Source organism: Neofelis nebulosa, chromosome 15 (assembly GCF_028018385.1).
Source record: "Neofelis nebulosa isolate mNeoNeb1 chromosome 15, mNeoNeb1.pri, whole genome shotgun sequence".
Classification (NCBI taxonomy): domain Eukaryota; kingdom Metazoa; phylum Chordata; class Mammalia; order Carnivora; family Felidae; genus Neofelis; species Neofelis nebulosa.
The window spans coordinates 6,968,251-7,107,855 of record NC_080796.1 but is presented as its reverse complement, the minus strand read 5'-3'; the positions used below and the strand labels follow the sequence as shown (position 1 = coordinate 7,107,855).

Sequence of the window (139,605 nt, the reverse complement as noted above, 5' to 3'; positions counted from 1 at the left end):
GTGTGAGTGGGGGAGGAGCAGAGAGAGAGGGAGACACAGAATCCGAAGCGGGCTCCGGGCTCCGAGCTGTCCGCACAGAGCCCAACGCAGGGCTCGAACTCACGAACCGTGAGATCATGACCTGAGCCGAAGTCGGATGCTTAACTGACTGAGCCACCCAGACGCTCCCCCACTCTGTCTTTACCACTTTGACTCTGGGTAACTCATAAGTAAAGTCACACACTATTTGTCTTTTTTGTACCAGCTTATGTCACTTAGCACAATGTCCTCAAGGTTCATGCGGGAACATGTGCCAGAATTTCTGTCCTTTTTAACGCCTCACGGTCTCGCCTGTGTGCACACCACACTTCATCCACCCACTGAAGGACACTTGGGTTGTTTCCACCGTTTGCCTGTCGTGGATAACGTGGCTAGGAACACAGGTGTGCAAATATCTCTTTGGGACCCTCCTTTCAGTTCTTTTGGTTACGTCCCCAGGCAGAGAATTGCTGGATATGTGGAGCCTGCCTCAGTTTACACAGGAGGTAACATCCTCCCCCGAGCTTCTTGGCCATCTGTGTGTATCGTTTTTGGAGGAATGTCTATTCAAGTCCTTTGCCTTTTTTTTTTCTCCCCTCTGTTGAGAGGTATTTACTGACAAGATTAGGGACACAATAAAACACATGCGCATTTCATATTATTTAGTATCCAGCAGTCACAATTCCAGTTCTGAAGGAAGAAACAAGGAATGACTCTAAGCCGAATTTCATTAAATAGCATCCATGAAGCCACTTCGTGTCTCTGTAATCTCTTCAACTAAAAGCATGGATTTTCCCAATTCCTAAATGAGGGTACTCAGGTTTGTCTCTTTGACAATCACTGATTTCCAGCTTCCCTTTTATCTGCTTACTATTGAGGTATAAACGCACAAATACAATTATATATATTTACAGTATATAGTGTGATGATTTTATATGGCTACACACTGTGAAATGATTTCCACAATGGTGTTCATTACCATCCATTACCTCGCATAGTTACTTTTTAAATTTTGTGTGTGTGAGACAATGCTTAAGGTCTACTCTCTTAGCAAATTCCAAGCAGACCATGTGACATCATGAGCTGTGCTCACCGTGTTGTTCACCAGTCCCTCCAGAACGTCTTTAGATTGCGCCTAAAAGTTTATTCCCTTGAACACAGCGTCTCCCCCTATCTTCCGCCTCCAGCCCCCGGCAACCACCATTTTACTCTCGGTTTCTAGAAGTTATTATTATTATTTTTTTTAAAGATTCCACATATATAAGTGATACCATACAGTATTTGTCTTTTCCCGCCTGACTTATTTCGCTTAACACAATGCCCTCCTGGTCCATCCATGTCGTCCAAAATGACAGGATTTCGGTGTTTTTTGTTTTTTTGTTTTTTTATGGCCGAATAATATCCCATTACGCAAAGACCACATCTTTATCCATTCACCAGTCGACACTTGAGGTTGTTTCCACATCTCAGCCTTTATGAATAAAGCTGCAGAGATTGTGAGAGTGCGATGTTTCCTTGAGATGCCGACTTTGCTTCCTTCACATATAATCCCAGAAGCGGGATTGTGGTGGGATCATAGGATACGTCTATTTTTTAATTTTTCCCGGAACCCCCGTACTGTTTTCCAGAGCGGCTGCACCGGTTTGCATTCCCACCAACAGTGCCCGAGGGGTCCCCTTCTCCGCATCCTCGCCGACACCTGCTCTTTTCTGAGTTGTTAATGTCAGCCATTCTGACAGGTGTGAGGTGATATCTCATCGTGGTTTCGATCTGTATTTCCCTGATGATCTGGGATCGTCAGATGACCAGATGATATTGAGCATCTTTTCATGTGCCTGTTGGCCATCCGTGCATCTTCTTTGGAAAAATGTCTGTTCAGGCCCTTTGCCCATTTTGAAATTGGGTTGCTTGGATTTTGTTTTGTTTCGTTTTTCTATTGACTTGTACGAGTTCCTTCTATGTTTTAGATGTTAACCCTTTATCACATATCTGGTTTGCAAATATTTCCTCCCATTCTGCAGATTACCTTTTCTCTTTTGGACTGTCTTCTTTGCTGTGCACAAGGCTTTTAGTTTGTGTTTGGTGTCATATCCAAAACATCATTACCAAGACTAAGGTCAAAGAGTTTTCCACCTTTGTTTCCTTCTAGGATTTATGGCTTCGGGTTTTACATTTAAGTCATCAGTCCATCTTAAGTTAATTTTTGTAAGTGGTGTAAGACAGGTGTCCAATTTCTTTCTCTTGCCTGTAGATGTCCAGTTTTCCCAACACCATTCATTGGAGGGACTGTCCTTCCCCTGTTGTGCATTCTTGGAGCCCCTGCCAAGGATGAGTTGACCGTATATGTGTGGGTTTACTCTGGCTCTCAATTCTGTTGAATGCCCTCCAGAGCCCTCCCGTCGCCTGTGGACGGCTGTCTGAGGGGACAAGGTCTATTTCCTCCCACTCCACCGTCTTGATGACCTCATTCTCTTTGCCCATTTTAAACTGGGCTCCTTTGTGTATTGTAGGAGTTCTTTATGTATTCTGGATGCTAACCTTTTAAGAGAAGCCTGTTTTACAGTTTCTCCCATTTTGTAGGTTTGCTTTTCACTCTGTTGAGCGTGTCCTTTGTTGGTTACAAGTTTTAAATTTGTCCTTTTGTCCTTTTATTGCCGGTGCTTCCGGCGTTATTGTTTCCTCTGATTGCTTGTCCATGCCCACAGGACAAGCTGAAGAAGCAAAGGACTATTATGCACTTGAATCCACACCGGAAGTAATTCACATTTTAGTGCCTAATTTGTGACTTTGTCATTATTGTGCCCCCGTCGTGCGTAGGCACAGCAGTTACGTGGCTTTGCATTAAAGTCTGAGAAACGCCGAAGGAACGAAACGGATTTGACTTTGCTTAACCAGGTAGACCAGGTTCAACCCAGAATATTCCAAATCTACTGATTACTTTGTAAAACGTCATTTTACAGAACATTGTACAAGTTAGTAGAGTTTCATTAAAGACGGCTCGATGAAATCTGGATTAGGTGTTTTTTCAGCATTCCTGCGTACGGGAATAGCCCTTCACTACAACGGCTCACCCGCACGCGCGGCTCCCGTACCCGGCCGTGGTTCCATCTTCACCCCCACGACAAACTTCCTTCCAAGAGCTGCCAAGAACCACAGTACCGGCAGATCTGGACTGACAGACTGCACAAGTGACAGATTTGTTTTCTCCTCTGTTTGGGTCCCACGTGGCACAGGGGGGGCGAGGGGTCCCCGTGCAGCCGGCAGGCCGCAAAACGGCCCCGGTGACAGGCTTCTCGCTGGGCCTTTGCTGGGAGGCCGAGATCGCCGGCTACCGCCACTGCCCCGAAGTTCCTGCGTCCGGGTGTGCCTGGCCACGTCTTGGGCTGTCCTCTGAACGCTGTGCCACTGTCACTGCAGGAGCCGCCAGCCTGTCCCTGACCCAGGAGTGGGACGCACCCCTGTCCCAACCCTCCTCCCAGACCACACACTGAAGATGCCCATGGTCCGTACGGGGACGCGGGGACCTGGAGGGTGACGGCGCACTCGTGCCTGGCGGGAAGCATGAGGACATCTCCACACCTGTCCTAATGCCTGTCCCGTCACATGCTCTCGCTGGTGCAACGGAGACACCCAGAACGACAGCGGTGTGGGGTCAAGACGGAGGCCCATCTTCCTCATACGACAGAGCCGAGGTCAGGGGCGTGCCGTGACTCCCGGGCTTGGCCACGTGTGTGGATTTGGATCAGAGACTATGGGAATTCACAGCAGCCCCACTGAGTGACACTATGACAGCCAGATGGAGACATGCCCTGTGTGAGTGGTAACTCGGTCTGTAGGCTCAGGACCTACAGACCTGTAGGTCTCTGTAGGCAGAGAACACGGAGCGAGCACCGGGCCGCGGTGTGGGGGGTGAGGGTGGGGTGATCACGGGCTTAACACGAGTCCCACGGCGCGGGGGGTAAGCATGGGGCCGGCCGGCGGTGCCGAGCACGGGTCCGGGGTGGCCGTCCTCTACGCACACTGGGACGGGCCCCGGGCCTGGAGTGGACTCTGACGGAGGCATGAGCTTCGCAGCCATTGGTCCTTTGTTTCTTCTTTTAAGACCTTCCGTCTTTAGGGCACTGTCAGCGTCAGCATTTTGCTTGTTACGTAGCATTAGCTGTGTGGTGAGTGACGGATGCAGCCGCTAAACTCAGTCTTACTGGCTTCTGCTGGCGCGTGTGGGCCCGCATACCGCACCGGAACCAGGGCTAGGGGCAGGGCCCCTCCCTTCGCCCTGCTCTGCTGCCCCCGCGGCCGCGTCCACCCCGGAAGCCTGCACAAAACGTGTCGCCAGGACAAAGCAGACACCTGTGTCGGCCGCTCTCTCACGTGTCCCTCCAGCCCCAGGAGGCTGCGGCTTCCCTAGAGTTTTAAGGTTCACAGCACAGTGAGGGGCTGGGATGGGCCCTCCCGTGTGCCCGCTGTCCCCTCCGTCACCGTCCCCACCACAGGGAACGAGCCCTCCTCGATGCACCGCAGTCACCCAGGGGCTGTGGTCTACGCTGCAGCTCCCGCTGTGCTTCGCGTGATGGGTCTGGGTGGCTGGCTCTGCCCAGACTTGAGCTGACACTTCCCGAAGGAGGAAGAAGGAGCAAACCGTGGTCCGGCCCCACAGCAGAACATCGCTCAGCCTTGGAAGGGTGGAGACTAACCCGTCTGCTGCCACAGGGACGAGCCTCGAGGACATCGTGTTCCGTGAACTCAGCCGGACACGGAAGGACAAGTGGACGTGGTTTCAGGGCTGTGAGGCCCCCAGGGGGACGGATCCACAGGCAGGAAGGACAGGGGTCACTGGGGGTGGGCAGGGGGACAGGAAACGGGGCTCGGTGTTCGGTGGACGTGGACTTGGGTTTGGAGAGGTGACAAAGCCCCGCGGGGGGCGGTGAGGGTCACACGGCATGGGAATGTGCTTAATGTCACTGAGCTGAGTGCTAAAAATGGTTAAAGTGGTAAGTTTTATACTATGTACGTTTTCAACCATCAGTACAAAAAAAATCAGTGCAAAGATCCACCTCTTCGGAGAGGCCTCCCTGTTGGCCAGCGGAGAAGGGCGTCCCTGCCCCGTGACCCGGTCACCGCCCCATCGCCCTCCTCACCCCTGCAGGCTGCTCACCACGGCCTGCATGCTTCCGAGTAAGCCTGTCAGGTCTGCCCACGGCTACGTCACGCAGCCTGCCCGTGTCCGGCTCACTCCGGGCCTTTAAACTTTGTTTCTGGAAGGAAATGTTCCAAGCACAGTAAACGCGTCACCTCACGTGGCTCTCATCACCTCACGTGGCTCTCCTCCATCTGGAAGGATCCCACGTGGTGTAGACCTGTTCAGGACCGAGGACAAAACAGCAACGGTCTGACCTGGCGCGTCCTTCCGAGAGAGAGAGCGGTGGAGACCCAATGCAAAGCCCAGACACGGTGGACGGAGCTTCACGGCACAAGGCTCCTCGAGGCTGCTTTTGGCCATAAGGAACAGAAACCTTGCTTGGAATGGTCTGCACAGCGAGGACCATGTGTCAGCTCCGTGGGAAGTGGTCTTGGGGCCGGGGGCTCGGTGGCACCCAGGCCCTGCTCTCCTCCAGCCCCCGCCCTGCCCTTCCCGGTAGGCGAGCTTGCTTTCCAGTCAAGGTGACGACCTTTGTGCCAGTGAGTCCCAGACCCCGTGACACACTTTCTCCCATGGAAGGGCACCGTGGCTGCCGCGGCCGCCATGGCTGCCTTAGACCCCCAGACCCTGGGTCGGGGGGTGTTCCCAGCCTCCCCACAGCCCAGGGCAAGCTGTTGGCAGATACGTGACTAAGATCTGGGACCGAAGCTGGCGGTACCCGGTGGGAAGGCAGCTAGTAGCGTGTACCTTAGGGCGATATTAGGGGTTTGAATTCATGTCACAGTTTCCGTCCTGGTGTGGAGCGAGGCAAGGGTCATTTGGGGCGGGATGGCTGTGGAGCATGGTGGCAGCAGACCCCAGACCCCCCTTCTCTCCCACTGGCCTTAGTTTATTAGGGATCACAGTGGCCGCAGAGGGCTAGTGAGGCCACGCGGATCGCACTGGCCGCAGAGGGCTCAGTGAGGCCACGCGGATCATCGCACTGGCCGCAGAGGGCTCAGTGAGGCCACGCGGATCGCACTGGCCGCAGAGGGCTCAGTGAGGCCACGCGGATCATCGCACTGGCTGCAGAGGGCTCAGTGAGGCCACGCGGATCATCGCACTGGCCGCAGAGGGCTCAGTGAGGCCACGCGGATCATCGCACTGGCCGCAGAGGGCTCAGTGAGGCCACGCGGATCGCACTGGCCGCAGAGGGCTAGTGAGGCCACGCGGATCGCACTGGCCGCAGACGGCTCAGTGAGGCCACGCGGATCACACTGGCCGCAGAGGGCTCAGTGAGGCCACGCGGATCATCACACTGGCCGCAGAGGGCTCAGTGAGGCCACGCGGCTCGCACTGGCCGCAGAGGGCTCAGTGAGGCCACGCACGCCTGGGAGCTTGTCCTGTCCTGGGATTTCCAAGACAGGCGACCATCACCCGTCCTTGTACAGCACGGCACAATACGGGGGCCGAGGTTGGCATTTATGTGGGCCCGATTTCAAATCTTATTCTGAAACTCACTTGTTCTTTGACTCAACACGTAGTTCCCGAGACCACGCGTTTTGTGTCAGGTGCCGTACTAGGAACTGGGCTCTAAGAAGTAAGACAAAGTATCTGTCTTCACGGAATTTATCTAATCTGGGGAGACAGTCAACAACACTGTAAAAAATTTATTGATGTATTTCAAAATTTACATATATAAACATACAGTGTAACGTTAGTTTCAGGTGTACAATACCGTGATTCAACACTGCATACATCACCTGGTGCGCATCACAGGTGCCCTCCTTAATCCCCATCTCTCCACCCGCCTCCCCCCTGGTGACCGGCAATGTGTTCTCTGGAGTCGAGAGCCTGTTTCTCTGTTTGTCTCTCCTTTTGTGTGTGTCCATTCGTTTTGTTTCTTAAATTCTGCACATGAGTGAAATCATAGGGTGTTTGTCTTTCCCTGACTTTGTTTCACATAATACGGTCAAGCTCCATCAATGTCATTGCCAATGGCAAGATTTCATTCTTTTTTTTAAAGTTTCTTTATTTGTTTTAAGAGAGAGAGAGTGAGCAGGAGCAAAGAGAGAGGGAGAGAGAGAATCCCAAGTGGGCTCTATGCTCTCAGCACAGAGCCCAGTACGGGGCTCGATCTCACAAACCATGAGATCGTGACCTGAGCCAAAATCAAGAGTCAGAAATTTGACCCACTGAGCCACCAAGATTTCCTTCTTTTTCACGGCAGGATAATATTCCATCGTGTGTATGGACCACTTCTTCTTGATCCCTGATCAGCCAACGGACATTTGGGCTGCTTCCGTGCGTTGGCTATGGTAGACAATGAACAAACATCTTTTGTACAGTTAATTTCATATCCTGATACGAACCAAGGGAAAAACAGAATAATGGGGGGGGGGGGGATGGGGCCAGTCAGCCACTTTTGCCAGGTGGCCAGAGAAACTCTCAGAGGGGGTGACAGATCTGAGTGCTATGACCTATGGTCTCGGAAAAAGCTAGAAGGAAGGTCTGGAGGGAGGAATATTCCGGGCAAACACAAACTCTTTGAGGCAGGAATGGGATCCACGTGTTTGTACCACGTGATAACATGTGGCCTGGGCTGCTGGAGCGTGGCGGGCCAGGGAGAGAGTGGCAGGACGGAGCAGGACATCGGGCGGGCCGTGGAGGCCGTGGCGATGGGACGTCATGGGACGGCCTCGAGTGGCAAGGACAGCATGGTCTAATTTGCGCTTTCAAAACTCCCCTGCGCCATCGGGAGACACATGCACTCTGGCAGGGAAGGTGGGTGGTGTGGGCTGGGAGGACCACTGCGGTCAGCTGGCGGCTTGGTCCAGGGCTCCGGCTGTGCAGACGGTGACTATTTGGATCCAAGTCCTGCTCTGGAGACGGAGCCCAGAGGCCGGCCCACGACACCGACAGGCTGGATGTGTCGGGGGGAGGGGCAGAGGCGAGTCCAGAATGTTTCTCCGTCTGTGGCCCAAGCATCTGTTGTCACTAGTTGGGTGGGGACGGTGGGGGACAGGGACACGGAGACCGAGTGTGGCGCTTGGAGGAGGGAACGCTCCAGATTCAGCCCTCCTTCCGGAGGTGAACATTGGCGCTGGGCCAGGAGGTGCAGGTGTTTGGGGTGAAGACGGGAGCCACGATGAGGGTGACACAGGGCCGGGCCGGGCGTGGGCTCCTGGTGGGGCGTCCTGGCCGGGGTATCAGGCCGAGGCCTCACTTCAGGGGGTTTGTGTGGCTCAGGAGAGAGGCCGGGCCCGGAGCAGGGGTTCAGGGGGCCTGCGTGGAGACAGGGAGGCCTCGAGGACGCCGAGGTCACACACAAAGCCTGGCGACAACCTTCCCCAAACAGTCTTTCCCGCTGTTTCCTCGTCCATGCGGCCACCTGGCTCCCCGCTTTGAGTCTAAGCTTCCACTTTCTCCTATAATATCCACCCCCCACTGCCGGCTGCCGAGGGCTGGAGACCCGCAGGTGACCAGTGAGGTTGGATATGGTCTTGGCAGGATTTATCTGATTAGAACCAAGAGGTGTTGTTTCATATCTGCCGGCTGTGTGAGCACCTCACACTCACTCGGGCATGTGACGGGCGTGTGTGTGCACGCGTGTCTTCCTGTCCCTCCTGCGCATTTAACTGCGAGGCCACTTGCAGACTAATGTTGGGAGAACTGCACGTTCTCTAGAGTCTATTGGTCACTCCCACATAGGAGGACCCATCACAGAGTCACAGAAAACACTATTTTCTAGGTGCTGCAGCCCACGCGCTAGAGGTCCAGCCCTCCCTGCCCCCTGTGGGGTGGCCCCAGCTGGACGGGAGGGTGGTTGCCGGAGGGCCAGCCCTGAGCAGGAGGAGGGCGGTTGCCGGAGGGCCAGCCCTGAGCAGGAGGAGGAGGCACCAGGGCTCATCTTTCCTGGAGACCAGGCTCTGCAGCCCAGAAGCCCAAGGTCTACCTAGTTCCCTTGCTTCTCACCGGGATCTGAGGCCGTCCCCGCACCCCGGGAGGCACCCAGGCTGATGATCCACACATCTGTGCTCCCACAGAGCAGTTTAATAAGGCATCTCTGTGTCCTGACACCAGCCAGAGCGCCTCAGGGTGCCTGACGTGTGAGCTTCTGGGCAGCTGGAGTTATTTTTGGTACCGCGAGAAACCAGCTCCTGCGGCCTGAGTCACTGATCAGCTCGCGGATGTGGATCCCGCGGGGTGCCCGGGGCCTGCGTCCTTGTAGACGCTGCCGCTCCCTCCCGCCCCCACCCACGGTTGGAAGCTATTCCGAACCAGCCGTGGAAAGGTTTAGAACGGGTTCGAGTTCGGTAACAGTGAAGAGTCTCGCTCACAAAGGTCTGGGAAGCTGTGGTCTCATCCCCCCCCCCCCCCACACCAAGGACAGGGATGTGGATGAGACCCTGGACCCCAGGACCCTACAGACATGTCCTCCGACGCCTCGAGGGATAGCTCAGATTTTATTTTAAATTCAATTTTGACATCGTTTGCAATTTACAGGGAAGTTACAAGGCCAAGAATCCCACTCAGATTCGAGTAAATGCGGGTCTTTTACTCGGTCTGTCCTACCACATTCTCTTGCATCGCGTGCCCAGAGCAGCGGGACCGAGGCAGCCTTGCCGTCCATCCGCACGGCGGAGGACACCCGGCTCCGCGTCCCCTTGTCCCCTGTCCCGTCTCTGTCGCCTCCCGTGACTTCCAGCAGCCGTCGAGCATCTGCCTGTGTTCACGGTGTTGACGTTTCTGAGATTACAGGCCAGCGACTTCGCGGAACACCCCTTCCCCCACGTCTCGTGTTTCCCTCAGGGTTGTGTGCCCAGGCGGTCGCTGGGATCCGCGTCCGGAAGCAGGTGTGGCTTTGATCCCCTGGTCAAGGCGGAATGGGCCGGACTTTCCCCAGCGCAGTAAAGTTTCTGTATAATTCGGACGTGTCTTGTGGGGAGATGCTTTGCAATTACAAATAAATCCCAGATCCATGAAGGCTGTCTGGTACTGCTGTTCCAGACGTGTTGCTCCTCTGACATTTACGTGTTGGTTTTCCACCGAGAGGGTGCATTTCTAGCCTATCCACCTGCTTATATGTTCTCTGTTTTAAAAACAAGCTGTCGGCACAAAGCGAGTCCTACGCCCCGGAGACCCCGAGGCGCTCCTGCAGCGTCTGTCCGGAGTCTGGTGAGCCGGGGTCTGTCTGCACGAGCTGAACTGCACCAGGACTCAGGGTCCTGGGGTTCGTGCTGGGCCCCCGACAGGACGGGCAGCAGGCAAGGGCTGAAGGGACGGTGTCCTGCGAGCAGTCTCTGCACAGCGGGCGAGTGTCCCGGCCCGGAGTAGGACCTGCTGTCCACACGCGCCCCAGACTGTGGAGCTGCAGGGCCTCAGCAGTGCTGGGAGGTGGGGACACCAGCCACCCTCACACGGGAGCAGGAGAAGGCCTCGAGAGGCCCATGGGCACCGTGGGGGCTCCCACGGGCACCGCCGGGGCCACGTTGCAGGAGTCTAGTATCTTCCATGGGGACGTCTGCATAAAAGCCACTGGACTGGACAGCTCCTCATGCTGGAGCCAGGGGCCCTGGGACACACGGTCCCGTCCACACCTCACTGAACCAGCCCACTGCAGGGCCCGTTTTGCTTGGGAGCAGGTGTCTGCCCAGGGGCAAACGGCAGGATACACTCCTCTCCGGGGTCACAGAGACCCAGAAAGAGCTCACTCTGAACCGGGCACTTGCATGAACCAGGGGACGATGCAACCATGAACAGGGTCGATTTGCCCAAGGGCAGGGATGGAGGCCATTTCACCCACTGAGTCCCCATCACGGCCCAGGAAGCAGTCAACCCCATTTTGCTTTACCTGAGGCCCAGAACGTTATCATCTCTGGCACCTGAGGAAGTTCTTTTTTATTTTTTTTAATGTTTATTATTTTTGAGAGAGACTGAGTGTGCGTAGGGAAGAGGCAGAGAGAGAGGGAGACGCAGAATCCGAAGCGGGTTCCAGGCCCTGAGCTGTCAGCACAGAGCCCGACGGGGGGCTCGAACCCACGAACCGTGAGATCGTGACCTGAGCCGAAGTCGGACGCTCCACCAGCTGAGGCCCCCCAAGCGCGAGGAAGTTATTCTAAAGAGAATTTACACCGGTGTTAACGCATCACCGGCTCAAAGCTATGGCGAGCTCCCAGAGGACTTCCCGCCATGCCTGGGTGTCAGGTCACATCAAGGCCTGCCCGTCCTTCTGCGGGAAGAGATGGTCCGGGAGCTGGGATTTGAAGTGCTGGCTACTTGTCACCGGGGACTTGTCGGCATGGTGTTTTCTGCAACACAGTCTCGATGGCAGGCTTTCGAAAACATGCCCAGACTTACAACACAGGCCAGAGTGCTCTCAAATGCGGCTTCTCTGGTGATTTTTTGGAAACTGTGAGACAGCAAAGCACAGTCCTGGGGCAGGCCCAGGTGACGCCCCCGGGCCCCCAGACACCTGCCCGTGGCCCCTGTTTTCAGTCGGCTGGTCTGCAGACCCTGGAACCCCCCGAGCCCCGCGCAGGGGTCACTGCGCCTGGGGCGGGGGCTCACGTGCGCTCACGGAACAGCTGTTGGCGGCTGGACCTGGCTGGCAGGGACCTGCCCGCAGAGCCGTGACGGTTCAATTTCAGTAAATATGTACTGGCCGTCGCACCAGAACAGACGCTCGGGGACAAGAGCTCGGGAAAAGCCAACAGTCCTCGGCCTAGCTGGGATTGGAACAGTATTCGCTGGGGAGAAACGGCGACACGGGGGCGCTGTGTTTGGTCCTCAGTCCTGCCACCTCTGGGTTTGGGGGCCCAGGGCACACTACTTGGCGCTCAGAGCCCCTTGGACGCTCAGTGTCTTCATCTCAGACGGAGAACAGCGTCCGGCCACGTCCTTTTTCCCATGTGGACTAGCGGGGGACCAGACACAAAGCACCTAGCGTGCCTCTGTGCCACCTCATGGCCCCGTGGGCAGCAGCTGGGTGCTCTAACCACGTGGCCTCCCTCCGAGCCCGGAGCCCGCGGTCATCGTGCCCCATTTACAGATGGGGAGGCCCAAGGCCAGGGAGGCGAGGATCTGCTGGTGGCTGGCGGACAGCGGGCCGACCCCGATGCAGGACAGGTCTGACGCTGTCCTCACCTACACACGGCCGGCCCCGTGGCTCCTGATCGCAGATGCAGAAGAAATATTCCGGCACCTTCCTCGCAAGCCCACCGCTAACACCAGGGGGCTTACTGTGTACAGTCCCCTAAGTCCCACGGTGAGTCTGTCTGTCATCTCTACCCCTCTGCTCCCAAGCAGATTCCCTCACGTCCATCCTGCTACAAGCAGTTGTCTAGAACCGTCTCTGCCCGAGAGACTGGAGTGCGGTAGAGAGACTAGAGTGCCTGCTCGGCCGGGGCAGCGGTGGGATGGCTTTTTGTCTGGCTGCAGAGGCACTGGCTTGATTTCAGGCTTTGGGCAGCAGCCCAGCCCAGCCCCCTCGGGCCCTTTCCTGCTGTGACCCGGGAACTGGGGGTGCTTCCTGCCTTCCTCACTCCTCCAAAGGCCCCAGACTCACGCTGGGGTGCAGCGGAAGTCACATGGGCAGGGTGCCTGGACTGCCCGCTTGTTCTCGGGCCCCCCGGAATGCGAGAGCGTATGCACGGGGGTGCACTCGCTGAGTCCCCAGCTGTCTCGTCCAGTGAAGGGGACCACTAACTGGTAACGCTCTGCGGAGCTCCGTCAGCTGGGGGGACGGCTCCCTCCCAGGGCCCAGGCTCGGCCATCAGCTGGGGGACTGCCACTAATGTCGGTTATGTTAAATACACACATCGTATTCCTTCTCTTAGAGCAAGGTTAGTTTTCAAACACTAAGCACAAATAATTATTCCAGAAGCACTTTGCAAAACAGCCTTGTAGGAGGACTATGCAATTCCAGTCTATTATAGAAGCTTTTACAAAAGGCAGGAAATGTGGGGGTGGAGGGAGCAGGTGCTGTGCTCTCTCCTTCGCAAACACCTGTGCCCTGCAGGGTGGGGTGGGGGCGGCTGCTGGACCCGTCCCTGAGCCACGTGACAGGCTTTCCAAGCACGGCCCTTCAGCTCCGAAATGCCCTTGGACTCAAGCAGCTGTGACCGCAGAGGTAAGCACGTGAGTCCTGTTTTCCTGGTTCTGAGACCCGGCGCATGTGCTGGGAGCGGGCTGGTGAGTCACGTCTTAGTGCGTCCACTTGCGGAACCTTTTGCCGATGCTGCCTGTGACCTTGGCAGGGGTCTCAGTGATGGAACAACAGCAGTGTAGGCTGGACAGGGCACATCCGGGGTGAGGAGGGTCCCCAAAGCAGCTTTGGAGGACGCATCTTGAAATCTAAACCCTCTGCCAAGTGGAGACTGTTTCTGGAGTTTCGAGCACTGTCGTGACGTCCTTTCCAGCGGAGGAAACTGAGCTCACGGTGGCTTCGTTCCTTGTGGACGGTCGGTGAGCCGGTGAGCGGCAAAGCCTGCATTTGAACCCGGCCCGGACTGACCCTGCACCCACACTCACCCCGTGGCTGCGCCCCACACCCCCAGCCGTCGGCCCCTCGACGGGGGGACGAGCTGTGTCCCCACTTGTACTTTATGTAAACGGAGTCATGCAGTGAGCACGTTCGGTGCCTGGCGTCTTCCTTCCACCGCTACGTTTGTGAGCTTCACTGCGAGGCTGGGGATGGTCGTGACCCACCGGCCGCTGGCTACTTGCCCCCCGGAATCCCACTGTGTGAATGCACCTCGATTTATCTACCCGTCCCACCACTGTCCCACCACTGACCGACACTCGGATGTTTCTGGTTCTTTACCAAAAGCATTATTATGAGTATTTGAACTTCGAAGGTTGTAGATAAAATGGTCTCCGTGGACAATCACGCCCTCTGTGAATAATGAGCGTGGAGGATGTTCCCCCCCTCTGCCTTTTACTTCTTTTCTTGCCCCCCCCCCGACTTTGAAAGGCTTCAGGGTTAAAAATGTTTCCTGTAGGTGTTTGGTAGACCCACCCCTCCCCCCAATCATATTAAGGAAATCCCTTTCCATTCGGAGCTAGTTAAATTTTTTACAAGATCATAAATAGGTATTTTGAATTTCATCAAATGTGTTTTCTCCATCTATTGGAATAACCATATTGTTTTATTCTTTTAATATGCTAATGTGGTGAGAGATAATTACAGATTTTCTGAAGTGAAGCATTATATTCCTGGAGTAAACCCAATGTAGTCAAGACCTGTTATCTTTCTTTACAAGCACAGAATTCATTTTGCTATTTATGGAGGATTATGGCCTATATGCTCATGAATGAGGCTTTCCTGTGATATTTCTTCACTAAAATTTTAGTACTAAAGGCAGAGTGGACTCACAGAATCAGTTGGCGAGTCTTATCTTTCTTTTTCTTCTCAAATGACTTGCATAAGAGTAGAGTGACACCTTCCATGAACGTTTGGTAGAACTTCTCTAAAATCATCTGTGCCTGGTGATTCTTGGTAGGAAAATCAAACAATTGGTTCACTCATTTTCATGGTTTTGAGCTGTTTGGACTTTCTATTTCCTCTTGAGGTTTTTTAAACAATTTTTTAATGTTTTCTTTTGAGAGAGAGAGAGAGAGAGTGCAACTGGGGGAGGGAGCAGAGAGAGAGGGAGACACAGAATCCGAAGCAGGCTCCAGGCTCTGAGCTGTCAGCACAGAGCCTGATGCAGGCTCGAACTTGTGGACTGTGAGATCATGATCTGAGCCGAAGTTGGACGCTCAACCGACTGAGCCCCCCAGGTGTCCTAAAGATTGTATTTATTTAAAGTAATCTCTACAGCCATCGCGGGGCTCAAACTCATGACCCTGAGATCAAGAGTCACACGTTCTTTGGACTGAGCCACCAAGGCACTCCTTGAGTTTTACTTTTTAATGTGTATTTATTTTTAAGAGAGAGAGAGCTGGGAAACGACAGAGAGAGAGAAAGAGAGAGAATCCCAAGCAGGCTCCGTGCTGTCACTGTGGAACCAGATGCCTGGCTCGAACCCACCAACCTCAAGATCACGACCTGAGCGGAAATCAAGAGTCTGATGCTTACCCGACTAGCCCCCCAGGTGCCCCTGGAGCTGGTTATTTCTAAAGGAATGTGCTCATTTTGTCTAAGCTCCTTCATCTTTCTGCGTTCGTTGGTGGACGGTTTCTTTACACTTTGGCTGTTAGTCTCTGCTACATTCCCGTAACACCCTTTTTGCTACTGTGCATCTCTTTCTTTCTTGAACAATTCTGCCAGATGCCGCCGTAGCTTCGCGGTTTCCAAGACCTTATTTGGCACTGATTTGGGGGGCAGCAGGGTGCGCCTCTGAGAACTGCAGACATGACGGAGGGGACGCACCTGGCAGGTGACACGGCTCTGCCACCCCAGCCCCAGGAAGGAAGGTTTCCTCCTGCCCCAGCAACAGCCCAGCCAATGAGAAGGCACTATACTTCCAGCTCCCAGTTTCCTCCAATGGACTTTTAGTTTACAACAGCCTCCTCTTTCCTCCTTTTTGTTCTGGGGTTTGGCGGTGGGTTGCTTGCTCGGGATTGCGTTTCTCTGCTTTTCCCTAATAAACCCGTTTTTGCTGCTAAAATAACTGGCAGTTTTTATTTTTAAGGTTAATGATGCCACAAGCCATTAGCCTTGGTGTATGGCATTTTCATGATTGTCTAATTCTAAAATTTTAAAAATTTCTCATAATGCTTTTTTTTTAAACTCAAAAAGCATTTAAAAGTGAGATTTGGGGGTTCCTGAGTGACTCAGTAAGTTAAGCAGCTGACTCTTGATCTCGGCTCCGGTCGTGACCTCATGGTCATGAGATGGAGCCCCATGTCTGGGCTCCGTGCTGGGTGTGGAACCTGTTTAGCATTCTTTCTCTCCCTCTCTCTGTGTCTCTCCTCTCCCCTCCACCGAAATAGATAAATAAACATTAAAAAATAAAAGTGAGCTTTAAAAATTCTAAGCATATAGTTTTGAGTTGTTATTTAATTGTGCTGTGGTTAGAAAACTTAGTCCATATGATAACAGATATTTGAAAAACGTTGACCCTTCCGTAATAGGCATTTCTATGGTCAATTAAAAAAAATTTTTTTTAACATTTATTTAGTTTTGACAGAGAGAGAGAGAGTGAATGGGGAAGAGGCAGAGAGAGAGGGACACACAGAATCCGAAGTGGGCTCCCGGCTCCGAGCTGTCAGCAACAGAGCCCGATGCGGGGCTCAAACCCACGAACTGTGAGATCATGACCTGAGCTGACACCAGATGTTCAACCGACTGAACCACCCAGGTGCCGCTCCGTGGTCAACTTTTGTAAATATCCTGTGCTGCGTGGAATCTATATATTTCCAATAAACTGAACTTGCTAATCACTTTTAAAAAATTCTACTAGTTTTTTGTCCCATCAAATAAAAGAGGTACCGTGAACGTCTCCCACTCTGATGATGAGTTTAATTTCTCTGTGTGTTCTATCGACTTTGCCTTACACACGTATACAAATTCTGTCTTCCAGATGAACTGAACACTTTGTTATGTAGAGACTCAGTCTGTATAATGCTTTTATCTATTAAAATCTCCCTTTTCGGGCATCTGGGTGGCTTAGCTGGTTGAGCGTCTGACTCTTGATTTCAGCTCAGGTCACGATCCCAGGGTTGTGAGATCGAGCTCTGCGTTGGGGTCTATGCTGACAGCGTGGAGCCTGCTTGGGATTCTCTCTCTCTCCCTCTGCCCCTTCCCCACTCACTTGCTGCGCGTGCTGGGTTACACTCTCTCTCAAAATAATAAATAAACACTGAAAATAATCTCCCTTTTCTAACAGCAGAAAGCTTTCTTCCGTCAACATTTCTCCATGTGTCTTTCGCTTCCAACATTTCCCTGTTCTTATTATGTTTGAATGTATCCTTTGGGAATAGCACAAAGCTGAATTGTTAAAGCTAGTGTGATAATGTCGATCTAGTGTGCGGCGAGTTTAGTCCTTTTCGTTCATTGTGACGGCTAACGTGTGTGTATCTCTTCCTAGTGTGGTTGCTTTTTGGTTTCTATATCATTTTCTTCTGCTTCTTGACTACTGAAACTTCACGTGTTTGTGTTCTTGCTCCATTGTTCCCTCCTAATTGTTTAGACGTTGTTCTGTACTCTATTTACATTCTTTCGCGGTCACCCTTGACATTTCACCCTGGGGAACTGCCGAACTCTGCCATCGGTACCTCCGCCCTCCCGCCAAACCACACAACGACTTCCTTCCTCAGCCTTCACACAGCTGTCCCGCAGGATTTTGACGTCTTCCTTTTAAGTACTTTTATTGCTGTAAGTTAGTCATGGGGATTCGATCTTAAGATTATTTGTTACAGACAGTGTAATGTTTGCCCATTCCTTCTCTTTTGTATCTCAGGTCTTTCTCCCGGGACCCTTTTCCATCTTCTTAGAGTGCGTCTTTTAAAACTTCCATCAGCTTAGGTCTGTTGGTGGCGAAATCTGTTTGTTTCTCTGAAAATGCCTTGTTTCAGTTTCGAGAGTGAAGACACGCGTGCTGGGTGGACAATTCTAGGTATTTTCTCTTGTCATCCAGAAGGTAGTATTCTACTGTCTCTCGGCTTTGGTTTTTGCTGCTGAGAACATTGCCATCAGTCTGTTATTCTCTTGAAGGCGATGCATCGTTTTTTAATGCTTTTAAGGTCTCTGGTTTGTTTTTGGTGTTTTGCGTGTTATTTTCAACGTGTCTAGGTTTGGATTTACTTTTTTGTCTTGTTTGGTAATTGCCATGATTACTGTGTCATTGCACTCATGTTTTTCATAAGTCCTAGAAAAAAATACCTTTAAAATTGGCCTCAGGGCACCTGCGGGGTTCAGTCGGTTAAGCGTCCTACCCTTGACTTTGGCTCAGGTCATGATCTCACGGTTTGTGAGTTTGAGCTCCACGTTGGGTTCTGCGCTGACAGTGTGGAACCTGCTTGGGATTCTCTCTCTCTCCCTTTCTCTCTGCCCCTCCCTCATGCTCTCTCTCTCTTTCTCTCTCAAAGAAATAAACCTTAAAAAAAAAAGCTAAATTTGGCTTCTGTCCCATCATCGCTCTTCCTCCTTCCCAGACTGTGGTTTGATATTAGAACTTCTCACTCTCTCTTTCTTGTCTCCTAACCTCTCTTTTGCACTTTATGTCTTTTTCTTGGTACTGCTTTCTGGGAAATCTCTACAGATCTCTTCAATTTCACTAATCCTCTCTTCATTTGTGTCTGATGTGCTATGTACCCCACCCTCTGAGTTTTTTTAATAGCAAAAACTTTATTTTTCATTTCTAAAACTTCTATGTCATTTTCTTTTTCGAATATTCCTAGTCATATTTCCTATTCCTTTTCGCTTGTTCACTTCACAGTTCTGTTGTTTTCCTTAAATCTTTCCCGTGTGGCTATTCTCTATTCTGATTCTGAGAATTCCAATATTTCCAATCTGTACGGGTTAATATGCCTTATTCCTGCTGATTTTCACTCACTGTGATTTGTGAGCTTGTGCTGGACTCATCCTGATCCGTAGAAATCCCCGGAGCTTGAAGGGAGCACACTGCAGAGGGGGTCGTGTTTGCTTCTCCGGGAGCTAGGGATGCGGCTGACCTGGGCCAGTGTCACTCCCTTCCTGTCCCTGGTCTAAACCAGAAGGTCAGAATCAGCTTCTCTTTCTGACACGCTGTTATTTGGAATAATTTCAGAGCAGTGGTTCAGGTCTCTGACTGTGTTTGGTGTATGAATGTGTCTGGGTCTCCAGGCAGGTTTCCCTCACTTCTGCAAGCCCAGCAAAGAATCGTATGATGTGAAGGATATCGCTGTTCTGAAGCGGGAGGGCCCTCAATGTTGCTAGTCTCCCACGGTGTGGGGAGTAGAAGTTGGGCCTGTGTTTGCATCAATAAACGGGAGGGGTATGAGAATTCAGGGAAATATGGGAGTATTTCATTGAACTAAAGTGACCCTAACTGGGGCGCCCGGGGGACTCAGTCGGCTGAGCATCTGACTTCGGCTCAGGTTATGATCTCGCGGTTCGTGGGTTCGAGCCCCGTCAGGCTCTGTGCTGACGGCTCGGAGCCTGGAGCCTGCTTCGGATTCTGTGTCTCCCTGTCTCTGCCCCTCCTCTGCTTGTGCTCTCTCTCTCAAAAATAAATAAACATTTAAAAAAATTAAAAAAAAAATAAAGTGAGCCTAACAAATGCTAGTTATTGCTTGTGGCTCCTACTGTCCCGATCTCATCTTGTCATTGCCGTCCGGCTGCCTCGTGGGGGTGAGGCTGGCTTTCTGAGTGCCAAGAGCTCAGCGTCCTTTCTTCTCGTTAGCGTCTCGAGAACGGGCAAGGGTCCCACTCCTCCCCATCTTGTAACGGCTTCGGGGGACTCAACTCGCAGGATGGACCAAGCAGAATGCTTCGTGCTGGAATGCTGTGTGGACACAGAGACAGGTCCATGGGATGCCGTGTGGACAGAGACAGGTCCATGGGATGCCGTGTGGACAGAGGCACGTCCATGGGAAGGGCTGGGACTCAGGTCGGCTCAGTCCAAGTCTTCCCTGGAACTTTTCATGTTGGAGGCAGAGACCTCTCACTTCTTGGACTGCAGAGAGAAAACACATAAGCCTGAGGTTTCTGATGGCTACATCCCATGCCATGTGGATCTGTGGTCAACGCAGGGCTCTTAGCTGAGCCTCAAGAAGATGTTTACAAAATGGTTATAAAGGAGTGGGGAGTCGCTGGCAAAGCACAGATTGAGACAGGGACCTGGACTGTCTGTCCCTTTGCCACCTTCAAGGCGGTGAAAGGGCCATGGCTTTGAGCCATCACCACCGTCCACGCAGCACAAGTGATAACCGGGCCCACAAGCAAGTTAGATGCAGATTCTCCTGGAGGGTCCCGGCTCCCTGTTGGGAATCAGCTCACCTCAGCTTAACCTCAACCTGTGGGCTTGACAGTGAATCTGACCTCCTAGTTCCTTTGAGTTGGAACATCTGCAACATCAAAGTGAAACAATGGCTCCCTTTGAAGCACAGAAAAATTAACTGGAAATAGAACTATTCTGGTTTCAATGGGTCTGGTTGTAACGAGATGTGGAACTGGAAAATACCCAGGGCTTTCTGATTTCTGAAGAAGGCAGAATCAATTGGCAATTGTTTGGTGTCTCAAAAAAGCATTTCTTAAAAGGCCATTATTGACTCTTGATTAGCCAGGGCACACAGAAAGGAGAGGAATATGGCCCCAGATCATTTCGGCGACCTTCCGAGCCCCAGAAGGGTGCATGCTGAGAATATTCCTTTAAGTCAGCATTTCCAGACTACCCCCCGCCTCCCTGCAGAATCACCACAGGATCAGGATGGAGGGAGAACATTAATAAAAGCTGGTCCAATGTGGAATTAATTCAATTACACAGTCAGCGGAGAAACACTCAGATCCCCCAGAGCCGAAGGCAATTGCTTTAAAACTCCTGATGTCTTTCAGTTCAAATGCGACTAATATCACTGCCAGTCTTTAAATTCTACAATAAAAGACACGGGCACGCCAAGACTTGACAGGAGGTGGTTTGCTTTGCCATCCATTCCTCCAAAGTTCATTTTTTTTAAATGAGGATTTGTCCAGCATCCGACTCAAGAAAATATTACATAATAAAAGCAAACACGGCTTTCGTACTGCGTGTTCGCCATTGTTCTAAACTCCTTGCACGCGTGAAGCTATTGAATTGTCACAACCCTGTGATTATATAGTCTAGCTCCGAGAAACCGATGCGTGGATGGGTTTTGGGCATCACTCATCGGTTGAGTGAGGCAGCATAGACTTGCGTGTGTGCGGTCTGCCTGCAGAGCCGGTGCCCTCGCCACCATCATGGAGAGCCACGTGATGCTAGAAATAGCCCGCGAGCCAGAGACAAGGGGGTTCAGATGCAGTACTAGCATTCACGGCGGGAACATCTCAGAGACCCCGCTTGCCCTCACCGAGCCTGGTCCTCATCGGTGAAATGGCATAGTGCTTGTGCCTCAGAGGTTATAAAATTAAGATAATTGATAATAATTATAGCATAATGATACTAATAAAGAAGATAATAGTGTGCCCCAGGGGCCCGGCTCCAAGTAAATACTTCATAAGGTTTGGCTGCTAGAGGGTAAGATGTTTTAATCCCACAATTTTGATCTGAGAGGTACAGATCTCCCTTGACTCACGATGGGGTTACGTCCCAATAACCTCGCCACCAGTTGAAAATATCCCGAGTCAGAAATGCATGTAATTACACTTCACCTACTGAACATCAGAGCCTCGCGCCTTCAACACGCCCGTGACACCTACGTCAGCCAACACTTGGGCAAGCACCTCACACAAAGTCTATCTGAGAAGAAATGTCGACTGTCCGGGGTCATTTCTTGGACACGCTGTACTGAACGCGAAGCTAGACAGGTGGTCAGTGAATTGACCCTGTCATCTCATGGCTGACGGGGAGCACGCGGAAACCGTCTGTACTCAAGCACAGCGTGTGATTCAGAATGCCAACGCCAGTAGGTTCTCCTCGACAGCATTTTCCAGCCCAAACTCCTTGAAGCCAACTCACTTCTGTGATCAGTTTCTAAATGGTGTGGTCAAGTCAATGCTTCCGCATTTTCCTGTTTTGTTTTCAACTTACAAACGTTCTTTGCATTGAGATTAACCATTTATTTGTCGGCGTTTGTGACGACGTCAAACGTGACCGATGACCGCCTCTGCTTTCGTGGGCTTTCCCTCGTGGGAATTATTTCTACCAGGTTCGGTTTCCACCAGCCGAATTCTACAGATCCGGGCATTGTAAAGAAAACCTGGTTCTAGCCTGTAACTTTGATTGGTAACAACTTGTTACTGTTGGCACTTTTAGCCACGGTTGAACTTACTTCGTGTTAATAGATGTCTACTGTTGTTCTGGGGCCGATTTTTGAAGTTCTCAATTGTCACCAACAAAAATGCTGCTTTTTTCCAGCAACGAACAATGTCCGTTTTATTTTGTTTTGAGAAGCCTTTTGAGATAATTGCAAAGTCACGTTCAGTTTTAAGAACAAAATACAGAGAGACCCTGTGTCCCTTTGCTGGTGTTTCCTGATCACATCTTGTAAACTATGGTATAGTACACCCCCCTCCCCTCCCCACCCCAGGACACTGACACTGACACAGTCCAGACACAGGGAGGGGCCCTCCTGCTGCCTTTCATGGCCACGCCCACTCTGCTCCCCCTGGACCCTGGGCAGTCCTGCTCTGCACCCCACATCTGCGGTCTGTCCTTTCCGTGACGTTGGGTAGATGCAGTCGTGCACTGTGTAACCTTTTGGGATTGGCTTTTCTCACTTGGCAGAATTCTCTGGAGAGTCATCCAAGCTGTCGTGTGTTTCAATAGTTGTTCCTCGGTGTAGATGTCCCATGGTTTATTTAACCCTTCAGCCACGGAAGGACATCCGGGCTGTCTCTGTCCCTCTCTGTCTCTCTGCTTGTGGATATCCACTCACTCCAGAACCGTTACGTTCAATTGCCGTCTTCCTCCACTGAATCGCTTTTGCGTCTGTGTCAAAAATCTGGGGCACCTGGGGGGCTCAGTCAGTTGAGTGACCGACTTTTGATCTCAGCTCAGGTCGTGATCTCACGGTTCATGAGTTCGAGCCCTGTGTTGGGCTTTGAGCTGACAGCATGGAGCCTGCTTGGGATTCTGTCTCCCTGTCTCTCTGCCCCTCCTCTGTTTGCTCTCTCCCTCACACTCAAAATAAATTAACTTTAAAAAATTAATCTAATTAGACATATTTATGTGGGCCTGTTTTCGGTGTCTCTATTCTGTTCCACTGAGGCAGTCTTGAGGCAATCTTGATTACTGCTGCTACGTCGTAAGTCCTAAAGCTGGGGGGACGGATTCCCCTCACCTGATTTTCCTGTTCTGAAGTTGTTTTAGCGATTATGCTTCCCTGATCTTTCCGTATACGTTTTATGTTTTTTTTTTTAATTTTTGTTTTCAACATTTATTTATTTTTGAGGAGAGAGAGCGTGAGCGGGGGAGGGGCAGAGAGAGAGAGGGGGAGACACAGAATCAGAAGCAGGTGGGTGAATCTGCGAATTTGGAGGACTTGGTCCATTTGGTGAAGTGCCCGAAATCCTGGGTATAAAGAGGTTGAAAACATTCTCTGTTCCTGTCCCCACGTCGCTAGGGTCTGTGGTGATACCGTGGTTTCATTCGTGATGCCACACTCTTGAGTCTTCCCTTTGTCCATTTTCTCAAGCTTGGCAGAGAACGCAGTCTTTGTTTCATTGTTTCTCCCTACTTTTTTTGTGTTTTCAGTTCAACTGATGTCTGCTCTTGCCTTCGTTATTTTGCTCCTGCTCTGGGTGTATGTTGCTTTCTTCTAGGTTCTTGAGGCGCTAGCTTAGATTACAGAGTTGAGATGTTCTCTTTTCTAAAGTACGAACTTGGCGCTGGGCACTCTGCCGTCTCGGCACCGCGTTAGCCGTGGCCACGAGTTTGACGCGAAAGTTCAGCATATGTTTCAAAACTTCCTTCTAGACTTTGACTCATGGCTTATTCAGAAGTGTCCCGGTTGGTTTCCAAGTGCTGGAGAATTCCCTGCGGTCACTGTTGCTGATTTTCTAGCGTGATTCCGTGGTGGTCAGAGAACACATGTTGTATGGTTTTCATTATTTAAATTTCTTGGCTTGATTTTACGGCCCAGGGTGGGTCCTGTCCTGGTGTCTGTTCTACAGGTGCTGGGAAAGAACTCGATTCTGCTGCTGCTGGGTCAACAGCCTTGTTCCATAAATGCTGAATCGATCCTGTGGGATGATGGTGGTGTTGAATCCTTGTGCCTTTGCTGATTTTGTGTTCAGTATTTCCATCACCTGTTGAGAGAAGGGTATTCTAGAACTACATTCTAGTTGATTCTACTGATTTGTCTGGTTCCACTGGTTTCTGTTTGGTATATTTCGTAGCTCCATTGTTTGATCACACATACTTAGGGTTGCTGTGTCTTCCTGGGGGATATTCCTGTTGTATTTTATTTGAAGTACACTGTATCTTATATTAAATATAGCCACTATTTCGCAAATATTTTCTTCTAGTCTGTGACTTGTTTTCTCATTCTTTCAATCGGGAATTTTCTTCTTGAGTTCTAGAAATTTGACTATGACATGTCTTGATGAATTTCTGTGGGTTTACCCTTTCTTGGGGGTTCACTCAACATCTCGAATATGTAAGGTTAGTTCTTTTACCAAGTTTGTAAAATTTTTCAGCCATTGTTTCCTTGAGAACCTGTTCAGCTCTGTCTGCATTGTCCTCTTCCTGGCGTGAATGCTGGGTCTTTTGTCCCACGTGTCTGGGAGGCTCTGTTACTTTTTTTTTTTTTTTTCCTCAGAAAATTTTCCGTGTCTCAGTTTGGGTAACTTTTACTGTTCTGTCTTACATTTCAGCGAAGCGAAGCTCTGTCCCCTCCATTCTGCTGCGGAGCCCATCACCGAGCTTTTTGTTTTTGTTATTGTGTTTTCCAGTTGTGAACTTCCCATTTGGTGATTCTTTTTTTTTTTTTTTTTTGTTAAGATTTTTTTTAAGTTTCTTTATTTTTGAGAGGCAGAGAGAGACAGAGCATGAGCGGGGGAGGGGCAGAGAGAGGGGGAGACCCAGAATCCGAAGCGGGCTCCAGGCTCCGAGCCGTCAGCACAGAGCCTGACATGGGGCTCGAACCCACGAACCGCGAGATCATGCCCTGAGCCGAAGTTGGACGCTCACCCGACTGAGCCACCCAGTCATTGGGTGATTCTTTATGTTTTATTTCTTGGCAGAGATTCTCAATTCTTTCCCACTTATTTCAAGTGCGTTCATAATTGCTTGTGGAAGCAAATTTATTGTGTCTGCGTTGGAATCTTCAGCTCCTTCTCCCATTTATCATCTGTGTTGTCTTTTTCATTCAGTCTGAGATATTCTCGGTTCTTGGTGGGACGAGTGATTTTCAGTGGAAGCCTGGTCATTTTGAATTTCCTAAGACTGGATTTTATTGAAACCTCCTGTTTTTCTGCCTTCCTCTCTCACTGCTCCAGAAGGAGGGAGGTTGAGGCCTCGTTCCTGCCTGGTGGAGGTGGGAGTGCCCCCTCCCTGGAGGCCACACGGATACTCCCTGGTTGCTGGATGGTGACAAAACTCCTCACTGTCCCCGAGGCTCTGTCTTTCACCACCCGGCAGGAAGAGGAAGGGGCATTTGGTTACTGCACGGTGGTCGTGGTGATGGTGGTGATGGGGGCCTCTGGGCACTATGCCAAACAGCTTACGATGACTCATTAGTCACGCCTCACAAGTGTATGAGTGATAACCCTGTTTTTCGGAGGGGCAGAGAGAGGCTCGGGAAGGCAACTTGCTCAAAGCCGTCAGGCGCTAGGTTCGTGGGAGGTCTGAACACCTCACACACCATTCCAGAATGCTGGCGGTGCACGTGGCATTTGGCTGGAGCAGCGGATTCGTCGGAGGGACCAGACAAAGTCGGAGATTGAGGCAAGATGTAGCAGTCCTTCCGTCTTTCAGCAAAGGGGTGAGCACCTGAGTGGCCCTCGTCGGGGGAACCCAAGGCAGGTGAGGACACGAGACGGGGGCAGGGTCGAGTTCCTGCTGCGTAAGGTGACAGTGTGACCCTCCCAACAAAATCCCTTCCTGGGTTACCTTTTGTGTCATTTCCAAAATACTAATGAGACAACCGGGTTTACTGTCTTTCTTTTCTAAAGACAAATGTAATGTTACATTGGGGGCTTTTAAAGAAAAACCTTTAGAACTTTTTGATAGAAGGCTTGGGATGTGATGGGTTGAATTCTACTCAGCTTGTGGCTCCTTCATTTAACAATGTCATGTTCCCGAATCACGCTTGGTCATTCATTCAGAGTCATTCAGGTCAACGAGACACAGTGTGTACAGACAGACGGCGTCACCCAGGAGAGACAGGGGACAGAGAGAGGGGAAAGAAAGATTCCAATCGAATTTTGCTCCAAAACGCTGGATGGGACTGGCCAGAGAGGGGGAGTGTGCAAAGAATCAGACCAGAAGATGCTTGGATAGCATGGCTGTGGCAAAGCAGTCAGGCAGCGGTCCTGAGGGACTTATAGACACATCCTGTCAACACAGAGGGAAAGCAGAAGGGTTCACAATCCGGTGGGGAGCTATAGAGAGCCGTTTGCCCAAAACATGCCACAGAACACGAGTTCCACGGAGTGATCTAAGGGAAAAAGGGTCCCATGGTTCGTGTGGAAGGCCTGGTTAGAGAACTGGAGTTCTTTGCTGCAGGCCTTGTCAGAGCCTTTAAAACGTTCAGGTGCGTTATAAACACCCCAGAGGGGAGGTAGTATGCAGGGTTCCGGAAACCACTGGTTTACAGAAATCCCCCCACTGAGCCGTTCACAGACTTTTTTCCTTTCTCGGAGATTTCTTGTGACCACTGTAACCTCACACTTTACCTTACACGGATTATTTCGTCATCCCTCCAAACATCTCTTTGCGGTTGGGGTTATAATTTGCAAGTTCCGGGACAGGAAAAGCCTTACGACCCAGAACTGAACCCCCGGCTGCGGATTTTTCTCTACTTTCTCAACAATGTGCCTGATGCGCGCTTTGAAGACGACTGGAGCGCTCAATGACTATTTTCTATTTAACCCTGAATTTACCAAGGCAAGCAATTTTCTGAGCCCCCCGCCTTCCACCCAACCCTCTCAACTACCCCCAGTGAATCACAGAACTCGTTCACGAGAGGACACGGCAGTATTTTATATACTTTCTCGAATCAACGCTCAGTTCTAATCAGAGTGCCACGCACCACAGCACCCCCCCCCCGACCTCCCCCCTCCCGCGCGCCCGCCCTCAGCAGCCCTGCGGCCCCGCCTCCTCCCGCGCCCGCCGGTCCAGGAGGCTGCCGGCCAGCGCGCGCGCCTGGTCCCCCCGGGAGGCCCTGGAGAGCTTCTCGAATTCCTCCAACGTGGCGTCCTGCTCCCGGGAGATGTGCTCCCTCCTCTGCTGCTTCCTCCGGATGGCCTCCTTGATGCCCTCGATGTGGCACTTGCCCTCCTTCTCGGCTTTCAGCTTCAGAATGTGCTGGTTCTCCCCCCGCAGGACGCCGAGCTCGTCCCCGCCGCCCCCGGCCCGCCGCGCCCTGCGCTCGGCCAGCTCGGTCAGCAGCCCCTTGTGCGCCGGCACCTGCTCCCCGGCCTCCGCGCGCCGCCGCCGCACCTGCTGCAGAGGCTCCCGGGGCCGCTGCGCCCCGGGCCCCAGCTCCCTCCCCAGGCCCGGCTGCGCCCCCCGGGCACCGCTGGGCGCCCTGCTCCTGGGACAGCTTCCTCAGCAGCTCTTCGGCCTTGGCCTGGCAGTCCAGGAGCACCTTCCGGGCCTGGTAGTTGACCAGGGAGCTGAGGTTGGTCTCCCGGACCGGCTCCTGGGTGTCCGTGGGGTGCAGGCCCTGCCGGGGACCCGCCCGCTCGGGCCTCTCGGGCTCCGGCGCGCGCAGCTCACGGCTCTGCCGGGGGGTCGCCGGCGCGAGCTTCGGGGCGCGCTCCGGGTCGTCGTCCGGCCTCGCGGGGCCGTGGCGCCGTCGGACGCGCCGCTCCTGCTGCCGCCACTGCTCGCGGCTCTCGTGCAGAAGCCGCTCGCGCTCCCGCTCCAGGGTCCGCTGCACCTTCTGGTCCGAGAGCCTCAGCTCCTCCCAGGCGGCGGCCGCCTGCTGCTGCAGCTCCCGCATCCTCTGGGCCTTCCGGAGCCGGGTCAGGACCAGGGCCACGATCTTCTGGCCCCTGGAGGTCGTGAGCGCCTCCTCCAACTCGGTCCTGAGGAGCTGGGCGCGCGGGCTCGGCCGCTCCTCACGCGACGCTGACGCTTGGGACCGCTGGCGGGCCGCGGACTCCCCGGGGTCACTGCCTTCCCGCAGGTGAGCGCACGCGCAAGCCGCCGGCGCCCCGCACTCCTGGGACCGCCCCGAAGGCCTCTGGGACAGAGCCGAGGACAGGGACCGGCGACCCGCTCCTCCGCACGGCGGCACTGCCCACTGGTCTCCGTTCTGCGCCCTGTGCGCCCCGAAGGTCCCGCCCGGGGGGCTGGACGCTCCCTCGGGGCAAGGTGGGGGCGAGCCTCCCTGGGCTGGAGGGCAGTGCCGGGGCCCTGGGGGCTGCCGTCGCCAGGCCGGGCCTTGCGCGCCGGCCCCCGGCTCGCCCCAGGCGTCCTCCAGGCGCCGTCCGTGGGGCCGGGGCCTCCTGGCGCCGTCTGGGGGCCCAGTGGCCACGTCGGTCAGGCTGCGGCTCTCTCGGGGCGAGTCCGGGCACCTGCGCCTTCGAGGCCGCGCGGTGGGCGCGCAGCGCGCATGTGGCGAGGGTGTCCCGGCCTCGCTCCCCGAGCCCGGGGTGGTGGCCCACGAGCCCGGGTCCAGGAGGGAGCTCGGGCAAAAGCGGCCTAAGCCCTCCATACTCGCGCCCGTGACCGGCCCCGCGGCGCTGCGGGGGGCCCCTGAGGGGGGGGGGGGCCTGCCCCGGCTCCGCGCCTGTGACGCCCTGGCCACTTCACAATGCTCCCTGGCCAGGCCTTCGCACAGCCCCACCGCCTGGGGCCGCAGGTATCAGGGGGCCCAGAAGCTGAGGGTGCACGGGGAGCCCCGGGGGTCTCAGGCGAGGACTGAACTCGCGTGTGTACACCTTCACGTGGCGGGATTTTAACGGAACCGGGAGAGGGCGTCACCCCAGCATGGAACGCGGAGGGCTGGCCGGGTTGCCGGTGTGCGCTCACGCCTCCCCCCCCCCTCCCCCCACGCTTTGCCGGTTAAGTTAGCAAACCCAAGTCTGTTTTGTTTACTTTTTTTTTTTTCCACTTTAGAACAGAAAAAGACTAGTCTATTTTTTTCCCTAGTACAGCAATTACTGCTTTTGTCAAAACGTGAATGTTGTGCGCACACTTCTGAAACAGCATCAGGTCGTTTCTTCCTTGTGGAGGCAGCTGGGGCTGCGGGGGAGTCGCTGGATCTGGTCCTGCAGAGCTGAGTCTGAATCCTCCCCTCCCCCACCCTACCGCGTGGTCTCGGGAAGTTCTGGAAACGTGGAGGAGGGGCCTGACGTCATCTGGGCGGCAGGACCCCTGCGGGTCAAGGGCTTAGCGTGTGATAAATGTTATCTTGACGTCCTGCTAGGCCTCAGTTAAAAGTTGTAAGACTTCACCTGTGGGTTTACGGAAAGTTTCGGCAGATTCCTAGCCCAAGAAGAGAATGGAATAACGGAATTAGTACCATTCTGAAGCGGGCCCCGTCATGTTTGTCCTGTGCTCTGCATCTGACAACGTCCCCTCCTTTCTCCGGGTGCAGTGAGGACACAGCTCTGGGCAATATTCTCAAATACGGTCTCTCCTTGAAGAGAGATGAGGATTCCCGCCCCACCCCCCACCCCAGCTGCTGCACCCACGTCTCTGAATGTCACAGGCAGGGCCAGTAACGCTGGTAACACTTCCTTGAGACGAGGCTGCAGCCTGGCCCTGAGAACTCATTTCCCCACGGGGAACGTGGTCAATGGCAGGGTGTTCAGAGCCACTTTTTTCCCATGATGCCATGCTGCCCCCAGGAAATGCATTTTCAGTTGAGGCCTGTGCTGTGGACCTCCCGTCCCCCACCAACACCCACTGTGTTGGTATTTGGAGGCGGGCCTTGGGAGGGAATTAGGGGTAGAGGAGGTCACGGGGGCCCCATGATGGCATCGGTGTCCCTGTAGGCAGAGGAAGAGACAGCAGTTTCCTCTGTGCCCTGTGAGGACACAGCAGAAGGCGGCCGTCTGTAAGGCGGGAGGCGGGTCCTCACCAGAACTGAACTGGCTGGCGCCTGGATCTTGGCTTCCCGGCCTCCACACCTGTGACTGGAATATTCCTCAGGCTTCCTGGCCCGTGGTGTTTGGGTGTAGCAGCCTGAGCTGCCCAAGATGAGATGCTTTTAAGAAAATGAGGACTGCGCGTCCGCCAGAGGGTCATGGTGGCCACGTCCTTGAGGCCGTGGGGTGGCAGTCTTGACCAGAGTGATCTGCCCTCCCCGGGGCCGTCCTGCCGGGCTGGGGGCTCACGTGCTGTCATTTTAGCACATCTGCAGCTGAGGATAAGATTTTTATTGGTGCTACTGATACCGTCATTAGAGATCACGCTGTGACTGATTTTTACTAAGAGGTGACTTCTTAAAAAATTAAGTTAGATTTGAAATGGAATAATTTGAGTTAGGAAGTTTTTAGGCACGGACTGAGCGGTGCTGATACCCGAGTGTCCCACGTCTCTGTTAACTTCTTTGTCACACATCCTGCGCGCCTGAACATGGCTCGGGCCGGTGCCAGGCCGCTTCCGGTCATGGCAGAGCGGTGTCGTGGGGCACGACACAGCCACCCAAGGGCCAGGAGACCTGCCGCCAGCCAGCGCTGCAGCCCGTGGAGTCCCCTCAAGTGGTCATGTCCCGCCCCCCCCCCCGAGTTTTCTGTTTCTTCGGCCCTGCAGGAGATAATCTGTGGATTTCTTTCGGCCCCAGATGTAACCGGAAAAGGGAGTTCAAGCTTGGACACACTGCAGCCTTCATTCTGTAGAGCAGACTCGAGCTAACCCATGAAAGGCGCCTACCGTGGTGCCCGGCCTGTGCTTGCAGCCTCGTAAGCATCGGCCGCTAGACGCATCACGACCATCGGGCCAAGGGCAGTGGGAGCGGAGCTGCGTGGGGCTGGGTTGAAAGACCGGGTTTGGAACAGAGCCACGCAAAGAACCCAGGGACTCCAACTCCCGCCCGGGGCTCTTGCCTCCCCGACGGCTCCCAGAATTCCTTGCGGAGCTGGGAACAGTTCATTCACCTCCAACGATGACTGAATGCGGGACACGGTCCCCAGTTTACCGTGGCACAAATATCCACGGACGGTCTAGGCCAGGACGAGGAAGGCCATCCGGGTTGTTGTAAGGAGGGCTTCGTGCAGGGTGACGTCGGCACTACCCCCACGTGGGGGCAACCAGGATCCCTGCGGACTGGGATGGGGGGATGGGTGTGGTGGGAGTTCCCACCGGGCAGAAGCCACGTGGCCGGGGGGGGGGGGGGGAGCCGCAGAGACACCGGCACACAGGGGTCGAGTGCATATATGTTGTGCGGTGGGGGGGCCTGATGGGTGGGTCCCCCAGCGGTGCAGGCTGGGCCCGGGGTTCCGGAGGCCTCCCACCAGGATTCCCCAGGGCCCTGGCAGGGGTGGGGCTGGAGGGCTTCGGGCAGCTCTGAGGTCCCTGCCCCTCTGTCCCCAGTACGGCTCATGCTTAACCTGTTTTATATCCTGGGGCTCTTGGTAACACCTCACCGAAGAGAATTGGGGTTCTGCTTGTTAAAAAGGGTTGAAATCCACCGTGTAGACAATAGTGAGTCCATTCACATCTTGAAACAGAAAGAGGGGATCTGATGGGTCTGTATTTTAAAGCTCACCCTTGGAGACGGGCCATAGGGGGCTGACTGGTCAGGAATCCAGGCGAGCCTTGGCGGTGGCCAGGGCACGGGAGGGGCAGGTCAGAGGTCGAGACCGGGACCTGAGGGTGGGTCCTGCCTGCAGAAGCCTGGTCGGGTGTGGACGGAGGTGACCTTGGGAACAGCAGTGGTGGAAATGAGTCGCCGGATCTGTGATAGCATGGCGGCCCCACAGCATGGAACAGCCAGCCGAGTGCCTGGAAGAGACTGCACGGAGCCGGGCAGAGAGTCCTTCCCTCCGAGGGCTCCGGACCGGCGGAGGGCGGGTCCCCCTGAGCCTGGGCAGGGGCCGGCTCCTCCACACGGATGGAAGGGATGTTTGGCAAGTGCTGAGTGACCAGGCAATCATTCCCTTGATAAACTGCAAACAATCGGCCTCCTTTTCAGTTGGCAGAAAAATCCTCAAAGCATTTCCCTGGAGGCCCCAGGATTTGGGCCTTCTGCCAAAGACCTGGGCCTCCTTTGTTTCGTTTGTCGGAATCTTGGCAACTATGGCAGACTGACCCCCTCGTTCAAATCCGTCTGTGAGATGGGGTGTGCCCTGTGCCCTTGGCAGAAGGTTCTGGAGACTTCTTGCTGCTTGTCCCGGAGCTGGTTCATGGGTGGCTCGTCTGCTAAGTGTAGAACACGCGTGGTTGCAAAAACACGCGTGGGAGAGTGTAATATCTCAACACTTGTATCTTGGTATTTCAAACACAATGGACTAAAGGAAATATCAAAATTAATTTCACACGTGGCTTGTGATCACACGGGATCTCCTAGTAAATTTAAAGTTACATGTATATGTAATGTCAATTATGGCAGATTTCTGTGGATTACTTTGAAATCAGCTGTTCTAAGGAGGTGACAATTGGGGCGAAAGTTTCTTCTCCGTGGCCGGATGACAGGGTCAAGTATTAATTTTCAAAATCCAGCTGTGGAGTCCAATCTCACAGGAACTCGGTCCTTCCTGCCCACCCCAATTTTCCTCACCTCACCCAGGAAAACAGACGCCCCAAAGTAGTAGGGTCAGCAGATACAGCAGGGGCCACTCTGGACATGCGTGTGGGAGACACGGACGCAGGAAAAACGCCAGGCCCACAGAGCGGTAGAGAAAGAAAAAGCCTTGCGTGAACTCCCAGGGCAGTAACAGAAAACTTACGCTAATGCAGAACCAGGGATGAAAATTGTAGCCTGTAAACTTCTTCAGAAAAAGAAAAAAGTGGGCTAAGAGCCTGGAACTATGACAGTTACGTTTCCGTGGAAACCATCATTTACCCACGATGCACACTTTCCACACGTGTGCTGCCGTGTGTAAGGGCATCATCGCTCCGCGTGCTGCGGGCACAGACCCTTTCCCGGCAGCGGCGAGGGGCGCAGCCCGGCCTCTCCTGGGGCACAGAGAGGGTGTCCCCGGCCCGGCCACCAGCCCAGCCTCCGCGTGGCGGCCCCGCGGCCTCGGCCGGAGAAAGTCACGTGTGGACGAGGGGGAGGAGAGGGTTCTAGAGAGTCACGTTTTTCGGCGTGTTGGGATCTGATGAACCTGAGTGCAATCAGAGGCAGATGGCAATCAGCCAGTTCTCGTGAGGAAGGAGGGGTCACGCGTACTTTCAGGGCAGACGGTGACCCCACGGTGGGTCAGGGGGACACACCAACAGTGACAGACGCACACGATGGCACAATTCCGTTATTTATTTTGAAACCTTATGACAAGGAGTTCGTAATGCTAGACACAGGAAGAGGCTTTTGCAGTAGAAACTGGGGGAGGGGGGAGAGGCTGCACGTCATGACTTACCCGACTTGGGGTCACTTCTTCATCCTCAACGTAACAGACATTCCGCCGAACGTTTTCTGGAAAGAACGTGCTTTGTCAAAACTTAAAAGCGTGGGTTTTTAAAAGTCTGCCCTTCCCCCTGGCTTGTTAAAACGGAGCCTGGGGTTTTTAACTTCAAAGGAAATGTGTTCTTCAGAAGCTCTGCGAGAGGGAGGGCAGCTGGGCAGCGGGGTCTGGGCGTCCAGTGGGCACCTCTCGTGATCTCCTGTGGCCCCGTCAGGGCGCTCCTTGCTGGCTCGGGTGCACCGCAGGGCTACACGCGTGGCCCCGTGAGTATTTGATCAACAAAGTCCTCTGCCAGGAAGCTCCTAGAGAGAACGGACCGTCCCCAGAGTATCTCCAGCATCTGCTTTGGCCGCGCGCGTTGTGCTTCCGTGAAAAGACACACTCCTTCGTTCATCGAGCACTTTTTAACCTTTTTAATGTTTTATTATTTATTTTAGAGAGAGAGACAGAGTGCGAGCACCAGCAGGGGAGAGGAAAAGAGAGAGAGGGAGGCACAGAATCTGAAGCAGGCTCCGTGCTGTCAGCCCAGAGCCCGACGTGGGGCTCGAACCCCTGAACCGCGAGATCGTGACCTGAGCTGAAGTCGGACGTGTGACCGACTGAGCCCATCGGGCACCCCGAGCCACAGAGCATTATTAACCCTGTCCTTGGCATACGGTGGATGTAGAGATTAAGACCCGGTCCCTGCTCTTTGTCAACTTAGACATACCTGGTGGACAGTGGCAGTCGCCAGAAGAAAGATCCTAAAATCCCAGGGGACTTTCAGGTGAAGGAAACCCTTCTGGGCCGGAGGGCTGGGTGGGGGGATGACCGACCGTAAGCCCCGGAGGACGGCATCGCGGTCCCGTTCCTTGCCGCACGTCCAGTGCCTACCGCGGCGTCTCGCACGTAGTGGGACTGAGTACGTGTCTGCCGAGGAGAGACTGTGGGGTTCGGCTCTCAGCTGCGAGCTCAGTGCGTGCTGGCTGAGCGTCGAGGTGGCGATTGCACGGAATGTTAGGTGTTTGCTTCCTGAAGGAGACGCAGGTGCCGAGCTGACAGCGCTTTCAAAGGCAAGGGCCTTCGCGAAACCAAGGAAGAAACGCCAGGTGGTAGGAGATGGGACACAAGGGGAAGGTCGGAAAACAGCATTTAAAAAAAAAAAAATTTTTTTTTAATGTTTATTTATTTTTGAGACAGAGAGAGACAGAGCATGAACAGGGGAAGGTCAGAGAGAGAGGGAGACACAGAATCCGAAGCAGGCTCCAGGCTCCGAGCTGTCAGCACAGAGCCCGACGCGGGGCTCGAACTCATGGACCGCGAGATCGTGACCTGAGCCGAAGTCGGACGCTTAACCGACTGAGCCCCCCAGGCGCCCCAACAGCATTTTTAATATAATTCCCTGCTGAAAGCGTGTCTGAAAGCGTGGTGTACCTTTAGCCAGTAGTCAGCTAGAGTGGACGGGTTGACCACCGGGCGCGACGTTGTTAAACCACCTCGTTAGCAACACCCGCTCCATTTAATCCAAGAACCAAATCTCGCCAGATACAGGTCAAAGCTTAGAGTTGCTGGGAATGTGTCCAATTCAGCGTTAAGAGAAAGGCTAAAAGCCCAGAGAGCATTTCTGCTGCTGTTCCCCACCCCGCCCCACCCCACCCCGTGATCTAAATGTAACTGAAATGACACTCCACGTATCAGATATTTACGAGAGCTCCTGGGCTCTGGAGTGGCCCCTATCTTTCATACTGTGATGAAAGAGCCGTGAGGAAGAGAGTGTGATGGGCCTCACTCGGAAGGGGCTGGAGTGTGAGCAGGTGAGACAGCGATGAGGAAGGGGGTGGTGGCGGGGGGGGGGGGTGGGAGAAGCAGAGAGGAAGGGGGGGAGGGGGGAGAAGCAGAGAGGAAGGGGGGCGGCGAGGGGGGGAGAAGCAGAGAGGAAGGGGGGCGGGGAGGGGGGAGAAGCAGAGAGGAAGGTGGTGGTGAGGGGAGAAGCAGAGAGGAAGGGGGCGGTGGGGGGGAGGAGCAGAGAGGAAGGGGGCAGTGGGGGGAGAAGCAGAGAGGAAGGGGGCGGCAGGGGGGTGAGGAGCAGAGAGGAAGGGGGCGGCGGCGGGGGGAGAAGCAGAGAGGAAGGGGGCAGTGGGGGGAGAAGCAGAGAGGAAGGGGGCGGCAGGGGGGTGAGGAGCAGAGAGGAAGGGGGCGGCGGCGGGGGGAGAAGCAGAGAGGAAGGGGGCGGTAGGGGGGAGAAGCAGAGAGGAAAGGGGGTGGAAGGGAGAAGCAGAGAGGAAGGCAGGGGAGAAGCAAAGGAGGGGGAGAGGCTCTGGAAAGCCATGGGCTGCAGACAACAAAGTCGCCTTCTGCCTGAGCTCCGGAATGACCACCGGAGAGCAGACAATCCACCCCGTCCCCGTACCTCCCTCTGCGTCAGCGCCCCCCCCCCGCCCCGTGTTGGGGGTGGGGGAGAGCTACGGGGGTGGTGCTGGCCCAGTACGGGGTCAGCCCATCTGCCACGGTGGGCAGGCGACCCTACTCTAGTTACCAGGAGAGAACAACCACCAGCTCCTGGGGATGTGGTCGGGGTGGGAAACTTCTGGAGAGATGGGAGCCACCACCCCAACAGCCCGACGAAGAGGTTGACTTTTTCCCAAGTGGCAAACCGGGTTAGCATTTTCATTTCAATTTAATTTGTTTGAGAGAAAAAGGGAGACAATCCCAAGCAGGCTCCACGCTCAATGCAGAGCCTGACACGGGGCTCGATCCCACGAACCACGAGATCATGACTTGAGCTGAAATGGAGAGTCGGAGGCTTAACACACTGAGCCCCCCAGGCACCCCACCTTCTGCATCTCAGATAAATTTTTAATCACCTAAGCGATCCATAATAACCAAAAAAAAAAAATCCAAATACATTAAATTAAATAATGAAAACAAAATAAAAGTCATAGAAATCCAACGGTAGTACCTCGGACCACCTCTCCCCGCTGACTCCACCTGCTGTCGCTGACCTGGACTCGACCCCGTCTCCATCACGTCTCTCTCTTCTTCGGTGCTCACGTTTTTCCCCGTAAATCACATCTCGCCGCACAGCTGGTTCCACGAGTTGCCCCTCTTACTCAACCTCAACCGGGCTCCCACGTGGAGACGAACGCCCCCCTCGGGGCTGCAGCGACCCTCCCGGTGCCCACACCGCCGTCATGCCGTTCGCCAGGCTGTTCCCAATTTTCCACCGTCGCAAAAGCGCCTGCGGCGAACGTGTCCGGATCTGCTTGTCTGGACACTTCCCAGGTGTGATCTGTCCGTCCTGCGTCCTGCGGGGCGGGCACTGACATCGTCTCCTTCCTAATGTGTGGGGCCGGCAAGGACCCAGTGTCCATGTATCAGCACAGAAGACAAAGACACGGTTAATACACAGCGATTCTCAGTCCTCCCTGTGGGATCCGGGACCCCTCTCCCTGCGTCGTCACCAAACACCTGATCTTGTCAGACGTGCATCCGTAGTTGGCCTGACGGGTGAAAACGGCGCCCGTGGTCGTCGCCGTGCTGCGATGGATGGTGCTGCTGGGGTCTCCACGTCTCTGCGGCCCCCTCCCAAGTCACTCCCGCTTCCGCACACACAGCCATCTCTGTCTTACACACCAGCTCCCCTGCACGCCTCACTGAGCCCTCTCACTATGGAACTTTCCATGCTGCTTCTCGGCCTGCTTTCTAAGTTCTCTCCTTGGTCTCTGCCCCACCCCGACCCCCACCGGCCTCCTGGTCTTCACAAGGGCTGCTCCCTGCGCCTGGGACAACCCCTGAACCCCTCTTCCCTCCTTCCCCTCACGCACACGTTCATATGACATACGGGGTCACCTCCAGGGTCCGTTGCCAGGACACCCCCTCCTCTGTGCTTTCCCATACCTGCCCGGTGACGTTAATCGCAGACTTATTTGTCAGCTGTCTCCGTAGACTACAGACTCGTTGAAGACGAGGATCGCATCTTCCCCATTCCCGAAGCCTCCGTGCCGAGCAGTACCCACCAGACACTTTGCATGGGCGGCAGGATGTGTGCGAGGTGACTGTCCCCACCCAGGCCACAGCTCGTCTCCTCCCTGAGGGTGCTGGCAGGTGCATCAGACGCTTTGAGAATTCTAGAGCCGCGTTCACACACAACATCCGTGCAGTGTTCTAGCAAGTTCTGAGCTCTTAGGCTGTGGTCGGTTGTGTGTTTTCCTGGACGTGCAGGATTCTGGAGACCCACAGAGAAGACAGGAGGTCAGTTGGCTCGTCTCGGGTTGTCAGTCTCGGGGAGAAATCTCCTTCTAATACGAATTAATTCAGAGAAACGTCCTGATTGCCCCTCTGTGCTCCAGACTGTGTGCTCAGCCACAGGTGGACCATGCAGGCAGGCCTGTTCTTGCCCCGATGCCTGGCAGGCAACCCCCCCTCCCCCCAACACCGTGCAGTCTTGCAGGGTGGATGGAAGGTTCTGTGGGGGAGGTGATGTCTAGGGGGTGAGGGCCGTGCAGGTGCCTGGGGGCCCCGAGAGGGCTCGGGCGGGAGCAGGGGGGACCACATGCAGGACACAGGGGTGGCACAATGCGAGACCCATCATGTCCCTTCCCTGCTCACAAGCCTCCCGTGGCCTGTGCCCACTCAGAGGAAAAGCCGGGTCACGGCCAAGGACTCTAAGGCCACCTCGGCCAGGCCACCTCTGCGACCTCAGTCCCCCAGTCTCCCTATCATCCACCGACTCCAGCCCCCCAGATGTCCCTCCTGTTTCCTGCAGGTGATAGGGACTCTGTGTCTCTGATGCCTGGAAGTGCTTTCCCCCCAGAAAACTGTACGGCTCACTCCTTCACCTTGTCCAGGTCTTTTCTTGGAAGTCACCCCCAAGGAGGGCTCCCCTGTTTACCTTATTAAGAAATCCCCACTTGTTTCCTCGTACAGACCATGTGAGGGCTGGTGGCTCCCCCTGACTGCGCCAGTCCACTCTCTTCTTCGTTCTGGTCACCTAGTCTCCCCACAAAGACTACATTTCCCGGCTCCCCTTGTGGCCCTGTGCGGCCACGTGACTCGATGCCCACGCGAGATTTGCGAGAGAACAAACTGTGTGACTTGTCGCTTGCCCCAAAGGAGACGGTTGCCCTGGGTTTGCTGTCTTTCCCCCTTTTCCTCAGGCGGGACCCGGGACAGGCCCGCGACCGGCCTCAACTCTACAGACGAAGACGTTATCTTAGGGGGCGGCAGGGCAGTGACTCGGGGAATCAGGGTCCCTGAAGGTGGAGCAGGGACACGCCCACCTGGAATAGTGAGTCATCGAGTGTACTGGATGCTTTGCTACGAGGACCCCTCCTGTCCGGGGACCTACCCCCCTCTTCCCTCCCTAATGATGTGTACTTGTCCCATGCACGTCATGTTACCTATGTAATATTTATCATTACGTGTTTATCATTCCGCCCAGCACCTAACACCACGGAACATACGCGGTTTCCCTTAGCACGTCGTCCTTAACTAGATGGCGAGTTCTCGGAGGCGGATCTGCGACCGTGTTCACCATCATCACATCCCCAGCGCCCAGCCAGTGCTCCGTTCACAGTCGGTGCCCAATTCATCTACCTGGAATGAAATAGGGCTGTGTTTGGGAGGGGAGCCCTGGTTCTGCGGCCGACGCCTCTGTGAGGGAGGAAGAGGGTTAGAGGGGTCTTTTCCCACTTGGCCGGGGTCCGCACGCCGGCTGGCCTCATGCTGCTCCTCTTCTCGGGAGGAGTCCAGATCGTGATGTGTCCAGGGCGGTTGCCTGGTGGAAGGTGTGCGTGGAGTTTACCCAGGTCTGCGCCCGGGTGCTCCTGAGTCAATGGACTGACCTTCATCCTCCTCCTCCTCACCTGTAAAATGAGTGCAACACACACTTATTTTGCCGCGCCACGTTTCAGGCGGATCGTGTCCCCTCAAAGCCCCAGCCCCAGCGCCTCAGGACGTGATTACATTCGGAGAGGGTTCAAATCGGGTCATTGGGGGGGGGTGTCCTCACAAGCAGAGGATGTGGAGGGAGAGACACAGAGGGACAGCTCAAGGACCCCGGGGGAAGGTGGCCATCTACTCGTTGGGGAGAGAGGCCTCTGAAGAAACCAAACCCTGACGCCAGGACTGTGAGCAACCGGACGAATGTGGGTGGGATTTGGTCACGGCTGCCCCAGCAGACACGAGACACCGTAGAAAACTTACAAACGGTCTGCTGCAGCTGCCACCCAAATGTTTGTCGTCTTAGGATGCACTAAAGCATCCTAAGCAAATTACTCAAAATGACTTGTCAGCCCTGCCATGGGCTGGTCAGAACCTGGGTCGCATCCAGAGAGAGGCCACGTGGCCGGCGAGGAGTCCAGCGATGGTCTTGTGGGCTGTGGCGGCGTTTCACCCAGAGACGGAGGCCCAGGGGCACACAAAGCCATCTGCAGCGACAGCGGTCTTCAGGAAGGCGGATTTGATCTAGCTCTCTGGGCCGGGAGGGCAGCACCAGAAGCTGTGGGTGGGTTTCAGTTCAGGACACAGGAGGCTTTTCTAAACGAGCTGCTGGCTTCCTTGGGAAGCATCCCCTAGGCTGGCTGGCCGCTTGTTGGAAAAGTTAGAGAGGGGACCCCAGCTACACCCCCTGTTCCCACCAGATAAACTTGGATGTTCCTTTCAGCCCTGATACTCTCTGTGCAAAAGGGTTGTTCTCTGGCTGAAGGACACAGTTCAGTTGTGCTCAGATAACATCTCCTACCACCGTCCACAAATATTCCCCAGCTTTGTTGATTCCATGTCTGTTAGAAGAGCTTTCGAAATTAACCAAGGGAAAAAGTGAAATCAGTATTCAAATCATGGAGGTCGGTCATATGACCTCAGAAATGGGGAAGGGTGCCCAGCTAAGGCTCCAGACCCCCGAGAACAGGGTCACAGGAATCAGCGTGTGCCAGTCAAAACCCCAAAAGCTGTCATCTGTTTGACAAAGCATAAACAAATAAACAAATACAGACACCGAGCTTGATTTATCTACTAAAAGTTAAACTATCCTGGAAGAATTTGTTAAAATTACTCCCAGTGAAAGACGACACAGTAAAAACTGTAATTTCCTGAGGACCATCAGTACGTGAGTTTTGGCAAGGCTGATAGAAGCAAGGGACGATTTGGTGGCAGTATAAGAAATACAGTTTTTGGTTGGCGAATTGCATGAGAATAACGGGGTGCCTGTCACGGGTTCTGATGTGCGGCCTGCTGGCACCACCTCCTTCTTCGTCCACCCAACTAGAGGGAAGCCAGGCCTCTGGAGGGGGAGGGATCTGCGGGGTCTTCGGGAACACTGGGGTGGGGGGTGGGAGGTGGGGGAGTGTGGGGGGCGGGGCAGTGGGGACAGGGATGGGGGGATAGTGGGGGGCAGTGTGTGGGAGAGAGTGGGGACGGGGATGGGGGGACAGTGCGGAGTGGGGGGTTGGCGGGTAAGTGGGGACGGGGATGGGGCTTTGAAAGGGGGGGAGTGTGGGGGGTGGGGTGGGGTTTGGGGGGGTGGGCAGCACCATCGCGGGTGGGGGGCTGTGTGCCAAGATCTGCACCGGGGCGCACCCTGAAGCGCCGGGAGCAAACACCCTGACCCCCTTGGGTTGCGACCCACCACTCGAGAAGCTTCCACTCTCTCCGGGTACCCAGCCTTCTGCAGCTGCACGGACCACCCCCCACTTTCCTCGCGGGACAGCGCCCCCTGCCCTGCACGAAGGGCAGACGCCACGATGCGGGGAGGGGAGTGTCTCAACCACCTGGGTCGCCACGCGGGCCCAAAGGGAACACGCAGAGGCTCGGCGGGGACCAGGGGCCCGGGGCCCGCGCGTCCCTCCCGGGGACAGGCCTCCTACTCCCAGGGCCCGGAAGGGGGGCGGGGCGCGCAGGCCGCGGGGCTGGCAGGTGCAGGCGCGCGGGCTTCCAATTGGTCGCGGCGCCGCGGCGGCCCCGCCCCGAGTGCGCGTGCCCGTGCGCACCGCCCCCCCGCGCGCCCCCGGCCGCGCCGCCGCTCTCGCGAGCTCAGGTGGCGGGCGCGCGGCCGGGCCGGCGTCCCCACCCCCCGCGCCCGAGCGCCCCGGGAGCCGGAGGGGGGGCGCGGGCGGGGGGCGGGCGCCGCCGAGGCTTCCGTCTGGCTCGCGCGGCGGCGGCGGCGGCGGCAGAGGTCGCGCACAGATGCGGGTCGGAGCGGCGCGGGGCGGAGGCGGAGGCGGGAAGGCGGCTGCCCGAGGAGCCCCGCAGGTGAGCGCGGGAGCCCGTGGCCGGGGAGGGGGCGGCGCGCGAGGACCCCCGCGACCCCGGGCCGGACGCCGGAGTGGGGGGTGGGGGTCGCTGCGGGGACCCGCTGCAGCGCCGCGAGATGCCCGACAGGGACACGCATAGGCCCGGGAAAAGTGCTCCTGTAGCCTGGGGACGCGGAGAGGCTGCGGACTTGGCGGCCGCGGTCCCGACGCGACCCCCGCCTGGCCACCCCTCCCCCGCGGTCCGCACGCGCGGCGCCCCGTGGCGCTGCCTCCCGCTGCGCGCGCCTGGGGACCGGGTGGGGGTCCCGTAGGGGGTCGTGGGGGGAGGGTTCGGTCCCGGCAGAAGGGGGCGGGGTATGGGGGTCCTGGCGGGGGGGGGGGTGGAGACGGGGTCGGGGGGTGCCGTGCGGAGTGGTTGGGGGGGCTCGGGTCCCGGAGGAGGGGGGCGGGATAGGAGGTCTTGTGGGGGGGTCGTGGGGGGGGCTTCTGTCCCGGCAGAAGGGGGCGGGGTAGGGGTGTCCCGGCGGTGGAGGGGAGACGGGGTGGGGGGTCCCGTGGAGAGTCGTGGGGCGGGGGCTCGTCCCGGCGGAGGACGGCGGGGTAGGGGGTCCCGTAGGGGGTCGTGGGGTGGGGGCTTGGGTCCCGGCGGAGGGGGGCGGGGTGGGGGGGTCCCGGCGGATGAGGGCGGCGGGGTAGGGGGTCCCGTGGGGGGTCGTGGGGGTGTTCGGGTCCCGGTGGAGGGGGGCAGGGTGGGGGGGTCCAATGGGACGTTGTAGGGGGGGCGCTCGGATCCCCGCCGAGGGGCCGGGGTAGGGGGTCCTGTGGGGGGTCGCGGAGGGGGCGGGGTAGGGGGTCCTGTGGCGGGGGCGTGCGTGGGGGGGGCTCGGATCCCAGTGAAGGGGGGCGGGGTGGGGAGTCGTGGTGGGGGCCTCGGGTCCGGGCAGAGGGGGCGGGGTAGGGGGTCCTGGCGGAGGGAAGATGGAGTGGGGGGGGGGTCCCGTGGGAGGTAGCGGGGGTTGGGGGGAGGCTCGGGTCCAGGGGGAGGGGGTCCCGGCGGAGGGAAGACGGGGTGGGGGGCGGGGGGGGGTCCCGGCGGAGGAGGGGGCGGCCCCGCGGCCCGGGCACCGCCGCGTCCGCTCCCGGCTGCAGGCGCCCGCCCGCCGGATGCCCGCGGTGCAGGAACGATGCATCATGGAATGAAGCCGAGCCCCGGAGACGGATGCCTGGAGCGGCAGCAGCCGCCGCCGCCGCAGCCGCCGCCCCCCCGCCGGCTCCTGGCCGCCGTCCTGTGGTTCCAGCTGGCGCTGTGCTTCGGCCCCGCGCAGCTCACGGGCGGTGAGTGACCGCAGGGCCCAGGGGTGGGGGGGTTGGGGGGGGGGGCGCCAGCCGGGCGGGACTTGCGGGGCGCGCGCCAGGGCCCGCCGCCGGCCTGAGACCACCCTCAGATCGCGACCCCCGGAGCTCCCCAACTCGACCCGAGGCGCCCCCGCGGTCTGTGTGGGGCTTCCCCCACCGCGGGCCTGGCCCCTGGTTCTGGGGTGGGGGAGGGGACGACGACCATAAACCTGGCCCATTATTCCCCCCTCGGCCAGGAGAGAGCGAGAGAGGGGAGTGGGGTGCCTCGTGCTTAGCGCGTGTTTGTGGCCCTTTGCCCCTTGTCTGCGCCCCAGGTTTCAGCCCCTGGGTTTAGGCGAGAGTTGGGGGCACCCCCTTTGTGAGCGTGTGGGGCCTGCGGACGGGCCAGGCCGGCGGAGGGACCGGGTTGTGGGAAAGTTAACTTTCTATCTCCTGGGGGGGTGGTGTGCTCTGTCTGCGTGAAGTAGGGGCGGGGCGGGGTGGGGTGTAGGGCTTCCCGGAGGTGTGTCGCTGGGGCCGCTCTGCTCCTCGGGGTCTGTCACGGGGAGTGAGGTCTAGGGCGCCGTGTGCAGCAGAAGCTGGCCGAAGTAAAATCGTAGCCTCCGATTGTTGGGGTTCATGGGGGAGGGGAGGAGGAGGACAGATGGGGACCCTCGTCTGCATTTGCGACCTCGTCGCTCTGGGTCATCGCTGCCCGCTCCGCATTTCTGGGAGCGCTTGCGCACCTGTGAGACGGGCAGGCTCGTGTTTCCGGAGCTGAACTGCTGTTCGTATATAAATAAACGATAATTGGTGGAAAAGCAGGTATTGATTGAGAGTCGCAAGCCATTTCCTGTTTTCAAATATTGCTGTTTCAGAGAATGAAGGCGGAGAGGGAAGGCATGGGTAACAAATTAGCAAAAGTGGGGGAGGGGTAACGGGTGGGGCTCTATGGCAGAGTCCTCCCTAGCTGGGGCATGTTGCTGAGCCGTGGGAAAGACTTCTGGAGCATCAAGGAGCTTTCTGGGACGTGCTGGTCTCAGAATTAGTGATGAGACGCTCGCCTTACCCTAGGGACGGGGTTTGGGCTGTTTGATTTTCTAACAAGGGGGGACGTTTTTGGTGCTCTTGTATTTATAGAAAAGTCTCCCAGGCAGGTTTTCTCTTCAGAGAGGACGTGGGCAAAGGGGCCGCTGGCCAGGAGCTGTGCCGCCTGCCGGGGCTGCGGCCATAGCTTCTGGGGGCCAGGAGGGTACGCGTGGGGCTGGGCCTTTTCCTTCCCTGTTCTTCCCTCCCTCCCCCCTCCATTCAAGCTTTGATCTCTCAAACCAGGTCCATGAGCTCTTTCCATCCCCTGGGCCCATTTCTCCCTCGGAGCGAGGGATATCGGGGTTTATCTGTGTAGCACCCGACCGCTGTCGTTGGAAGCGTGAGCTCGGAGGGCGGCCTGGTTGCAGCGTGGTGGCTGTGCCCCCGATGCTACTGTTCGTGCTCACAGAGATTCTCCTCAGGAATCTCAGCTCGGTGCTCAGCACGGCCCCTCGGGCTCAGGTTAGTCACCGTCTGGTCACACCACACGTCCGTTACCGCATCTTCGGAGGGAGAAGCCGTCACGCTTGGCGTCCAGAGCCTTGAGGGAGGACGGGGTGAGCGTCGCCTGTCCCGTCTGAGTTCAGAGCTGGGCCTTTTCAGGCACTCATGCACCGCGGAAGGGCTAGCCCCCACCTCGGTTTCATCTTGAACTCCCTCGGGCTGCCTGTGTGGCTTCTGGGAGAGGATCGTCTTTTCATAATTCCTCCACGAGTAAACAGTTTGGGTGCAAAGGGTGGTGGGGCTGTCCTACGGAGGACGCCATCCAGAGACTTCTTTCTCGGGGCAGAGACCCACCCGCAGGCTCCAGGGTGGTCACAGAAGCAAATCCCTTGATTCCTCACCCGTGCTTCTAGGATTTGACAGGCAGACCCATTCCCTGGGATCTTACCGAAAGGCAGATTCTGGTTGGTCTGGGGGGTCGGTCCGGAAGATTCCACGTTTCCAACACGCTCCCAGCTGATGCCTTGCTAACGGTTGGAGGACCACACTGATTAGCAGTGCTTTAGACGAAGGCATTCCTTCAACAAGTTGCTTCTGACCCCAGACTCACTCCCAGTCACCAAGTGCAAGGGCCGGGGGTGGGGAGGGGGCGGGAGGAGAGGTCTCACGACTTTCCTGTGATCCACAGAGCTGAAAACCAGACCTCACAGAAGGCTTTCTTTTTTGTTTTTGCTTTTGTCCACAAAAAAGATGTGTATTTTAATAGACACTGTTCTGAAATGTGGATTTTCATTTTTGATTGTTTCCAAGGGGAAAAGAAACAGAACAACAGCAAGATTTTGTAGTCTCAGCTAGGAGGAAAAAAAGCATGCGTCCAATGCAAGTATTACAGAAAAAGCCTGAGCTAGAAAGGGGAGGAACTGAGAAGACGACCAGACGAAGGGGGGAAAGAACTTTGTCAGAAGAGAAGCGCTTCGTCCTGGAAAGGCAAACTCGCTTCAATTCTTTAAGACCTTGGAGAGCACCCGTGGGCCCGAGTTGGCCCGAAGTGACTGCTCCGTGGCTCTTTCCAGGCTGTTTTTTGGAAATGAGGACAAAGGGCCCTCATTTGGGGCCACTAAGACCCAATATCCGAGGGGACTAACACCAGGTTTACAGAGAGACACGAGCCCCACTGTCCCCAGAGTCTCCCTCCCATGCGCTTGTTGGGGCTTTGCCTGCGGGGTTCGCACCGCACAGGAAGAGGGCTAAGAGTTTGCCCTGTAAGTCAGTCCCTGAGGGCAGATTCGTTAGCACGTCCCACCCATTAGCCGGGCTCTACACTGCACAGCTTCGGCGCCTGGGGCCTTGGAAGCCTCAGTGTTCTGGGTAAACCGAGGACCTGACGTCAGGGCTTGTGTGCGGGATGGAAGCCGCGTAGGCACTGAGTCAGGGCAGGTGGTAATGAGGCGGGGGCTGGGACAGTGCCAGAACCTTCCAGGCCTTTGCTTTATTTGTTCAATAGATACCGTGTGCCCGTCCACACCCTGTGCTAGGCACTGCTGTGTATAGTGTTCCTCTGCCTAGAAGAACCCTCTCTTACTCTCTGGTTTTCTGCCCAGTGAACAAATTTCACTTCCAAACTCAAAGCGCTGTCATTCGTATTTCCCTGGCCACTGGGCCCTCACGTGGGCTGCCACTGCGCCACGTATGACCCTCCCTGCTAGAGCTGTCTCATCCACTGGACCGTCAGTCCCCTGTAGGCAAGAACCTGGACTTCATTCACTTCTGTGTCTCAGGCACTCAGGACAGCATCTGACATACAGGAGAGGCTCTGCCGATGTTGACCGACAGCAGGAAAGGAGTCCCAGATCCCTGCCCCACTGTTTAGAAAATAATTACCGCGGGTGCTCACCACAGTGCAAGGGTCTCAGGGTAGTTGAGGCCACTTCCATTTGGAGGTGGTCTCGGAGGCTGGAGGGGCAATCCTCAGAGGCTCTAGAGCAGAGGTGGCCCTTCTGCTGGTGTCTGTGGGAGGGGTGGTTGGAGCACCGAGGGAGGGGGAGAGACACCTTATGCAAAAGTGTGGAGGTGGTCAGGGGTTGTCTTATTCAGGGAGAGCAAACAGTCCGGTTAATCTAGAACAGCACGTCCGTAGGGAGCCAGAGAGTAGGGATGGTCTAGAACAGAGTATCTGCAGGGAGCCAGAGAGTAAGGAGGGCAGACAGGTTGGAACCCTGTTGTAAGGGTCTTGGGAGGCCTGGTGAGGATTCTGAATGTCTCATCGCAGGCTGTGGGGACCTGCTGAGGGGTTTGGGGCAGGTGCATGATACCATCCAAGCTGTGCTTGGTTTCCTCTCTCTGCTTGCAAATTGCTGACCTGGGACCCCCCCACTTGACTGCCCTCTCTGTGCGTCAGAGTTGTGACACCAGTGGGGTTGAATCAAGCTCCTTGGGGTCTTGTTGAGGCCACATGGCCATGGCATCCGGCCCTGTGCCCACACCAAGACACAAATGCTCTGACTGGCTCACTCCTTTGGAGGTGCCGGGCCCTTGGCATCTTATCGAGAAGGTTTTGTTACCTGGTAGAGTGGGAGCTTTTCATGCAACGCTGTGTCTAAAAGTCACGATTTCAAACTGCATTTACCTCAGTCTCTAAACCGAGGTCCCAACTCCTCAAAACTACAAAGTGTGTTTCTTCAACAAAAGGCCTTAATACATGTGAGCAGCCTGGAAGCTCTGTCGATGTACCCGCGAGGTGGAATCTGAGGGCTGTCGCAGACACGGGAAGGGTTTCCTGCGGCAGCCAGCAGATCGGTCATCTCTGAGGCCTGAGTGGCGAGGTGGAGAGAGTCGGTGCTTCCGTAATTCCTGCGGTAATGAAGGGGGAGGTGACGATCTCCCTGCAGTAAATACTGGTTGGACACGTGGAGAGAAGCACCCACAGTATCTCTCCTGGCGTCCGACGTATATTTGAAAAGCTCCTAGAGGCCAGGAGACTTGCCCTCCGCGGGGAGCCCTGTGGCAGCGCGAGAGCCTGGCATCTTCCCGGGCTGACAGATCACGTTCAGTCTTTGCCGTTGAATAGCTATGTGGCTTCGGGCAGAGGTGCGGCTTCTCCCGGGCTCAGTTCTTTCCATGTCGCTGATGTTCTTTGATTCCGTGATGACAGGCATTTGATGGGTGCCGACCTCTGTAAAGCTGATTCTCTGTCTTGCACCCACATGTTGGTCTTTTCCGAGTGTCCGCTCTGTGCCCTGGGCACCCACAGCGAGGGGCGCAGTCCTGCTCCCAGGGAAACACCCGAGTCCGGGCCGGTTACTTCTCAGAAGCTTAGATGTGAAATGCTTGCGTACAATTATTTTTTTGACATACGCTGTTTTAAAAAGTTTATTTATATTTTGAACGAGAGACAGAGAGTGAGCGTGTGAGCCAGCAGGGGAGGGGCAGAGAGAGCAGGAGAGAGGATCCCAAGCAGGCTCTGTCAGCGCAGAGCCCCACGTGGGGCTTGAACTCACGAACCATGAGCCAAAATCAAGAGCCGGTAGCTCAACCGACCGAGCTCCCCACGCGCCCCTCGTGTACGTTTTTATTCAGTTTAGAACTTAGTCTTGTTCACTGATATGGACGAGAAGGTTGGTTTCCCCAGGCTACTTTTCCTTATCCTTGCCTTCTTTGCAAGTTTGTTTTGTGTCTGACGGTGAAATAACCACACACAGCAGCAGTGTGTCTGAAGAGACCGTTGGGATCCTTGGCTCTGAACTGAGGGAAAGAAGGGGCAGAAAAATATTTTTTGCTGATGTGTTTTCAGTCACATTTCACCGAAACCAAGCACAACTTTTAGGATCAGATGCATATTCCCGTGGGCCAGATTCGCCATTTTGTCGATGTATTGGTCCATTCTCACAAGAGTGAGCTGTGCACCTGTTGCCAACATGGACGATTGGGAAAAGGAGAAACAGAGTTTCCGGCTGGCCACCATCTGAGTGAGTGACCGGTCTGCAAATCACTAGTAACAGTGTAACCGATTGTGAGCCTTTAGAGACCGTATACTACGTGTCGGGGCTGCGCTCAGCGATTACACCTGTTAGCTCACGGGATCCCCACCACACCTGTCGGAGGCTGGCACTGTTCCTGGTTCTTATTTTACAGACGAGGAAACTGAGGCACAGAAGATTCAGCAATTTGCTCAGGGTCGCCCAGCCGGTAAGTGAGGCACGGCGACCCAGATTATCTTTTTATCACGAGTTTTTTCTGTAGGTGTGGAAATCCCAATCACTACATGCGTTTTTGTTTTTTTTTAAATTGTATTTCAAGGCAAGCATCACTTTTTAAGCCACAGTTACCAAATACTTAGGAACTGATATAAGTGAAGTCTTGTGTTATGACCGTAAAGGGGAAAACACACAAGCAAATCAACAATATGAAACCCCACAACTCAGGAGGAAGTGAAGGCCTGAGTGCCGGCGCCTTGAGCCCCTGAAGGGAGGGAGGAAGTGGCCAGGAACCTGTGAGGAAGCCATGAGGCCAGGAACCCCTCCATCGCGCTGAGGGGCACAGGGTGGGCGCACGGGGTCTGGGACACCGTCCCCACCTTCTGCCTGTGGCCTCGGCGTGACGGCCTTCATCTGCGAGGCCCTTTCTCCTGCGATTAATTTTAGTTAATATGTGCTTATGTGCTGTTTGCCGGCTGTTTTCACACGGACTTTATCACTGCCTTTGATTTTCTTGGCAACCCAGGAGGATGAGGAGAAGGTTTTGATTTTTTTCCCTCCCCCATCCTTTTTTTTTTTTTTTTTTTTTTTTAATTTGAAGAAACATTTTCAGCGAGGTGGATCTCCTAGTGTCTCAAAATAGACAAAGCAGGTTGGGAGCCAGGCGGGTGGGTCAAGGCTCCCCTCCACGTCCCGTGGGCCCGACTGGTACACCTGTCTTCGAGTTGTGTAAGGTACAGGACAGCGTAGTTAGTGCATTTCCAAGCGGAAGAAGACAGTTGTATTTGACGGTCATGAGCGTGAGTAACTGCTCCTTCTGGAAGGTTAACTTTGAGGTAAGAATAGGGTTTGGTAGTTGGCGAAATCTGAAATTGCCCAGTCTGCTGTCCAGGAAGGTGCGTTTCACGGACTGAGCTTAAGGTGCTGAGTTTTAGGGAAGGATTTGGTCCGATATTTCTTCTTCTTTGAGGAAGAGACTGCTGTACTACTCTAAGACAGAAGGAATTATCCACTCAAGAGGAAAAACAAACAAATCATGGGGTTGCGCACAAATTAAGAGTGCATTTTTAGATGGCTTCTTAATTGAGAGTATTGTAATTGCTTTATTAATCTTAAACGAGGTAAGCTCGGAACGTCAGAGAAGGAAAACAAAATAATTCTGGAAGTTACTTGGAAATGACAGGGCACCTGGGAGCATCCTAGCGGATGGAGCCATGACTCCACTCTAGAGCGAAGGTCCTGAGGACCCCGGGGGGTTGGGGGGGCAGACACAGGTATATACTTGCAACAGGCAGGCCCGGGCCCCGGGAATGGAAGTTTATTCTGAGAAGGGAGGGGAGTTGGGGAGCCTGATAAGCTTGACCAGTGATCATTTGTCATCATCCCAGTAAATTGAACTTTTCAAGAGGGAGGATGAGTAAGGGTTTTTGGAAATGGAGACTCCACCCGGTTATCTGAGGTTTCTGTTCGAAAGTGGTGGCTTATCTCGCGGAGCTAGCAGCGTGGGAACGGAGTGACCAGGAAGGTCATTCGTGGGCTCTGTTCCTTTTCCTCAGAGTAACCGAACAAACAGATCTTATTTTCTTCGGTCTGGTTGCGTTTGTGAAAGATGTGTGTGATTGAGAGGTGAGCCTGGCAGAAGGACGTTCTCCTGAGAGATGTTCTCCTCAGGTCTGTGCATGTAAGGCAGCGTTCTGGATCTGGCCTCCCGTGTTCAGATTCTCAGTACGCGGAGGAACCCTGGGCCCCCTCATCCTGCAAACTCACAAGAAGCTGATTCTGTCCCGGCGAGAAGTAGTCTTGCTTTGCAGAAGTGTGATGGATTTAGGGGGCTCATCCCGAGAGGGGCTCTCGGAACCAGACCCTTCAGAGTCTCAGTGTCAGAACCCCAGCCAACAGTGCATCGTAATCGTTTCTTTCGGGGACACGTGCACGTTAAGGATGGTGTGACAGAATGCGCTCCATGGCTGGCTGGGGCCACCTCTGTTGAAGTCACGTTTGCGCTTCCTCTGCTGTGAAACAACCTGGCTGTGAACTGCTGTGTGGACTTTTAAATTTTACTTTAATGTTTATTTATGTATTTTGAGAGAGAGAGAGGGAGAGCGTGGGGGAGGGACAGAGAGAGAGAGAATGAATCCCAAGCAGGCTCCACGATGTCAGCACAGAGTGCGACGTGGGGCTCCATCCTGTGACCCTGGGCTCGTGACCCGAGCTGAGATCAAGAGTCGGCCGCTCGTCCGACTGAACCGCCAGGCGCCCCTGCTGTGTTGACTTCAAAGCCTTGCCAGCTCTTTCTCTTTGGGTGGTACCTGGGGGACTCCGTGTTTTCCTGCCTCCCTTCCACTGACACCAGTGTTTGTAGACAAGAGGTCCTCGTCTGCCTGTCGTGACGGCGTGGGGGGTACGACTTGGCGTCTTGAGACAAAGTTCACATGCCGGGGTTCCTTGGCACGGTCACTGGCTGGCTAAGGGCTGGTAACCTAGTTGCTGCCTTATCCTCCTTGTTACTACCTGTGAAATGGGAAGAGCACACCGTCTGCCTGCCATGGTTGTCGTGGGGGCTGGATGCACCGACAGAGGGACGATGAGTGTTCGAGGGGTCAGAACCCTCACCGACGGACCAGCAGTGAGTGCTTGTTCCGTTCACCGTGGGTGGTGCAGTTACCGGGAGCCTCCTTTGTCCTGAAAAGCTGTCGCCTAACAAGTACCTGAGTAGGTAACAAGCACACCCGGTGGTGCTGGTCCGTGGCCCCCGTGGTCGGGACGTGGTGTGGCGGGTCCACAGGGAAGGCTAACCAGAGACCGTTGTCCAGAGGGCAGGCAGGCCGGACCCACGGCCACGCTAACCGCAGGGATCAGGAACTTGAACCACCACTGGAGGCAGTCAGAGCCGACAGCCTGTGTCTTCAGGGACGTGATGTGCCTGGATCTTCGTTTTAGGAAGGGAGTTTTTAGCAACGTGGAGATGGGGGAGAGGGAGAGCCATCTCTGCTCGTTGTCTTTAGTTATTTTTAAGGTATAAGCCTTTATTTATTTATTCTTTGCGGGGGGGGTGCATGTGCACAAGCAGGGGAGGGGCAGAGAGAGAATCCCAAGCAGGCTCCACGATGTCGGCACGGAGCCCCACACGGGGCTCGATCCCACGATGCTGGCTGGGATCGTGACCCAACTCAGCCGCCATGCGCCCCAGCTGCTCACTGTCTTTATTGTGTTTCTGCCGGTGGCTCTGCAGAGGGCACAGTCGGGACAGAACGGAGCGCTGCCCTCGGCCCGAACTCCAGGGCCGCCGGTCGAAAGCTCTCCCCCGGCCGAGGCCGATCCCATGAGGGCTTTGAGCAGAGAGGAGCAGGTGCCTGTAGAAGTCGGGAATGTGGCGGACAGCTGGCGGGTGTGGGCGGAGGAGGGCTGCTGGCGGGCGGGGCTCCCGTGACCAGCAGGCTTGTGTCGACTTCAGGACGTCCACTCGGTCGCGATCTGTACAGCTGAGACCGGGTCGGGTTCTGGGGAGGGGGAGCGGAGCGGAGCCGCACGGAGGGAGGGGCCCTCTGGGGAGGGGCGTGCCGGGGGAGCCATGAGGAGGGCTGGAGGGTAAAGCCTGGGAAACACCCACACTCAGGTGTCAAGAGGAGAAGGCAGTTGTGCCCACGGTATTGGCCACGGTAATAGTAAAACCACGGCGGGACTTGGCCCTGGGCTGGCTGCTCCTCCAGACGTGGGCCCGAGATTTGTTCCCACGCTGTTCTCGGGATGCTGTTCAAGCACCTGGGACTCTGCACGTCCGCACCTGGCCGTGCACCTGTGCACAGGTGTGGGGGCTGGGAGGGCAGAGCCAGAGGCTGGAAGGTCCTCCCTCCTGGGGTCACTGGTCGGGGGGGGGGCCGTGTGCGCGGTGATGGGCGGGGCTTCTCCGCGCTCCAGGGGCTGCATGCGCCCTTTGCCCTTCTGCTGCCACTTAACCTTCAAAGGAGTGACCCCTGTCATGCCCACCCTTGTGGCCAGCGCTGTCCTCTCTGGGCGGGTCACTTGACCTCACCCCGCTTTGTTTTCCTCGTCTGCGATCGGGGCAGAGGGGTGTCCCCTGCACTTGACGGGGTTCATGGGGGTGGGCTGTGTGCGTGGAGGCGGCAGGACCGGAGTCAGGATCGCAGCTTGGAAGGAGACCTCCTTCCACGGCTCCACGGAAACGCCTCCCCCGCGGGGACGAACGTGAGAGCTCAGGGGGCAGTGGTGGGTGTGCTCAGGGGGAGCCGCGTCTGCAGGCAGAGAAGGTCCTGTGTGGCCAGAGGAAGGCCCGGTGGCCTTTTCTGTGCTCACGGAAGCCTTGGGGAGGAGAAACTGGACATGATTCACCCTCGTGCCCAGGGCCCACGGTGGCTGGGGGTCCTCGTGTCCCTCTCTTTGCCCCCCCGCCCCCATCCTGCACACTACCTCGGTGCTGGGAGCGCTGGACCCCAGAATCGGGAGCTGCGTTTGGATCCAGGGAATCACCAGACGCTTCGTTGTGTTGAGTGCCAGCTGCGTGTGGTCTTTCCTGAGACCCTTTTGCAGCTGCTTTTGGGCATTCTGTGGGCCGGAGGCCTGGGGTCCTCTGTCTGCCCTCCAGTCTCGGTGCCGCCTGTGGGCCCGGCCTGTCCTCAGGGCTGTGCGGTGCCAGGGTCTTACCTGGGGAAGGGTCCTTACGTGCAGCCTGCTCAGTGTGCCTCGCATCAGTGGCAGAGGGCCTTGTGTGGCTTTGTAGGGTCGCGGGCACGTGTCCCTGGAGAGCGGCTTTGTGGGAAGTCCGCACGAGGTTTTCATTTCCGTGGAAGTGAGCACACAGACCACTGGGCCCGTGTCCCCTCCGGATGCAGGGAGACCCCGCTCTCTGGGGGCTGGGAGTGGGGGTGAGCCTGCCCTGTGTCCGTGGCCACCACGCTCGCGGGAGGGTCCCCACCAGCTGGGGTGGCGGCTGAAACTCTTCCCCCCGCCTCGCCTCGCTGTGTGGCTCCGTGTGGAGTGGCTGCCAGGCCCTAATCAGAAGCATAGCGGCCGCCTGGCCTCCCCTCGCTCGGCTGCTCTCTCCTACGCACCTCGGCCTCTAGTACTTGGCTCTTCTCTCGTACCTGCTGGGTGGATGTTGCCGCTAACTGGGTCATGTTCTCAGTGACGTAGCAGAAAAGTGGCAGATGGCAGCAAGCCTGAGTCTCCTCGGGCCTTGGTTTACACTGAAAGCCTGTCTTTCCACTGCTCTTCCTGGATTCAGGCCCACACGTAAAGTTGCCGTCCCCAGGTGCAGAGCAAGTGGCCGCGTGTTCCTTGATACCCGTCTTTCCGGAAGATGTTGCACCAGGGGTGCCCCCTTGGCCCGGGAAGGCAAGGAGCAAGACCCGGATGAGGCCTGAGGAATCTACTTGTTCACGCCGCCCTGAGCTGCCAGCAACTTCCTCGGGCCTGGACGGCCCTCCGTCCCTTTCCTACCTGGGCACAGTCTTCCTGTCCCTTCAGAGACGGCTCACCCCTTGCCCCACCCCTCCCGTGACCTCTTGGATGGCCCCAGCCCTTCCCCTCCCCACCCCACCCCCGCCCCCGTCCGAGAAGTCGACGTGTCCTCAGAGCCCTGGGAGCACCACAATCCTGGCCTGAGCCAGGCACCACGGAGGCCGCCTGGTCCGGGACATTACACGGAGCCCCCGGCTCCCCCGCGGGGTCTGCTGGATGGTGCGCGGCCTCGGGGCCCCCTGGGCAAGTCGCCCGGGCCTCACCCGCTCTACTTGACTGCATCTGCTTTACGCGCTGGGCTCGCTCACGCCCTCCCCGCAGCTGGGGCCCCTGCCTGCAGACGAGGGAGACGAGGTCAAGACTCCCGTGTGGCTTGTGTCGTCGTCACTGAGAGAACAAAGCGAATCCCGGACCTGCTGCTGTCTTCAGATGTCGGGGGAACGACTTGATGTGTCTGTGCCTCAGCGTCCACGTCTGTGTGATGGGGGTGGGGTGCCATGAGGCTCGAACAGCCATCGCAGGGGCAGTGTCTGGCGGGGTCGTCTCCATCGTCACTTGTCTTCACTGTCAGAGGGCAGGGGCCCCGCCGACTCTTTACCTGACCGCCATCTAGATGCTTCATAACCGGGTCTCCTGAGCAGTCGGGCCTCCATGGTGGACGGCTGGCTCCTCCTCCAGGCTGGGCTCCAGGCTTGCGCTCCATCCAGGTCTCCGGAAGCACAGGTGGACGTAGCCAGCCCGGCCTGGCCCCTCGACTTGGCCGGCGGGTCGGTGGGCTCTGCAGCCGGGGTGTTATTGAATTGGGCATCTGGTTACTTCTGACTCTCTTCCCTTTTGCTTTTGACGCCTGGGTCACTGGCCGGAAGGACACCCTGAACCCTGTCCTGCCCTCGGTGAGTGACGGCTGCGAGGGCCCGAGGTTCCCTCACTCTGGCCTGACGGGTTCAAGCAGGGCTTTGAGCTCCAGCCTCTGTCCCCTGTCCCCCCCCCCCCCCCCCATCACGTTTACTCAGGAACTTATTGAGCGCTTGCTGTGTGCGAGCCCTGCTCCAGGAGCTCAGACCGGAAATGGGAGCGAGGACGTGGCACCCACGTGTGGGCTCTGTCACAGGCCACCCCGGGCGGCCACGACAAGTTCTGGGGGGCTGTGCGTCAGGCTCCCCGGTGCCTGCTTGTCAGGGCCTCGCGAGGCCTTTCCCTGGTGTGCACGGGCGTGGAAGGGGAGGCAGGGAGAGGGGCCCTTGGTGTCTCTTCTCATCGGGACACCAGTCACACGGGCTCAGAGCCCCACCCTTGCGACCTCCCCACTCACACTGGGGCTTCGGCTTCAGCATGTGAATTGGGGGGGGGACACTGGTCAGTCCTCAGCGGATACCCAAGGAAGACCAATGTGAATTCTGACAAAAAGATACCGTGAGGACGCAGAGCTCTTATCCCAGCCGGGGGAGACCAGGCAGGCTTCCAGGAGGAGGTGATACCAGAGCCGAGTTCTGAGGAAGGGTGGCAGCGAGATGGACGCAGCAGCAGCAGCACGAACACTGGCGTGGCCACGTGGCCTTGCCCGTGTGCGCACACGCTTGGGTGTGTACACGTTTGTGCCTGTGTGTGTATGCACTTGAGTGTGTGTGTGTGTGTGTGTGTGTGTGTGTGTGTGTGTGAGAGAGAGAGAGAGAGAGAGAGAGATGGGGGTCAGTAAACCATTGCTTTCCTACTCGTGTGTTCTCTCCACTCGGTGAGTCAGTCACCAGGCGTTGGCCGAGGTCAAGCTACGCAGACTAACGTGCAGACACCGGGGCCCCGGGATCATCTGAAAGTTCAAATGTGCGGAGTTCCCCGAATCATAGGCCACGGTGTTTGCTCTAACCTAATCAGCCGGCTGCTAGACACTCCTGTGACTCGATTATAGCCGCTGGCCGCTACAAAATCAATCGCTCGTGGCTCCCAGGCCACCCCGTGGGCCGCGTCTGGGTTAGGTCAGGTAAATATTGAATTACTGCCTGGAGCCGGCCTGCGGAGACGTGGCGGCCGAGGTCTACAGTAACGGGAGGGGAGCTCTGATCGCAGGTTTAGTCATTCACATTTATCTTTTCTGGGTTTCTTCTCCCCCAAACGTTTGCTCTGTTCCTTTTTCCTGTCCTTCCGATGTTCTAAGTGTCCGACTCATCTGTGTGCCTGGTGTGGTTGTGGGGCACCGGGTCCTCGGCGGCCTCATCCAGGCGGGCGGTGGCCGGGCTCCCGACGGTCACCCTGTCTGCTCACTGCCTCCTGGGAGCCCTCAGCCTCCAGCCCGAGGATCAGCTTCCCACGGTCTGTGAGTGCCCCACCTGCCCCCGTGTGTGCGTGAAGACTCCTGTGTGCGCCGCTCACACAAATGACGGGACCCAGAAGCTCTGCCGCTGTGGAAAAAAATATCCATCTTTATTTTTTCCCCTGAAAATGCAGACAGAATGAAAAATACTCCAATAAACCTGCAAAAGCGATGCCTCTGTCTTAGTTGTCTCTGTAATTCAGCCCGTCGTTATGACAAACCGAGCCATTACAGGCTTCGTAACTGTGATTATGGTACCGTTTCCTGTGTTACAAACCGATGGTTTCGTTGCATATGAGAAACAGTGTTTTCCGTGATGAATACTGGAAACATGATCAATGTCCCTGTCGTGCAGATCTGTGGTCGGCCCGCGTCCGTGCTGGAGGGACCTTGGAGGTGGCGGTCATTACTCATGCAGAAACGGGCCCGGGGCTCTCACAGCTGGTGAGCGGCAGAGCCGGCCAGGGACCCCAGTTTCCTCTCTCTGATGTCACTCGCGCCCCTGCAGACAGCTGGGGTTGTAACAGCAGTGCCCGCCTTTCAGGCGTCTTTTGCGTTAAATGAGATAATAGGAGGAAACACACACACAGCAAGGTCTGGCCCAGATCATGGCTCGGTGAACACAAGGGGCCCTTGCCTCCATTAGTCCTGTGAGCCTCCTCCACAAACCCGCTTCAGGCCTTCTTGAACAGGTGCTTCCCGCCCTGCCTCCCGTGTCCTGGGTGATAAATGTCACATGCTCACGAGGTATCACATCCTTCTCTGTATTTCCCTGAAACACATTTACAGCCACGGGGGACGGTCTGCAGACTTTGCTATGCGGCTGCTAGACTTTGCCTCCTGGGAGATGTCTGTCTGTGTCTCTGTCTCCTCATGTGATGCGTCCCCTCTCCTGGGACCTGGGGGCCCAGCCCCCTGCGGCTTGGACAGGCGGCACTGGCGGTCAGCTGCCCAGTGCTTGCACCGCCCAAGGTTGGTGTGACGGGTCCCTCTCTGGGGAATACGGCTGGCCGGGCTGTTGTCTTTCCCGAGCACACAGGGCGATATGTCCCTTGGGAACAGAGGCCCCATGTGCTGCGGAAGCCCTGGCTCCCATGAACGCCGTGCCGTGTGTGCTGGTTCCTGAGCCGGGAGCGGGCGTCGCCCAGGACTTGTCACGCCGAGAACTTCACGCTCATGAGCACAAACCGTGGGGCTTCACGGAGCCTCACTGTGCTGAGATCGTCAAAACCACTGCCTCTGCAGCAGTGCCATGGGGTCTGGGTGCAGAGACACAGGTTCAGACTTGTTTGAAGAGGGAGACGTCTGTATCGGGTGACGTGTAGGGACGCGGGCAGGGCCGCCCATGGGCTGGTGTGTGGCTCGCTTGCTGCCCGGTGAGGACTCACTCTGGCCTGAACTGAGACTGTGTTGTGGGGACACTCGGTCAGTGAGGCCGGACGTGTGGTCATGATAACACGACTATGACGGCAGTAACGATGGCCGGTGTTCATCACCCACATGCTTTGTGCCTCTCATGTTCCGAGTGTTTTCTTTCCACGTATGAATTCGTCCAGCCGTATGGCTTAGGTCCTGTGTTCGTGCCTGTTTTCAGACAAGCAAACCAGCAGTACCGGGGCTGGGGTCCCATGCAAGCCCCCGGCCCCACCGCCTGCAGGCTGGGGGCACTCGGCCCTGGTGCCTCAGATGTCAGACCGGGATGGATCTTCCAGCGCCCTGCCCGCTTTCCCCTCGAACAAAACCTCTTCCAACAGGAAGCATAATTTCCTAATCTCTTGCAAACTGTTTCCTTCCCAGGAACTCATCAGGAGGTCATTGGGGAGCCCCTGGGGGCCAAGAAAGGAGCAGTGTGTCTGGGCCACGCTTTAGGGGTTCGCGCGTGGCCCAGCTTGGCCCTGGGCCTGAGGCTGGGAAGCGCCGCTCCAGGGACTGGTCCAGCCGCGGCGAGACCAGGCAGGTGCTCCATGTGGGGGCAGTAAGGTCCAGGGGAGGGGGCGGGAATGGGGGGGAAGGAAGGCTGGGGACATGTAGGGAAGGGTGAGGTCAAGAGAACGGAGGGGAAGAAGAGGAACGGCAGTGGAGTTTCTGGTCCAGGCGCCGGGGAGGAGTGTGGAGTCCGTGAGCATCATGGAGACGTCAGGGGGAAGAGCTCATTTTGGGAAGATGACTTTGGTCTGAAAACACTTAGAGTTTGATGTGCAGGTGGAGTTGCCCCGCAGGCATCAGGATGGCAGGTGCAGTCGTGGTTCTGGAAGCAGATTTAGAGTCATCCTCTGGGAAGCAGTCATTGAGATCAGCGTTGGTGGTCCAGAGAGGAGCCTGCAGGCTGGGGGTCCGCCAGGGGCTCCCCAGACAGAGGCTGGGGCGCAGGGAGAGCCAGGGGCCTGCGTTTGAATCCCAGCTGCACAGCCCATGACCTTGGGCACGTCCTTGAGCGTCTCTGTGCCTCAGTCTGGTCACAGTGCCCGGGGGCATTTGGAGAAGCCGGTGAGGCGCCAGGGAGGTGCAGGGGTGCTGGGGGAGGGCTGGTGGAACTCCCTAGGGGTGGAAGGGTACAGGCGAGGGCACAGCGCCTGTGTCAGCTCGCTGGTGGTCACGGGGGGTTCCAGCGCCCCTCTGCGTGGTTGGCGTTCCTGGCGAGACCTGAGCACGCAGCTCTTTCTCTGACGGCGGCCGAGGGGGCTGCGAGCGTGTGGGGGGAACAGCGGGTTCCCAGTGCAGCCTCGTCCTTTCTCCTTGAGTAGGAGGCAGCAGCCGCAGGGGGAACACGAGAAGGTGAGTCCGGGAGGAGTTTATAAAAGGGGGGGGGGTCCAGGGGGGACTTCGTGGGCGTTTCTGTGGAACTGGCTTTGCTTCTGACTCCAGATGCCCAGCCTTGAACACAGCGAATGGCACTAAACGTTGGAAACTCGGGAAAACCGGCCAGACGGACACAAGGAAGCCATCCTCCCGCCTCCGAGGGCGCGTGCGACTCCTCCTGGACCACCAGCAGCATCTGTCAGGTCACAGGACTGCTGAGGTCTGCACAGCGGGGGTCTGGCTGCTTAGTGGAAATCTGAGGTTTTCTTCAAGTGCAGTGTGCCCTTATTTAGTTGTTTTTTTTCTGAAGATGGGTCATCTGGGGCCTGGAGGCGGCCGGATGGAGAGGGTTCTGCACAGAGCCCGGGGGCTGGGCTTTTTCTTCCTGCCGAGGGATCAAAGCTGGCAGGTGGACAAGGAGCGTCCGGGAGACAATGTGTGGGGATCACCAGGGACCCCTTGGGTTAGAGATTTTAATCTTTCCCCCATAGCGAAGGGGTTGTCTGTGTGTGTATTTGTTGTTGAGACTTTAAAGGTAATTTAGAGAACAAAACTAAGGAAGTAAATGTCACATGAACTCTGCTGAAAGTGAGATGCGGGCATCGTTTCTACATGTGCACGTTTTCCCCCCAACCGGGACTGTATACATGATTTTGTGACCTGCATGTGTTGCTTAACAATTAATCATGGTGCCTTTTGTCGTCTCTTAAAAATTAATCTCTTATAATTTTAACTCACTTTGTAGTGTTCTACATTATGCATATTGCAGAATTTATTTAACTGATGTGCTGCATATCTGGTGCTTGAAAAAACAGGGGCGGTTTTTCAGGGGGTGCAAATGGCCTGATGATCCTGGAAACGAAGCTGTAATTACTCGCTGTAAAAAGCGCCCGAGGGGATCCGGTTGGTGTTGAGTGTGCTCACTGGTAGGGAACCCGGGAGCTCGGGTTGGAGCGCGTCAAGCACGCGTTCCTGGGGAGCTTGGCGCTGAGCAGAGGGGAGGGTTCATCTGTGTGCAGGTACCAGCGGGCTTCCTGGAGGAGGAGCAGCCTGCGTGGGAGTATTGTCACCAGGGGGCGCAGGGTTTTCAACAACCTGGAAGCGAGGACACCCCGGTATTTTTATGGGCCATTTGCATTGAACCGCACGAATTGTTGGTTCATGTTGTTCTTCAGTTTTTCTGTTGGTGATTTTTATATTTTTCTCATTCATTTATGAAAACTTCATATATCTGCCTGTCCATGTATATTACAAGCACTGTTTTTGCAGTTACAGTTAATTGCACTTAAGAAAAACCTAACCAACTTTTCTCCATGTTCCTGCCATTTGGTTTCATACTTCAACCTGAGACCCGCGTCCGTGGCTCCGGAACCAGGAGCAGCTGTGTGCTGGGTGATCTGTGGAGGGGGGCTTGTGGGGAGCCCCCACCCCCGCATAGGGTGGCCCTGGAGCGTGGGATCCGCGGGGTCAGCTGCCGGGTCTCCCTGCATCCGGGGCGTTGTGCTCCTCGCCCGTGGAGGCCGACGCTCCTGGTGCCGAATCCAGATCCCGCCTGCTCACTGCGGCCGCGCCTGTGGCCTGCCGGGCACCCGATGGGCATCTGGCTCTGCGTTCACGGTTCCGTGAGGTAGTGGGGGGCAGACGATCCCCGAGTCAGGGTGCCAGCAGGCGCGTGCTGCCCTGGTTCTCGTAGGCCCGGAGGGCCTCCTGCATTTACGAGGACGGCGGCGCCCCACCCCCCACCCCCCCTCCCCAGCAGGAGATGGCGGCCGGCGGCCTCACGAGGAGGACTTGGCAGGTCAAACGTGTATGTCAGGAGCCAAAGTCGCGGTCATTCCTCCCTTAGAGCAGGCGGCTGGTTCGCGCCAAGTCAGGAGAGGGCGCCGGAGCTCGCCTGGTCCTCCCAGGGCTCCGCAGCACGGGCTTCTGTCCGGAAGGGGGCAGGTTCCCGCGGGGAGCTGGGCAGCGTTGAACCCGTCCGGCCGCAGGCCTGCCCGCTCGGGTTCTCCCTCCCTGAGCTCCTGCAGCTCCTGGACAGACAGACGGACGGGCCCACGGCTCACCCCTGTGGGGCTCGCCTCCTAGGAGGGCTCCTCGGAGGGCAAAGCAGGGCGGACCTTACGGCCTTGGTATGAACGAGCGTCCCAGCCCCTTCCCGCTAACTCCTGAAGGCCTACTCTGCCCCCGGGGCTTTCCCACCTCTGCTCCTACGCAGGATTGATGCGGTTCTCAATCCGGGCGGCAGCCGGCACCCCACCCGGTTCCGCACCCCGTGGGGGGCCTCGCCTGTGTGCTGAGAGGCTCAGAAGGACCCGGAAGCTTCTGGAGCCTAAAGTCCTGCCGGTTCCCTGGAGCCGGGCTGCAGCGGGAAGGGTGGTGGTGGGAGGGGCCGGGCTGCAGCGGGAAGGGCGGGGCCGAGGGCTCCCATGCTCTCAGACAGGGGGTTTGTCCTTGGGACTGGCCTCAAGCAGACGCCGTGCCACTGCCAGACGCTGTCCCAAAGACTGGGCCGCGGATCATCCCCAGGGAGCATGACTCCCGCAGGAGGGTTGGGGGCTGTGGCCGGCAGTGTGGGGGACATGCCCCGCGTGAGGGCGGCCGTGGCGGAAGGACCTCAGCTGGCGGGTTCCACGCTGTGCTTCCCGTGGCCCCGTGGCCCCTTTGCTCAAGGGCCCGCCCAGCCCCTGGCGTCCCGGCACGGCGCCCTCACGCGGCCTTTTCTGGTATCGCTGCTGTGATGACTTCTTGTCCTTCCCTTTTTTCCGGGCTCCTGTCTGCAGGACGCTGGCCCTCCCAGACTCCCCCGGAATGTTCCTGCTCCTCCTTCCATCTGTCTCCTTTCCTGAGAGATTTCCACAACTTTTCCCCATATTTTTTTGTCAAGGTGTTTTAGCTGCCATATTTTAATTACTAGGAACCCTTCCTTTTTATCTAATGGCACCCTGGTCTCGTTTCTTGTCTTGTATCTTCGAGGATGATGCCGTCGTAGTTTTTTCTCTGTGGTGTGACCTAGTGTTCCTCGAAGTGGAGGCTTATGACCGTCCATGATGACGACAGGGGCCGTGTGTGCACAGGTGCCATTGGTCCCTTCTGGACCTGCTGGGCTGGAATTCAGCCACCTCCTCGAGGCAGGGGGTCCCCAGCTGTGCACATCTACAGGGGAGCCCCGGCTACGCACATGGAGCAGGTCTGCTGCTCCTCTCCGGGCAGAGCCTCCGATTTCTCTCCGGGGTGGGGATGAAGCCAGCGGCCTGGAGCCGCTGTTCTTGCACAGGCGGGAGAGCAGTGGGCGGCGGTGCTGGTCCAGATTTACGCTTTCCCTCAAGTGCCTGCTTTGGGTAACGGTGCCTTTTCCCTGCTCTCTGCTGGTGCCCCCAAATCTCTGAAGTGGGGCGTCCTGAGAACGAGCCTCCGCACCTGCCCTGGAGGAGGGCACGTGGGCTGAACCGTTTCTGCACTCATTGCCTCCCCGCGCCCGCCCCACCGAGTGCAGGACTTTTTGGGGCTCCTTGGCCCCGGGGCGCCCTCACGTTACTCTTCACGACTCTGCCGACTCCTTGGTCCACGTTCCATTTTTTATTTTATTTTATTTTTTTTTAATTTTTTTTTTTTCAACGCTTTTTTTATTTATTTTTTTGGGACAGATAGAGACAGAGCATGAACGGGGGAGGGGCAGAGAGAGAGGGACACACAGAATCGGAAACAAGCTCCAGGCTCCGAGCCATCAGCCCAGAGCCTGACGCGGGGCTCGAACTCACGGACCGCGAGATCGTGACCTGGCTGAAGTCGGACGCTTAACCGACTGCGCCCCCCAGGCGCCCCCCACGTTCCATTTTTTAAAAATGAGATACTTTCTGCATTTTCACTTCCCCTGTTTTCTGTGTTGTTGGGGGTTTATGCCCTTTCTGAATCCTTTGTTGTCGTTTTAGTGGAGTCTCGGGAAGGAGAAAAATTACGCACATGTTAAGTCTGACACATTCACGAAGCCCTGATTTCACCTTAACTTATTTCAGAATAATCTTTTTGCACGGGTAACGGTACAAGATGCTGTTCTGAGTAGCTCGTGGGCGTCACCCCGCTGAGGCCTCACCCCCGCCCTGGAAGGAGGTACCGACACCCCGCGTGCGGTGGTGGAGACGCAGGCAGAGCTGGGCTGGGTAGCTGCCCGGGTGGCGGGCGGCGGGTCTGGGGGGAGCGCACGCGGGGTCTGAGCGTTAACCGCGGCCCCCGCTGTGTGTTCTTGGGGAGGAGGGCGTGTGCGCGCGCAAAGCAGGACGGCACACGGTGAGGGTGCAGTCGGCACCCGGGGGGGTGGGCTTCTGTCACAGGGACGAGGAAGAAAGGCCGCGCCGGGCCCGGGAGGAGAGAGGAAAGCAAGCTGGCTGAGAGCTGTGAGCGGCCCCGCGGTAGTGCTGAGGCGGGTCTCCCGGGGATGCGGGGCGTGCCTGGGGGCAGTGTTCGCCCGGGGCGCCCGCGGCACGTGGCCAGCGACCGCCTTTGGGGTGAGAACGGGGCAGAGGGTGCTGTTGGGAGGCCCCCCCCAGCGGCCGCCTACCTGAAGGGGCTACAGGGGGCAGGAGGCGGGGGACCCAGCTGCAGACGGCGCCTCGGGAGGACGTGGTAGCCGTGGTTCCATTTTCCCGTGGCCGGTCAGGAGGCCCCACCCTCCCACACCACCTCCCCTCACCCAGGATCGCAGAGCAAGTCACCCGGCGCCCGGGATGTGTATTTTAAAGCCTCGGATCCAAATTACAGCCTTAAAATGACTAACGACCTGTGGTTGAAGGGGACGGGCCCTCAGGAGCCGTGTGGTCTCTGTGATGAGCCGGGAAGGCTGTGTCAGGTGTCTGGGGGCCTGGACGTGGTGACAGATGCTGGGAGCGGTGAACACCGCGTCTGCCAGAGCCCCCGGGTAATTTAATCCCGTCAGTGCCTGTTGGAATTCAGGTGCCGTGTCTGAATATAGACGTGTCGTTTCTACACGTCGTGTAACGCTGCCTGCGGACGTGTGGTCACGTAAGACACAAGTGGCTTGGGGGTAGCCTGGCCACACTTCTAATCGCAGCCTCCACGCAGCCTCCGGATGTTTTATAAGCCGCATTTGCGTGTTCTGTGGCTCGTACAGAGTCCCCGATGTGCCCACCTGCCTGCGGCTTCACTGAGTAACAGGCACCTGACCAGGGGCAGGGGTGCTCGGGGCTGAGGACGGGTTGGCAGCTGGGGCCACGTGGGCGCCTCTGTCCCCGCGGCTCGGCCCCATGTGCGGGCTCCAGGAGGCCTCTACAGCTGCCGGGCTGGGATTTCCCGGAGCAGGTTGCAGGCAGGCGGGAGGCATGGGGTGGGGGAGGCTGGGGTCACCAGGGCCTCCCTGCTGCCCCGTCCGTTAGTAGCTGTCTTGTGACTTCACTGTTGTTTTCAGTACAGTGTGGACGTTGTCACCGCCCTTCTGTGTGTGTGTGTGGGGGGTGATCCCTTGGGGAAGACGACGCACACGCGGGGTGGGGGTGGGAGTCCTCGGGATCGTGTCCTGAGCCCGGCTAGGGGAGCAAATGGAGTTTTCCGCGCCGGGCTAAAGAAGGCACGGAGTCCTGTGTGTGGAGGCCCGCGCGGTGGGAGTGAGTGGGGCGTGTTGTGTCGGAGAGTCTCCACGGAGAACCTCATCTCCGCCCGTGCCCAGTGACAGCACAAGGGCCCTGGAGGTCAGCGAGGGCGTCCAGCAGCCAGCTTGGATGACCGCGGTTGCCAGGCCCTGTGTGCATTTGTGCTGGGTCCCAGCCCCTGGGGACACAGGTCCAGCTGTGTGTCTGCAGCAACGGCAGACCTTGGCGGGCACACAGGTTGGCTTGGAAAGCCAAGACTAAAGAAAAAAGGGAACACTTGCATTTGGGGCCCCGGGTGACGGGTACGTGGGAAGGAGCAGATCTCCCCTGTGGCTCTGGGAAGCCCCCAGGGGTCAGAGCTGGATGGGAGTCGTTACTGTTACCCTTTGGGTGGTGGGCAGTGGTCACCCCTGTGAGGGGCCGTGGTTTGGGGTGCCGTGGGAGGGGAGCGGGCAACCGGTGATGTCCTAGCAGGTGGCCTGTGGGCCAGGCCGTCAGAGGCTCCGTGGAATTGCCGTGAGAACGCCCTCCCCTCAGCGGGTGAGCCACGGGTGGAGACCTGTGGTGCCTCTCGTGGTGACCATGCCGTGGGACACACCGGCGTGCGGGCACAGACGTGTTTATTGGGACGAGACCCCAGCACCCCCTGTGGGCGGCGCCCCTGGCTCCTTCCCATCTGCACTGTTACATCTTTTACTGCAGACGGGCGAGTACATCCGTGATGGGGAGCCGTGGCTGCTGCGTGGCTGTCGCCTGTGAGACCCGCCTGCCCCGCCCGATTGTGCGTGCAGTCTGCCCACCTGGGCCGGTGCCCCGCGTGCGGCTCTGTGGCTCCTGGTGCCGGGTGCCGGCTGCGCGGTGGCTGTGCGGGCGGGGGACGCGCGCTTCTGTTGGTGCTGCTTCTGGAGAGCAGAAGCAGCAACCTGGACAAATGCTGGCAGACACGCCCCTTGCTGTCAGCTGACCTGTTTTGTTTTTCGTAGCGGGGACTTTATTTGCTCCTTTGTTGCTCTCTGAATCTCTCTGTTTAAACGTAAAGCCTGCTGAAGACCGGCAATGAGAGGCTCAGGGAGGGATCAAGATGCTTCGGGGGCTCTTGGGACGCATAGGAGCAGGTGGGAGAGGGCAGGCCTGTGAGAGCAGCCGTCTGCAGGTCGTGCTTCTGTCAGAAATGTAGCCCCTCCCGTCTGGGGACTTTCACGCCTTCCCTGAGCTGCCGGTGCACCTGCCGTCCAGGGGTTGCGGCGGCCAAACCACACAACCTCCCGCCTAAGAACGTGCTTGGCATCCAGAGGGCATGATTATGAGGGCGGGTGTGGACTGCTTGTCCAAGAAATTCAGAAAGACATGGTGGCCTCCACGGAGGAGGAGTCCCTCTTCTGTGCCTTCCCTCCGTCCATCCATCCACGCATCTACTGACCATCCGTCTGTCCGTCTGTCCACCCGTCTGTGCCCACTTGTCGATCCATCTATCCATCCGTTCGTCCATGCCTGTCTGTCCATCCATCTGTCCATCCATCCACCTGTCCATCAACTGTCCACCTGTCTATGCCTGTCTGCCCATCTGTCCTTCCTTCCTTCCTTCCTTCCATCCATCCATCCATCCATCCATCCATCCATCCATCCATCTTTCCATCTGTCCACTGACCATCCATCTGTCCATCCGTCCCATCTACCACATCTGTCGGCCCATCACTGAGTCAGCTTCTGCTGGCCCCTCCGGCATGAAAGGCCTGACGGGAGAACTCGGGTCTGGGCGGGAGCACAGCACACAAGGCCGCAGAGCGGAGAATGTGGGAAGGGGAGAGGTCGGGTGTTAACTGCTCTGGGAAAAGGTGTTTCCAGGTTTGGGGAATGAGACTACATAAACCATGAAGTCGGAGCAGACAACCCACAGTTATTCCTGTGCGTTTCTTGATCGAGACTGGGAGAGCTGGGGGTGAGGCTCCCTGATCAGGAGTGGAAAGCCGGACCTACCCCCCCTACCCCATAGTCACAGACAAAGCTGCTGTCAGAAGCGAAACCTGCCCCAGAGGGCACAGTGGGCTGAGTGCACGGAGCAGGGGTGCGTGGAGGGAGGCCCTGGGTGCCAGGCTAGGAGCTGGTGGTCAGAGCTGAGCTCAGCCCCTGGTTTCTGCTTTCGGGGCACAGCCCAGTGATGTGGGGATTTGGAACCCGGGGGCACGAAGCGTCATGCTCAGTGTCACCAAACTTCAGGCCAACCTAGGAGTTCGTGGAGGGGCGGGAGGGGCAGGACTTGCTGAATATGTCCGAATGGCAGGATCCCTGGTGGACCAGCCAGGGAGGCAGGGCAGGCTCCTGAGGCGCGGCTGCTGGCCTGTCGGGCTCACCTAGGAAGGGGCTGGCGGATGCAGAGGCCGCATCGTCGGGCCCCTGTCCCTGACGGGTGTGCTGACCGTCTGGGCGGTGTGGGCAGTAGGTGCCAACAGCAGGCATGGAGGTACGAGCTGGGCAGAGAGGAGGTCCTGATAGATTCCACCAGAGGGACCTGGAACTTTCTAAGAGCAAGTGGGTGGATTCTCTCGGAGGCATCTGGACTGAGGACTGAGTGGCTAGTGGGCAGGAGGGGCTGGTGGTGACCTTGGTCCTGGCTCTGCCCCAAGACCACAAGCAGATCACTGAACATCTCAGGGCCCAGCGGCCTCACCCCGGAAGTGGAGGGTGTCCGGGCCCCTAGGAAGGACCGCGTGCGACGCGGTGCCTGAGAAGCCTTCGTGAAGTCCGAACGGCCCAGCGGCCGTGGGTGTTTGGTGAGAGTCGTACTTGGACATCCTCACATCCAGTAGCCGGTGAGAAAGGCAGATTTCGTCAAAGATTTTGGGAGAACTCTAATTACTGACAACAGGTGACATTCGGCCTGCAGTGTCCCGTCCCCATCCTGTCTTCAGAGGGGAGGGTGGCTGCCGAGGCCAGAGAGCCGGGAGGCAGCGGCCGAGAACCCGTTCTCTGGTGCCTGGAAGGTCTGGCCACGGAGGCCCTGTGTAACCTGCTGTCTCACTGAACCCTGGCGTCCGGGGACGGCTGTTCGGGTACCCCGTCCCGGGTGCCAGGCCAGGAGAAGGTGCCCCCATCGTGTCCAGGCTCTGGCCTGGAACCCCCTCGGCCCTTTCCTGCGTGCCAGGGGCCTCCCCACCCCTAGCAGTGGCAGGATCGTGGGCCGAGTGGGTCTGGGTCACGCCGTCAGGGTTAATCACGTTCCAGCAAAGCCATTTTCTTGGTGAAATCATAGGACGAGCCCAGCGTCGAGTTATGGGAAATTGTGCACATTGATGAAGATTGGTATGAGTTTCGAGTTGTTTTCCTCAGAATTCTGTAAAACCACCGTATCTCCCCGTCACCTCTCAGTATGTTTCTGTCAGAGTCCTGTCTTCTCTTGAATTTTGTCTTATGGCTAGATTTGATGAAATGATAGTATCGTTTGGGAATTCTCTTCTGTTTAAATTTACTTATTGATTTTTTTTTTAAACGAAGATCTCAGCCCGTGGGAGGGTTTCTCCTGACTTCCGGGGAAGACGGGGGGTGGGGGTGGGGGGCCACTGGCACCACGTGATGAGAGCCGGCTTCCAGCCCCATCCGGTGGCACTCACAATTCCAGCTGCCGTGGTTCCCTCCCCCGTGGCAAAACGAAGACCGAGGAATCACAGGCCCGCCGCCGCGTCGAGGAAGAGCCTGGGCTGGACGCTGTGCCGACCTTGGGGTGGTGTGGGGTCGGTGTGCGCAGCCCGGACCGCAGGGCTGTGCTGAGGCCCAGGAGCCTCCTCCTTGGTCACGTGAGGCCACGCTCGCTTCAGCCTTGTGTCCCTGGTGCTGACCGGCGTCTGGTGGAGGGAGGGGAAGCCCAGGTGTCCTTGCGGTGGGGGGAGCGGGATGCTGGCTTCCAGCTGTTCTTCCCGGGGTCCTTGTCCTGTGGTCACCGGGCGTCCTGCTGGTGTCCACGCCCGAGTCTGTGGCTGGGGACCTCACTCCCGGGAGGTTCCTCGGTACAGCTACCTGCCGCTGGTCCGTCCTGAGTCCTGTCCCCAGCTCGTATTCTCTCCACGGCAGCCCCCGCACACCTTACGTGGCCCCAGCAGGTCCCTTCCTGCCACGTGGGAGCCGAGAACCTAGCCACTACCACGGCATTTCCCTTCCGTGGCGGACATCTGGCGATGTCAAGACACCTGCAGGTGTCTCCTTCCCCGCAGTCTCGGGGGATGCAGGAAATACGAGCCCTCAGGACCTTGATGCTGCCTTGGGCACCCCCGCTCTTCCCCAGCGTGGACGGCTGTCCACTCCCCAGCCTTTGTCCGGAGGCCTCCTTCCCTCTCCTGGTGCTGTGCTCCACACCACAGGGACGGGCCTGGTGGCTGCCGGGAGCATGACTATAGGGAATGAAAATAACACCCGGTGAGTATTTTCAAGATACCATTCGTGTTGCACAAACAAACAAAACGTGGTCTGTGTCCATGACAGTATTGCTTCAGTCAAGGAGACAGATTCACAACCATGGATTCAAATCGTGTGATTGATGCACAGCTGCCATTGCAGCCTTGGACGCCGCCCACACACGTGCACGCTCATTCACACACGCATGCACGCCACCCACGCGTGTGCACCCACACACTTTGACAAAGCAGGAAACTGAGGCCCAGAGAGGTTCATTGACTTGCCCTGCCTCAAACAGCTGGAGATGGGCTGATTCGGGGTTGACAGCGGGTTCTGGCAGGTTCTGCTTCCCTTGGCCATGTGTGCGCCGCCCCCAGGACACTGGAGGAAGGCTGGGCCGGGGACCTGGTGGGGGCGGGGGGGGGGGGGGGCTCTGTCATCGCCGTCCCTTTGGCCCTGCTTTTCAGTGGGAGGGCAGCCGCTGGCTCGGTCTGCAGAGGTGAGGTGTGGGGTGCTCCCGGATCAGAAGGTCGTGCCCTGTCCCATCCTGCCCCTGACACAGGAGAGCTGGGCAGGCTCTCGTGGGAACCTCTCTCTTCCGGAGCCACGAGACCTGCTGACAAGGGACAGACGCAGAGAGGAGACAGAAGGGACTCCTGCGGAATCCCACCAGCATTTTTCAAGGACAAAATTGAACTCCTGCCAGAAGTTTCACATGGAGTCAGGAGGGAGCTCATCGGGCTGGCGGTGCCTGGAGGCCGTGCTAGCGCCCACAGGACGGGTCTGTCCGCCGTCACCGGGGCTGGCAGAGCAGGACTCGCGCCCGATGCAGGGACTGGAGCCCCTGCCCATCCCGCCGCCTGCCCTGCTGCCTGCCCCGTTGCCTGCCCCCAGCACTAAGCGTATTTATACCTTATTTTCTTTGCTAGTTGGAAATGTGCCAGCCAAGCTCCTGACTTTATTGAAAACCGTGAAGAACTGGGGATTAAAATTCAGCGGGAGGAAGCTTGCCCCTGGGAAGGACATTGATGCTGCGGAAAGGCCAGCTTTCCCAGCGCCGGCGACAGGTGGACCGTCCCGGCCACTGCTGGCTACTTGTGAACTCTCCGCATGCACGTTCCGGGCTTGCCGAAGACAATGTCCCCCAGGGGAGGTTGCTGCCTCATCTGGTGAAGGCAGAGCCTGCCAGTTTAGGAATCTTACTTTCGGGCCCAGAGGCTGAGCATCAGGTGCTCGGGGGTCAGGGCAGCTCCAGGCCAGCCGCAGCCGAGCAGACCCCGGGGGCGAACGGGCTGCTTGGCCTCGTGAGAACCGGACTCAAGTTCTAGAGAAGTGAGCAGCGTCCTGGGTGGGTGGGAGAAAAGTGTGCCATGGGCTGAGTCCCTGTCCCCAGGCTTCCAGAAGGAGTGAGTGGATTTCAGAACACAATCTCTCCGGAATCAGGCTGAGGTCTGACACGGCCCAGGGGCGCACCTGCTGCCCACCAGGCCGCCTCCCGGCTCCCAGGCCGCTGGCCTCAGCTCCCCCTTGCCCTCGGAGCCCTAGCAGGTTCCAGGGTTCAAGGACCCCGTGGGGTGGTGTGGGGCCACGGCCTGCATGGCACACCCTGCACTCGCGTCTGGAGCCGACCACCCCCCCACCCCACCTGCCAGCAGCCTGGCCACGTGATTAAACGGCATCTTCACCGCCCCGTGCCCCCCACCTCCCAGGGCAGGCTGACGCCACGTGCCTCACAGCCCACCTCTGACCACACGGTTGGTGTTTGGGCTTGGCCTGCTCCATCCTGGGTCATCTTGTCAGCTCTCTGGGGGCCACGGACGGATAAGAAGGACACACATCACTTGGGAAGCCCCAGCTGGAAGGCGTGCCTAGGAGCTGGGGCCGGGCCAGCCGGATTCCCCCCCTCCCCCACCCACTGCCTCAGCTGGCCTCCTCCTTGGCTGGCCCCCCCACTTCCCAGCCCCCCCTCCCTCTTGGCTGCCCCACACTTCCCAGCTCTCTCCTCCCCCTCGGCTTCCCTCCCTCCCCCCCTTCCCCTCCCCCTCGGCTTCCCTCCCTTCCCCCTTCTCCTCCCCCTCGGCTTCCCTCCCTCCCCCCTCCCCTCCCCCTCGGCTTCCCTCCCTCCCTCCTTCCCCCTCCCCAGTGGCTTACCTCCCTCTACCCCCCCACCTCCCCCCTCAGCAGGTCACCACCACTTGCCTCCTGGTAACACCACCCCGTTTCTGAGTTGAAATGACCCAGGAAGCCAGATCTACCTCTCTTTCCAACTGCCTGGCTGCAGGGGGAGGGGACATCGAGCAGACGGGAAGATAGGGATTTTCCTTGGGTCTTGGGTGAGGGCTGAGGGTCCTAGCCGCACCTCTGTGCCTCCGGTCCAATCCTCTGCCCTTGGGACTCAGTTTACCAATTCAGGGCCTCTCAAATTGCATTTGGGTTAGCCCTTCAGTGTTTTCAAAGCGTCGGGGTCCTTCCTTCTCTGGGCGCCCCACAGGTCTGAGATGGACAAGGTGATTCCCAGTCCCTCTTTTTCAGGCACGGTCACCAGGCTCTATGGAAGCTTCTGCAGTTTGCCGAGGGCCACCTGTCACTGAGGCGCTAGAGCGGGCCAGCGGCCACCGTGCCCCCACCCCCAAGCAGAGTGAGCGATTTGACACAGATCGCCTTTTTCTCGTGCGGAGCGGAGGCCAGATCTGCTCCCGGCCCAGCCTGTCCTATTTGCCTGCTAATGAGGCAAACTGGGCTCCATGAAAGATTAAGCAGCAGCTGCTCCATTTTCTTCCTGTCCGACTTTGAAATTGTGACGGGCGCATCTGCACGGCAGCTCCAGGTACGCTGTCTGGGCCCGCGGGATCCAGGAGCCCTTAAATACAGCCAGAATCGTGCGGTTTTTTTCAGGCTGGCTCGTGTGCAGTATTTTGAGCACCACCATTCAGGGTCGAACCATTAGCCGTGCAAACGAAGCACAGAATCCCTGCTCACCCTGTTGGCTCTAATTTGTAATACCTTCTGGGGTGGGGTGGGGGAGGCGCCACCACAGCTCCTGGCTGGAATAAGTGCAGAGATGACATTAGCAGATGATTTGAGTTGGGAGAAAACTAGCAGGCAGCTCAGCCCCGCCCCCAATGCTGCTCTGTTAGCAACTAGCACAGAGGTGCGGTGCCAGCCTGGGGTTTACCCGCGTCCTGTTTTCTGGCCGGTTCACGCTGGTCCAGGCTGCACTTGGCACTCGAGGGAGGAAGACTCATTTGCTTCTATGTTACAGAGCTTTGGGGATTTTATAAAATTTTGCAAGAAAAATAGTAACAGTAAAACCCCTGAGCCTGTTTCTGAACGAACAGATGCCTGCTTGCATTTTTCCTTTGCATTCATCTTAAATTATTCCCACACGCACCGCTCACAAAGCCCCCCCCTCCGTTGCCGCTGCAATTCTGTGACGTGCGTGAGGTGGAAATCTGTGACGGAAGGGGCGTCTTTCGATGCCCTTTGGTGACTGATTTTGTTTATGAAGCAGAGCTGCTCATTAGCTCCCCCAGGCTGCCCAGGGAACGTGTCCCTTCATCCTCCACGTAGCGTTCAGCTAAGGTGAGGGAGAAGCATGCTCGTTTTGGGAGCTGGTGGTGTTTCGTCCAGCCGTTTCTGGTCCACATCCTTTCTTCACCAGCGAACTCCACTGACGGCGTATTTATAACACAGTTTCAGAAATTAGGTAATTGCAGCTAGGATGTAACGGTTCGTTATCAATCCCGACCAGACGGCGGTTTTATCCCCAGCATCCATCTGTTTTGCTCTCCTGGTCGCACCGTGCCTGGCCCGAGTGCACACGTTTATTTTCCACGTACAGGGGACCCTCCCGGGGGGAGAGCCGCCAGCCTCACCCGCGGCATTTCGGGGCTGGCAGCCAGACCCGCGGGACCCTCTGGCAGGGAGGTGTTTTAGGGACAGCACTAAAGGGATGGTATGTGATTGGCAGGCGGCTCTGTGGAATTTAATACCCAGCGACACACGGCTGTCCTCAGCCCGGCGTCCCCCTGGCGGCACCTCCCGTTGTGCTGTTTGCAGTCTCTGACACTGCGTGTCTGTGGACAGCCCCGCGGGCTATCTCTCACCCACCCCAGCTTAACACCCCCTTGCCACCAGGGATCATAAAAAAATAACGTGTTTCTCGATTATGAATATTCATTGCAGAGAGCTTGGAAAATACAGATGTGTATAAAGAATAAAACGTCAACCCTCAATCCCAAGTAACACAGGTAACGTTCGGGCGTCTCTCCCTTTTTTTTCTACAAACGTGCATCCCTTTTGTGTATTAAAGACAAGGACCACGATGTGCACGCTGTTTTGTGTTTTGTCTCCTTAATCAACTGCATATGTGCAGAGTTGGCCCATAACCATTAACACTTAATGATTGGAAAATCTTCAAAGCCTGACTTTAATGGTTTTAGAGCGTTTTATCATAGGAATGGATCGCACTCGATCATCTTGGTTCAGGTGCCCCACGAACAGGTGCTCCTGAGAAAGTGCCGCGTGACCCACCGTCTGCAAGTAGGGGTCTCTGAGGTCGTGCATGAGGCCCCGGTAGGAGAGCGTCGGGGTGCACGCGCTTGCCACAGCCGCCGGCCGGAGCCGTGCTGTGTCTGCACGACAGTCCCAGTTTGCTGCCGCGCTCGGCCCTCCCGGCCTGGTCCGAGGCACCGGCCCGCGGGCCTCCGTGAAATAAAATGCACCGCCTTTTTATGCCTACGCTGAGAACCTTCCTTCGTCCCTGCGCCCGAGACCACAGTGAGGCTGGCCTGTCGGTCCCGGCTCCCGAACGGACCGGTGCTGGCGCTCAGGAGACGCTGCGGATGTGAGTTCGTGAGCAACATAGTTGGTGCAGGGAAACCAGATGCCTGTGCTTCGTGGGCGCTAGAGTGCGTCATGGGAGAAGGCCGGTCCTTGGGCAGAGTGCGTCTCCTCCGTGGGGACGCCTCCCCCTGAGGCCTCATTCGCTCTGGAGTAGCGGCTCCCAGGGTCCCCCCTCCGTGCTCACGCCAGACCCACAGCAGGGATGAGGCTCCGTGTGGAGGAGACCGAGAGGCAGGAGGGGGCACATCCTGGATTCTTCTAAATTAAGTGTGATGTCCTTGGAGCCCTACCGGCCTGGCTGATGAGCAGTTCGATCAGAAGTTCAGGAGTGTGTGTGTGTCTGTCATGGGGGGTGGGGCCGCTCCTTCTCCCGGTCCTTCTAGGGTCATCCGGTCCTGGGCGCCAGGCAGGGAGGGCGCTGGGTCATTAGGCCTTGGCGGCTGCCAGGCTGCCTCTCCAGCTGCCGGTTCTACAGCCAGCATCTGGGGCCCTGCTTCTCCGGGCGGCTCAGGGTCCCACCCCGCCCCCCCAGAGCACGCCAGGCCCGCCTCCCTGGCCCTGCAGTGGCCTCTGCCCCCCTGCTGCCCAGCGAGAAGCCCCAGGGACACAGGGAGCCGATGGCAAATAGATACACGGCGAGGAGCGCGTGGAGGGGGGAGGCCGGTGCACCCGTAGGCCGTGCCGTCATCTGTGAGGTGTTGGAGCACGTGTGCACCGTGCGTCCTCATGATTCTGATTCGCTTTGAAGCCCTGCTGGCCTGGCGCAGGAAGCTGCTCGGGGCCTCAGCCTGCCGGGCTCAGGTGGTTGGCAGAGGGCGTCGAGCATCAGGAGGAGGATGTTCCCACGTTTTATGGTCAGGAAAGAAGAGGAGAATGACAGGCTCAGCCCAAGTTGCTTGGAACAAATTCGTGTTGGCATCGTGACTTGGAGGAAACCCTCCATATTTAATGACCTGCCCGCCGTCCCCCCCCCCCCCCCCCCCCCCGCCACGTGTTTCACTGGAGGTCAGCTTGGCAGCGGTCTGAGGCACAGGTGGGTCGGGTCAGGGTGCCCATCGTGGGGCACGTGGCGTGGCCTCCCCGAGCAGGCAGAGACCCGGGGGGGGGGTCTCTGGGACCCCCTCATTCGGAGCTGTCCCAGTTTATGCAGTCGGTTAAACTTTTGGGTCTCACATTTCCCAGCTATTTTGGGTGACTTCTAAGATTCCTTCCAGCAGGAACCTTCTGTAATTTCTGCATGGCTGAGAAGTTGCAGCTGATACATAACGTGCGTAGTATTTTATAGTTTTCAATGTATTTTTGTAAAGATCCGTTTGACTTAAATAAGCTTGTGAAGGAGATGTGCGACAGACGTGGCATGTAGTGCTCGTTACTGCTACGCGCCCGACCCTCCGTCAGACGAAGGGTCTGCTGACCCGGAGCCCAGCAGTGGGTCAGTGAGCAGCGTGGTGGCTTTGACCCACGAGACCGCTGACTCCCAGGGGACGGAGTGGAAGCGTGGGCAGCTTTGCCGTGGAGACTCTGGTAGGCGGTGGCAGGCGAGACTTCCCTCCAGCTAATCGTCTTGAGCGCAGAGAGATGAACAAACTGAGACGGAGCCCCGAGCTCTTTGCTGCTTGACGAAGCGCGCAGTGGGGTTCACCTGCAGACCCGTCGGGGAGAACGTGGCCCCAAGTCAGCCAGCGCTGTGTTTCCGCCTTATCTCACAGTGTCTTGCCCTTCCTCGCTGTCCCCGAGCCCTGAAAAGTCTGGGCGGCCCTTGGGAATGTACACAGAGATCAGGAGCCTCACAGGTGACCCGGACCCCGGCTTGCCATGAGCCTTCGGTGGGGAAGGGGTGCCGACACGTGGTATTTCCAGAAGGACCGTGTGAGGCTAGGGCTGTTTATTAGCAGCTGGATTTTCATGAAGTGACTGTGACAGCTGATACCGCCAACTGTTGTATCGATCCCGCGGGGGGTGACGTGGATGAAACGAGGTCGTGTGTGCACTTTGGAAAACTGAAGTCCTGAGCATGTGGAAAACGGCTTTAGTGTTGTCCTACAGCCATCGCTCACAGAAACGAAAGGACATTTGAAGTTTCAGAAACAAAAAGGGCCACAGGCACTTTGAGAATGTGTTCTAGAAATTTCTTGTTTTTCTAAACCTTGACTCGTCTCTTGGGCTTCCATCCGAGGGCTTGTGCTTCGGGGGGTCGTCACCAGTTTTTATGAGAAAGAGACTAGACATCCTGGAATTTACAAGTGGAGGGAGAGGCCGTCCGTGCACCTCACTTAGTGACAAGACTGAGCTGCCTGTCGGGGACACAGCTGGTCACACAGACGGCCTCCTTATGTTGGTCGGGACTCGCTTTAGAAAAGAGTCACGTTTGTAACTTACTGATCAGTTTCACAATGTTTCCACGTCTTTGTCAGACATTGTCAGGTAATAATCCTGGGTTTACGGCAACTACAGCATTTCCGTGCCCCATCTCCGTCGCAGAGAGAGACCCTCAGAGTCTTCTGGGGGTGGTTTTCTGTGTTGCTTTATTTCAAACGTTTAAAGGCTTATTCTGTTTTGCCGTGTTGTAATATCGCAGCCTGGGATAATCGTGTCATGTTGTTGGGCGAGCATTTGTGGAGCGGTATTGAGACTGGGGTGGAAACCACATTATGAGTTAGTACCGTTATCCGTTTCATTGGAGCTGAAACCGAGAGAATGAGTTTAGGAATAATTGGGTAATCAAAGTGAATTAAATCAAGAGGGGGAAAATGTCAGTCTGGCATCAAACGGGGAAGCGCTACACTTCCACATCTGTGGCCTTTATGCATTTTAATCAAGTCTAAATTATGCTATTAAGACTTATTTTTGCTGCATTTCCTTGCTCAGACGCAGCAGACTTTGTATTCATCTCTGGATAATTCTGGAAACATTGACGCATTCCCACGATTTCCAGGGAAGAGCCACCTGACGTGGTGGCCACCCAGCTGCTTGGAGCTGCCGTTAGGTTCCCACTGGGTGTGGGGTGCAGGCCGTGGCCCCAATGTGGGTGGGTGCTGTGTGGACGTCATTGCGTGGCCTCAGGAAAGTCAGTGTCGGTGGGGTCTGCTTGATGTCACTCCGCTGTAACGATAGCGTGTGGGCCGTTGGGACGCAGACACCGGGCCACAGCAATGTGCCGGGTCTTGCTTTCTGGCATCTTCGCTGTGTTTCCTGGGGTGCGCTGGGGGTGGGCGGGGATCCTGCCTCTCCAGTGAGAAATCTGTTTAGCCTAATTAGTAATGGTTTTTTCCGGATACCTCTTAAATCTGTAAAGTGATAACATGCTGAATTATGGAGTGACACAGCCCCGCATTCACAAACACAATTAACTTAGAAGCCTTTGGTTTGCTTTGTTGAATTGTTGGTTGTGTGTCGTGTCTGAAAATTTGTCTTAAACCTGTTCCTTTGCTCTGAGTGCTTTCTCCGTGTTTTCTGTGTGGTTTTGGTTGGACTCTCAGGTCCCCAGGAATGTGGCTGTCCTTGTGCCAGGGGGAGGGGACAGCGCTGGGCAGAGGGGACAGCACCGGACGGGCCTCCCCAGGAACCGGCTGCTGGCTCCAGAACAGAGGTCAGTGCCCAGAGCGCCGGCCACAGCTCTCCCCTCCAGGCTCGGCTCCTAATTTACAGAAGTCAGAGTCTGCCTGTTTAAGGTTCACCCGTTGGGCCAAGGGCAGGACTGTTGTGCTCATGCCCAACAGTCATTTGCAAAGACTCTTAATCCTAGAGCATCATAGGAAACAATCTTGAATATTTTTGGAAATTAAGGTGGTTCTAGGAAATCAGGAGGTTACCATTTTATGAAGCTCTATGTTTTTGTTCTTTAGGGAACTGGTTGAATATTAATGTAACAGCTTACCTTCACTGATTATGCACTTGCCGTGTGCTAGTCATTGCTTTATGTCTATGCCTCATCTAAATTACACAATAGCCCTAGAAGTAGGCACTTATAATAGCCACGTTACATATGAAGAAACACAGGTTAGGTAACTTGGCCAAGATCACACAGCTAGAAAATGGCAAAGTCAGGATTCAAAGCACACAGTCTCACCCCACAACCTGTGCCCTTAGGCATCAACTATGTTATTTGAAGCAACTGTATGTTTTCAATAGAATGACAGGGCAGGGTGTATTTAGAGCAGTGTTTTTTAAACCTGTTTGACTGTGAACCGCTGAAACAGATGTATTTTACATTGCAGACTAACAGCTAATGAAACCACACGAAACGGTCCTCCCGTTTACCCTGTGAGAGCCACTCTGACTTTTCCTTTCTGTTTCATTTCCAAAAAGTGCCCGTTGTGACCCTTCAAATAGGTCTCGTCATACCGTAAGGCCACAACATGCAGATCAACCGCTTCTGACAGTCCTGGATGTAAGCTCACTCTTCAGGGGGCCTGGACTCGGTGGTTTGTGGAGTGAATGTCTCCCAGTGCCCAGCGCTGTGCGATGGTTCAGCATATAAATAGATTATAGCAATCCCCTTTTCTCCTTCTTCCCTTTTCTTTTTAAAAACAAAGAGCTGAAATGCCATCAAACACGGAGATTATTTCAACTGGAACAGAGAGGGTCAAGAACCACTTAATGACGATCTTGTGAGGGAAATGCGGGTCACGAATCAACTTTTATAAAGCAAATTACGTTTTCCCGTAGACTTTAATTGTAACTGTAACAGTGTTAGGTTGCTATTTCTACCGAGTTCTGACTCTGAGACCTCCTCTAAGTCCTGCGAGGGCCTTCCGTGGCCCACCCTGGCTTCTGCAGGGGAGGGCGGGCCTGGGACGGGCCGGCCTCCTCCCTCCCGGTGAGCGGAGGCATCCGTGGCAGCCGGGGGCCACCTTGCCTGGTCCTTCCAGCCTTTCCTGGCATGTGTCCGGCGGCCCCCGGACTGTCTGTCGTCGGGGACGGGATCCTGTGCGTGTTCGAGCCTGACCTTGCCCAGGACAGGCCGCCAGGATGTGAAGACGATGTCCGGGTGGCTGTGCGGTGGCCGGAAGCTTCCGGCGTGCCAGGCGGCTCCGTGTGATCAACCTGGAGCACTGTGTGCGCGGACGCTGGTGTCGGAGGGTTGGTCCGTCTGCTGGCCGGTTTTGCTTAGTGTCGTTTCTTCTGTGTTGCTCTTCTGTTGCTGCACACACACCACCAGTTCCTGTGCTTCCGGGATCCGACAGGCTGTTGGTCCACGCGCTCGCTTAGGAGATGAGCTAAGGGGCGCCCGGGGGGCTCAGTCCGTGAAACGCCTGACTGCTGGTCTCGGCTCAGGTCGTGAGCTCACGGGTGTGAGGTGGAGCCGGGCGAAAGGCTCGGCGCTGACAGCGGAGCCTTCCTGGGACTCCGTCTCCCTCTCTCTCTGCCGCTTCCCGCTCGCTCGCTCTCTCTCTCCCTCCCTCTCCCTCTCAAGTAAATAAAAATAAAATAAAAAGGTAAGCGAAGGTCACTCTGAGGGCAAAGGATCTCGGAGGCGGCAGAGCTCCAGGGGGTAAGGCGCGGTGAGCAGGCGGTCAGACGGGCCTCGCCACGGTCTCAGGGCATACCTGGCTTCTGGCTCCACAGGCCGGGCCACCAAACCTCCAGGGTCTTCAGAGTAGGACAGGGGTGAAGGTTTTCCCTTCTGGTGAAGAGGCGTTCGTTCTCCTGTGAGATGCTCTCAGAGAAACCCTGTCCGCAGAGAAAGCGGATTCGGCCCAGGCGAAGCCGGGTCCGTTCAGACCGACGGAGGAACGTCCTCGTGGTGTGGAGAGGGACTCCCGGGGCCCGCGACCTTCCCGCCTTTACTCTCGTCTCTGAGGACAAGTGTCCCGTGCTGTCCAGGGCCAGTTCCGCCTCAGGAGCCGCTCGCCGGGCCCCGGCCGCGGCCTCCTCGGGAGAAGGCTTCGGCGCCCGAGTGTGGCACCTGCCACGCTGTGGTCAGTGGGAGCTCGGTGACCGGCTCGCCGGGGTCCGGGTGTTGTGGGTGACACATCTCGTCCACACCGTGCACCGGGACGTGTCAGTGCTGTGGGACCACGAGGGTTGTGTCCCATGGAGGCACTAACAGTTCACCACTGCTGTTTGCTCTGTCCTGTCCGGACAGCTGTGGAGACCCAAACACGTTCACAAACGTCCTTTCCCTCAAAGACTTTGCAGAGTCGTGAAGACGTGAGCCAGGAGAGGCCCCGTGGGCGGCCGTGGGGGTGGCTGGCGTGGAAGGGGGTGTGGGGGGGTGCATGGGGGCCGGGATCCCGAGCCCGGGTGTGGTTCCAGCCTCTGCCCCCAGCCCAGCATCCCCCCCCACCCCAGACACCAGGGCTCTGACCCCGACCCCTGGGGGGTCTCATGCCCACCAGTGACACTGACGGGGGTGCTGGGGGCTGGGCTCGGTGCTGCTCTGGATTCAACTGCAAACGTGCAGGCACATCTGTTTAAACTTCAGCGGGGACGCCCTTTCCTCGCTGGCCCCAGATCCTCTCACTAAGCGAATGCATAAAAAATCAATTTTTGTGTCTGTATTCTGTAGCTTCCTGCAAAGACTCACACAGCAGTTTACAGAGAGATAGAGCCGGCCCCGGTTCTAAATTGATTTGGCTGCATTGGATACAGTCCTCCTTCCTCCAACATGACTTTTCAGTTATGATAAAGCCCAAAGATTGCTTTTCACGCCTCTTTCGGTTTTAGGGTTCTTTCTGGACTTCTTAGGGTGCTCACGGCTAAACTGCCTGGTGGGTTGACTCCAAAGTAGCCAGACGGGAAGTCAGGACCCCCATGGTGAACCTGGGGTTTTGATGCATTTCTTTGTATGTGAAGGACCCTCGGGGCCTGCTGCTAACTTGCAGCTGGAAGAAAAGGGAAGGAGGAGATCTTTCCTCCTGTTCCCCCGAGGGCCAGAGCACCAAGTACAGAGCTTTCTGGACGTTTCCTGGGGCCACAGCGCTGGGCAAGGACATCAGTGCCAGTGGAGGGGACGCCGGACGGGGGGACTGTCACAGGCCGGGACTGCCCACCAGGCTGCTTCCTGGGACTTGGCTCTGGAGAGAAACAATGTCCCCTGGGACGAGGGGTCGACTGGCTCTCCTGTCATTCACGTCCTTAAAGTGTCCGAGTCCTTTAGGAAGATGGCACGAGCCTGGGACCCCTGGAGGGAACAGGGCCAGGAGGAGAGGGCTCTCCCTACTCCCCCCTGCTCTCTCACACACGTGCGTGCACGCACACACGCGCACTCACACGCACACATGCACACACTCTATAAGGAACTGGTTCACGCGGGTGTGCGGGCTGGGAGGTTCAAGATCTACCTGGCAACCTGGTCACCCAGTGGGGGCCGATGGCGCGAGCTCTGGTCTGAGGAGGAGTCTGACAGCGGGAGGAGGTCGACGCGCCAGCCTGACGATGTCCGGCAGAGAGACTTCTCTCTTACTCAACCTTTTGTTCTATTCGGACCGTCAGTAGATGAGATGAGGCCCACCCACGTCAGGGAGGGCCGTCCGCTGTACTCAGTCTACCCACTCACGTGGTGATCTCATCCAGAGGACCGTGTGACCAGATGTCTGGGCGCCGTGGCCCGGTCGTGTTGACCCATAAGGTGGACCGTCACACGGACTGTCCCTTGTGCGTACACACCGCGTTCTGAATTGGATTTAGGAAGAATGGCCAGGAGGTACCACCTCCCAGGGCTTGTTAAAAAGGAAAGTACCCTTTTCTGTCTGTTTCCCCCAAAAGAAACATATCAGAAATCACCCGGGAGCTCTCTCCTCCCGCCCAAGCTGTGGCTGCTCACTTCCAAAGCATCCGCAGGATTTGGAGCCCGGACGGCAGGCTGCCAGGACCCTCCGGGCAGGCCCCCCCCGTCCCCAGTGGGTGTGCGTCCGGTGGGCTGACCCCCACGTTGCAGAGGACGGCTCTGTGGAGAAGCAGCCCCGGCTGGGGACCGACCCGCCGGGGGTACTTTGGAAAGTGGCGTCTCGAGCTCTGGCAGGCCGTGAGAAGCAACCGTCTGGCTCGGTGGGGTCAGTGGTCCGGATGAAGAATGGTCTCTTACGCCATCCCGTCCTCCGACCTCGGTCCCTTCACCTGTTCTCACTCCCTCCTCTGTGTCAGCGGCTGGGCCCGTCCAGCGGCGTCCTGATCCTCAGACCGTTGGAAACGGAGCGACGCAGCGGCTGGTCCCTGGGAGGCAGCGGACAGGGCGGCGGTTTTTGAAGGGAAGGATTAGTAAGGAGAGCACAGAACCGGGCCCATGAGGAAACTGCGTCCTCGCAGCATGGTTCTCTCGTTAATTACGAGAGCAGGAGTCCTTCTGACGGATCACGGATGCTCAGCTCTCCCCTGGGGCATCTGTCCTTTTCTCAGAGACAGCGGCTTCCTGGCTGGGGCAGGGAGGTGTGCCGGGCCGAGGGGTCGGTGCCTATGACGGGCAGTCGGTGTGGCTCCCTGGTTAGTGGGTGTGAGGGAAGCATGTGGCTCAGCCACATCCCCACCCGCTCTGGCCCTACACTGCAGAGGCACGAAGGGGGAGGTGTGTGTAGGTGCAGGTGGGAGGAAGGTCGTCAGGAAGTAAGGAACTCCGTCCACGCGGGTTGGGAGAAAGGAGGGGCCGGGAGGGTGTTAGGAGAGAACGGGTCTGTGCTGGGGGAGAGCCCTTCACGCCCACCTCACCCACGGAATACCTCTTCCAGCCATCCATCCATCCATCCATCATCCATCCATCCATCCATCCATCCATCCATCCGTCATCCACCCACCCATCACCCATCCACCCACCCATCCATCTCCCCTCCTTCCCTCCCTCTCTCCCTCCTCCATTAGCAGCACCTGTGGAATGCCCCTTACTACACAACATGCCGGGGGCTGAGGAGGTGAAGAATAAGACACAGCCTCCCCTCCCCACCCCCCCCTCCCGACCCAGAAGTTCACAGCGCAGCGGGGGAGGACGTGAGGTAGACCACAACGCTGCCAGGGTGAGGAGGACTCTAGGAGAGGTGGGCACAGGTTCCCTGATGGGAAGAGAGGCTCCTGGTCAGACTCTGAAGGCGGAGGGATGGTTCCCGGGGAGGCACCCCTGAAGCCAGTCCTGGAGGGTGGACACGTTTTGGGGACCATCCTTCCCTCAGTGGGTTTTCCGGGAGACCCCCTTCCTGCCTCAGTGGAAGATGAGCCCCCCCTCCCCCCCACAGGGCTGGACCCCCTCCCCTGTGCCTCCCCGTCCCTCATCTGTGGACTTTCTTTCTCCCTGCTGCGTGGAGACAGGCTCAGATCTCTTTGATTTTAAGATTTTAATACAATAATAGGAAAGCCCCTCCCGTGACCCTAATGCTTTAGCCGCGTGATGACCCGGGATGGCTTCAGCCGCGTTCTTCCGTGTACGCTGAGTGCCTTGGAGGACAAGCCCGGGCTGTCTGCACCCTTCCAGCAGTCCCTTCCTTTCCGCAGTCCCTTCCAGCCTGGCTGCGCCCCCGTGCCCAGTGTGTCTCCTGCCCTTGCCCAGCCACCTGCCTGCCTTCCTGTGTCCTCCTGGCCTTGGTGGGTGCCGCTGTCTCAGCCATGTGCCACGTGGCTTCCTCTCACCGTCTGTTCCCAGGAGGCCACCCAGCTGTGCTTCCAGCTGCCGTCTGTGCGCAGACATGCGGCTCAGACTTGCTCCTCCAGCTGGTCACCCCCACCTTGCCTGGGTGTCTCCAGACCCAGACTCCCCGCACCCCCCTTTGGCCCCAGGTGGTTTTCACCGCGTCCCGTCCCCCTGCATGCAGGCTCAGCGCCAGAACCTGGGACCATCCTAGATGCCTCCCTTAACTCGTTCCCCTCACCCCTGCTGCCATCCCTTCCGTCCCTGAATTTGCGCTTCTGCGTCCATAGTATCTCCTGCGGCCTCTCTGCGCCACTCCTGCCTCTTCTGGCCTGTCATTTCTCGCCACGACTGCTGCAGTAGCTTGAGACTCCACATGCCTCAATTGCTGGCCCTCCCAGGAGCTGGACTGGCTGCCTCAGAGCCATTTGGAGAGCTTTCCAGAAGCACAGCCCTTTGCCCCCCACCCTGAGAGCACCGGGATCCATGAGTCTGCCTTTCACAAACTGTCCCTGGATCCTGACATAACCTGGTACCTGGGAGTTATTTCTGATGGTCTTCGTGCCTCCTGCCTAGTCTGTGCAAGTCTGTCCTCTGCCTCGGTGAGGAGAAGTCATTCGGAGACACGCGTCTGGTCCCCGTTATCCCTTTGTTCAAGCTCTCAGTCCCTGGGGTTAATATCCAAAGTATATGAGGAACTCACATAACACCAAAAAACAAAACAAAAACAAACAAACAAAAAAACCCAAACAATCCAATTAAAAAATGAGCAGAGGACATGAACAGACATTTCTCCAAAGAAGACATCCAGATGACCAACAGATGGATGAAAAGATGCTCAACATCACTCATCCTCAGGGAAATGCAAGTCAAGCCGCGCGATGAGCTGCCGCCTCACACCTGTCAGAATGGCTCAAATCAACAACGCAAGAAACAACAGGTGTCGGCGAGGATGTGGAGAAAGGGGACCCCTTGTGCACTGGTGGTGGGAATGCAAACTGGTGCAGCCACTCTGGAGAGCAGTGTGGATGGAGGTGCCTCAAGAAATTAAAAATAGAAATGCCACGTAATCCGGTAACTCTACTACCAAGGATTTACCCATAGAAGATGAAAACACTAATTCAGAAGGACGCTCGCACCCTTGTGTTTATTGCAGGGTTATTTACAATCGTCAAGCTACGAACAGCCCCAGTGTCCACTGACCGATGAATGGACAAAGAAGTGGTATACACACAACGGAATATTACGCAGCCACAAAAAGAATGAAATCTTGCCATTTGTGACAACATAAATGGACCTTGAGGGTGTTATGCTCAGTGAAATAAGTCACAAAGAGAAACAAATACTCTAGGATTTCGTGGAATCTAAAACACAAACGGTGCAGAGCACACGTGGTTGCGGGAGGAGGGGGGTGCAGGGAGCAGCGCGGGGAGAGCGGGTCCGGGGAGAACAGTCACAGCACTGTGAGTACGGTCAGCTGTGCTGTCACAGTGATGTGTGGTGAAGATGTGTGGTGACGACGGCAGCTCCGCTCATGTGACCACAGCCTCACATGCACACTGCGGGCTCACCGCGTTGTACACCCAACACTAATGTGATGTCGTGTGCCAGCTGCAGCTAACAGCACAGGACTCCGTTCCTGCCGTGACACCCTGCTGCCCCCCCGCCCCCCCCTCCCCCGGCAACCAAGCCCTGGGCTCCCTCAGCTGTCCTCTCTGCCTCCTGCCCCGCCCCTGGCTCCACCTCCCGCCCCGCCCCTCTGGCTCCACCTCCCGCCACGCCCCCTGCTCCAGCTCCTCCTCCAGCCCCCCACCCAGCTCTGGCTCCGCCTCCCACTCCGGCTCTGCCTTCTGGCTCCGCCTTCCCTCCACCCCACCCCCTGCACCTCGGCTCGGCTCCTCCCCCTTGGCCCGCCCCTGGCTCCACCTCCCACTCCAGCTCTTCCTTCCAGCTCCGCCCCCTGCTCTGGCTCCTCCTCCTCCCGCCCCTCCCAGCTCCACCTCCCACCCCGCCCCACAACCCTGCCTCTCACCGCCTGCCTGCCTTCCGATTCCGCCTCCTGCTCCGCTCCTGACTCCGCCCCCAACCCCACCTCCCACTGTGGCTCCGCCTCCCGCCCCGCCTTCGGCTCCCGCTCTGCCTCCTGCTCTCTGCTTCCTTCTTGGGCCGAAGGTCCCCCTGGACGGGACACCCCCACCCCACAGCGACCCAGAGGCCTATCCCCCCTGGCTGGCGGGCAGCTGCTCACCAGGCCCTCGCCTGCCCCTTGCCACCCCTCCCTGGCCGCCTGGGGCTGTTGGACTGCAGGCAGTCGACCTGAGCAATACTTTGAGGCGCCCGACTGTGTGCTTTCTTTCCAAGTGAAGACAGGACCCCATCACTTAAGGACACTGTGCTGCCCTCCCTGCGGGCACCTGCCGGGTTTCCCCTCTGCTCTGACACCTGCACAGGCTCTCCCTCCAGCTATAACGTCTGCAGACCCCCGGACACCCGCCCACTGCCTCCTCGCTTGACCCGGCCCTCCAGGGTCACCTCAGTATGCTTCCCTTCCCCAACACGGTTCATTCATTCTTCAAACGTCTGGGTAGCTCTTTCTGTGCAGGACCGGGATGGACTGTGGGCCGCAAAGATGAAGGGCTCACAGCTCAGCACGGACCGTGCTGTTCCCCACACTGTTCCCTGCAGGGCTGGTCTCATGGGTTAGGAAGCCACCAGGACCTCGGGGAGCCTCCAGGAGGCCTGGCACAAGGGAAGGAGCAAAGGGCAAGGGGCGGGGAGGGGAGGGGAAGGGGCGTTCACTGCTCAGGCCAACCCTGCCAGGATGCCATCCCGGCCTCCCCGACAGCGTTGTTCTGTCCCTGTCCCTGGAGTGTCGTCAGTATGTCCTGCAGGGCCTGGCTCAGGTTCCACCACCTCCTTCCCGTCTTTGTTCTGTGGCTTCAGCTCCTCCAGCCTCCACAAAGGGTGGGGCCGGTCACGAGGACTCCCGCCAGCACCGTCCCGAGTCACAGAGAGGGCTTCTATTCTCGTCTCTCGTGCTGTGTAGCCGCGTGGCCACGGCGTGTGGAATGACAGTGTCTGTCCCTGACGTGGGCAGGCCCTCGGCGTCCGGGGGATGCATTCAGAGGCACCTTTTCTTCTCTCTGTCAATGTAGGGTTCGATGGCCTTCAGGCGTGCACGGACCCAGGCGTCCCCGAGAACGGCTTCAGGACGCCCAGCGGAGGGCTGTTCCCTGAGAGCTCTGTCACCCAGTTTCACTGTGAAGACGGGTTCAAGCTGAAGGGCTCCACAAAGAGACTGTGCGTGCGACACCCTAACGGCACCCTCGGCTGGATCCCCAGCGATAAGCCCGTCTGTGCACGAGAAGGTAAAGTGCACGCCCCGCCCGCCCCGTCCGGGCAGGCCGATACCCCGGGCCGCGCCATCCGGCCCAGCCTGCATGCGGATGGGAAGGCGGTGTGGCCAGGGCTGGGGCCCGGGATGAATTCGCCCCCGTGGCAGGAGGGACCGTGTTCCTCCTCTGCCCCAGTTCCAACCCCACTCGTCACCGTTTTCGTCCACGTGAGCGAGCGGCTGGGAGAATGTTAGAGCCGCTCACTGTGCGCAGCCTCGGTCCATACGGAGACACACGTTTTGGACATGAGCCACGTAAGGAGGGAGCCCCGCAGGGCCAGCCGACCTGGCGGGCGTTTGTTTCTGGCAAGTATCCTGCTTGAGACGCGGCAGTCACTTACCGTTCGCGCCAGCCCACGCCTGCTGGTCGAGACGGTTTGCTTGTAGGTGCGTAGGGTCCGGAAGGGAGCCCTGGGTGCAGCTGGTTGGGGAGGCGCGATGCGGTTTGTGTGTCTGAGGCCGGCAGAGCCCGGGTCTCTCGGTTCAGTGTCCGTCGTCGATTTTGGTTTATCACGGGGCTGTCACCATGGCATGCGGGCTGGTACTCTGAAGGAGGCGAGATCCTTCTTGTGAACGTCTCTCCATAGCTGACTTGGGGAGGCCTTGACGGGGCACCGGCTCAGCCCTCCTGGGGACTGCAGCCTGCCCCCAGAGTTCGCCCTGCCCTGGCTTTGAATTTCAAGGTTTTTTGTTTTTGTTTTTGTTTTTTTAAAGAGAAAAAATTAGCGCAAAGAATTAGGGTGAAATAAGTCAGAGAAAGACGAATACCGCGTGATTTCACCTCCGTGTGGATTCTAAAGAGCAAACCTGACAAATAAACGGAACAGAAGAGAAACAGACCCCCCGATAGAGAGAATCCCAAGCAGGCTCTGAACCCTGAGATCATGACCTGAGCCGAAACGAGGAGTTGGACGCCTCCTTGAGCCACCCAGGCACCCTGTACATTCAGATTTTCTGCTCCCATGCAGCCCGTGCAGGCTATGGTTTCCATAAGGTTCTACTGATTAAAAGTGTGTTTGGTTTGCAAATCCTGACTTTCCTGCCAAAATCCGTGACCTACGGTCTCAGTGTTTAAAACCTGGACAAGCTCAGGAACATCTGAGGGCAAAGAGGACACGTGGGCTTCGTGGTTATTGCCCGGAGATGGGGAGACCTTTCTGTATTTCCGTCCTGAGGGGAAAAAAAAAAGATGGCCCCTTTCCAGGCCTCCATAAGCACGTAGTCTGTAGTAATTCCAGAAAGAGAAGGAGCGTCTGCTGTGGACAGCCCCAGGTGTACGGGGAGGGCCGTGCTCCTGGGGTGCCCTGGGGACCGCCAGCCTTTCCTTCCACAGCCGAAAATAAGACCACCCTTTCCACAGAGGGTCCAGACATCGTGTTGTGCTCTCAGGATCGGTTCAGAGAGTTCGGAAGAACAGAAACCACCTTTCTAAGTAGCAGCCGTTTCTCAATAATAATGGTAACCTTGGGCTTTGGGAGACGTGCGGGAAGGGGTGTCCTGTGCTGCTGCGACGGTGGAGACGTGCGTCGCTGTTCGTGGACCGCAGGGGCGGGGGCACCGTGGGTGTCCCACAGAGGCGAGAACGCGGAACCGTTCTCCGCTGAGGTGTGCGTGGCCTCCTGCCCCGGCCAGGACTGTGCCGTGCCGATGCCGGGCTGCTGAATTCCTTGGTTCCCTCCGTCCGGGCGTCAAGGTGCTGAATTTCAGGCGGTAATAGTAACAGGGGTCAGTCACCGCGTTCAGATAAGCCCTCAACGCTGAGAAGCACTTTCGAGGGGGCAGCCTCCCCAGTTAGGAAGGTGAGGCTCCGAGAGGTTCGCTGGCTTTGTCCCGGTCACATAGCAGATGTGTAGGCAGCAGGCTTGGAGCCGCGGGTTTTCCCCTGTGAGGTCGTGTCACGGAGGCCACTCCCAAGGACGCGTGGTTACTACAGGTGGTGGTGTTGGTGCTCAGGGCGGAGGGACTCAGAGGAACGTGGGGCCCAAACCCCCCTTCTGATCTGGTTTTTGTCGGACCCAAAGAGAAACCGAGAGCCTTCCCGGAGTTAAATGGCGATTTAGGGACAGACCTGGTCCAGCCCCTGGTCTTGTCACTGTCACCTGGACCCCTCCCGGGCTGTCACGCTGGCGGCCAGTCCTGCCTGAGATGCGGATTTTTGAAAAGTAGGTTTAGATGCAGGAAAATGCGTTGTTATCCTGCTACAAGCGCCCTACAGAAGCGAGGTGGCACCTCCCTGGCTCGCCCAGATGCCCGCTGACTCTTCACCGCGCTCCACCTCAGCCCTGATTCCGGTCTTAATCATTCCCTCCAAGAAAACGACCGAGTTTCAGGTTTGGACTCATGGGACTGATCGCGTAGGCGGTGGAGTTTTACGACACTGAGACCTTCCACCCTACAGATGCAGAGACGTCCCCTCCAGGCTGGTTCCGAGAGACCGGAGCCCCCACGGCCCGAAGCAGAGCTGAGGACGGTCACTGTTCAGGGAGCAGGGGAGGCGGCGGTGTGGTGGAGGGGACTGAAAACACACCCCATGGGTGCAGGGCGGTGATGTGGTAAGTCCAGAGCCCAGGGGACAGGGTGAGAGCCACCGTTGGGCCTCTGCTCAGGTCTGCTGGGGGACACCTGCCTGTGGGTAAACGGCCCTCGCCCAGTTCTCACTGGGGGTGAAGGCTGACTTTGCCTGAAGCCACCTGACGAACACTTACTGGACTCGTGTCAAACCAGGACGCGGAGAGGCCGTCCCTCCCCTGACAGGGGCAGGGTCAGTGTTGTGACTCAGACGACGGTTTGCACACGTAAGGAAGGAGTGTGTTTAGAAGATCAGTACCCAAATGAGACTACAATAAGAGTAATTCGAATCTACTTAGGTTATGAGAAAATAGCACATGGGGGCTGGGGAAGGGGGGGCGGGATCCGCCTGCGTCTTGCCCAAGCGGACGTGCCACCGGTATTCGTGGAAACAACGGCCGGGCAGAGTCCTCTCAGCGCCCTGGCATTGTTACACCGGCTGTGCGGTTTTCAGATGGAGAATGGCCCACAGGTCCTGGCTGGGGGAGCCTAGGTTACCAGGCCGCGATCTACACCTTCTGCCCAGGCTCCCCCTCCCTTAGGACGCTCATCCAGGAGGGCGTTTAGGACGTTCACGAGAGTCAGACGGCAGGTTGTAGCTTCGGGTGGATGCAGCTCTTTGTTCAGACAAGCTGGTCCTCGTGCAAAACCACAACCTTCTCTTTTCCGCCTGCGGCTTCTCTGCTGGAGGCTTTGGAAGCAGACGGACCCGTGCGTGTTTACGCAGCAGGGTTTAGATGCTAAAGGAGCTGTGATCTGCGTGCGGCCGGACACGGTTCTCTTGTCCCCGTAGCGGCTCCGTGGATGGTCACGGTCACGCCGACGTCGGTCTCAGGCAGACGCACAGCGAGCAAACCAGATGGGCGTCCGGCAAATGAGGCGTCACAGGTCTCAGACAGGTTCACACGGGCCTCGTCCCGAGCAGGCGCCCAGACCGCACCTCTGGGGTGCCTTCCTGACAAGGGTGCAGCCAGCGGAGGCGCTGTGACCCAGACCGTGGGGGGGGACCCTGCCTGTGGCCGGCCGGGTGGTTCCTTCTGCCCCAGGAGGAGCGGGGGTGCGTGGGGACAAAGGGTTGTTCGAGCTGCACATGCACGTGCCCCGAAAGTGCCGCCCTTGTCCGGAGACCCCCAGGGCCTTTCTGGCCATGAGTACGACTCCTGGAATGGCCAGGGGGGAGGGGAGCCTCGTGGCCCTGGTAGGCGGGAGGCCGGGGCCCACGCTCTGCACGCTGGCCGGGCTCCTGATGCGCTTTGTCTGCTCGTCTGCGGGGCCCCCGCAGCCTTAGGCCATCTGAGTAAGGTTTGCATCCCTCAGGTGGGCGTTTGCTGAGAGTACTCACGCTGAGCAACTTCGGGTTTCTGGGTCTTTGTGTGGCTTTTCCTGACATTTCGGCTCTAGGTGCGTTTGGCTGAAGCCATTCGGACTCATTCACCCCCTGGAAAGCACGTGTAAACCCTCCCGTTTTTCCTATTGGCTTGGTGCGCTTTTTATCAGCACCCGGAACCTGCCCCATGCCCGTCATTCAGGTGCACACACCCGGCCACCCCCAGTGCACACCTGGGCGTCTGCCCCTCACCTGGGCATCTTCGTGTTACCTGGACGTCTGCTCGTTACCTGTTACCTGGGCGCCTGCACCTTACCTGGGTGCCTGCTCGTTACCTGGACGTCTGCGCGTTACCTGGGCGTCCCTTCCCCACCAAGAGCGCTGTGTTTTAAGGAGGGTCGACGTGTGCACTGGGGACCGTGCACTGCCTCCTGAGGTTCCCACCTAGCCCCACGAAGCAGGTGTTACGACCTTACTTTCCAGACGAGAAAGTGCAGGTGAGAGGGGCCTCCCAGGAAGCGAGTCCAAGAGTGGGATTCAGATCCAGGCGTTGCCCCCGAGATGATGACCTCCAGGGGAGGGGGGAGCGGGTGACATGTGTCCTCCTGACGCCAGACCCACGCCCCTTGGGGGAGGCATCGTGTCTGTTCGTTCAGGCCCCTGGTTCCCAAAGTGTGTGCCGTGGGCTCCTCGTCTCAAGAACTTGCTAAGAATACATCTTCAGGCCTCCGGACGTGGAAGGTTAGGAGTGAGAGCAGCTCTCTGCATATTTTTTTAAACTCCTGAAAACAGCTTGAGGCCCACACATGCCGGGACGTGCCAGAGTGTTTTCCCGGGGGGAGGACACCACGTTCTCTGGTGTGAGGCAGATCCTGGGAGATGAACTCGTGCGGTCAGAGATTGCCTGTGCTGGCACTGGGACTGGGACCAGCGTCCGGACTCCTCGTTCAGTGCTCTTCCTGCAGAGCCCCCGGGGAGCCTGAGAAAGAGCGGGGTCTGGAACGTCGGTTGTTCTGGGCAGCGAAGATGGGAGCTCACGGGGATGAATCCCACTTGCCACCAGCATTTTCCACCTCCACTGTCCTCATCTTCTGGTTGTGGCCGACGTGGCCTGGAGCACGGGTCTCCACGTGTCCCCTCCCCGCAGACCGAATGGGGGACGGGCCATCCCTGCAGCAAGCACTATGTGTAAGTTCTTGCTGAGGGGCTTTGACGCCTGGAGACCTGACCGGGGCTCCTGTAAAAGACAAAGGGTTTGGTACAAGGTTCTCCGAGCCTCCCAGGGGCAAGTGCAGAGTGCGTTCACGTAGTATCGTCATGTTAGGAATTTTAAGTGAGCAGATGCGGCCTCACTTGTGGCCAGTGAGGGTGGCGGGTGAGCCCCGTGCCCTTGAACGCAGGGGCACAGCTGTTGTTCAACAGCAGTGCGTCCCGCTCCTTCTGGGCCACCTTCTGCGGTCACCCCTGGGTCAGGGTGAATGTCCCCCGGCTCCAGGGGCTTCACCAAGACGGAGACGCTCTAAGAATGTTTATTTACAGTCCTTTTCTCCACGTGTGTATCTTCCGTCACCGGAAATGTCTCGTTGCTTTGGGCGTGGGCATCCGACAGCAGCTGTGTCCGCAGGGACGGGCACCTGCTTGTCCCCGGGTTGCTGCGTCCTCACTGCCGTCTCCTCAGGCGGGAAAGCAGAGTGGTGCACGTCCCCGCCCCCGGGACCCCCGTCCCCGCCCCCAGGACCCCCATCCCCAGGAGCACTGTCCCTTCTCATTTGTGCTGTCCCCATCCCCCCCCTCCCCTCCCCCGTCTCTTGTGGCTTCAGTGCGAGTTTGGTTTACTTTAGTAAAAAGATTTCAGCTTAACGTGGTCATGACGTGAGAGCAAAAACAAATCCAGAGCAAATAAGGTCACGGTGGGGGGACACAGAGGGGATGAGTGGCCTAAATGACCGTTATCATCCCTACAGGGTGACGGCTGGACACCACAGACAGGTTCGCTCAGCGGCACAGCCCTACCAGCTGCCCGAAGTGTCCCCGTGTCCCGGGGGCGCCGGGGTCCTGCCCGGTCTGAGCAAGGGCCGTGGAGGTGGGCTTGTGGGAGTGTCAGTGTCCCTCTGCTCACGCAGAGTACCCCGGTCAGACCGAGTGCAAAGGGCGCATGATTGTCAGGAGCCCCCAGCACCAGGCAGATGGTGTGGATTCCCCAGAAAGCAGGTTTTCACAGGCTCGAAGGTGAAACCACCCAGATTAGGTTGGCTGCTTGTGAAGAATGGAGTGCTTCCCACCCGCGTCCTTCCACACCCACCGCAGGGGGACTGATTCTCCTGGCGCCAGGGCTGGGCCACGCCCATAGTCCCACCCGAGCCCACGTGTGCTGGGGACCCACCTGGGCCTCCGGCGCGGAGCCCACGCGGGGAGGCTGTGCTGATGCCACCTTCGCCGGGGTTCACGGCGCTGCCCCGGGGGCGTGCGGGGAGCGCCTCTGCCCCGCGCGGTGCCCCAGGCGTCTGGACTCAGCAGGTCCTCAGGAGACACTCCAGGCGCAGCCGGTGGGTAGAGGGTATGGGGACCATCTGCTTTCACGTCCCTGCGAGCTCAGCTCTGGGAAACAGGTGTTTTCTGTCACCTCCTCGTCGCTGAGAGTGAAGGCGACATTCCAGAAGGTGGGAAGAGACGTCAAGTTCCTTCACCCATGGAACGGTTGAGACTGTTGATCGAGAGAAAAGTAGGTCTGTGTTCTGGGCGGGGCAGCCTCTGCCTTCGGGAGATGGTGAGGGTTCATGGGTTTGGAAATCCAGATGCCACCCTAGTCAGTTGTCCCCAAGTTCTGCCAGCACTCCCTGCTTGCCCGGCCGGAGGCCCCAGTTCAGCTGGGGGGACTCATTCCCAGTGAACTTCTTGTTCTCTCTGGATTGCGTAGCTGTTTGTGTAAACTCACAGAACATAACCTTTACAGGAAAGTGCACGAAACCCCACAGCCCACAGAATTAGCACACAGTGGACAGCCCCCCGGCCCCCCCAGGCTGCCCCTCTCCTGGGTCAGGAGCTCGTGTCCTGGTTATCACTCAGCCCAGGCGTGCGCATTCCCAGACACGGCACCACTTCGATTTACCTTTGCCTTATTTTTGAATTCGTATACGTGGAATTATACATTAGATATTTTACGTTAGACTTTTCTACTTTGTTGTGAAATTACGCTGTTTTCCGTGCAGCTGTGGTTGGTACATTTGCAGGGTGTTCTGTTACAAATAGACCAGAACTTGAACATTCTGATGTTGATGGGCCTTCAGGATTTTTCTCACTGGGTCTGTTACAAATAAGTGGCCTGCCCTTATTCGTGGAGGACGTGTTCCAAGACCCCAATGGACCCCTGAAACTGTGGATGGTACCAAACGCTGTGTCGCTGTTTTTTCCTACACATACACACCTATGATGAAGTGTAACGTGTAAATTAGATACAGGTGGAGATAAACATAGTAATTAATTATAAAATGGAATAATTATGTGGGGCGCCTGGGTAGCTCAGTCGGTTGAGCGTCCGACTTCAGCTCAGGTCACGATCTCGAGGTCCGTGAGTTCAAGCCCCGCGTTGGGCTCTGTGCGGACGGCTCAGAGCCTGGGGCCTGATTCCGATTCTGTGCCTCCCTCTCTCTCTGCCCCTCCCCTGCTCACCCTCTGTCTCTCTCTGTCTCAAAAATAAATAAACGTTTAAAAAAATAGAATAATTATAACACCACACCATAATAACAGTATGTGAACGTGGTCTCTGTCTCTAAACGTCTTGCTGTCCTGCCTTCACCTTCTTCTGTGAGGACAGTGACGATTAGATGCCCACGTGGGGAGACCACGTGACGTGAGCGACACGGGCAGGTGGCGCAGCGTGTGGTCAGCGGAGGACCATCTGCTTGCCGACGTGGACACCAAGGGGAGCGCCGCCGTGCTGCTGCGAATGCTCTTGACCTCACCTCTGGCACCTGTTCCCCGGCTGTCCCTTGGCGGTGGTGTGGTGTGGACAGTGCCCGTTTCTCCCCGCAGTGTCGTGTGACAACATGCGTGAATGCTAACACCAGGGAAGCTCACCTGAGCCTTGGTGCCCAGTGTTGTCCCTGGGGCTCGGCCACGCAGGCTTGGTTGACCACTCACGGGGCTCGGCCTCCAGCTCCCCAGAGGCCGAGTGGATCCACAGGGACGCAGGCTCCCCAGCCTCAGTCACACCGTCAGCACAGAGCGTCTGCTGTGGCCTAGAGGCTCCCGGTGGACACGCTCGGCTCAGGGAGGGCACTAGGGAGGTCATGACCCAGGACCCGAGGGCAAAGACCGAGCCTCTCTTTGGGTCGGGTAATCCCTCGGTGTGCAGGCCACAGCCGTGCTTCAGAAGCTCTGGGAGCTGCACGTCGCACGAATCCAACCCCAGATCCCCGCCCTGATCTGCAAGGTGCCGTGTGGTCTGGCCTGTCTGCGTTTCAGACACGCCGACACCCGGCTGTTCCCTGTGCCCAAAACCTCCGTCTCCCGGATCCGCACAACTGAGTCCTTCTTGCCGCTGGGCTGTACTTAACAGATGTCATCTCCTCAGGGCGCCCGTCCTGTCTTCCCAAATCCGGGGGGCCCTTGGTCAGTGTCCGTGTGACCTTGGCACCTGCTCGTCAGAGCCACCGTCGTGCCCGTCGCGCTCTAGCTCACACATCTGCTCGTTTGTTAGCGGTCGCTCTGCACACGGCTGCCACGAGGTGCTGTTCCCGACCGTCTCTCTGTGCCCAGCACCCAGAGCGGGACTCAGCAGCCCGCTGCTGAGTGCGTGAGCGAGCCAGCGAATGGGACAGACGGGCGAGTAAATAAACGGTACAGATGCCGGTGTAAACAAACCCAGAGCCCTGCACGGCAGGACTCCCAGAGGCTGTGCTGCGCGGCCGTGAACGGGGGATCTCGAGTGCGTGCTACCAACTCAGTTCCCGGAAGCACTTTTTGGCGAGCACTGGTGTCTGAAGTTGGCGTTTTAGGGAATCAAATCAGTTTTCACACGGAACCAACACTTAAAAAGGGAGTAAGTCTAGCGTGTGGTGTGCATCCTTAAGACTTTTTTCCTTTTCTGCTCCGTTCTTTAGGACCCCCGTGTGCTAACTTCTTTAGGACCAGTTAATCTGCTCTTCGGTATAAATGCAAAACACCGCCTGAATATCCCCTCCTTCATCTGCGGACGGTATTAAATCCTTTGCCCCAAAGCAGGACTCCCTCTCGGTGACGGCAGGCGGGTGAAGTTGATTTCTGGGAGGGAAGCCTTTGATAATCTCTCGGTTACGTCCCCGAAGTGTCCATTTGAGCGCTGTCTACCGAGGGTTTGATCGTTGACCCCATTCTGCACGACAGAATCAATACTGATGGACCTGTGTTCACAGTCCTTGGCAGTGGTGTTTTTATAGCGGCTTTTAAAAATCCTTGCTGCCTGCTGGATGCATTTGTGCTATAGAAAACCTGTGCTTTTTCCATTTGAAACCAGCACTGATGAAGATTACATTATTTTCAGACACTAAAGATCCTGGCTCATCTGTTTCCACAGAAATACTGTCCGTAGCCATTTACGGGTACCGTTGGCTGGTTGGGGCACACGCACTTCTTCAGCGGGGACACTGGGCACCAGACGCTGTGGGTAAAAATTCAGGATGGCTCTGTGTGCCATTCGCTCCTGTCGAGGTGTGGTTTAGGGTTTATTACAGCTTGTCTGTTTCACTTCTGTCCTTTGTCCCAGCACAGCCCTGCTTACGGGAGCTCAGACTGCAGCCTCCAGCCCTCCAGTCGGTGGGCGCCCCGTCCCCCAGCAGTCGGTCCTCCACCGTGCCCCGTGGTGACCCCTCTCTGAGCAGAGGCTGGGAGGCTGTGGTTCCCTGTGACCTGTGTGTCACATGCCCTGTCTGTGCCCCGGCCCCTGCTTGTGGACACGGGCCTGTAGTCGGGAGTTCAGAGCCCTCTGTGTTACCGACCACCTCGCCGAGAAACCATGAGGCTCCTTCCCTGGTCGGCCAGTGTCCCCATGCCCTCGGTGCCCGCGGACTTTACTCCCTGCAGCTGGCTGCCTGCTGAGCACAAATTCCAAGTCAGTCGTGGAAATGGCTTTTCCGTCACGTAGATTCCTGCCGCGGGGTTGATTTACGGCGAGGTTTTATAGGCAGGTGCCTTGATGAATGTGTTTGTATCTGCTGTGAATGATTCCTGCATCGTGATACTGAAGACTGATGCACGTTTTCCATTAAGAAGGCACCAGTGGTCTGACTGCGTGACGCCGGCCAGGGTTCTTCCGGCACTGATTCCGGGGAACTCGGCTGTTCTGGTGGGAGACTGTTGGTTAAACGTGAGCAGCTGAAGCCCGTTGCCACCATCCAAAGTTCAAAGCCAGGGGGCGCCTGGGTGGCGCAGTCGGTTAAGCGTCCGACTTCAGCCAGGTCACGATCTCGCGGTCCGTGAGTTCGAGCCCCGCGTCAGGCTCTGGGCTGATGGCTCGGAGCCTGGAGCCTGTTTCCGATTCTGTGTCTCCCTCTCTCTCTGCCCCTCCCCCGTTCATGCTCTGTCTCTCTCTGTCCCAAAAATAAATAAAAAATGTTGAAAAAAAAAATTAAAAAAAAAAAAAAAAAAAACAAAAACAAAGTTCAAAGCCAAGAGGTCAGATTGGAGGCAGGACAGCGTTTCCAGCCAGATGGCCTCTGCTGAGATCCCCAGGCCCAGGGAAGGCCTGGTGGGCGGGACCCCGGGGGCTTCACGGTCCTGTTTCCCAGGACGTTTCTTCTCTGCCAGACGTGTGGGGAGTCTAGAAGAGCAGAGTGGACGTGGGAGGAAGCCGGTGGCACAGTCCCTGCTCTTGAGAGGAGGGCAGAGCCGGCTGGCGAGCCTTGACTTTGGCGGCCGTCCCTCGGAACCCCGGGCCCTCGAACCCCCATCTCTGGGAGCCCCCGGCCCTCGGAGCCTCTGGCCCTTCTTGGCCAAGGCTCTCCGGCGCTGACCTTCTGCGGTCAGATTCCCGGTGCTCCCTGTGCACCCAGCCCCACACCAAAGCTCTGGGCCGCCTTCCGCCGCCTCAGGCCTCAGAGCTGACAGTTCCGAGCTTCACGGGCCTGGAAGGTCCGGGTTTCTGTTGACGCTGTTCCAGCCGTGTGGGGGTCCAATAAGAACCGTCATAACAAATTCCGAAGCTTGGAGCGCAACCCCCCATAAGGCAGGGCCTCCTGACTCTTGACAGTGGGATAAACCTCTCGCTCGGGCGCGTGTGAGTCGGAGGCACGGCCAGGCTGGCAGCTGCACGCTGAGCTGGGAGGAGACGGCGCTGGAGGCCCAGGGTTAGACGTCACTCGCTTTATTTTATCTCTTGATCATCTGCTGTGTGCACTCCTTGTTCCTCGGGCCCTCGTTCAGGCGGCCCGTCCCCTCCCGACCTCCGCATCGCTCCAGCTGCCCCCTTGGGAGGCAGTGCTGGCGGCCGCACGTGCGGGGAAGGTCGGTGGGAAGTCCTAACAGGTGCAGTCCTGCCTCGGCCCCTCTTTTCCACCAGGCGTATCTTCTGTGCCCCACAGGCCGAGGCTGCGGGCCGTGGGGGGACCACCATGTGGGCGGCAGTGTGAACCCCCAACTCTTGCGTTTCTTCACTCATTTCCACAATCACCGAGAGCTCACTGTGTGGTATCGAGTGTCACATGCGGGACATGAAGTTGCTTTCGTGGCCGGATCCCCCTTCCTATGTCCCTCCCCGTGTCCCTCTTGTGTCCCTCCCCCTGCCCCTCCCGTGTCCCTCCCGTGTCCCTCCCGTGCCCCTCCCGTGTCCCTCCCGTGTCCCTCCCGTGCCCCTCCCTGTGTCCCGCCCTGTGTCCCTCTCATGCCCTCCCGTGTCCCTCCCTGTGTCCTCTCCCGTGTCCCTCCTGTGTCTCTGAGAAGCAGGCTGTGCCGCTCGCGGGCACACCTGAGCCCCGAGTGGAGCCTGAGGCCGGGTCTGGGAAGAGGAGTGAAGCTGGGAGCCACGAGCAGTGTGAGTCAGGTTGATAACGTGTCCTGTTCACGCAATTGCAGATTGCCGCGTCCCTCAGGTGGAAGATGCTGAGATCCGTAACAAGACCTACAGACAGGGAGATAAGCTGATCGTCACCTGTCACGAAGGGTTCAAGATCCGTTACCCCGACCTTCACAACATGGTTTCGCTGTGTCGCGATGATGGGACTTGGGACAATCTGCCCCTCTGTCAAGGTGGGTGCAGAGCACGTGTCCCTAACAGGTCGCGGGGACTGCGCTCGGCCCGCGCCCCCTGCACTGGGATCGGAGTCCCCGCACCCTCCCTGCAAAAGCATTCGCGGAAATACCTCATTGCTCAGGAGATAAGAGGCTGGCGGCCGGGCGTGAGCTCAGTGATGAATTATTGTATATTCAATGAAAACAGTATTTACACTCATTTCAGTGGTGGTGAGAACATACTTATGGCTAATCTCACAGAGGCCTCTGTAAGATTACAGAGGATCTTCATAATGCGATCCCTTTTTATAATGCACAAGGATCAGAAAAATAATCAAATTCAGATTTATCCAAACCGCACAGTGAGTATTCCTTGCACTTTTAAAATTGGGCCGACGTCGACCCTGTTTGTGAAAATAAGTCCCTCCATTCACATCATTTCTGATTTTATTTTTTGACATGTGACCTGGACCGAGGGCCCAAGAGGCCCATGCATAATTCATCATTTGAGGGGAGGGCGGGCCGGGTCCAGTGACGACCAACGTGGGCCCCGCGCGTGGGAGTCCGGCTGGCAGACTCTGACGCTCTGCGAGCCGTGGTTGCAGATAAGTGGTTTCCTTCCGTGGGGGCTGGAGTCGGGACCCCTCAGGAGAACGTGGGCACAGGACTGGAGGACAGGGGACACGCACCCCACCACACGGCAGGGCTCTCCGCGGAAACTCCCCTCACCCCGCGGCTGCTCCCCCGCTTTCTAGAGGTTCCCTTTCACACCTCGTGAGCACCACGTGCCCCTTCACCAGCTCTTTCGGTCGCAGTTATTTTTTTTAAATGCCCAATGGCAGGGCCCTTGTCAGGGGCTCAGGTGCGGCTCTCCCCATGCTTGCCCAGCCCCTCCGTCCACCGCCCCACACTCAGGTCTCAGCGCGGCAGGAGGGAGCAGGCCCACCGGGCTGGAGACTGGTGCTTCATCAGGCAGCCCTGCAGGCCAGCCTCATTCCTCCAGTGGCCTGGTCTGCACCCACCGGCCCTCCACTGGAGCCCCCGCCTGTGCCCCTCCCCATGGGACCCCTGCCCTCCCCTCTCCTCCACTGGAGCCCCCGCCTGTGCCTCCCCCCCAGTGGGACCCCTTCTCTCCCCTCCCCTCCACTGGAACCCCCGCCTGTGCCCCGCCCATGGGACCCCTGCCCTCCCCTCCCCTCCACTGGAGCCCCCGCCTGTGCCTCCCCCCCAATGGGACCCCTTCTCTCCCCTCCCCTCCACTGGAGCCCCCGCCTGTGCCCCCCCCATGGGACCCCTGCCCTCTCCTCCCCTCCCCTCCACTGGGGCCCTGTCTGTGCCCTGCCTGAGGCAGCCTGACTCCTCAGAGCCCTGGGGGGAATATAATTGGCCCTTAGAATGACATAACCCTGAGGCTTTCACTGTAGAACCGGGGGCCTGAAGCCCAAGGAGGAGGCACTCTATTATCTAGAGGTGCAGGTAGGAATCACATTACTGACTCAAAGTCTGGTTTCTACTGCTGTGTTTAGGACGGGACGGCCTGTCCCTAGGCACACAGCGTCTCTTTCTTTCTTTGATTTACTGCTTGAGTCATAACCCCTTCTGTCTGCTTTTGGGCAGTCAGGGAGCCCTGTCCCAAGGCCCCTTTTCCGGGGGATCTTCGGGTATTGGAGAGCAGCGCATGATGCCCGCTGTGGGCCGTGGGCCACCTGGTTGCTCCCTGGGGGAAGCCAGCTTACCTGTGTGGGCGGCTCAGAACTGCACTCTTCCCCGGCAGGAGGCGAGGGTCCCCTGTGTCAGCGCCTCTGAACTTGCTTGGTTCTGATGCATCACGTGTTCGTGCCAATACCCGTGTTCTGTTTTCTCAGTTACTGATTCTGTTCGTTCCTGACCCCCAGCCCCCCCCGCCCCCAATATTTCACTTTCGTTATGAAGACCGTCCACGTTCAGCTCTGTCGTTAAATCATCGAAGGCCGTGGAGAGGCGATGTGGCTGCGTCTCAGATACGGTCCACCCTGAGTGTTGGCTGGTGCGGGGGGTGGTCTCTTGGGTCCGCAGATCTCTGTGGCTCCAGCACACGGCCGTGTGGGGTCCGCCCAGAGTCCGCGTCTCCCGAAGTTCTGCATGCTGGGGGGGCCTCTCTGGCCGCACCCTGGTCTCACCCTCGTACACGGACGTCACCTGCCGGTTTGCTGACCAAACAGTTTCCCGAAGACACAGCCCTCTGATGCTTCTGATACGTAACACAGCCGCCTAGAAGGAGGGCCCGGTCACCTGCTGCGGGGGGTGTGATGTAATTTGTACTCGGTGATTGGAAGGGAAAGGAGGGATTTCCATTATACCTTATTTATTTCACACACAGTTAGTTCTCCCCAGGAAGAGCACGGCTCAGCAGGGCCATTATTCCCGCCAGTGGAACCACTGAAGGCAGTAAGAGACCCCATGGTTGCAGTGGATGCCACACTGGGTGGGTCTGTGTGCTGGGAATGCCCCACTGGGCTGCACAGATCCCACTGGAAGTGTCCCCTGGGCTGCACGGGCTCCTGTGTCAGTGCTGGACCCAGCCCCACTTGCACTCGGAAAGCACACAGAACTGGGCCTCCGAGAGGGCCCCACAGCTGCACCAGCACCCGGAGCCTTAGTGTCCATCCTTGGGCTCCACACAGACCCGAACCAGAGGCTCAGGGGACGACCCAGCAGTCTGCTCTGCGACACCCTCTGTCCAGGTCATTCTCAAGGCTGAGAGCCACGGGGTCCCTTACCCACTGCACATAAAACACAGCTGGGTCTTTGGGCGGAATCACACCGGGTCAGGCGGGCATCCACTCTGTAATCCGCACAGCAGCAGGGGGTTTGCGTGATAGCCTTCTCGAACGCCCCAGACCACCCCCAACCCCACCCCCCGACCGTTGAAACAGTCAGGGTGTTGGTCCCTCCACGGTGGTTCTCAGCCCGGCGGCACATTCAACTTATTTGGAGAGTGTCCAGGCTGCCTGTGGACCCGGGGCACGGGACCGGGCGTTGGTGTTTATCAAAAGTTCCTCGGGTGATTCTCAGGTGCAGTCAGGGCTACGACCACCGGCCAGGGCCCCGCAGCTACCCCCGCCCCCCCCACCCGCCGTGTGCAGCTGTAAAACCTAACATCCGAGTCACGAATGGGATAGTGGAGCAGATGAAGGGGTCTGGCCAAGGCGCTCAGTCCCCAGAGGCCAGGTCACGCTTCCAGCGAGTGAATCCACCGGGGCGGGGGCGGATCTGAAGGTGCACAGAGGCGATCGAGCCAGACTGTCCCCCTTCTGTCCCCTCACAGGCTGCCTGAGACCTCTCTCCTCCTCTAATGGCTACGTGAACATCACCGAGTTCCAGACCTCCTTCCCCGTGGGGACCGTCATCTCCTATCACTGCTTTCCTGGCTTTAAGCTGGAGGGGTCGGAGTATCTCGAATGCTTGCACAACCTCATCTGGTCGTCCAGCCCGCCCCGGTGCCTCGCTCTGGAAGGTAACGTGCCTCCCTGTTTCGCGGCTGGATCTTGGGTTATTGAAGCGGACGTGTCGCTAGGAGAGCTGAGCGTTACGGTCACAGTATTCTGTTTCCTGAGCACACGGGGCCCGAGCTGAGGCAGCGAGCCTGGCCATCGGCCGAGAGGCAGGACTTAGAACCGTCGTAAAACCGGCTCCCCTCCCCTGCCTGTCCTAGGCTTAAAGGGAATAAAAGAGAAAAGTTTCAAGCATCAAAGGTTAAACTGCAAAATATTGCAGAATTAAATGAAATGTCTTCAAAAATTAATTTTCTCTGCACTAAATGAAAACAGATTGTATTACGGCATCATTAATCTCACCCCTCATTTTATCGTTGTGTCAATGTTTCTTCCTATTTCCGAGCAGTTTACGGCTTAGCTGTAAATGCTTTGCTGGGAGTACACACACTTGGAAGCCTGAAACCAAGAGCTCCTTCCTCCGTGGTCTCCCTAAACGACTGTGATGATTCTAGAGTGTGGTTCACGAAGAGGCACTGATCAGTGAGGGGACGGGGCGCCCAGTGACAGGATCAGGCCCGTGTCTGGGGGGTAGAGCCGTACAGACTTCCGCCAGGAAAGGTGGGCATGCTGGCTCGGCCCTGGCTTTAATGCGGGTCTTGAAATTATGATCAAACAAACACCAGTTTTCTTCTGGGCGTCTGAGCCTGGTGGGGAGAAGAAAACGAGAGCTCCACTAGGAGCCTGTCCACAGCTCGTGTGGCCTCTCGTGGGAAGCAAGACATGACAACATGGTGTTCTCTCCAGGGTGTGCGTGCAGTGCGGGAAGAGGCTGGGGGTTCCGGAAAGCGCCTCCCCCAGGGATTTGGACTTGGAGTAGGGGAGGGGGGGGGTGGAGCGTCGGCAGGGAGGGGGGAAGAGGGGCTGCCGGACCACCAGCGGCAGGGGTGTCCTCAGAGCCCAACCCCCACTGCCCACCCATCCCAAATACCCCGGGGTCAACCTCCAGGGGACACGTCAGAAGAGATGTGGGTGCACAGTTAAATCTGAGTTTTGGATAAACAGCAAATGATTTCTTAAAAAAATGTTTTTAATGTGTATTTATTTTTGAGAAAGAGAGAGAGAGACAGAGCAGAGCAGGGGAGCAGCAGAGAGAGAGGGAGACAAGAATCCAAAGCAGCCTCCAGGCTCTGAGCTGTCAGCACAGAGCCCAACCGGGGGCTCGAACCCATGAACCGTGAGATCCTGACTGAGCTGCAGTCGGACGCTCAACTGACTGAGCCCCCCAGGCGCCCCAACAGCAAACTATTTCTTACTGTGAACGTGCCCTGAACGTTGCATGGGACTTAACTCATGGTGGAAAATTACTTTGTTAAATTTGAAGTTGATATAACCGAGTGTGCGGTGTTCTCACTCGTTAAACCAGCGACCCTAACCTCAGGGTGGGGCGTCCTGTGTCCCTCCCCCCCATCTGGACCGCAGGCTGAGGTGAGCCTGGGTCCAGGAGAGGGGACTCTGAGGTCCGGAAGCGTCTCCCTGCTCAGACAACCAGAAACAGAGACTCAGTGGAGGGAGTCGTTGGCGGGATCCCGTCAGCTCAAAATGCCGGTTTTCACACCTCTTCAAGTCGGTCGTGTTCTGATCAGCTCCGTTTTGAAACTTTGAACGCTTGTTTTTGTGGAGCCTGGAGAACACGGTGTGAACAGGTACGGCAAACTTGGAGGTCTGAACGGGGAGGTGGGCCGCCTGCGTCGCAGATGCCGAGTCCTTCCTAGAGTTTTGTTGTGTGTGTTTAGATCACCTTTATTCCCCCGCACGGTGCCATAAAACACCTGCCAGACCCAGGTGCGGGACCTTGCACTGCGAAGCAGCTGGAGACCCCAAAGCCACGATCCTGGACCCAGAGCCACGGTGCAGCCTGAAGGCTTTCTGTCTCAAGACTTGATAGAAACGGGGCTGAATTAAACGATGGGTCAAAGTAACAAGGGCGACTTTACGACACGCTATCCAGCGGGGCCCCGGCGTCGGTGTTTCTTCGGCTCCGCCGGGATCGTGTGCCATGTTTGTGGGGGGCAGGACCCTATTTGTACCACATAGCCACTGGGCGTGCCTGTCCTGCAGCTCCCCCAGCCCCAGCTTTTCCAAACCTGCTAAGGGCCAGGAGAAGGGGTCACACAGAGAGGGCCAGGAGGCAGGTGGCACACTGAGCAAGGGAGTGCACCGCCATCAGACCCGCCGGGCGGGCTCCCGTGCTGGGTCTCCCCCTTCATCGCTTTGCCCCAGGGTGGGTCACTTGGCTTGTCCGTCCCCATTTCCGCACCTGCCAAATGGGGCAGATGGTTATGTTCCTCCCGAGACTGCGAGGCTCCACGTGGTAACGGGTTCAGAGTCGGTGAGTGGTCCTCCAAGTGGCCGCTGTTATCACTGTGCTCAGAATTTAGATACGTAGGCCAGTCTGGACGTGGCTGTGCGAACAGAGTACCGAGCTTTTCTGCTCGTACATTGTGACTGTTCTCGCGGCTCTGGTGTTTGCAGATAAGACGAATCCCAGATGACAGAAACCCTGAACCACAGCAATTTGCATTAATTTTGAGAGCTTACTATGTGTCACAGTGTTGGACACAGTAACTCAGTCTTCCTAGTGAGACAGGTGCTGTTTTAACCCACTTCACTGATGGGCAGACCCAGGCTTATAAAGTTCCAGAAACTCACCAGTTCACACCACCAGTAAGTGGGCGAGCTGGGACTCAGACATGGGTCTCTGTCACCCCAGAGCTCATGTTCCTAATCACCAGGGCACTTTATCCAATTAAATTCTGATTGCTTTACGTCCAACCGGGAAACAACGGGATGTTTTTATAGCCATTTTGTAAAGAGTGAAAAAATTTTGACAAAACACATAGGAAGGGACTCCTATGTTGTTGTTCGTCCTGTGGGAATCCTAGCTGCAGGGCACGTGAGGCCAGATGGAGGCCGCTCGCTGTTGTCCCCAGGGCCCGCCATCTCCCCGTCACGGTGGAGAGCCCACCAGGGTAGTGTCTCCTGTCACAGACCAGGTCTGACACCTTGAAGGACAACGTGACCTGTCCAGACCCTCCACCGCTGGGTCCTGGTTCTTCGGCCACATGGTGCCTCTTGGCCTCACTCAGCTGGAGGGCACCTGGTGAGGTCAGGCTTCTCCAGCTCCGATGGCCGCCCCAAGGTGTCCGTGACCCCAGGATGGATGCCTGGCCTCATGAGGGGCTCACATTTTGGAAGGAGAAGCTCCAGCAGCTTTGCTGAAGGCCCAGGTCATGTGTCCAAGGTCAGGACACTTGCCGCACTGAGAGCGGAAGGTCCTGGAGCATGCGTTCCCTGTAGCTGCGCCGGGGGCAGGGGACAAAGCACCTGAAATCATAGTCTTGAACCACAGTGTCGCTCCATCGTTGAAAAATAGACACGAGGCTTTGAAACGAAGGTTATAATAAAGGACAACGAACGACACTATATGACGATACAGGTGTCAATCCACCAAGAAGGTACAGCATTTATAAATACATATGTACCCAACATAGGAGCCCCTAAGTAGTTAAAGCAAATATTAGCAGACCTACAAGAAGAAATTTATAGCAATACAATGATACCAGGGGACTTTAACACCCGCTTACATCAATGGACAGATCATCACACAGAAAATCAATCAGGAAACATCAACCTCAAATGACACATTATACCAGATGGGCTTAACAGACGTATACACAGTACTCCACCCCAAACCAGCAGAATACACATTCTTCTCAAGTACACGTGGAACTCTGTGTCCGGGACACATCACGTGTTAAGCCACAAAGCAAGTCGTAATAAACGCAAGAAGACTGACATCCTATCAAGTATCTTTTCTGACCACAATGGTATAAAACTAGAAATCAATTACAAGAAGAAAAACTGGGAAAACAAATACGTGGAGATTAAATAACATGTTACTGAACAAGTGCTGGGTCATAGAAGAAATCAAAGGAGAAGTAAAAAAAAAATACGTAGACACAAATGAAAAAAAGAAATGTGACATAATGAAATCTACAGGATACAGCAACAATGGTTCTAAGGGAAAAGTTCATAACCATACAAGCCTACCTCAAGACACCAGAGAAATCTCAAATAAACAATTTACACCTAAAGGAACTGGAAGAAGAACCAGCAAAGCCCAAAGTTAGCAGAAAGAAGGATATAATAAAGATCAGGAAGGAAATAAGTGAAATAGAGACTCAAATGATAATAGAAAGATCAATGAAACTAAGAGCTAGTTTTTCGAAAAAATAAACAAAATTGACAAACTTCTGGCCGGATTCACCAGTAGAAAGGAGAAAGGCCTCAAATAAAATCAGAAATGAAAGGGGAGAAGTTACAGCCAACAGCACACAAATACAGAGGATAAAAGGGGCTACTAGAACAATTCTATACCAACAAAAGTGGACAACATAGAAAAAAAATGGATAAATTTCTAGAAACTTATGATCTTCCCAGACTGAATCATGAAGAAAATCTGAATAGACTGATTACTAGTAAGAAGATTGAGTCAGTGATCAAAAACCTCCCAAGAAACCAAAGTCCAGTACCAGTTAGTTTCAGTGGTGAATTCTACCAAACATCCAAAGATTTAATGGCAATCCTTCTCAAACTCTTCCAGAACACTGAAGAGGAGAAAATGCTTCCAAAGTCATTTTACAAGGCCAGCATTACCCTGATACTAAAACCAGATAATGACAACACAAGAAAATTATAAGCCAGTATCCCCGATGAACAGTCATGTAAAAATCATCAACAAGGTATTAGCAAAATGAATTCAACAATGTATTTAGAAGATCACACACAATGATCAAGTGGGATTTATTCCAGGGATGCAAGAGTGGTCAACATTTGTAAGTCAGTCATCGTGATATGCCACGTTAACAAAACAGAAGGTAAAAATCACGCGGTCATGTCAATAGATGCAGGAAAAGCATTTGTCAATATTCAACATCCTTTTATGATAAAAACTCTCCACAAAGTGTGTGTAGAAGGAATGTACCTCAAGGTAATGAAAGTCATAATATGACAAACTCAAAGCTAATATACTCAACAAGGAAAAGCTGAAAACTTTTCCTCTAACGTCAGGGACAAGACAAGGATGCCCCTTCTCCCTCTTTTATTCAACATGGTACTGGAAGTGCTAGTCAGAGCAGTTAGGCAAGGAAAAAAAATAAAGGCACATAAAGAAAAAGTAAAACTGCTACTATGTGTAGATGACATGATACTATATATAGAGAACTCGGAAGACTCCACCAAAAAACTGTTAGAATAAATGAACTTAGTAGAAGTTGCTGGACGCAACATTAATATACAAATATCTGCTGCTTTTCTATACACGAATAGCAAACCGTCAGAGAAATCAAGAAAACAGTGTCATTTACAATCACATCAGAAAGAATCAAATAGGATGAGAGGGTGATCTGGCTATGACATTTGTCACCCATTGATCACCAAGGTTGATTTGGCTGGCCGGGCAGGTGTCCCCTTCCTCCCTCAGCTCTCCACACACGTCCCTCCCGAAGCTGCACACTTAGGGAAGCGGACGACCTTCCCTAATAGAGGAGGACGGTCAAAGGCATACAAGTGGCTGTGTTCACCTCCTAGGACCTCCAAACAAGCTCTCAAAGTCCATTTGTGGGAGAGTGTAGGGCAGTCAAGTTTCCAAGACTCAACACATTCAAGTGAGGCGCTGCATGTGGCAGTCTGCCTTTCTGTAAAATTAGAAATGAAAGAAGAGTAAAATACCTAGGAATAAATCTAACCAAGGAGGTGGAAGACTGGTACACTGAAAACTGTAAGACTTTGATGAAAGAAACTGAAGGTGACATGAACAAATGGAAAGACATTCCATACTCATGGGTTAGAAGAACAGATTTGTTACAGTGTCCGTGCTAGCCAAGGCAATCTATGGATTCAGAGCTGTCAAAATTCCAATGGTGTTTCTTCACAGAAATAGAACAAATCATCCTAAAATTTGTGTGGAACCACAGAGGACCCTAGATAGCCAGAACAGTCTTGAAAAAGAAGAGTAAAGCCAAAGGTATCCCACTCCCTGATTTCAAACTGTATTACAAAGCTACAGCAGTTAGAGCAGTGTGGTCCTGGCACAAAAATAGACATGTAGATCGATAGAACAGAATAGAGATCCCAGAAATAAACCCACAATTCTATGGTCAATTACCTTACGACAAAGAAGGCAAGAATACACGATGGGGAAAAGAAAATCTCTTCAACAAATGGCGCTGGGAGAACCTGACAGCTACATGCAAAAGAATGAAACTGGACCACTTTCTTACATCATATACAAAAATAAACTCAACATGGATTAAAGACCTGAGTGTGAGGTCTGAAACCATAAAAATCCTAGAAGAAAACCTAGGTGGTAAGCTCCTTGACATCTGCCTCAGTGAGGTTTTCTTGGCCCTGACTCCAAAGATAAAGGAAGCCAAAGCAAAACTAAGCAGGCGGGATTACATCAAAATAAAATGCTGCCATGAAGGAAATCACCGAGAAAATGAAGAGGTAGCCTACTGAATGGGAGATGTTTGCTAATCATATGACCGATGAGAGGTTAATATCCAAAATATATAAACAACTCATGCAACTCAATAACAACAAACACCCCCAAACCATTGAGTTAAAAATGGGTAAAAGATCTGAACAGATATTTTCCCAAAGAAGACATCCAGATGGCAAACAGACCCATGAGAAGATGCTCAACGTCACTAATCATCAGGGAAATACAAATCAAAACCATGATGAGATGTCGCCTCACACCTGTCAGGATGGCCAGAATCAACAACACAAGAAACAACAGGTGTCGGCGAGGATGCGGAGAGAGGGGAACCCTCGTGGCACTGTTGGTGGGAATGCAAACTGGTGCAGCCACCATGGAGAACAGTACGGAGTTTCCTCAAAAAAATTAGAAATAGCTCTACCCTATGACCCAGCAGTTCCACTTCTGGGTATTTACCCAAGGGACACAAGAACACTAATTCAGAGGAATACATGCACCCCAGTGTTTACTGGAACATTATTTACAGTAGCCAAGAAACAGAAACAACCTAACTGTCCATCAGTAGATGAATGGGTAAGAAAGATGTGGATTTTATACACAATGGAATATTACTCAGCCATAAAATCAGCAATCAGACCTTGCCATTTGCAATGGCAGGGACGAGTTTTATGTTAAAATGTCAGACAAATACTGCATGGTTTCACTTTCGTGTGGAATCTGAAAAACAAAACAAAACCCAGACTCCTAGATTGAGAGAACATATTTGGTGGTTGGTAGGGGTGGGGAGGGTGCAATGGGGGGAGGGGTCAGGAAATACAAACTCCCAGTTATAAACAGCGTGGGGAATATACCCAGCGATGTTGTATTAACAGTGTGTGGTGACACGGGTCACCAGACTTGCTGCGGTGGCCATTTCGCTGTGTTTACAAATGTCAAATCAGTGTGTCGCACAGGTAATGTAATACTGTGTGTCACTGGGACCTCGGTGAGGAAGAAGAAGGCGGCGGGGAGCAGGGGCATCCAGAAAGGTGGGGAGCCTGGCCCCGGGGGTCGTGCCTGTGTTTGTTTTTCCCAAACAGGGACTAAATCACCCCAGGATCCGCGGGCAAGAAGGTGCCATTTGCGGTGACTCGGGCCGTGGCTTCGCCAGTGCAGAACTTTTCAACAGGTGCCAGGCTGGCATTTCCCCCGCGGAACAAGCAAAGCTGACCCCATTAGCAGCTGAACATGGGAAAGTTTGTTTCTAAATCCGACCAGTCTCACCACTCAAATTGCCCAAAGTAATTTTTTCCCTTCTGCTCATTTGAGAGCGCACAGGCTCAGGGATGCAGTTTTAACCCACGGTTTCAGCTTCAAATTACAGGAACGCAGCACTTGATTTCCTGAGAACCTGCCAGCGCCCAGGGGTCCGCTCAGGTCCACGTCCTTCTGCAAGAGAAAGAGCAAAAAATAAGAACCTGAAAAACCCTGTCTGGCCAAATGTGAAATAACTGGAAAGGTTCCAGTTTAGGATCAAAACCGAGAGCCAGTGTGGATGTGAAGGTCTGGCTGCGGTGGAGTGGAGTCAGGACCTGGGGGGGTCCCAGAGCCCCCAGTGCGATTTCCCTGCAGGAACCTGGGCCTCCTGCAGTGGCACCGCCGAGGCGACCCAGTGCCGGGAACAGCAGAAACGCAGCAGGGAGTGTGGGCTCCTCCATGCGACCTGCCGGAGCCCCTCGGGGTCCAGGATGCACCCAAGGGCGCCTACCCCGTGCCAGCGCCGTCCGTCTTAAAGAAGGAGCACTGGAGCACCCCAGGAGTCGTTGTGAAGAAGGGTGCCGTGCACTCTCTTGGCTGTGAGGTCACGTGTTGCTGGGTCCGCCCCAAACCAGGCGGGACCCTCTGTGTCACCAGACCAGCCAGCCAGGGGGAGGGGCATCTCCACGGCCTTCCTGCCCTGGGTCCCCGGAAAGACACTGAAGAATCAGATCCCTGGGTTAACCGGAAACTCTCCTGCACCGGATTCTAAGTAACTTGGCGGGACCGAGCCCCCAGCGGGATTTCCTGGAGCTGAGTTTGGACCATCCGTCTGGAATTCCTTAGTCACCCGCCTCCCTTTCTGCCCCTCCCCACGCCCCCCTGCGCCTCCTTGGCAGAAATGAAGCAGTAGCGACCGGTTGACTGGGTGTGTCCCCGCCTGGGAGGGCGTGCCAGCCCCTGGGTCTGCACCCGCGCCCACCCCCTCCCTGCCTCTCTGTGCCCCCTCCTCACCCACGCTCTCCAACAGGGAGAACTCAGACTTGGCCTTCCTACGAGCAGCATGGGGACGACACGGTGAACAGCCACCGGCGGAACCTCCCTTTGATTCATTCCACGGGCCTGGACACCGCCCCACGCGCCCCCCCCCCCCCAGAAGCGCCTCACCCTGACGAGTGCCATGAGTGTCACGATACATGTGCTGCCATCCGGCAGATGAGGAAACTGAGGCTCGGATGGCGTGTACCCTCTCCCAAGGTTGCCTGCTCCCGGGGTGGGGGGTGAGCCTGCAGCTCTTCCTGGCTCCCGGGGCCCAGCACACCTGCTGGAAGCCAGGGTCTGGGTTCTAAGTCTGGCTCCACGGGTCCGTCTTTTCGATGCGGGCCCCCCACTCCTCCCAGAGCCACACCCCCGACTCTGCTCCTGCCCAGAACGCTCTGCTCCCAGAGAGGCTGCAGAGGGGAGGGGGCACGAGGAGAGGCCCCCCGCAACCGCCCGCAGGACCCAGGGCCCCATCCCCGCGGAGGGAGCCGTGGCTGCACAGGGTGGTCCTGCACCAGGCACCTCCTGTAGCCTCGGAACAGCTCTGGGCCCTGCCGCTCGCCCTTTGCGGAAGGAGCAGGCCCTGAGGGGCAGCCGGAGCTCCCCTGGCGGTGCCCCTTCTGTGGCTCATGCCGGCTTCTCCGCCCCCTGGTGCTCGGGGCACCGGGTTTTCTGTCACGTGTCACGTACGACGTACTAGGTACGATGTTCTCTTATCGAGGAGGGAGGACACGCTCCGTGATGGGCTCGAGCCGCGCTGCAAATGCAGGGGGGCAACGTGGGCGTTTCTTCCTATTCCCTCCTTCCCGGGCCGGACATGCACCTGCCTGCGGTGGGAAGAGCCAGTGACCAGCTGGCCACCCGCACCCACCGGACCCCCCACCTCGGCCGGGCCTGGGCTCTCAAGCCCCCTGCAGACGCGCGTCCGACCCTGCCGCTCAGGGTTCAGTATGAGATTGAATCAGCAGAACACGAAGAGCAACGAATGCCCTCTTCCTAACTCGGTGTAGCCCTGGGGCTCCTATTCAGGGAAGACGGGAGGGAGGCTCTCTGTTTATCCGCCTGCACCCTCCCTCCCTAATGTACCGGGGCCAGGACTACCTGGTCAGAGGGCCCTGAACCCCTGCCCGGAGGCCTGGAGGCCCGGAGGCCCAGAGGCCCGGAGGCCCAGAGGCGGGCTCCCCGAGGAGCAGGGAGGCTGGAGCTAGCTGTTCCTGAACTCCCACCAACACTCTGTTTTACGTGTTTACATCCTGTGTTTCCACCGGAGGGTGAGTGTGTCAGTGTGAAGCATGAAAGCCGTTCCTGTAGCTCTGCCTCTGAGGACCTTGAGACCGGGGAGAGAAATGACCTGCGGGTCACATGCAAACTCCCGCCTCCTCAGGCCCCCAGCCTTCTGGTCTGCGCGAAACAGCTAATTTCGAGCCCTAGTGAGGAGCCCAGCTAAGATTAGATCTTATTCTCGGAAGCGAGACTGTCGTCAGTGCTCTGTGAGGACAAGCGTGTGTCCTGGCCTGGGCCCCGCCCTCTCGCGTGTTAGTGACGTTGGCCGGGAGCCCCTGGGAAACCGCGCAGAGGCGGCTTGGGGCCGAGAACGCGCTCTCCCCCCCCCCCCCCCCCCCCGGGGTGCGCGCCTGGCTGTGAGCTCTGCTGGCGCCGCCTATACGTGACCCGGCGGGGTTCGTGTTAGTCGGGGCAGACTTCCTAATGCGTTGTTCACGCGCGAGGGAAGGCGACCGCACACCGTCCCCACGCAGGGCTCCACGTCGCCGCGGCACGATCGCAGGAACACCGGCATCTCCCGCCATCGCTGTGCTCACGTGTCTCCGCCTCTCGCGGCAATTTTGCCACCGTCGCCTTCCCCACCCCCATCTCGCGTGCTCAAGAGCTGGCTGTGCTCTGGCATCGAGAAACTTCATCCGCTAATCCTCTTTTTGCCTGTATGGAATCCAGAAACATCGATCTTTCTGTCCCCAGAAACCAAAAGGCCTTGCTCCTGTCTCTTGAGCAGAAAGGGGCCCTCAGGCCCCCTGCTGCTACTTCATGGGCTGGTGGCTGCGAGCTTCCTCGTCCTATCCAAGTCCCTGTTGGCGGCTAGAGCCCTCACAGCCCTGTCTGGGCGCCTTGCTGCCTGTTCCCTCTGTGGACACACGTGGCCATCAGCCCCCCGGGCTTCCTTGGTTCCCCACCCCTTTCAAATGGAGGGATTTCCACCAACGGCAGAGGGACTGGCGGAGGATGGGAGCTGGCCAGCTCTGGACTGGTTTCTCCCACCAAGTCAGGGAACGAGGGCCACCCCCCGCCCCTGCAGACTCCCCTCCAGAGAGGGGGTCCCCTAGACTCCAGCCCTGCGCCCCTCGGCCCTACCCGCAGGCATCCTGGCCCCAGGGCGGCGGCACCGGGTGTGGTGGGCCTGGGGCCCTGGGGCCGCGCGCTGTCACTCACGTCTGCATGGGAAGTGGTCAGATGCAGGGCTCGGGACGAGGGTGAGTCCCGGGTCGGCCGGCGCTGTGGGTCTGATGAAGCCCGTGTGAGGCTGTGACCGGAGGCCAGCTGTCTGCAGCAAGGCCACGTGTCCACAGCGGGAAACCCACATACATGCGTCCCCCGGGGCTCACTCTTCTGAGCTGGCCTGACCCCCACCCCTTCCAGGACACCGGAGATCTCGCGACCCAGGCCTGGTGTGTTGTTTGGATGTGAGTGGGGACCAGTCTCTCTCTTTCGCCGTCCGTGGCTCCCACCAACGGCGTCTTGCTCTGCCCTCCAGCCTCCTCTTGGTTTTGAAAAGCTCAGGGATGAGCCAGCCGAGGTTTTCATCTTGTGTTCAGGTGTTGGTCACTGAAGGGATGTGGAACTGAGCGGTAGCACAGTGGTGGCCCGTGGTTTGAGCCACGAGCTCATGCCTCGGGAGCAACTTTGTCGTGCTCGGAAAATAGGTGGGCGGGACAAGTGGGAAAATCCCACTGTTTGTCCCTAAACTCCACAGTATCCTCTCCATCGCTACTCCAGGCAGAATTTCTGTCTTTCCTTCCTCTCTGGGAAGTCAGGCGACTTGTACTCCATGGTCATATAGCCTCTTGCAGTCAGTCGGGTGCACCACAGACAGGGACAGGTCCCTCGGGTCAGTCCCGGCCTCTTCCAGGTGGGACGTCACCGGGAGCGTTCAGCGGGGTGGCTTGGGGTCGCACTTCCCCAGCTCCGGCCCCCACCCCGCCTGTCTTCACAGGCGGTCTCCAGAATTGCCTCTTTCCCAGGAACTAGACATTTGCGTGACAGGCAGGTAAGCCTTGCACACGTTTCCATGCCTGTTATGGTGTCTTGAATTCTTCATTTTGGAGAACCTGAAACCATGATTCCTGTGTTCATAACCATTTCCTCTCTCGGTGCAGGAGGAAGCATTTTTGTTGTTCTTGGTTTTGTTTTTACAAAGAGATGAGTTGTGCCTGGATTTCCATCAGAGTGACAGCTCCCCTTCTGTGGCCCCTGAAAACACCGCAGGACTCGGCATGTGCCAGCCAGCTCGTTCTGATGGCTGGAACTGAACGCGGTTCCCAACGTCTCTTCCGCTCGCGGGAAGGGATGTGACAGGTGCAGGTGTCGGGAAGGTAGGACCATCGCCCCAATTGTAGCTGAGAAGGCGGTTAAATCGGAACGTGGATCTTAAACTAGTCCCCCGTGCAGGCGGTCACGAGGGAGCGTTTGTCCGTCTGTGTTTTCATACCGGGAGTGGAACTGGGAAGAAAGGTGCATGGTAGATAGCCCGGCAGCCGGGAATTCTGTGGAATTCTGTAGGCCGCCGGGGCGAGGGGCATGAGTGGGGTCTCACTCCGCCTCCACCTGACATTCCGGGACCCCGGCCCTTTGGTTAACCGCGGGCGACCCTGTACCGTCCCCAGCCTGGCTGTGTGGGCACCGCCCGGAGAGGCATGACGGTGATGTCCGCCAGGGCTCCCAGGGCTCAGGTCTGTGTCACTGTCCCCCTGCCCGCTGTGGCCTGTCTCAGCCTGCCCACAGGGACGCTCGTGGCTGGTTGACCGTCCCTGTGAGGAATCTCGGGGTCCAGCTGACCCAGGAAACCCTCTGGGTCCGGTGGGCTGCTTCGCTGGGGACCCAGGGGCTCAGCCTTGCCTCCAGGCTTGTGTCCTGGCCCGGAGCCGCTGTCTACAAGGTACCATATACAGGGTGAATTACAACAGCAGGATCAGATTTTCTCGCCGTTCTGGGGGCTGGAAGCCCAGGACCCAAGGGTCCACAGGGCCATTTTCCTTCTGCGGTCCTTCCTTGCCTGGTCTGGCTTCCAGGGAGGCCGCCGCGTCCCTTGCTCATTGTCACACGTGGCTGTGTCCCCTCTGTGCCTCTCCTGCAGGGACACCAGCCCCGTGGATTAAGGGCCGACTCCCCAGCAGCAGGACCTCGTCTCAACTTGATTTCGCCTGCCGCACACTCAGTTTCCGAGTGAGTTCACGTTCATGGGTAGCCGGCATTAGGACTTCAGTGTCACAGTCCGGCCCACACCCCAAGCTCTCCCCTTGGCTGAGGAAGAGGCAGATGCCCTCAGCCTTCCCTCCGCCTGCTTCTGATCTGGAAGGGCTCACTCTCCTTAAGGTGTCCCGGCCCCGGCTGGCCAGCCTCCTCTAGACTCTGTCCATAGTCCTGTCCCAGGCTAGTGTCCCCTCTGGCCAGTGCACAGCACCCACCATGCCCCCTGAGCCCAGGGGGCTCCCCGCCTCCTGTCCCTCTGCCTCTTTCAACCTCCGACCTGCCCGCACACAGCCCAGCAGATAGGTCACTGCTTGTACGTCTGCCCTGGGGTGGTCTGCACCCCACTTCCCCACTCAGTCAAGATCCCACTGAGAACTCGGGAGGGAGTGTGGCTTCAGGGTGGCCTCACTTGAGGTCAGACCCCAGCCGGGCAGTTTATTCGCTGGGTGAACTTGGGTGAGTGACTTCGCCCCTCTGAGCTGGATTCCCTTACTTGCACGGGGACCCCTGCTTTGCAAAGTGGTTGTTAGGGTCAGGTGTGCAGCGCGTGGGTGGCCCCTACAGTGGTGCCCCGTGGGCTGTGGCTGTAATCACCTCCCTGCCCACAGCGTAGCTGAGCATGACCGTGACTGCTCGTCAGGGTTGGAGGCCTCATCCCTCATTTGGAGAAGCCTGCACAGGGTTACGGCTTCTGTTTCACAAGCCACGGGAACCTAGGCTCAGAACCAGGCCATGTAAATGCCGTGCATCTGCTGAGCGGGATTCGAACCCAGGAGAGAGTGCTTTGCACTTCGTAGAGCTGCTGTGGGGTCACCCGGGGACCCCCGGCAGTCATGCCCTCTCAGCCCCCGGCTCGCGCTCTGCTCATCTGCCCGCCCCTCAGCCTCCCCTTTCTTCTTTCCTCACACCCGCAGCTTCTAAGCCCGTTCTCAGATTGGTTCACGGAACAGCAGTTTGTTTTTCCAGAACAATAGGAAACACTGTGAAAACGTTAGAAGCGGTCTTGTTGGCAGAAAACGTGGCTGTTTATTTTCTGTGTGTGACGTAGAGCCATGCCCAGTGTGTGCACACGTGCACGTGCTCACACATGCACACCCTCGCACATGCGCTCACACAAGCACATGGACACACACACGCTTACACACAAGCACACTCATGCTTGCACACGTGCCCGCACACTTGGCACACGCACGCACTTGCACATGTGCTCACACAAGCACGTGCACGCACACGCGCTCACACATGTGCACACGCGCTCACACACAGGCATGCTCACAGCTTGGCACGGAGCACGACCGTTACTTCCCGCTGTCACAAACGGACTATTCAGGACCTACTTCTCAGCCGCCAGCATTTGCTCACAGACGAGAGTGGGGAGCACCAGAAACCCAAGGCGAAACTGATGGGAGAGAACCTTGAAGTCAGAAATTCGGTACATGGGCTCTGTCCCTGCACCGCTGTGTCCAGAGTGTGGAAGCAGAATTAAGACGTGCGGTGATGCCGCGGAGCCTCGGACGCAGGCGGGACCCGGTGGCGGGAGGGAGACGTGGAGAGAGCCCGCTCCCGAGCTCCCAGACCCCTGGGCTTCCTGCGCGAACACTGTGACACGCCGTCTCCTTTTTTGTCTCGCGCCTCTGATTTCTTCCCCTCTCAAAACACTAAGATGCGCCCATTCCAGCAGGAAGCCCGACCGGAGGGCGGTGAATTCTCCTTCGGAAGAGGCTCCCGGACACGAGGACGCTGACGCACACTCGCCTCCTGCTTTGCTCCTGCCCCGCGGTGACGGAGGCCGTGCCCTACTTGGCCGTCAGCGCCCAGTCGCTGCGAAGAGGGACGGGCAGCCTCGTCAGAGCCCGAGACACCTGCCGGGCCGTGCCTGCCGCGGGGGCCGTGGGAGCGCGGCTGTGCTCTCGTGCTACCCCGTGGCTTCTCCGTGTCTGCAGGCCCGGCCCGCCTGACTCCTGCTGTGGAGCCGTGTTTCTGTGCCCCGAATCTGCACGCTGTCGTCCGATGCATCCTGTGTCCCTTGAGGGACACCCCGACCGGGCGGCTCCGAGGTGCGGAGCAGACCAGGGCCCCCCTTGGGGAGCCAGGCAGGATTGATCCTAACGCTGATCTGTCCACACATCTCTGAGCACAGAGACACCAGGCTCCCTCCGGCCTCATCGTCCTTTGCTTCCTGAACTGGACACATTTATCGGCCTTCCGTGTTGTTACCGCGAGCAAAAGTGGAAAATCTAATGTGCCGGGTAACGTTGATTGATTTTCCCTGAGCTAAAAGCAAAGTTTTGGGCATCACCTTGGAAACAGCTGTGACTTTGGCCTAGAGGGGCTTTGTCCTGCTTCCTGGAATCATTACCCAGGCGCGGACCTGACTGGGGACACCTGGTGCACTGGCCATTTTAATTATTAGCAGCCAGCAGGCCCGCTGACGGCAGAGGCTTGGGGACTGTGTACTTGTGCAGAGTGAGGCCCGTGCCCCCGGCTCCTCTGGGAGCCGCTCAGACAACACGCCGGGTCGTCTGGAGACGAGGGGCCCTCGTCGATCCACAGAGCCGCCGGCCATCCTCTCTGCCCCCTGCAGCCCAGGAGCCAGCCTTCCCTCGCGTCACCACACTCGGCCCAGGGTGGCGCTTCCCGGACTGTCTGACTCACGCGGGAGTTCTGCGCGAACGAAGGCTCGCCTCAGGAGGTCTGGGCTGGCACTGACACGTGTATTTCTGAGACTCGCGGCTGAGCCCAAAGCTGACGGTCGGGGACTGCGGGTCGAAAGCAAGGGCCTGGTGGAAGGTACCACCAGCTTCTCACACCGGCTCCCCGGACGTTGTGAGCTGGCGACCCGGCAGGGAGGCCTTTGCCCCGCATGCTGTCGCAGCCGCTGAGGCCGTGCCCTCAACTGGACCCCCCGTTAGACTCACCTGGGGCCCCGAAGACCTCGCCGTGCCCAGGACCCACCCGGAACAGCCAGGCGGCCAGGGTTGGGGAGCCGCTGATGTACGTCCCCGAGACACTGTCGAGACGCGGCACTGACACCGGGGCGGGGGGGCGCTGCTGTGACAGGTGCCCAGAAACGTATCGTGGCTCAAGAGGATAGCAGCTCGTCTCCATGCAGCGGTGTTTGTGTGCGTGGGCCAGCCGGCGTTCTTCTGCACCTGTCCACTCAGGGGCCGTGGGGGTTCTGCCGTCCTCGGGGTGCGGCTCCTGGGACCCCCGGGGGTCGTCTCTGTCGTGGTCGGCCTGAGACCCGGAGCGTTTTGGGCGTCAGCCTGGACGTGGCGTCCGTCACTTCAGCTCACGGTCTGCTGACTGGAACTCAGGGGGACGAGGGACCCGGGTGCAGGGCGGCTCTGAGCCTGGGACAGAGTCAGCAGGTGGTCCGGGTGCACAGACGGGGGCCAGCTCTTCCCTCCCAAAGGACGGGCACCGAAACCCGACCAGTCACAGCCCTGGGGACTCCCGACACAGTGCCCCACAGAGAGTTCGGAGCGTTCTTGAGGCGCAGGCTGTTTGTGGACTCCTTTTCCTCTGTTGCACGTGGAGAAACGTGTCAGTGGCTGAGGACAGAGGCCAGTTAGATTCTCATCCCAGCCACCGTCCCCGACGTGGCCTCCCCCTCACTCGGCTGCAGGGACTCAGCCTCGGCCACCAGCCTGGACTCAGCTCTGCTGCATTCCCGCCCTGCCCCCACCTCCTCCCTTGCTGGGCTTCCTGCCACATAGGGGACAGCGTCAGAGCCCTGGTCGAGGCATCTCCGCGGCTCCAGCAGACCTCTCCGACCATCGTGTGCTCCCAGCCCCTCCCCTCCTCAGCTCACTCCTAACTGGCCTCCCTTCTGCCCAAGTCACTGAGGTTTTCTGTGGCCAAATCGAGTGTCCCTTCTCTGCTCCTGCCTTTGTCACCTGCTAGGAACCACCCCTCCTCCTGAAAGCCATCTGCCCGGCCGCTCTTGTGCCCTGACTGATCCGAGTGTCTGGACTGGGCCCCTCCTCTTTTCTGTCTACCTTCCCTCCACAGGTGAGTTCCCCCCACCCTGTGGTTCCGAATTTTCTCTCCGTGCTCATGACTCTGGAGTCCCAGGCAAGCCCCGGACGCCCTCCACGGCTACTGCATCCAACGTGGAGATGCCCCCAGGCTCAGTGGTGCCGCCCCGACCCGAACCAGCAAACCAACAAGAACCCTTCCTGGGAGGAGCCCCACCGTCTGCTCAGATGCCAGCATCCGGAATCTGGGAGACACTCTCAGCCCCCAAACGCCACCCTCACCGGCCCTGTTGGAGAAACACACTCAAGTCTGTCCCATAATCTGTTCCTTGCGGTCACTGCCCCTGTACTGGGCCAGGCCACCCACCCCCCAAAGATAGTCTCACGTAGCAGCATCCATGCCTTCCCCCCGACGGCGTCCGGCACACCCGGGCTGTGCCCCCCACGGCGTCCAGCGTACCCGGAGTGTGCCCCCCTGCCCCACCGCCCTGCACCGGAAGGTATGGTGGTTTGTTTGGTGTTCGTCTTCTAATACGTTACAGACCAATAATTGCATAATGGTAAAACTGGATTCTAGAAAAAACCCGAAAAGACAAAGACGTAGAAGTCCCACCTTAGATTATTAGACACAACAGTACTAAAATTGCGTTTTAATAGATAGAAATGGAGAACACTCATGGATGTTGCAGCCAGGGCAAATTGAAGGTTGGATTGCTGCAAAAGTTTCCAACTGGCTACGCTGGATTTCTCTGTTTGGCGGGGGACTCGCCCCACACGGCCGGTGCACCAGCATCAGCGGGGACTGCTGTGAGCCAGGCGGCTCTGGGCTCGGTTAAGTGCCACACCGCCCCCGTGGGGACCATCCCTGAACTGCTCGCCTGGCCCTGCCCTCACCCAGGCCCCCCATCCCCGCACTGTCAGCACCTCTCCTCTGGGCTCCTTCGTGGCACCGAGACTGTGCCAGGGACAGCGGTGGTGGTGGTGGTGTGGGACTCCCGCCTTGAAGCTGTCTGTTCTGTAGCTGATGGGCACTCGTCCCCGCCCTCTGACTGCCTGTGTGCCCTGTTGGAGGTGCTGCAGGGCCTGCCCGTGATTTGGGGGAGCAAGAGGGAGCACCTCGTTTCTGCCCTCTGCCAGGAGACAACACCCGAGTCTCCGTTTCCAGTAGTGAGTTGAATCTGTAGATGGGGCGGGGTTGAGGGCCCAGGTGAGGGAGCCGTGCAGTCAGGGTTCCAGAGAGAACCAGAGCCAGTAGTGTGCATGTGTATACGCTCTTCTGTGTGTATGTCCACGTGATCATGTTTATATGTGTCCTACACACAATCACACGCCCAGGTAATTCTGTATGTTTAAGATCACAGTGTATATGTCATGGTGTGTATGTGTACAGACTCACAGCATATCATATATGAACATGATCACAGTGCGTGTGCACATACCGTATATATAATTACAACGTATATACGTCACACTGTGTGCATAATAACCACAGTATATATGTATATACTATGTATATATACATAATCACAATGTATATGTTATACCGTGTGTGTGTGTGTGTGTGTGTGTGTGTGTGTGTAAACATAATCAGTATATATATACACACTCTGTATATACATAGTCACTGCATATATCTACGCCAGTGGTGTGATATATACATACTATATATGTATATACACACACGCACATATGTGTGTGTATATATATATATATACACACACATATACACAATCACAGTGAATATATACGTAATGTATCTACATATTTCATTACAGTGTGTATATATATATATATATATATGCTATGTAAACATGTAATCACAGTACGTATGCCATGCTATATGTATATGTAATATATACAGTGTGTGTGTATATGTACTTATATGTGTATGTGTATATATACTTATATATATATAAGTGTGTATACGTACACCGTGTATATATGTAGTCACTGTGTAAATGATACTATATATATGCATATACACACAATCACAGTGCATATAATATTCTCTATATACATATTTCATCACAGTTTATATGTGCTGTATACACATGTAATCACAGTGTGTGTATACTATATACACATAATCACAGGGCATATACTCTGTGTGTACATAATCACAGTGTACATACAGGTACCGTGTGTGTGTGCGCGTGCGTGCTTATGGAGGCTGGAAGGCCCCGGGACGTGCAGCGTGCTGTCTCTGAGCTGGAGGTCCGGGAGAGCCACCAGTGTGACTCAACCCGAGTCAGGAGGGCCGAGCACCAGTGCTGGGGTCCCAGGAGGTAGGAGAGGAGAGTCCCAGCTTGTGCAAAGCGAGAGTCTCGCCCCTCCTCTGCGTTTCTGTTGTGTCGGGTCCTCGGCAGACTGGAAGTGCCATCTGCCCCGTCTGTGACTCAAATGCTGGACAAGAGACACCCTCGCGGACAGGCCAGAAGTGACGGTTAACCAGCGGTCTGGGCGCCCGCAGCCCAGTCAAGGTGACCCGTAAGTGTCGCCATCACAGGGTCCCTGCGTCACCCACACCAGGGGCTGGGACCACGTGGACCTGCCCTCCTGATGGGGTCGGGCCACACACAGCCTGTCCTGTTCCTTTCTTGTCCCTGGCTCCCCACCGGCACTGACCCGATTAACGCCGTCCCGCTGGAGCCTGCCTCTTCCATGGTCCTAGCCCACGGTCCACGGCCTCACCTGCTCTCTGGGGGTCTTCTGTGTCTCCATCGTGGGGTGCACAGCGGCTGTTCTCTGGCCCGTCCCGTGGGGGGAAGCCAGCTGGCCTGGCCTGCATGTTTTAAGCCTCCCCCCAGCCCCTATTCCTGAATCCCCCACAAGGGCCAGCACACATCTTACTGTTTATAAAAAAAACAACATCTGTGCCCGGAGTTTCCAACACCTTCCGCCCCTCGGGAGGCGGGGTGCCTGGCACTTCACCCACCTCATGTGTGAGTGTGTGTGAGTGCGTGTGTGCGTGCGAGGGTGGCACTGATGGCTTCCTTCTGTGGACTGCCGACAGGGCTTACCAGCCACGTGAATAGTCATCGTCTACTTACTTGTCCTCGTCTTTAGTCAGCCCGGGAGGACGGGGACCAGCGTAGTGCCAGGTTCCAGTGCCGATTCAAAACACGTCTGTTAAATGAATTAAGAAATGGGTGAAAGATGGGGCGCCTGGGGAGCTCGGTCGGTTGAGCGTCCGACTCTTGATTTCAGCTCAGCTCATGATCTCACGGTTCATGGGATTGAGCCCCGCGTCTGGCTCCTTGCTGACTGTGTGAGCCTCTCTCTCCCCCTCTCCCTCCCTCCCTCTCTCTCTCTCTCTCTCTCTCTCTCTCTCTCTCTGTCCCTGCTCTGCTCGCTCTTTCTCTCTCTAAAAAGAGGGTGAAAGAACACAGTCAGTACATTAGACGAGAGGTGGGAAGGCCCTTCCAGAAGGCCTGAGATGTGGCCTGTCCGGGGTAATCAGTCCCATGTCTCTGTGCCAGAGCGGGCACCGTGTGCTGAGCAGGCAAAACAGGAAGACAGGTGAGAAGTCACTTTTGCCACTTAGATATGCATCAGGCTTTCTTTCCAGCTTCATTTTGCTTCGGGCAGTAGGACGAGCTGGGCCTCCCTGAGCCCAGACGGTGGGCAAGGGGCCTAGGCGCACGGAAGGACAGGGGAGAGGCCGTCTGAGATGTGCCTGCCCGTTGGCAAATGACAGTGCCCCACACGCCAGCAGGAGACCGCCTGTGCGTCCACTTCTAGCACCCCAAACACAATCAGCATTTGCTGCCCGACCCTGGGGCCCGTCCAGCTGCCCGCCCGCCCCCTTCCCCCCCACCCCACGTAGTGAGCAGCCTGCACAGGAGCAGCCGGGGGTCCCCACGAGATGCTCAGAGGCCGGAGAGTTAGGAGCCCAGACTCGGGTGCGCGGGGTGAGGCTCCGTGGCCCCGTCACGACCGAGGGAGGCGGGTCTGCTGTGTTGTAGGGAAGCCCCGTGTGTGGAGAGGCTGGGGTGGTCTGCCTCCCACAGGAAGCCAGCCAGGATTGCCAAGCCAAGGTCCATCAGGCATGTGAGCATCGCAGACCTCACGGAGCAGGACAACCTCCGCGTCCAGGGGGCTCCTCCCTGGAGGAGGAACGGAGAGAGTCCGCTGTGGGCTCACCCCCCACGAGGCGGGGTCAGTGGGAGGATGCTTCTCGCCAGGGCCCAGGGTGGGCCGTGAGGAATTTGGGGGACCCCGGGCCCTGGCAAATGCTTTCCTCCCCCCACACTGTGGTTGAGAGCGCCCCGCGCCCTGGAAGACCCAACAGAGCAGCACCCGTACCCGATTCGGGCCCTTTAGCCCGCGGCTTGTGGCCACCCTGCAGCGAGGGAGGCTTCCCCGAGCTCAGCCCAGACAGACCACCTGCCTCCAGGCCCCCAGGCACCTGCCAGCTGCCTGGAGGGGGCCGGTCCTGGGCCAGGACTGCAGGTGAGGGAAGGGGAGACCCAAGGGGTGATTCTAGGGGCGTTGGAAGCGCGGGGGACTCGGGGTTTTTCCAGGCCCTGGGCGATGCTGCTGGGGGGCCTGGGCAGAGGCTGGGGAGGTCTCTCGGGCAGGTGAGAGGCCGCGGAGCAGCTGTGTGAGACCCAGCAAGGGGCCTGATTTCTCCTGGCTTCTTCTCTGACGGGACCGAAGGGTGTGTGTCTGGGCCCCTCGAGACCCCCGTCTATCCAACACTGGACAGCAGCCACCCCGTGTCCCATACGGAGGGGCCCCGCTGCACCAGCCCCTTGGCAACCTTTTGGGGGGTTTCCACCCAGAAAACTAGGGTCTGTGTGTGTTTTCGTCCTCCCCCTCGCTTGGGAGGGGGCCGTTGTCACAGCTCAGCTTGGAGCGGCTGTGCTGCTGGAGCTGAGTTCCGGCCTCTCCCACCCAGCGCGGGCGCGGCTGCGTCTCTGTGGCAGATGTCAGCCCCGGGCCACACGCCATGTCCACACCGAACCCTGCATTTGTATCTGGCGCCCTGTTGCCCCGGGAGCTGCACACGCGGGAAGTGCAGGGGGTGCATGGTGGGGAGGGGCAGAGGGCGTTGCTTTAAGCGGAGTGGGAACGTGGCCTCTGCGTTTCTGTGTTTCCCAGAGCGGCACCGGCTGGCCCGGGCCGCCTTCACTGAGGCCCCTAAAATGCACTCAGGTGTCAGTGTCGCCGTGGTGGAGAAGCTTCGATAAAACTACGATCACGCCTGAAGTTCCTCTTCCACGGGACCAGAAAAGCTTAAGGGTTTCCCCTGGGAGGGGGACGGGCCCTCCAGCTCCTTGTGAAGGTTTGCAAGGTTCCTTCACTCCGACTGTGGACACTCACCACGAGCAGTGCCGCGGGCCGTGGGAGAGGAGCCAGGGGCCGTGGGAGGGGAGGGGGACAGAGGGGAAGCAGAGAGCAGGTGGGGCTCCTGTGTCTTTGCACCCGTTTCCCACTCCCCTTCCTCAGCCCACAGGAGACGAGCTCTCATGAATAGTGCACCTTGCAGACATTTGGTTGGTAGAGATCTTAGTGCTAAGCAGGAAGGAGCCATGACCCTGTGTCATACGGCAGGGCACAGATCAGTGATGCAGGGCACAGAGCGGTGACAAGGGGACAGAGTGTTGACACAGGGCACAGAGTGGTGACACAGGATACGGAGTGGTGACACGGGACAGAGCAGTGACACGGGACAGAGCAGTGACAGGACACGGAGCAGTGACAAGGGGACAGGGATTACGGGCTGGTCCTGGCTGAGTCCCAGCACACCCTCGGGACCCCAAGGCCCACAGAAGCCCCGACTGGACCTAATATTTTCTGAGTTGTAAGAGACGTTGAGGAAACCCGCGTCCAGGGGTCTGTTCCCGCCGCCCGCAGGCTTTCCCAGGCTCGTTTTGTGTCGTGTGGACGCGGCAGCTGCCGGTGTCAGAGTCACAACCACGAGCAGAGTTTCGCCTGTGTGGGGCCTCCGGTGAGGGGTGCCATCTGTCTGTGTAGATCTGTCTGTCCCTCTGGGAGGGGTGCAGGGGAGGGGGCCACGGACTCTGTCCAGGCTCCGAGAGGGGCCGGGGGTGGGCGCCCCCCGAGCCCCGAGGGCTCCCACTTTGTTATTGGAAAGCTGCTTGCCGGGATCATGATTATGGTCTCCATCGTCGTCTCTTGCAAGTGAAAGACCACCCCACCCTGGCTGCTAGCAGGACACGAGGTGGGCGGTCCCCTCCCAGCAAAGCCGATGGTGGGCCAGGCTCAGTCAGTAGAAACACCACGAGATGTGCAGATAAACGTCCCCACTTCGTGGCTCGTGTGTCTCACCAGCGGTAGCGGCAGCCACGGGATCAAAGTCTCTGCAGTGGGTGGTTTCCATGTGGCATCGAGTAGATGCGGCCTTGACATGCGCGTGTGGGGTCCTGGCTGCACGGGGTGGCAGGGATAGTCAGGGCTGTAGCACACCTTCGTGTTCTGTGGCTCCCACCCCCACAAGGCCCTGAAGTTAGGGAGAGCGTCCCCCAGGGCACGGGAGTCGGGGAGAGCGTCCCCCAGGGCACGGGAGTCGGGGAGAGCGTCCCCCAGGGCACGGGAGTCGGGGAGAGCGTCCCCCAGGGCACGGGAGTCGGGGAGAGCGTCCCGCAGTGTTCGGATGGCGAAACCCCAGAAGGGAAACAGCCCCGCACTCTGGCTTATCAGCACAGAGTGGGGGTCGCGTGCAGATCTGGGGCATCCGAGCCCTGCCCCTCTGTTCCGCGCGGCCCCCCCAATTCCCTCCTAGATGATTGATCTGTCCAGCGTCCAGTTCGTCATTCTCAGCAGAATATGGGACCGTTTGCCACAGGGTCGCTGCCACAGTGTGACCGGTCCTTTGTCCTTCAGGGCAAGTGAGGGGGTGCTGCTGAGACGCATTCGTTCGCTGGGCCTTGGAAACGTTCCGGTAGTTTCCCGATCCCTGTGGCTCTGGGACTGACACGGAGCCTGTGCTATCCTGTGTGCCCCTGAGCGCAGAAAGGGCCTTCTGCACTGCAGGACTGAGGGGGCTCCGGGGTGGTGGAGGGGGACCCAGGCAGCTGCCTGAGTGGGCAGAGGTCACCGTCAGACATGGACACCTCCCCCCCCCGCCGCCAGTGACCTCTGCCATCCCGCTGGTGCACACAGCATCGTTCAGCCTGGGGAAGGCTGTAGTCCCACCGGCCCGTACCCCGCCACGTCCCCAAGTGCCACTGGGGTCTCTGGCTTCAGACGCTCAGGCCCTGGCCTTCCTGGCCGTCCACCTACATTCTGTCGGAACAGCCCTCGGACTCTCCCGTTTCACAGGTGAGGACACTGAGGCCCAGAGGCGAGAAGTAGCCGGCCGGGGTCACTCGGCTGGCCAGGCGCCGGGCCCGAGCTCAGACCGGGGCTGGCCGCTGCCAGAGAGTCTGAGCTCTGAGCTCCCGTTCCCCATCCACGAGGAGCCCACAGGACCCCGCAATGGTGTTCGCAGGGCCGGAGGAGTGAGTGTAGAGGGCCTCTTGCCCCCCTCTCCCCACCTCGGGACACTGTGCGCAGTGGCCCCTCTTGCTCTCACGTGGCCCGCATGTGCGGGGTCTGCACCGGCGGTGCTGGGCTCCCCCACGTGTGGCCGTGAGCTGCCTTGGTAGTTTGTGCCTGGACTGTGTGCAGCGACCAGTTACGGGGCACCAGCGGTTCTGCCCAGAGAGGAAGCTGAAAATGCCTTTTTTCTTCCCCCGAAATCAAAGAGTATTAGGGTCAGAAAAACCAAATCACAGTGGGTGGGGTAGGCTTCCATTTTGCAGGGGAGAATAGCAGGGCCTGGAGAGGCCGTGTGGCGTGCGTGAGGTCACAGCGTTCGGTGGCCCCCCTGTGCCCACCGTGCTCCCGTGCCAGGCGCCTGCCCCGGGCAGAAACAGGCTTGGGGTGGCGGCTCCCGTCGGTAGAGTGTTTCTCTGTAAGTATCTTAATTGCAGGTACTGGGTTGTCGGGTGCGTTATAACACTCGCGGTCAGTACTGTGTGATAAAGAGACACGCTGCCGCGTAGGATGAAGGTGTCTTTGACGAGGTTCTCACGGCCCCTGCGGCCCGCGCGTGCCCAGGACGCGGCAGGGGCTCCCACACGTGCCCAGGACACGGCAGGGGCTCCCACCCGTGCCCAGGACGCGGCAGGGGCTCCCACACGTGCCCAGGACGCGGCAGGGGCTCCCACCCGTGCCCAGGACGCGGCAGGGGCTCCCACACGTGCCCAGGACGCGGCAGGGGCTCCCACACGTGCCCAGGGCGCGGCAGGGGCTCCCGTGGGGCCCAGGACACGGCAGGGGCTCCCACACGTGCCCAGGACGCGGCAGGGGCTCCTGTGGGGCCCAGGACGCGGCAGGGGCTCCCACACGTGCCCAGGACGCGGCAGGGGCTCCCACCCGTGCCCAGGACGCGGCAGGGGCTCCCACACGTGCCCAGGGCGCGGCAGGGGCTCCCGTGGGGCCCAGGACACGGCAGGGGCTCCCACACGTGCCCAGGACGCGGCAGGGGCTCCTGTGGGGCCCAGGACGCGGCAGGGGCTCCCACACGTGCCCAGGGCGCGGCAGGGGCTCCCACACGTGCCCAGGACGCGGCAGGGGCTCCCACACGTGCCCAGGACGCGGCAGGGGCTCCCGTCGGGCCCAGGACGCGGCAGGGGCTCCCACACGTGCCCAGGACGTGGCAGGGGCTCCCACACGTGCCCAGGACGCGGCAGGGGCTCCCACACGTGCCCAGGACGCGGCAGGGGCTCCCGTGGGGCCCAGGACACGGCAGGGGCTCCCACACGTGCCCAGGGCGCGGCAGGGTCTCCCGTGGGGCCCAGGACGCGGCAGGGGCTCCCACACGTGCCCAGGGCGCGGCAGGGGCTCCCGTGGGGCCCAGGGCGCGGCAGGGGCTCCCACACGTGCCCAGGGCGCGGCAGGGGCTCCGCGGGCCCCAGGCGCCATGTGAGCCAGTCTTGAAGCTGTTTTTCTCCCCGCTGCCCCAGTGTGTCCGCTGCCTCCCACCGTGAGTCACGGTGATTTCGTCTGCCACCCGCGGCCTTGTGAGCGCTACAACCACGGGACCGTGGTAGAGTTCTACTGCGACCCCGGCTACAGCCTCACCAGCGACTACAAGTACATCACCTGCCAGTACGGGGAGTGGTTCCCCTCTTACCAGGTTTACTGCATCAAGTCAGGTGAGCAGCGTGAGGTCACAGCCCCCTCCCTACCCCGGCGTGAGGGACACACGTGATGCGGAAACCCCTCGCGGGGCCCCAGATGCTTCCCCGCCCCGGGGCAGGGCGGTCCTCTGCGCACGGGGTCTCCCCCAGCCCCGTCCCTCCCTCTGAGGAGGCCCCCGGCCCTCGGGCGCCAGCCCGGCCTTTCTCTTCCAATTGATGCGTGTAGAACACAGAAGGTGTAATTGCAGGTAAGACCTGCGCCCACTTGGAAAACCGCAGGCCGTTTGCAAACCTGGGGGCCTCCTAGTTACTAGCAAGATGCTAGCAAACCCACCACCGGTCCCAGGAGCCCAGGGTAGTGACCACAATCTTGGTCTCTCGCACATCTGGTCCCACCCACTCGCCCTGGGGTTTCCTGCCAGAGCACCTGTCCCCTGGCCGCTGTATGTGGGGGAAGCGCTTATTAACCTGGGACATCTGGTGACCCTTGGATGGGAACCCGTTACACGGGGAGGGGGCGGCCCCAAGGGAGGATGGTGGGCGTACACGGGTGGGGGGGCCTGGGCCCCAGGGATGGGGACTCCCCTGGAAGGGCTGCTCCTGCCTTCTCCTGGCAGACGTGTTGACGGTCAGAGGTGGATGAGAGGCCACGGAGGACACATCCCTTTACCCCCCGTCCCTTTCTTCAGCACGGCCGACAGTCCCAGCCCACCCCCCTGCCCTGGGTGCCCAGGGAGAGTGACCCCTGTTCTCTGCCAGAGAAGCAGGTGCGTTTCTCACTGCGCACCAGGCTGTCCGCCCTCCGTACCTGCCGGCAGCCGCACAGAGGCCGCACTGGGGACGGACTTTGGGGTGCGGGAGGGGGTCTGACCGGGGGCAGCACCAACCTGCCTGCGGAGCCCCCCCAGGTCCGATCCATCCAACAAACACACTCGTGCCCGCTCGGCCTCTGGCGCCGCTCTGTTCTCTCCCCGCAGAGCAAACGTGGCCCAGCACTCACGAGACCCTCCTGACCACATGGAAGGTCGTGGCGTTCACGGCGACCAGCGTGTTGCTGGTGCTGCTGCTCGTCATCCTGGCCAGGATGTTCCAGACCAAGTTCAAGGCCCATTTCCCCGTCAGGTCAGTGCCGTGGCCTTCGAGCAGCCAGGAGAAGGTGGTGGGAGCACTGGGTCAGGCCTGGCAGATGGGCGCGCAGGTTGGGGGATGTCTGGGGTCAGAGCACCGAGCTGGGCAGGGCTCAACTCTTCCCACCCACCCCCCACCCCCACCATGTCCTCATGCGCCCCTGGTGGACGGCTCTGGACGGGCGCAGGAGGGGGGAGGGGGTGTCTGCATTCGGAGCACAGAGCTGGGCAGGGCTCAACTTCTTCCTCCCCACCGTGTCCTCGTGCGCCCCTGGTGGACGGCTCCGGGCGGGCGCGGGGGGTGTGGAGATGGACCCACAGAGTCGGGGCTGTGGCCGTGCAGGGCCCCCCGGGGCCCATTGCCATCACCCCTGGGCGGAACTAAGTAGGAGATGCAGGCAAAGGTGTGAGACCCAGCAGAGGTTCCAAACCAACGTGCCAGGGAAGCCTCCGGAAGCAGACAGGGCTCTGGACGGGGTGTGGGGGGTTGGGAAGGACCCGCTGGCCCTCCCCTGGCCGGTGCACACACGGGCTCACACTGGTGCCCCCACCCTCACGGCGGTCGTCCCAGAAGAGGAGCTTGCTGGGAACACGGTGCCCCGGCCTCTCCGACAACCTAGGCGTGACTCTTGACCCCTGCTGCTGGCTGACCACCGTTCCCGGAGGGAGGCGTTGCTGATGTTGTTGGGGGACGAGTTTGTGACCTTCAGGAAACAGAGGCCAGATCACCGGCCAGGCCTCCCCGACACCAGCCACCTCACCCGGAGGGATCTCGAGTGTCCTCAGGCTTGCGTACCCGTGTCAGTCCCTTTGGGACCCCGTGCTTCCAGAAGAAGCTTTGTCTTCACCCGCAGGGCCGGTGTGGCCCCCAGAGTTGTGCGCGCCTTCCTGGAAAGGCGGCTTGACAGTGGGGGAAGCTCCTGGAATGAATCCCTTCCCCCTCTTGCCTCCAGGAAGGTCCAGTCTCTCAAGCTCCTGGCCAGGTGAGGACTGAGGGAGGCCGTGGAGCTGCTTGGTCGGCCCTCAGGCCCCCAGGCTGGCCCCGTGTCGCTGAGCCGTGCACCTGCCCCAGCCACACCCCTGCTGAGATGCCGGCACCTTCTGTGCTCTGTGGCCTCGGTCCTCACATCTGACTTACTAATCGAGGGACTGGGATCTATCGTGAGCAGTCCTAGTATCTACAGAAGACTTAAGGTTGCAGAGGGGGGCTGACGCACAAGTGATTTGTGGCACGTTGGGTGCTTGGGGCCATTTCCCCACGTCTGCTTGGGAGAGAAGCTTCCAGAACATCCACTGCACGAGGAGTTTTTAAAATGTGCCCCGAACTCTTTCATGTGGTGTTTTTCTACCCTCGAGTATTCTCAGTCAGCCACACAGACGACAGCTTTCTCGGGACAAGCCCACAGTGGACTTTTCTCGGGCCACGCGGGGGCGGGGAACATCAGAGAGCGAGGGGCTCGATGGCAGCACGTGGGGGCCGAGCCGCGGCCCGGAGTCGGCGGGTGAGACCAGAGGACGGACGGGCACAGGCTGGGGGCGGGGACACGCAGCCTCTCGCGGGGGGAGCGGGGAGCGTTCCTGGCCAGCTCGCCTTCCCTCCCTGCCCGCCTCCCTCCGTCTCCGGGATTGTGCCCCTCCACCCCGCGCCCGCATCCACACGTGGCATTTCCCGGGGTTTTGGAGCCGGGCCGCGGCAGTCAGCGCTCAGGTCTGCCCGCCGGCTGGGTCCTCCCCTCTGGACATTTATCCTCCGGCTGCGTCACTCAGCGCCAGGGCCCAGCGGAGAACTAGGAAGCCGAGTCAACCAGCCACTCGGGCCCTCTGGGGGACAGACGCAGCGCGGTGGTCAGACCCCCGTCAGGGCGACGGGCCGCACAGGGGCGAGGCCCACAGAGACAGCGGCCACCCTTGGCGGCTGCTGGGTGGGGGGTGGAGGGGCCGCGTAATGACTAAGGTGGCAACGTGGGTTTTCCCTTTTCTACCTTGATGGGAATCGGTGACTTTCACGCTGGAGCAGAAACAAAAACGGAGTCTAAGAAGCGCAGGGTCTAATGTTTCCTCGCGCACCGAGGGCCCCTGGTTTCCCGTTGGCTCCTGGAGCTCCTCCATTTCCAGAGGGCTTCCTGAGCGACCCTGAGGAGGCACAGCGGGATGGGCCACGTAGTCCCCTGCTCAGGGCCGGAGGATGGGGAGGAGGAAGCCTGAGGGGCCAGCGGGGCCCAGACGAAGGGGGACGCTGCTGTCCCAGTGTGGCCGTGGCCCTCAGTGCCACCATCTGCCAGACGGGGCCCCGGAAGAGGCTCAACACGGGCTCTGCTGCCATCACGAGCCTTGGGGGGCCTTCAGTCCTGGGGGGTTCTCGGTTTTGGGGGGCCTCTGCTACACAGGGGGGACTCAGTCCTGGGGGGGGCTCCGCTGCACAGGGTGGGGGTCCTCAGTGTTGGGGAGCCTCCGCTGCACAGGGTGGGGGTCCTCGGTCTTGGGGCCCTCCACTACACAGGGTGGGGGTCCTCAGTGTTGGGGAGCCTCCGCTGCACAGGGTGGGGGTCCTCGGTCTTGGGGGGCCTCCGCTACACAGGGTGGGGGTCCTCGGTCTTGGGGGGCCTTCGCTGCACGGGGGGGGTCCTCAGTCTTGTGGGGCCTCCGCTGACAGGGTGGGCATCCTCGGTCTTGGGGGGCCTCTGCTGCACAGGGTGGGGGTCCTCGGTCTTGGGGGGGCCTTTGCTGCACAGGGTGGGGGTCCTCGGTCTTGGGGGGCCTCCGCTGCACAGGGTGGGGGGCCTCGGTCTTGGGGGGCCTTCACTGCACGGGGGTGGTCCTCAGTCTTGGGGGGCCTCCGCTGCACAGGGTGGGGGTCCTCGGTCTTGGGGGGCCTCCGCTGCACAGGGTGGGGGTCCTCGGTCTTGGGGGGCCTCTGCTGCACAGGGTGGGGGGCCTCGGTCTTGGGGGTCCTCTGCTGCACAGGGTGGGCGTCCTCGGTCTTGGGGGGCCTCCGCTGCACAGGGTGGGGGGACCTCCATCCTGGGGGGTGCTGGGGGCCTCCGTCCTGGGGGCACGCCACTCTGACCTGTCGGCGCCACTCTCCTCGGCACAGGGGGCCTCCCCGGAGCTCCAGCAGCGACCCGGACTTCGTGGTGGTGGACGGGGTTCCCGTCATGCTTCCGTCCTATGATGAGGCCGTGAGCGGCAGCTTGAGGGCCTCAGGCCCTGGGTACCTGGGCTCCGTGGGCCCAGGCTGCCCCTTGCCTGTGGACGACCAGAGCCCCCCGGCATACCCCGGCTCAGGGGACACGGACACGGGCCCAGGGGGCTCAGAGCCCTGTGCCAGCGTCTCAGGCTCCTCCGAGCCGCTCCAGAGTCTGTATTCACCTTCCGCGTGCCCGGGGGGCCCCCGCCCCGACAGCGCTGACACGGGGGCCGGCTCGGCACGGGAGACGGCGTCCAGCAGCCCAGGCATCGACATCGCCGACGGTGAGTGTCCGCCCCGCGCCCGCCCCTGGCCTCTCCTGCGGCTCATTGTTCTCCCTGCGTGAGGCCTGGAGCGAGGCCGTCCTCTCCCACGTGATGGGTGCAGGTTTCAGGAGGCTCCAAGCCGTCAGAGCGGGAAGCCCGCGGTGGACGTTCGTGGTTTCATGGCGTCCGGGCGAGCCAGGGAGCTCTCTGCCCGCTCCGTCCGCTAGGCAGGGCTTGGAAGAGCTTGGTGCCCGGGTCAGCACGCACGCACGCACATGGGAGACCAGGGCGCCTGTGGGGCGGCCCCGAGAAGCCGTGGCACGCAGGCCTCTTGCCGGGACGAAGAAACGGGCACGCGGGCCCAGCACAAGGAAAGGCCGGTGTAGCTCCCGGAGAAGTGGGGGCAACCAGGGTCTCCCGGGGGACGCACAGCACCGCGGGGCACGCGAGGGCCCCAGTCCGGGCGTGTGGTGGCCGCGATGGCCGAGGTGGCCCAGAGACGGGCCTCCTTCCTGCCCGCCCACTGCCTCTGCACAGCATCTCGCCCTCTGGCGGGTCTGACCGCTAGGACACGGGGTCAAGGTCTCAGCACTTTATTTTTCGTGAGCTGGTGTGAGATTTTCCAGCAAAGACGCTGTAATGAGTGCTTTATGTGGTCAGTTTACGTGGAACTTGGCATTTTCTTCTGACACCAGGAATTACAGATACCTCGTTAACAAAGTTTTTGTTCCCAGATCCCTGCAGCTAAGCTGGTAACGGCTCTCCTTTTACAGAGATCCCTCTGATGGAAGAAGATGCCTGACCAGCAGAGGTCCGACCATCTTCCTGCTCCTCGGGGATGTAAACTGTGCGCCCTGGGGTGAGGCCTCAGGGGGACAGAGCTCCGGGGCGCTGGGGGGTTCCAGCTTTGGGGGCCGTGACTCACATCATCCATCGCGGACTCGACTCTGCGGCTGGTAGGCTGGCGGCGGTTTTCACGACAGCGGAGGGTAGCAGGGGGCCCGGGCGGTCCTGGAGAAGGTGTCCAATGTGTCCCTGCTGCGGAGCAATCCCGTGACTTGTGCTGTGGGCGCTGCCTGCCTCCTCTGTCAGCATGTCCCTCACCGACTCGCCCCGAGGTCTGCCGTGCTCGACGCAGGCTCCGTCTGGGGGCTGTGCTTCCCACGGGAGGCCCCTGGGGAAGGCTCCCGGGGGGGGTTGGGGCAACCTCCTTGGCCCGACACTGTACTCAGAGCGGGCGCAGCAGTCCCAGCAAGGGAGGAAGGAAAAGACGAGGGCGGACTCTGCTTTCGGAAGCCTGTCCAGAAGCGGAGTTTCTGCCCTCCAGGCCGTCCTTTGGTGAAGTGTGATGAGCGTCTGTCCACGGACTGGCGCGCAGACGGTGCATCGGTGAGTCTGGTGGCTTTGGGGATGGCCGGATGTGCTCAGACGCGGGGCCTGGCAGGGAACGTTACAAGGTAACGTTTCGTTCAGCGGTTTAAGGATTCGCGTGACCATGCGTCTCAAGAGCCGCGAGCCCCCTCATTACCCGTTACAGCGTCGCCCCCAACAGCCATACAGTTTATTTTCCAAAACAGAGATTTTCTGTACACGTGTTCTTCCTCCAAATAAAGTATGAATGAAGTTGGAGTTTTTCTTTCTATTTTGTCTGCAAAGCAGACGGGCCGCCCAGCCCACACGGCTGTCCCCTCCCTCCAGGGGCCTGCGGCCGCCCACCTACCTGTGCACCTGCTGTGCGGGCCTCCCCCGGGCCCGTTGGGTGCTGTTCCTAAGAAACTGATGGATGAAAAAGTCTCCCAAGTCCTGAAATGTCTCTTCAAATACATGTTCATCTGTGGACTTGGTTTCTTTCTTCCTCTGGGCTTTAGACAAATAGAAACAAAACTCTGATCCATAAAATTGCTACGTGTTTGGAGCGGAGAGAGCTGGGAGCTTGGTCAAATCCTGGTTTATCCAGACGCAGACTGAGTAAAAATTAAAAACAAAGTGACAGTTTGAAGTGTGACTTTAATATCAGGGTGGGGCCAGGCGGGCAGGGGAGGATCAGTGACCTCAGGGTCGGGGCTGAGGGAGGTGGCTGGGAGGGGCCCGAGAGTCCCCCGGGACAGCGAGCGCTGGGCGTGTGGGGAGCAGTGTTACTCACTAGACCTTGTTTGGCACAACTTTGTAGCACGAGCCTCAGAGAAGGAGCTGAATTTTCATCAGTGTTTCTGCTTAAATGCCACCTGGCCTGCCAAGAGGCAGGGGGCAGGGGCGGCTGAGGGGCCGCTGAGGATCCAGCGTGGGCCGCCTCCTCCGGGCAGCCATCCCAGGAGCCCGGTCAGGCCAGGTGCTCCCCAGGTGTTCCCCAGGCCTGCACCTGTCCTCCCTCCCAGCCCCCAAGTGGAGAGCATGTTAGAGACCTCTGGCTAAGTGCCTCCTTTCCTGCGGGACAGCTGGGAAGGGCCCCGGAAAGTGTTCTCCCTCCCAAAGTAGAGAGCGGCCCTCTCACCGGTGAGCCACGTGCAGGGGTGCCGCTCCAGCCCTGCACCTGTGAGGCCGGTCCCGCAGGTGCCACGGACACCCAGGTGTTAGCGGCAGCAGTGTTCTCAGCATCGAGGCCTCTTGGAAGGAGGTGCTGCTTCTCCGCATTAGAGTCTAAACGAGTCCCCTGGACCCCCTCGGTCCCTCTGGTTTCTGGTCACGTCAGTGCCTCACCCACAAATGCTCTTCCCCACGATTGTTTCTGTAGTGAGCCTGTGTGGCAGAAAAGGATGCTCGTGATGGCCCCAGCACGTCTCAATCTTGTCCTCTCTCCGTTTGAAGGTCCCGGCAGCCCCTCTGGGTCCTGGTGCTGCCCTGGGCAGTGGTCGGCAGTCAGGCCAGTGCCCTGAGGCGCTTCAGAGCCCTTTCCACCTCCCTGCCCCAGTCCCAGTAGCTGCACGAGACCGCAGGCCCAGGAGGAGTCCAAGGCTCTCGGGCCACAGCTTCTGCTGGGTCCAGATGCACCTCCTATCCCTGTGCTTCCCCTCTCCGTGCCCCAGGGCCTGGTGCCTGGTGTCCCTGCAGGGACAGCGCAGTGACACGGGAGAGCACGGCTTTGCCACAGCCACCACCTGGCCTCAGATCCTGCCTCCGCCACTAACGGGCCGTGTGTTTGGACGAGGGGTTGCGCCTGGAGCGTCCCGTCTCCTCATGGAGAAATGAGAGCCGGCCCCCTTGGCCTTCCTCGCTGGCCTGTGCTGGGCAGGATAGCAAACGCAGACACGCACGCAGCGCCCAGTAGGCGTTGACAAACGGTGGCTGTTCTCCCCTGGGGCCGAGCGTGTGCGAGGGGTCGTGTGGATGATTTCCGGGCACCTTCCACCTGCCTTGGGCCCCTGCCGCCCGGGGGGGCGGTGCTTGCTGGAGGCCGCCCCCAGCAGATGGGCGGGAGCGTGAGGTCCATTCATGCCCTGGCCTCTCCCCTCCCTGAGCTCTCTGTGCAGAGAAACGTGTCCCGTCCTCTGAATGTTCCAGAAGCTTCTGCTCACGGAGGGCAGGACAACCTCAGGAGTCTCCCGGGGCCTCTGAAGAACCCAGATCAGCTACACAGCAGCCCTGCTTCCCTAATTTTATAGCCTGTCTTGGATTGAAAGCATAAAAGTTAATGCCCGTACGTTCCTGGGTGATAAAGGGGAGAGACCTCACAATAAAGAGGCCTGGTCTGGCAGACAGAACAGGGCCCTGGAGAGAACGGTCCGTTGTCGGGGAGGGTGGGTCCCGGTCACAGTGGCCTTGAAGTCATAAAACTTGACTTAGAGTGAGCGGCATCAGCACAGCAACGTTTAACAGCTGTGGCCAGCAGGGCACAGTCTCCACACTGGGCGAGGAATCAGCCCCTGGGTGCCTTCGACGCACAGTTTTTAGGGCCAGAGGCGTGGCCCAGCCACCTTCGCAGGAGCCGTGGACCCGCCCGGCTGAGAGGCCCATCAGTGCATCCAGAGCTGGTGGGAACCCTGGTCCCTGGTTCTCCAGGCCATGGGATAAACCTACACACCTGGGATATGGGCCGGAGCCTGAGCGGATGAGTACTCAGGGAGCACCTTCTGTGGGCCAGGCCCCGTGGGAGCTCTCTGGGCCGGGCCGGTGCAGAGGGGCTGATAAACGGGCAGCCTCAGACCAGGATACACAGGACACCCAGCCAGGCCTAGGCGCTCGGGGAGACTGCGGCCGCACGCTGGGGGTGGGTGGCAGTCCCCAGGACAGGGGGAGCAGGTTTGTGGCAGAGGGGTGCTGGGGGCCCGGAGGCCAGGAGTTCGGGGCCTGGCGAGGGGAGGGAGGGCGGGCAGGCAGAGGTGTGACTGGCAGCACAGCTGGGCCGGGCCACGAGCCGGGTGCCCCTCGAGGACGACAGTGGCTCCTCGGGGCCTGGAAACCGGGAAGAGGCTGGATGAGACGGGAGCACCGGGTCTGAGAGGTCCGTGTGGAGTTTGCAGAGCCCGGCCCTGGACCCCTGCTTCTCTCCCTGTCAGCGCCTCTCCCCTGCACACACGGGCTCCGCCAGAGCATCTACACTGAGCAGCTCTGAGCCACCTGCCTTGGGAGCAGGTGCGGGGGGGGGGGGGCACTCTGGGCCAGAACGAGCCTCTCCCGGGGCGGCAGCCGGCCCAGACCAATGACCGGGTAGGTTCTTCACAATCGGGGAGCGTTTCCTGTCCCGTGACGCGTGTGGGGGGAGACGGGAGGAAGCCGCGGTGTCAGGGGCACGGCAGCCCTGCTCCCTGGTTAGGCTCGTGTGCACGGACCTTTCTAGTTTCTCAACAGACTGTATTCTTCAGAACAGCATGAGTTATGGGAGAATCGAGCGGAAAGTATAGAGCCCCACACCCCTCCTCCCGTTATTTCCACCCGGAGTTTGCTTGTGACAATGGATGAGCCCACGTTGACACGTTGTAGGCCCCTCCCCCCATCTGAAACTTTTCTTGAGCCGAAGTGGCAACAGTCGAAGAGTGTCCCCTGCTTTCCAAAAGTTCGCGTTCGGCCGCTTGGCTTTCACGAAGGACGTGCTCCTGCCGTTTCGCTAACTGAAGGGGATCCAAAGGGGGTTTTGCTTTTATGAAAAAAGCGGTTGGTGCTAATGCAGAGCGTGAGCTTCCGGAAAGCGGGGGTTCCCGGATTATTACCTGGAGTGCTGGGCTTACTGTTGGAGACGCGCATTCCCCGGGTGTGGACAATGGTACGGTGAGGTGACGGCATCACACAGAGTGCTCACCTGCTCATCCCTCGTCCCCTCCAACCCGTGGCTGCCACTGACTTTTTACTGTCCCGTGGCTTTGCTTCTGGGACAGTCACCTGGCTGGAGTCACACGGGATGTGGCCTTTCACTCAGCAGCAAGCACGAAAGTCTGTGCTTCCACGGGACAAGAGAGGGCCCACGTGCACAACTAGAAACTTGAAAAGACTTCACGCACTTCTTGGCTCTTGGGGCCGGAGAACGCGAGAGGCCAGCTAGGCTGTGACCAGGATCGCCTCCCCGGCCACCCGAACCCAGCCGGGGATGGAACATCCCACGGGCTCTCTCAACATCCCATTTGGGGTCTGACAGACTCCGTGTCCCAAGCGTGGAGGACAGATGGGCGCCTGCGGGCACAGTGGGGTCATCTCCTGCACGCACACACCAGCAGCTGCCTTTCCCCACGGTAGGGGGACTCCCGGCACCAAACGGGACCCCGTCCTCTGCTAGTGTCCCCGCAGCTGTAGAGTCTGGAGAACGTCAGGCCTGGTTCTGGAGGTACTGAGTGAGTCCGTGTAGACGGGCTGGGCCCGGCCTGGCGTGGACGTCCAGGAATGTGTCGGCCGTGGGCCTCGTCACTGAACTCAGGCAGCTCCGAGCTATTGGCTTCCTCCCCGAGATCCGGGATGGGAGGCTGCTTGTTTTCC

The 139,605-nt window shown here is 57.8% G+C and overlaps 2 protein-coding genes and 1 long non-coding RNA gene across 5 annotated transcripts; 1 reads left to right on the top strand and 2 right to left on the bottom strand.

Moving 5' to 3' along the window:
* Window positions 1-26,988: 26,988 nt before the first annotated feature.
* CCDC185 (coiled-coil domain containing 185) lies at window positions 26,989-28,646 on the bottom strand. Its single transcript, XM_058700353.1, is given in 2 exon segments — window positions 26,989-27,432; window positions 27,434-28,646. Coding segments are annotated over 2 exon segments (1,587 nt in total). The 5' UTR covers window positions 28,586-28,646; the 3' UTR covers window positions 26,989-26,997.
* Window positions 28,647-36,080: 7,434 nt separating this feature from the next.
* LOC131495857 (uncharacterized) lies at window positions 36,081-39,919 on the bottom strand. Its single transcript, XR_009254162.1, has 2 exons — window positions 39,739-39,919; window positions 36,081-39,017 (listed from the first exon to the last, which is right to left on the bottom strand). It is a non-coding gene; the product is annotated as an uncharacterized LOC131495857 (long non-coding RNA).
* A 1,526-nt stretch (window positions 39,920-41,445) lies between these two features.
* Window positions 41,446-135,333, top strand: SUSD4 (sushi domain containing 4). 3 transcript variants are annotated; one of them, XM_058702165.1, is made up of 10 exons: window positions 41,446-41,672; window positions 42,824-43,009; window positions 86,860-87,072; window positions 99,040-99,213; window positions 102,503-102,691; window positions 128,948-129,139; window positions 130,102-130,246; window positions 131,205-131,234; window positions 133,346-133,722; window positions 134,478-135,333. In XM_058702165.1, exons 2-10 carry the CDS (start codon window positions 42,859-42,861, stop codon window positions 134,504-134,506), a joined length of 1,500 nt encoding a protein of 499 aa, XP_058558148.1. In that variant the 5' UTR covers window positions 41,446-41,672; window positions 42,824-42,858; the 3' UTR covers window positions 134,507-135,333. The 3 variants fall into 3 exon arrangements, with proteins under 3 accessions (XP_058558148.1, XP_058558150.1, XP_058558149.1); XM_058702167.1 differs by lacking the exon at window positions 86,860-87,072 and having other exon boundaries at window positions 41,447-41,672; XM_058702166.1 differs by lacking the exon at window positions 131,205-131,234 and having other exon boundaries at window positions 41,447-41,672.
* The last annotated feature ends 4,272 nt before the right edge of the window (window positions 135,334-139,605 follow it).

What these genes read in the sequence shown, in the direction of transcription:
- SUSD4 (XM_058702165.1), top strand. Translation starts at nt 42,859, where the DNA reads ATGCATCATGGAATGAAGCCGAGCCCCGGAGACGGATGCCTGGAGCGG. An exon ending in CCCCGCGCAGCTCACGGGCG is followed by an intron (nt 43,010 to 86,859) that starts GTGAGTGACCGC and finishes CTGTCAATGTAG; the next exon opens with GGTTCGATGGCCTTCAGGCG. An exon ending in CCGGTGCCTCGCTCTGGAAG is followed by an intron (nt 102,692 to 128,947) that starts GTAACGTGCCTC and finishes CCGCTGCCCCAG; the next exon opens with TGTGTCCGCTGCCTCCCACC.